The sequence below is a fragment of the Heteronotia binoei genome, chromosome 18 (assembly GCF_032191835.1).
Source record: "Heteronotia binoei isolate CCM8104 ecotype False Entrance Well chromosome 18, APGP_CSIRO_Hbin_v1, whole genome shotgun sequence".
Taxonomy (NCBI): domain Eukaryota; kingdom Metazoa; phylum Chordata; class Lepidosauria; order Squamata; family Gekkonidae; genus Heteronotia; species Heteronotia binoei.
In genome coordinates this window covers 21,221,523-21,343,418 of record NC_083240.1, presented here as the reverse complement: position 1 = coordinate 21,343,418, position 121,896 = coordinate 21,221,523, and the positions used below count along the sequence as shown (strand labels likewise).

Here is a 121,896-nt window from a genome sequence, read left to right as displayed (position 1 = left end):
TTTCCGGTTTTCATTCGATGTCACCAATTCTTTACACAAAAAAGCTCTATAAGTCCCCTAAGCATCACAGGACACTGTCACTTTGATCAGGATCTCTGTCACTTTGATTGCGAGATGCGGCTGGGAGGAAGAAAAATCCTTTTTAAATCCCCCCCTCCTCCAGGCAGGGCTGTAGCCAGAATTTCATGTTTGGTGGGGCCCGCAGCAGCATTTTTTGTTTGGAGGGGCTAGGGGGCCACCCCACTGTAGCTACGGGCCTGCCTCTAGGGTACCTTACACACGACCTAGCCGCTTCCCCGCTTCGGCTTGCCCCTCAAACGTACGCTTGAGAGCCTGAAGTTCTCAACAGCCGCTGTTGCTAAAAAGCTACCGGCTTGGTGGGATCACGTGTGCCCGCGCGCATGGGCTGGTGTTCGCGGTTGGGCGCGGCTGGGGGGATGCGGCCGACCAATAGGGAGCGAGTTCGAGCGCGTCGAGGCGGGAGACTTAGCGAGCCGGCTGAGAACCGCGGCGGAACACCAATCCCAGGAGAGATGGGCGGGCCGTGCTGAGGAGGCTCCGCCCCTCTCCCCTCCGCCCGCCTCCGGTTCTGCCGGCTTTTTGCGCTTCTCTCTCGGTCCTTCTCTCCTTCGCCGCTCCTCATGCAGCTCGCCCGGGATCTCAACAGCGGGGAAATCGCCGCCACCATGGCGCCCCCCGGCCCGGGCGCTATCCAGATCAGCAGGTACAGCCGGCCGAGGCGCCGGATGGGGCGTTGTGCCTTGGAGGGGAGTGTGAAGCGCCATTTTGAGTAGACCGCTTCCCCAAGAGTGTCTCTGAGCGTGGGCAGAGGGCTCGGGGAGGAGCTGAGAGGCGTTCTCGCCCCGTCGCTTCATTCATTTGCGGGCGCGAGGAGCGGCCTCCCTCTTCTTAGGTCCGCCGCTGGCAACGTGGGGACAGGCCTTGATGTCCCGTCCTTTCTGCAAGAGGGGGGGAAGTGTGTGCCGTTTCCCATTCCCTAGTTGGTCCTCACGACAACCTTGTAAGGTGGACTCTGTTGAAGCAGAGGACCTCCTGGGGATGAGCTTTGAGAGGGAGTGGGTGTGGCTGAGCCCAGAGTGTGTGGCCTTCGCAACAGCCCTGTGAGGTAGGCGAGGCTGAAGCAGAGAGCCTTGCGTGTATGACTTTTTGAAGTGGGGAGGGAGGGTTTGAACCGGGAGCTCCAGGTTGGTACGCTCATGGCTGCCCCGTGGTGACGTTTGCAGTGCTGTTGACGGGACCCGTGCAATCAGATGGGCGTGGAGGCCTCTGGACTTTGAGAGTGCTGGAGGAAAGTGTTCTTCTGTATGTGAAATGAAGGCAGGAGAGCTGGATTTGGGATGAGGAGGGTGTGTGCCTGAGGTGTGTCTTTTTGTGCAAACGGTGCATTTAAGTAGATAGAATTCTTTTTCCCCAGTGGATGTATGTCTGATAACATAATGTTGCCATTCATATGTGAATGCCCCTAATACTGCCAGGATGGGTGTCCCCAAACGTAAATTTCTTCCGCCTTCTTGTCACCTGCCACTGAATGCTTTCATTCACCCCTGTGTCCCCTGTGGGGCAATCTTTATATTTCCAAATTTGGTGGTGGAAAGTGTCATCAAACTACAGCCAACTTATGGTGACCCCCTAGGATTTTCAGGACTTTGCCTTGGCCTGTCTATATGTAGCTCTCCTATTTTAACTACGAACCAGGACTGACCCTGCTTGTTTCTGAGATCTGACTTGCTTGGGCCATTTCAAAACTGATTGCAGAAAATCTCATCAGTAACAAAAAGGAGTTTTCTGCCACCTTAAATACGAACAGCTTTATTGAAGCAGAAGCTTTTACGGGCTGCAGCCTCCTCCTTTGGATGCATGAAGTGAGTCTTTGAGCACTGGATGAGGTGGAGCCTCTTACCCGTGAAAGCTTCTTCTTCAATAAATTTGTTTGTCTAAGGCATCGCAAAACTCTGTGTCTTGCTGCAACAGACTGCTGTAGATCATCCATCAAGAACGACATCTGGGTATCTTGTGCTTTGCAGGAAAAGTCAGATAAAAGAAAATGCAACGCACATCAGAAGGGCTTCAGCTTTTAAAAACACACACACACACACACACACACACCAAAAATGGTCCAGCCTGTTTTCATGCACCAGTCAAGGGGTGATTTGAGGTAAGGGTGCCTCTCTGCGTTTGCATGTGATGAGTGCTAGAAACGTTTTGTGTTTGAAAGATGAGGAATGGGCAGACTGGAGTTGAATTTTTGCACAGGTGTTCTGATGGAGTTGCATATTTCTGTAGCTTCTCTCATCTTTGCTTCCCTGCTGGGGTGTGCTTAGAATGGAAAACCACAGAACTGCTGATTTTTCAGTGTTCGAGCGAGCTTCCGTTGCTCTTCCGTTCTGTGGTTACCAAGGTATGGTTTGGGAAAGGTCACATTTCCTCTCTGGTTGCCGCAAATTGTAGTCAATAGTGGGGGGCGGGGAAAAACCTTACCTAGCTCATCAATAAGACTGCTATGGCTTCTCTGATCAATGGAACAGACAGTTGGAAATTGCTAAATGGCCCCTGTTTCTTTCTTCCCTTGTGTGTGGTTAGCCATACGGCAGAGGGAATAATTAGGCTTTCTAAGCAGACTGCTGCGGCCTCTAGGCATTCTAATCTGCTTATTCCCTGTGGTGGGGTTTACACGAAAGGCCCTTAAGAGAGACACCCGCTGCTCAGTCTCTGTGACAGCGGCTCTTCTGTGCTGACTCACTGGCTTTGTGCTGTCACAGGGACTATGCATTTGCAGCTTAAGTGTAAAATAAATGTTTTATTAGTTTAACTTATGCATACCTCCTTGCGCTTCCAGCAGCAACTCTGAGAGCCTTTGGAAGTGGTTCTTTAAAGACTGGTGCTGAAAAGTCACATTATGGTATTCCTGACCACTTTGCTTTGTGTTTGGAAGCAATCCCTTGCTGCTACAGGGCACTGTTTGGCCGTCTCTGGTACCCCGTTCATTTCACTAGCAGTGAAAGAACAGCTGTTGGTAAAATCCACGATGACATTGAATGCTCCAGAGGCAATAGAAACATAGGTGCAAATGGCAATTGGATCTATGAATTATTTCCCTGCTGTCTACAGAATTGGAGTAAGGTTAATGGGGTGGTTTGGGAAGATGTTGAGCAGACAAATGGCTTGAAAGGCAACAGCTCTTCCTCTCATCTGAAACCATTTGCAGCTACTTTCTCTGATAAGAACCTTTGGGGGCAGGGATGTGGGAGAATCAGGGAATTAACTACAACCTGTCTCATCTAGTGCTGTGGTCTGTCTCTGGTCATGGTCTTGTTGTAGTCCCCCAGTTATCCTAATAAAAACTATTACATCTATAGCAGGGAGGGGGGACAATCTGTTCATGTAGGCTATCCTAATAAAAGCTATTCCATGACCAGTGTTTGGAATGTTTTTGAACAGACTGTCCACTCCCCCCCCATTTTTTTATATCAGGACTTTTCTGCACAATCTGATGCATACTAGAAGCAAGTGTCTAGAAGTTAGGGAGACAAGAAGGTATCAGGGGCTGAGTTCTATAGCTTTCTGGTTTTCTCTCTAGGCTTGAGCTCTCTGGTTAATGTGTAATACCTACTCGCCAATGTCTGGCCTTTTACAGCAGCCGTTGGATTCTGGGATGAAGACCATTTGTCAGGTTCCGTGATGTGATTATGGTACTCTAGATTGCTTGACCTTTCTCCCCCGCACCCCCACCCTACACATTCACACACTCTGGCCTTTGGAGTTGTCACCACTATAACTTGTTTGGCTTGCTTCTTGGCACCATGCAGGGCCATGCAAAAGTCTTTCAGTTTGGTGTAGTGGTTAAGTGTGCAGACTCTTAATCTGGGAGAACCGGGTTTGATTCCCCACTCCTCCACTTGCAGCTGCTGGAATGGCCTTGGGTCAGCCATAGCTCTCGCAGGAGTTGTCCTTGAAAGGGCAGCTGCTATGAGAGCCCTCTCAGCCCCACCCACCTCACAGGGTATCTGTTGTGGGGGGAGAAGATATAGGAGATTGTAACGTGCTCTAGACTCTGATTCAGAGAGAAGGGCGGGGTATAAATGTGCAGTCTTCTTCTTTTCCTGGACTCCGGCACACTATATGGGGTTCATGAGTTGAAAGTGCAAGATGGATTGACTCAGTCATGAAAGCCATGGCCGCTCGGTTTGCAAGACCTGAGCAAGACTGGTAATGAGAGGACATTTTGGAGGTCATTAATGCATTCAGAAGTGACTTGGCAGCACTTCTCTCTCTCTCACACACACACACGGGTTGAAAGAGATGGGCATATATTGCTAGGTTTCGTGTGCCATACGCTGCTGTGTTGCTGAGGCAAGAGTGTTTGCAGCCAGTTCAATTTGCAGAGAGTGATATTGCTGAGTGGAATTTCTCCATGACGTAGAGCATGTGCACAAAACCAAATCATGCCTGCTACGACACATGTGGGCTGTTAATTATACATACCAGGAAAGGCGGACAGGTAATCCATCTCTGGGCTGAGGGTACAACCCAGTGAACACAGACTAGGGCAATAACAGTGCAGGAAGCAACCCAATACCAAAGTGGCTTTTGATAACACTAAGCGATCGGGTGTCCTTTGCTAGCTGGACATTAACCATTATTGCTGCAAAGAGAAGTTTCTTTCCATTTTCTAGTTACTGCTTGCTTTTATTTTTACTCTTTCCCTATATCCTAATAACCTATCCCAGGAGTGGCCAAATTTGCTAATATAATAGCCACATAGAATAAACATCGGCTATTTGAGAGTAGCAAGACGTGTTTGAGAGTCACAAGACAGGAAGGAAGGAAGGCATACAGGCAAATGGAGGAGAGAGAGATGAAAAGAAAGCAACTTTAACTTTAAATGCATTCTCCAAGCTGCCTGCTGGCTTGGTTTGGATAAGTGGTTTAAAGAGACAAATTCCTTCTCCCAGCCAGCCAACAGGTGGGAGCTTCAAGAGCCACACAATACGTGTGAAAGAGCCATGTGTGGCTCCCAAGCCGCAGTTTGGCCACCCCTGCCCTCTCCCTACTTTCTTCTCTCAGTCTTTCCTGCTTCGCTGCCTTGCCTGTCCCCTCCATTTGTGTTCCAGCTCACATTTTGGGCCCCTTTCTTCATTTGCTCACCTGGGAGTATGAGTAGGAGTTGCGTTTTAATTCAGGATGTATCACCGCTTGCTCTGAAACATGTTTTTGGCACTTTCCTCCAGTATTTTTGCCATGGTCTTGTAGTGTCAAAGCTCACTGGAAAGAAATGGTGATGCAGACAATTACTATAGTGATAGCTGATTAGTTCAGTCCTTGCTAAGAAAATTGCTGAGTCATTTATTTGAACCTGACTGCCCAAATTCTCAGGGAGGTACTGTGACAGGTGTCCCTTGTAGGGAGATGTGACAATTCTCAACTCACAGCAACCATGCATTGGTAGCTGCCCAGTTACAAGAACTGGCCAGTCTTCTGCCGGGCTGAAAAGGGGGAGAATCCTTGGAACAAATGATTCTCCTAAAATAAAAAAGGGTGGGAGCAGTGCATCCTTTTAAAACGTTTTGTTAAAAATGAAACAGAATTTAGATGGCAGCGTCACCTTGGGGTTGTGTTCTTCATCTTCCTGTCACCCCGTGGTGGGAGGCTTCGGCAGACTGGGTCGAGGTCGACCGTCCATGCCACCTTCTGGCAAGAACTCAGACAGAGCTGGTTGCAGTTCACGGGCTCTTTTGTTCAGGCACTTTCCAGCCAAAGTCGGCAGGGTTGTTGTGCCGCTTCCTTTCCCTGGATGTCTGTGCAGCCCTGCCTTGCATGTGCCAGTCGTCACACCTTCACGCCTTGTTCTCCCATGCGCTCCTCATGCCCTGTGCTGCCCAACTCCTCTCTGCATCTGACCTTGTCCTCTCCTGCTTAGGGCCGGGTCCACCCAGACTCCTCACCTTCCTCGTACCTGTTGGCTCCTCCAACTTCGAGACATCAAGTGGCATCAGCTTGTAGCAACCAGCCTTTCCCCAGCCGATGCCATCCCAGCCAGACCCTGACCGTTGGGTGAGCTGTTCCCCAGCGCATCCCACTGATTCTTAAAGGGCCCCTCCTCCAATTAGTCCATCTGTGCCACAAGCAGGAGAAAGAACGAGCAAGGGGAAGTCAGAGCAGTCTCTTTTGGCATTGCTTCAGGCTGACTGTTTCCATCTAGCAAACAGTCCATTTTTCTAAGCAAGAAGGTAGCGAGGGATTTTTTTTTTTTGCTTCTGAACTGGTAAAACGATGTCCAGCAGCAAGTTCAGTTCTCACAAAGGGTCATCCTGACCCTACACGTGACATAGATATGTGTTCTGTAGAAATGCAGGCATAGTTCACCTGGATGAGTCAAGCTGAAATGGGTTTAGCAGAGGTCCAGGGCTTTTTTTGAGCAGGAACGCACAGGAACACAGTTCCACCTAGCTTGGTGTCAGGGGGTGTGGCCTAATGTGCAAATGAGTTCCTGCTGGGCCTTTTCTATAAAAAAGGCCCTGTGTGAAACAATGGTGACATCAGGGGTGTGGCCTAATATGCAAATAAGTTCCTGCTGGGCTTTTTCTACAACAAAAGCCCTGCAGAGGTCAATCTGGCATTTTTTTTGACGCCTAGAAAGGCTAACTATAACTGTATGATGCTTCTTATCCTTTCTTAATGCTTTGCTGGATAGCATACTTTCCCATGAAGTATTAGTGGGATGCTGAAACAATTCTTTGAACCATGGAGGTAAGACACAACAGTGGTCCAAGCCTTCCTTATTTCATTGGCAGGAGTAAAATCTCTTTGGCATTTAGTTTGTTGTCTGGATTCAGAGGAATTCTTTTCTCTGCATATCTTCTACTGTCAGTGGAGCAAGAAATATTAATCTCTAAATACATAGTTTGTATTAATGTTTGTACAAGACATTTCTAAATTTCTTGACAGCTGTGGTACTTGAGCAGGGGGGGGAACAGCTCTGAATAAAGGAAGCATATCTCATTTGCTTGTCTGTATCTGAGCGGTCTCGGATCTTAATAAAACAATGCTAAAAGTGTGGTGGTGCACAGGAGGCTTTTGGAGGAGAGCAGAGCTCTTGCGGATCAATGCAAAACTTGGCAGGTAAGCGGTCAGGTGCGAGAATTGTTCCTATTAGAGCTGGGATCGAGTGGGCATGAACCAGTGTGCTCTGGCAGACAGCATATTTACTTGGGACCTGTGAGTTCAAAATTCCAGCTCAGCCAAAGCTTGTCACATAGCCTCTGTCCCTCGGCTTCTGCAAAATAAGAACAAATAGGCTTGGAGCCGGGTAAGTCAATGTCATTGTGTGCCTTGTGCCTGAGGGACCTTGGACTACAGAGCATCAAAGCTACATGTGTAAAATGGAAGGTCCCATAAGATGTGTGGATAATCGTGCATGTTTTGAAGGGGAGGTGTCCATATAAACAAAATAAATGAAATGAAATGAAACAGGCAGGCCAGGCAGCATTACTAAGTTAGAGCCTCCCCCAAGTTGCCAAAAATAGAGACATAACGCCTTCACCCCCTTCTTTCCTCAAAATCTGAGCTCTCTGGGACGGAGGCTGCTGGTTTGGCTATCATTTCCCTTGCCTATTGCAACCGAGAATTTCTGTCTTGTCCCTTGCCCTTCTCACAGCACTAGGAGAAGAGACAAGGCCAGAAACAGATGGAGGTGCAAAGTAAGCCAAGAGCATTCTTTCCACCTGTTCAACCCTGGCCTCTTTTGCCGTGGCATATTTCTTCCTGCTGAGTTTCTGTGAAACACTCCTTTTGCCCTAGCCAAAAAGCCCTTAAACCTTAAGGCGAATGGAAACAAATAATTTTGGTGACGCACCTTTGAGAAGGCTGTTCTGCCCTCTCCATTTTAAATACCTGTTATTCTGAATCTCAGGAAGAGCAATAATGAATGGGAGCCTTCTGGGCTTTTTTTGAGCAGGAACACACAGGAACGCAGTTCTGGCCGGCTTGGTGACAGGGGTGTAGCCTAATATGCAAATTATTTCTTGTTGGGCCCTGTGTGAAACAGTGGTGATGTCAGGGCGTGTGGCCTAATATGCAAATGAGTTCCTGCTGGGCTTCTTCTACCAAAAAAAGCCATGGGAGCCTTAAAGATTAACATTTTATTCCAGCATAAACTTCAGATGCAATGAGTGCGCCCTCACTGTGCAGTCATTTTTATGTAGAAGATGTTGATATTGGATTTATATTCTGCTCTCCACTCTGAATCTCAGTCTCAGAGTGGCTTTCTATCTCCTTTGCTTTCCTCCCCTACAACAGACACCCTGTGAGGTAGGTGGGGCTGAGAGAGCTCTCCCAGAAGTTGCCCTTTCAAGGACAGCTCTGCGAGAAGCTACAGTTGACCCAAGGCCATTCCAGCAGTTGCTAGTGGAGGAGTGGGGAATCAAACCCAGTTCTTCCAGATAAGAGTCCGTGCACTTAACCACTACACCAAACTGGTGTGTGTGGGGGGGGAAGGGTCAAGGGGCCATGAAATGGAGAGAGCATAGGATGAAATATAATGACATAAAATTCAGATCTGCTCAAGAGAACTGTTTGCTTCTTAGAAATGACAACCCCCAGGCTCTCTTTTGCTCAGTTCCATGGGAAGACCAGCCAGAAATGCTTTTCCCTCCCTCCTGTGTTTTAAGTTTCTGACCATAGCAAGAGCACACGCAAGCCTTATGGGATTCTGAGAAGACAAGCCTTTCTTTATTCTACTTCTCTCTGAGAAGAAATGACAAGAATGTGGACAGTTTTTGCTGGCAGATGGTAAGTGAGGCTCCGCTAGGTAGGCAGGGATCCGAAAAGGTCCCTACCTTGCTTATATTCTCCTAATTCCCACTTCTCTGGTGCCATATCATGGTGGCTTTGGGATGTGAACAGTGTTTGTTTTTTTGTTGCTTCTGTAACCACAGGCCATAACAACTCAGCATGTGCGCTGACATGTATTGTACACCCACTGCAATTAAAAGGGGTTATTACGTAGTAGAGTAAAACTTAAGGGCTTTGAAACTAAAATAGTAAAAAATAAATACAACAGAATAAAGTATCGATAAAATGGCATAAAATTACGATTTAGCTAAAATTCTTGCAGAATTAGCAGATACTAATTTCTTCCTTATGTTTTATTGATAAAAGGATAAAAGCTGCTGCTTTGAGGGCAGCAAAAGGGCTAGCATTAGCCAGTTAAAAGAATTAATACATTCCTCGTCTGAGCCAGATAAATTTACAACAAACTGATTCGACAGTTGGTTTTGAATGGACCGATAAAAGGAGCAATATAAAACGTAATGTACAATATCTTCCGCCTGATTAAGACTACAAGGGCAGAGAAGTTGTTTTACAGGTGTTTTTTTAAAATCTGCCCTGTGAGTACACAGATGGCATAATTTGAAAACATGCACTAGTAAATAATTTTCTTTAATGTAATATTAAAAAGATCAGCTAAGTACCAGGAGAATTTTATTCTTAATCTGAAGATGCAAAAGTCTTTGGATTGCGGGATCATATTGTGAAGTGATGGTATCGCTTTACTCTCCTCTGGTAAGACCTCACCTGGAATATTGTGTTCAGTTTTGGGCACCACATTTTGAGAAGGATATAAAGAAGCTGGAACGGGTCCAGAGAAGGGCGAGGGGTCTGGAGACCAAGTCCTATGAAGAAAGGTTGAAGGAGCTGGGCATGTTTAGCCTGGAAAGGAGGCGGTTAAGAGTTGATATGATACCATCTTCAAGTACTTGAAGGGCTGTCATATAGAGGAGGGTGTAGAATTGTTTTCTGTGGCCCCAGAAGGTAGGACCAGAACCAATGGGTTGAAATTAAGTCAAAAGAGTTTCTGGCTCAACATTAGGAAGAACTTCCTGACCGTTAGAGCGGTTCCTCTGTGGAATAGGCTTCCTCAGAAGGTGGTGGGCTCTTTTTCCTTGGAGGTTTTAAAACAGAGGCTAGATGGCCATCTGACAGCAATGAAGATCCTGTGAATTTACGGGGAGGTATTTGTGAGTTTCCTGCCTTGTGCAGGGGGTTGGACTAGATGACCCTAGAGGTCCCTTCCAACTCTATGATTCTATGTCTCAAAGAGCATCTTTTTCAAAGAAGCCAATTACCAATTTTGTTTGGAATCCCAAGACTTTACAGTTTCTAGGCAAGGAGTATAACCACAAGACGGGAAACAGCAAGTTGGACCACTGATTCCTTTCTCTGTAGTAAGAAAACCAATATTTTATCAAATGGTGTTTGGAAATACTGTTAAATGTCTTGCAGCATTTTAATAGCTTCAAGTGGATTCTTTTAATAGACCGACTTGTAATCTTAAGTGTTCAGTGGGAGTTCCCTGAGGGACACCCAAGATACTCCTCAAGAAGTTATTCTGAATAAGTTTGAGCTGGCCAAGTGTCATGAGCCCTGACAAGGAGGAGCTGGAAGGGTTAACAGACCTGGAAGAGTTGCCAGCCAGTTCCTCAGCTGAACAAACAGCAGCTGGTCCATCAATCACTCTCCAGGCACCAGTGTCAGCTGTTGACGATCAATCTCCTCCAAGCTCTTCTTCTCCCATCTCATGAGTTCGAAGCAGGCTCCGGAAAGAACTTTCAGAGTGAAGACATGAAGCACACCGATGCTTCAGATCTCTCAGCCCTGAGTTGTAGCAGAGTCACTGCCACCCAGGGAGCAGGGTGATTGAGACTTCCATATAGCTCCCACCTAGGACCTAGTAACCTTGTGGAAGCAACAAGTCTATTCTCTGGCTTGCATCCACTCTCCTTCCTGATCCTGACCTTCTTGATTTCCTTGGCACCCTGACCTTTTGGCTTTTGGACATTGACTTCTGATTCCGGCTTGTGATTCTGCATTGGTGACTTGGCACCCGCTTGACTTCCTGGGCTTTGACCTTGGACTGGCTTCGAACTCCTGCCTGCCTGCACCCTGAGAACGTGACACCAAGACATTTCTTGTTCCAACCCCAGATTTCAGCCCCATATAAAAGTTGCACGATATCTTTGCCCTGAAATATTTTAAAGGCTGCAGTTACTAGCTAGCCACCCTTTGAAAAGAAAAATAATTAAGATAATACCCACTGTACGGTGGACAGTTGGTAAAGTGGCATTAAAATGTGCTTGCCATGAAATTCTAAGTTTAGATATCTAAAGAAGGGGCATGGTTCTATTTTGTGAACATTAATGGTGCATCTGTGCTTGATTCTGTTCTTACTGATTCTTTTCTTATTGTTTGATCATAATTCTTAATTCCCCTCTGTCACAGTAATCAGTCAATCTAACCAACTTCCTTCTGAGCCCATTTTCGGCAAAAGACATGATTGCCATATCATCTACATTCTTCGTTCCTCTGAAATTTTCCAACCTGCCAATGAAGGGGGTGGGGGGAGTTCTGAGATTCCATGTTCTAGACAAAATCATTGATATAGAAATTAAATAGAAACAGAGCCTACAAGCAGCCTTGGTTGACACCCTTCCATAAGAGCCCTGTGAATGAACCCAGTCGTACGCTGACTGTGAGAATGTAGTTGTATCAGTAACCTAAAAAGTCTTCTATCAATGTTTGTTCTGTCAGCTTTGCCCCGTAGTCTTGACTGATCAATGGAATCAAAGGCTGATGCGAGGTCAACAAGAGCAACACAGGGGCATCTTCTGTCATTTTTGGTGTATTTCTGAATCAGGGCCTTCAATGTCAGACAGTGATCAACTGTCCTGTGGCCCTTACAGAAATCTGCTTGTTCGGGATTTATAAGTTTTGATGATTCCACCCAGTCTTCCAATTTGAATAAAAGATGGCGAGTATGAAGTTGCTGAGAGTTGAGCTTTAATTTTATTGGCTAGGGAGCCACATGTGGCTCATTCACACAAATTGTGTGGCTCTTAGAGCCCCCATCACCCCATCGGCTGGCTTGGAGAAGGCATCTATTTAAATCACTTCTCCAAGCCAAGCCAGCTAGTGGCTTGGAGAACACAATTAAAGTTAAAGTTGCTTTATTTCAACCTCTCTCTCCACAAAACTTCCTTCCTTCCTTCCTTCCTTCCTTCCTTCCTTCCTTCCTTCCTTCCTTCCTTCCTTCCTTCCTTCCTTCCTTCCTTCCTTCCCTCCCACCCACCCACCTCTGACATTAATGTTTTCCAGTTCTCAAAAATCTGATGTTTATTCTGTGTGGCTCTTGGGTTAAGCAAGTTTGGCCACCCCTGGTCTAGGCTGACACTCCATTTAAGATGTCATTGGATAAGTTAGGGCCTGCACATATGGCTGCATAATATCATGAACTGCATGATCTCTAGTACAGGATATCTTTGCAACTTCAAACAGAGTGAAGGAATTTACAGGACGGGGGTGGGGGGGTTGTTGTTACATAAACATACCATATAGTATAAATATACTAATAAGTTATTTATTTTCATCATTCCTACTCAATTTTTCTCCCCCATAGGGACCCAAAGTGACTTACAACATTATCCCCTCTTTCACTTTGACCTGGATAGCCCAGGCAAGCCTGATCTCGTCAGATCTCGGAAGTTAAGCGGGGTTGATTCTGGCAAGTGCTTGGATGGGAGGTCTCATTGGAATACCTGAGCTGGGAGTCAGGGGCAGGCTTGATTCAGCGGCCTCCCTCAATAACCTCCAGGCCCCCAGTAGAGGGTCAGTCACCAGAGGTCGCCATGACTTTCATGTGCACGCACACACACATACATGTAGAAATATATAGATTAGAAACATAAAGATTTTGTTCCCAAAATCCCCAACATTGTCCCAGCTCTCTAGTTTATCCTCACAACAGCCCTATGAGGAAGGTTAGACTGAGGATGTGTAACTGGCCCAGAGTTGCCCTGCAAGCTTATGGCACAAGGTGCGAATGGTGCATTTCATCTTTGTAAAAAGATAAAGCAGGTTAAGTTTTGAATTTTCTCCTAAATCTTCCTTCCCACACCTTCCTCATGAAAAACAAACAAACCAGAAAATGACCTTTCTGATGCGCTTATTATTATTTAATCCACTTATACACCACCTTCCTCCCCAAAGGGAATCCAAAGCAGCTTCCATCATTCTCTTCTCCTCCATTTTATTCTCACAACAACCTTGTCAGAGAGGCCAGACTGAGAAAGTGTGACTGGCCAAAGGTCACCCAAGCAAGCTGTCATGACTGAGTGGGGTTCCGAACCTGGGTCTCGTCGATACTAGTTTGACACTCTGAACCACTGTACCACACTGACACCCAGATTTCTCAAGCTTAAAGTTTTGGGGAAAGGTATCTGTGGTTAGATCTTCTTTCCCCCAAACAATGTACGTATATTTGTTCAGCTGGCATAATTTAACACTTTGCTTAGCACTGGAGTGGTGTATGAACAGGACAGAGGGCCGGTGGAAACTCATGCAATAGTGTTTCTGGGGCTGCCTTTTCTCTTAGGCTGGTTCTGTTTTTAACTTCCACATGAGGACCTGAATATCTCGCTCCAACTGTATTTTCCTGTCTGCTGCTGTTCTTGGACCACTTGCTTCCTTTTTGCCTTTAGATTACAGGGTTTCTATGGTGATTCACTCTTAAGCTAGCTTTCCTGATTGGCTGCTATGCCACCATCTTATTTCGTTGAGTGAAGATGAAAAATCCTTGGTGAGGGGGGTGGCATAGAAGTGGTTTCAGGGTGATGCTGGTGCGATGCAAATAATTAAGTAGACATACACAGATGCTCAAGTCACAAGGAAGAACAAGAATTTCTCTGTTGCTAGGATGCCATTTCTGCTTATTCAGTATGGCTACCTTCAGTCTCTTTTCCGGGGTGATATGTAGCTTGCTGGGAGGATTGTGGGTCTTGTGTTGTGATTTTCTGGGTTTTGTTCAAGTGCTGAGTGCACGACTAGAAGGTATGCAGTGGTGGACTGTTTGCATAGTGTATCTAGAGGAAGTTGTTAATTGTCTGTTTATAACTGCATAGCAGCAGCTGGATCATTCAAATGGAAAAATGTGAACTGTAAGGTGACTCACAATGGAGGCTTCAGTTTTATCCTTGGGTACAGTGGGGCTTGGCATATGTGTGGGGTGGTGCCTCCAAAACAATGAGTCCATGCAGTTGTTATATATGTAGAAGAGTTTGATTCCTGGATCCTAGGGTCTTTTGTTGGCCTTTTATTAAGAACACAAGCTTCTATCCCTCATGGCTGGTGGTGGGAAGGAGGAGATGCAACTGATTCTCTCTGCGCTTTCTTGCTTGCATATCAGAACCACAGCTTGTTAATCCATATGAAATCATGGTTTGGCCTTTGATTCCCATGTGTGCTCTAGATGGGACCTGGAGTTGAGGAAAGATCATTGCTAGTCATTGCTAGTTCAGCAGGTTACATTGGATGCACTTCTCAAACAGGTTGTCCACCCATACAAGGGTTTTATGGTAGTATGTTGGGTGACAATAACCAGTGGTTGCTTGAAATTCTTGTTGCTTGAGGATGAAACTGGTAGATCTGATAGCTGGAAAGCTGCTAGGCATTCCAGTAAAAGGTAACCTCGTCTGTTTCTGCCTCTTCACTCGAACAGGGGTCTGATAGCTTCTTTCTCTCACTCTTCTTCCACAGGATCATGCGCCCTGATGATGCCAACATTGCTGGAAATGTCCACGGGGGAACCATCTTAAAAATGATTGAGGAAGCGGGGGCCATTATCAGCACTCGCCACTGCAACTCTCAGTCCGGGGTATGTACTTGTCAGATGTTGAAACAGGGAAGCTTCACACCAAGTGAAGAGAGCCAGTTTGGTGTTGTGGTTAAGTGCGCGGACTCTTATGTGGGAGAACCGGGTTTGATTCCCCACTCCTCCACTTGCAGCTGCTGGAATGGCCTTGGGTCAGCCATAGCTCTTGCAGAGGTTATCCTTGAAAGGGCAGCTGCTGTGAGAGCCCTCTCAGCCCCACCCACAACACAGGGTGTCTCTTGTGGGGGAGGAAGGTAAAGGAGATTGTGAGCCAGTCTGAGACTCTGAAATTCAAAGTGGAGGGCGGGATATCCGATGTCATCGTCTTCTTCAACTGGCTCTCCCAGCGAGGAAATCCACGTGCAGGGTGGGCCACATGTGCTCCCTCTCACCCAGCACTGCCACAACAAAATACTTAGCTTGCAGATGGCTTTCCATGGGTTGTTGTCCTAGCACTAGCTGTTCGTTTTGGCACACATGCACAAGTGCAGTCCCTTGCTCGGTGGGGCCGTTTAGCATGATCTTGAATGGCAAAAAGAACCAGCGTCCTGGGGTTGAGTTTCTCTATGAATAGCTTGTGGCTTGACTGATGGGGTTCCTGCAGCGAGCTGCAGTTTGTCTCTGTGTCCACACCACAGAGAGTATGTTTTAACATACAAACCCTTCCTGCTATCTGCTGTGTCTCTAGCAGTTACTGCTTAGCAATGCTGGTAGCACACAGGCACTGTATGTAATATTGTCTCTGCCTGTGATTTTAAGGACACAGCGCATATTGAGAATAGAAGGAGAAACAGAAATGCAGGAAAGAAAGTGCTTGCTCGCTCTCTCTTTTTAAAGCCATTTGCTACCTGCGGAAGAATTTTATACTTTCACCTGGCCTTTGGGGGGAAAGGACTTCCAGAGGTGGGAAGCGGCTTCAGAATATTACTGCCTCCTGTGTTCTAGAAATATTCTCCGTCATGTGTTACTTTGCAGCAGGAGGGTTTTTTGTAGAAAAAGCCCACCAGGAACTCATCTGCATATTAGGCCACACCCCTGATGTTACCGTTGTTTCACACAGGTCTTTTTCTACAAAAAGGAACTCATTTGCGGGGCTCATTTTCTAGCAGGAGCTCCTCTGCATATTAGGCCACGCCCCCTGATGTAGCCAATCCTCCAAGAGCTCACATAGTACAGGACCTTCTGTAAACTCCAGGATGATTGGCTACATCAGGGGGCGTGGCCTAATATGCAGAGGAGCTCCTGCTAGAAAAAGAGTCCTGCTCATTTGTATATTAGGCCACACACCCCTAATGCCAAGCCAGCCAGAACTGCGTTTCTGTGTGTTCCTGCTCAAAAACAACAACAAAGCCTTGCTTTGCAGTATATATAGTCTCACATGCCTAGTATAGAAGCTGCACAATCAGGTTTGGAAATCTGCACTGGTTTCCAAGTCTCCTGCGGAAAAGGGTCAGTGTGTTTCCAGGTTCTCTCCGCCCCCCCCCCTCGCCTTTCAGAACCTTTGCTGTGAGTGGCATTTGCAGGTCCCATGGTTCCTGTACGGTGCAGTGTTTGCTTCAGGTCATGTTTCAAAGATGCAGTTTCAGTGGTTTGGCTCACGCCTGTTGCTCTTAGGCAGTGCAGTAATAAAGAGCGATTAGAGCAGCTCCAGAGAACGTGCCTCTGGCTTAACTTCACAGGGCTCAGGAGTGACCCAGATTGGGGGAAGCAGCAGCTGCTTGGTCTAGTCCTACCTTGGGCTAATCTTTTTTCCTCCTAAATCCGCCCTCAAGCTAATCCACAGTTAGGCATGATAGGATTATAGAGTGTCATTCTCGAGGGTGATCAGTCCCAAATCTGCTAGTAATGGGAGGAGAAGTTGGTCCTTGGGGTGGCAACGATGGTGTTTGCACTAGCTGTAGGATCGCTACAGCCTGTCTCCCATTGTGTAGGAGATGCCTGAACAGTGTGAGCCCCGCAGACTAAGCCCAGTTTACGAACTGTGGCTCGGCAGGTTCTTGGAATGCCACTACTCTTGTGTTCCAAGTCAGGGAGCAAAACCTGTCAGTTTACGCAATCGACCTTGGGGGCTTGCCATACATGATTGGTAGGCTGCATTTCCCTTGGTGGCTCGGGTTGCAGTTCCTGGCCTGGCATTTTGCTACAGATTTGGATGTCTGTTTGAAAGCTTTGCGGTGAGTTAGGAGAGGGGAGAAACAGATGACGTACGGCGTACTAGAGATGAAGGTTGTCTATGTGCAGCTCAGCAGCTATGAAGGGGGCTCAGTCTTTTGTCAACTTCAGCCAGAAGCTCATGTTTGGTTTTCCCCTGATGAGATGCCATGCAAGCGGTGCGTGAGCATTTAGAGATGCTAAGATGAGACTGAGGAAGTAGACCTCCCTACAGGTTGAAGTGGATCATACTGTACTGAAAGATCCGGAGCTTCACAACCAAGTAAGGCGGGTACCCAGTGAGGGATGCTAGCCTCCTTGTGAGAGCTGGGGATCCCACGGAATTACAAGTCATCTCCAGTTGAGATCAGTTCCCCTGCAGAAAAAGGCTGCTTTGGAGAAGGTCTCTGTATCCCACTGAGGTCCCTGTCATCTTCATACTTCACCCCCAAATCTCCAGGAAGGGCGACCTAGCAACTCTATTGCCAGCTCTTTTTGCTGTTTCAGCTGATGTCTCATCTTTATCTTTTTCATTTACTGTGCTGCCTTTCTGCCCTGCTTGAGCACCCAAGGCGGCTCTCGAACATTTGGAATATGAAACCCCATAAAATGTTAATTGTAGGATACAGTAAAAGGGACATGCGTAGTCAGCTCAAAGGCCTGCTCGAATAAAGATGTGTTCTGCTTTATTTGCCAGACCTTCAAGGCAATACTCAGCTCCTGGGAAAGTAGTTTTACAACCTGACGATGGCAGCTGAAAAGGCCCACCCTAAAGACTTCTAGTCTTTCCTTGGACAAGGCAAGGTCCTGTAGGAAAGCCTCATTCATAGATCTTAAGGCTAGACCAGGTTGATAACAGAAGCTGATCAATCCTGGTATTCTGGAGTCAAACATTTTAGGATTTTAAAGACCCAAAGCAGACCCTTTATGCCCTGACCTGGATAGCCCAGGCAAGCCCAATTTTGCCAGAGCTCGGAAGCAAAACAGGGTCGACTCTGGCAAGAACTTGGATGGAAGACCTCCTTGGAATACCAGCAACTGGGAGGCAGGGGCAGGCCTTATTCAGTCACCTCCCTGAATATCCTCCTCCCCCCCCCAAAAAAAAATACCCCAGCCCCTTTACTTCAGCAAAGAGGCAAATCTGTACTCAGTGACATTGATGTAATGCAGGTTTTACATATTAATTTCAAAGGGTACCAGTCAGGTTATTATTTTTGTATCTGCAGAAGTTTCCGAGCCAGTGTCATATATGAAAGTGTGTCTAACTAAGACTGGGGAGATCCTAGTTCAAATGTTCACTCTACCATGATCCTCACGGGGTGGCCTTGGGGAAATTGCTATCTCTCAGGGTTGTCAGGATAACATGGTCAGGGGAGGAGGAGAAGAGAGGGACAGCATGTGAGCCTTTCTGAGCTCCTTAGAGGAAGCCTGGGATAAAAATCTGCATGAGTCACCTTCAGGGGCAGCCCTACCCAGAGCACATTGTAGTAGTCTAATCTGGGAGTTACCAGTGTCTTGATTCTGGCATTCTCCATTCTCAACATATAGCAAGCAGGGCTTTTTTTGAATGCAGTTCTGGCTGGCTTGGCATGAGGGGGTGTGGTCTAATATGCAAATGAGTTCCTGCTGGGCTTTTTCTACAAAAGAGCCCGGTGTGACGCAATGGTGACATCAAGAGGTGTGGCCTAATATGCAAACGGCTTCCTGCTACAAAAAAAAGCCCTGGCAGCAAGTGTCAGAGAACTTTACACTCCAGAGTTCCTGTTAAGTCACCTTGAATGTTTAGGGGTAGAAGAGTTGGGATTCTTACACGGACACCTATCCCATTTCAATTATTTTGTCTGTAGCATTTGCATCATTGCCTTCCTTTGAAGTTAAAGTACTTCAGGGCATCTTACAAGAAAACTTTTTTAAAAAGTTAAAATACCGGTAAAATGAAAGTATTTCAAAACCCAGCGATTACAAACAGCAAAGAGAAGGGTGGAAAGACTTCAGCCCATTATTAAATAATTAAAAGCAGCAACAGAACAGGTGCATGACGCCCAGACCAAAGAACGGCAGACAAGAAGGCAAACTGAAAACAGCAGCAAAGAACGAAAATATTAATTGGATTTGTCCCCCTTAACGGATCATCTAGAAAAGAACTCTGGGGGAAGAAACAGAGAGAGGGGAAGGATGGAGGTTACTGAGGCAGAGGGTTGCAAGGCCTGGAGGCTGTGGCTGAAAAGGTACTCTCCTTGATCTCTACTACCATTATCTCACTCATGGCAGGTGTGTGGAGAAGAGCAGTGCCAGATGATCTTAAACTACAGGCAGGTTCATATGGGTGAAGGGTGGGGTACCCTGTCGTGCTTGGCAGTTACTAGAAAGGGGAGTAACAGCATGGCTGCTTCCCTCCTAACTTCTCCCAAGTCTTGTTTATGAGCTGCATACCAAATGGCGGGCATTCTTTCCAATCTGGGTAAGGTCTTCATTCTCTGAAGATTAGAGTCCAGAGATGAAGGTAAAAGTGGGTACATCTTTTTGCTCTGCCCCCAAAAGCACACTGGGGACTTTCCTCTTTCAGAATCAGTGTCTCGATGCTTCTGGCTATCAATGGTGGGAAACGCAGGAGATTATCTGTTTGGCGGTGGTGATGTATGGCTGACATAAGGTGACCTTGTAGGTTTTTCAAAGCAAGAAAGGTTCAGAGGTGGTTTGCCGTTGCCTACCTCTACGTCAGGGGTAGCCAAACTTGCTTAACATAAGAGCCGCATAGAATAAATGTCAGATGTTTGAGAGCCGCAAGACATGACCACCAGATGTTTGAGAGCCGGAAGGAAGGAAAATAGAGGGGGAGGAAGGTGGAAAGAAAGCAACTTTAAATGCATTCTCCAAGCTGGCTGATGATGCGGTGGGGGCTTCGGGAGCCGCACAATACATGTGAAAGAGCCACATGTGGCTCCCGAGCTGCAGTTTGGCCACTTCTGCTCTATGTTATGACCCTGGTTACGATTCCTTGGAGGTCTCCCATCCAAATACTAGCTGAGGCCGACTCTGCTTAGTTTCCAAGCTCTGAATATTTTGAGCTATCCAGGTCAGCGGATCCATGGTGGGGGGAACCTGCTAGGTTATATAGCCAATAGGTGGCACTAGAGCATAACGTGAGGAACATCAGTGATCAGATACCAGCACACCGATGCCATTTCCTTGTGGAAGGATTTGAAATGAGTTCTCAAGGAAGAGGGGAGAGCATCTTTTGGTTATTTGTTGCTTCCTTCATGATCAGCAGGGCTTGGGTGGCTTTGGGTGGGGCTGGAGACCTCATCCAAAATCATTATAGTCATTTGGTGGTAGCTGCAGATAAGGATTTGTAGGCCTCCAGTTCTCCACAGCATGGTTGCAGTTCTGTATATTGCTCTTAATGGTGGGAGAACAGGCTAAATGAGAAGTTTTTAAAATTAGAAAATCTCTGTGAAACGATCTTTTACCGCTGTGGGTCTTTTTTTTTTTTGCAAAAGCGAATCAAGCTAGTTTAGGAGTGCTGTACGGACTGTACACACTGTGTGTCTTATTTCCTTAACCTTCGGTGTGTCATGCCTCAGCTGATTGTGGCTTTTGCGTCCCTAGGAACGCTGCGTAGCTGCCCTAGCCCGCGTGGAGCGCACCGACTTCCTTTCCCCTATGTGCATTGGGGAAGTGGCGCACGTCAGTGCTGAGATCACCTACACTTCCAAACACTCTGTAGAAGTCCAAGTGAACGTGATGTCAGAAAACATCCTCACAGGTAAACTCCGCAGCCACCTTTAAGCAGTTCCATTTGCCCAAATGATTTCTTTCCCAGCTTTTCACGGCAGATAAGGACAGCTGCCACATCAAGCATCTGTACTTCTGAAACTCATCCCACCTCTCATTCTGCTTTGTTATCAGGTTTCTGTGTTTTGCGACTCTTATCAAATCTAAATCAACGCAAAGTCTGTGTCTTAAGATCTTGCATGAATATTCCTAGTTGCAGAGCAGCTCGCTATATCATAGTCAGCATAGCATAGCATTCCTCTTGAGGTCTGCCCAACAGGAAGTGCTCATTTAACTTAGATGATGCTGCCTGGCTACTAATCTTCCTGTCTCAGTACCCTTCCTGCAGATACTCCCAGGCAGAGAAGACTTCCTGACCTGCATTACTGCAACTGCGTGGCTTATTCCTATCTTTGCAATCTCTTCTCTTGATATAATCTGACCCTGCAGCCAGCATGCCCAAGAGTAGGCGAGGCACTGTTGAGTTCTTAAACTATAACCCCAGTGTGGTGTGTCTCTTGAAAGAAGTGCTGTGGTGCATAGGATATAATAGACGGAGAAAAAAATATCTTGTAGAATCAGAGACTGAACTGGAAGGTTTATCTGGTTGCTCTCAGTATTTCCAGACGGGATATCTTGTATAGACAACAGATCACCCCTGTCTTCAAAGATCTGCACTTTCTTGTTGACTTCCACCTATAGTTCTCCAAGTTCTCCAAGACCTTTATAGGCCAAAATGTGTAAGGCAGGAACACCTGAAGGACTGCCTCCAACTGTATCACCTTGTTTGCTGGTGAAGAGCAACCAAGCTATGCTAAGAGAATCTCTGTGTGGGAGGGATTATAGTATTGGGCTAGGATCTGGGGATGCAAGTATGAATCCCATGCTGCCATGAATGCTCATACTGGGAGACTTTAGGGAGACACAGACTCTCTATCAGCCTAATTTACCTTGCAGGGTGATTGTGAGGATAAAGCGGAAGAGGAGAAATGATATAAGTTGCTTGGGTCTCAATTGAGGAGATTTATTTATCAAAATAAATAAGATCTTCCTCTCAAGCCCTGCTCATGGAAGTGAGGTGCCAGCTAGAGTGGCTCACCTATGGGAGCTCATCTGGCACCTACTTGACTATCTTCAGGTGCCGGGTTAACACTTTGTTATTTGCCTGGGCTCTTCCAGAGCTCCTCCCCAGTCATATTACACCTCTTAGTTCGCTTCAGAGTATTTATTTATAATGTTATCTGGTGGCCCTGTTATGGGTTTTGTCATTTTTATTGTTTTCATTGTGTTCCGTAAGTTAAATTGTGTTAGTTATCTTGAGCAATTTGCCTGAAGAGGCAGCCAAGAAACAGTATAATGGACTACAGAGGATTCCGCAAGTGCTGAAGTGACTTGAACAATAAAACACACCAATTGGATAGAGACAGATTCTGTAATTCTTGAGTCTTTTACTGACAATCAGGAGTATAGGATTTGAACAGTGCAGACCCTTTTGCGAAGTTTCTTATAACTCTGTATAATTATTACAACTGTCCCTTGAATTTTTTCTGAAGCTGTGGTCCCCTTAACTACACTTTTTACCAACATTGTTACGTTTTCATATACTGCAGCTTGTGGCTTAGATGCCTCAATACTGTTTCAGCTTGGAGGTAGGTTTTTTTTTTTTTACATCTAGGTAGTTAAAAACAGTTTGTTAGCTGCCTGGATGTGCTTCCACGCTTGAGATAACAGGAGCAAACAGGTCAAAACCTGATGTTTGAAGTGGCCCTTTGGAATGCAGTCCCTTCCCCAGATGCCAAATGGACCATGCTGTTTGGCACATGTGGCATCCAAGAAGATGAACTGCCTCCTCATCTTTTTGCGTTCCTCATTCTCCAGCTCTCCTCCTCCCCCGCCCCCCAACTTCTTGGCGAAATGTCTTGTGTCTCTGGGAACCTGCTCTTGCTGCAACCAACACGAGTCTGTGCTTGAGACCAGTTGCGCTGACAAAAAGTCACAACATCCAAACACTGGATTTTGTAAAACAAAAAACAAAAAATGCAGCAGGTGCAAGAGAAACCAGATGTCTCGCTCTGTGCTCTCTGCCCATGTGTGGGAAGATGAAAATGGGTTGCCATGGTTACTCTGCCTTGAAAGAGAATATGCAGATCAAACTGGAGCCAAAAGTTCATCCCACTCGGTGACAGACATCACTGATTAACTGTAGGCCGTTTGCAAGAGCCAAGTGAATCCTTGCCTATGGCATTTTTTAAAAAGTCATATATTTGAGGCTGCTTTTAAAGATGAGTCAGCATGTCAGTAAGGTAAGCTCCTCTTCCTCCAAATATTCACAGTCCAGCACAAGCAGAATCAGGCCGCAGAGATGTCTTTAGGGCGAAATGCCTATTATAAAACAGAACTTTTACAACGAGATGCTTGTTTCTTCTTCAGATTCCGATGGGACATTAAAACTGGCTTTTGTCATTCCTTCAGTCGTATGGATTTTGCTGTGGACTCTTTGTATCGGGCAGCTGTCAAGAGCAGCAGGGCAACAATCAGAGGCCAGCAAAGTCCTCCTTAGTCATATCCTAGGGCTAAACCACGTAGGCATATATGAACATATGAATCTGCCTTCTACTGAATCAGACCCTCGGTCCATCAAAGTCAGTATTGTCTACTCAGACTGGCAGTGGCTCTCCAGGGTCTCGAGCTGAGGTTTTTCACGCCTACTTGCCTCGACCCTTTTTTAGTTGGAGATGCCGGGGATTGAACCTGGAACCTTCTGCTTACCAAGCAGATGCTCTACCACTGAGCCACCGTCCCTCCCCAACTAGAAGTCCTGAAGGCTATTTTCTCCAGGTTGTTCCTGCCTATAGCAGAGATTGGTTCCCGGTTTGACTGAGTCTTACGCGTGTCTCTGTGCCTTGTGCAGTAAAACATAATTTTTGAGAGGCCTCAGTCTAGTTATTTTGTAATATGATTCATTGGGTTGGGTCCTACCTGCTTTCTTACAGGCTAAAGCTGGAAGAGGGGCTCCTGTTGACCTTCAAAAAGGCTGTGTTGCAGATCATGGGCCATGCATGCAACAAAGCTTTGCTGGCTTGGGGCTGCAGTGAAGAGGGGTGCCAGGCAAGACGGTGTAGGAAAGCTGTTAAGATCCAACCCACTGTACTTTTCCATCTCCTCTTCCCTCTCTTCAACAAATAATGTAGAATTGTAGCCTGGGCACGCTTACCAAATGGCATTGTATTCTTTCACTACCTGTAAAAGATGTCTCACTCTGGTTTGTTGACATCTGCCCTACCTCCCCTTGAAGAAAGGCAGGAGGTCAAAGTTATTTTATTCTATATATTGCACTCCCTATTTCACTTTTCTCCCTGGTGGGGACCCAAAGCAGCTTACAACGTTCTCCTCTTTTCCGTTTTATCTTTGCAATAATCCTGTGAGATAGGTGAGACTAAATGTGTGGCAGAGCAACGATTTTCCATGGCAGAGCAGAGATTCAAGCCTTGACCTCCCAGATCCTGGTCCCACGCTAACCATCACACCAAGTTGGCATCCAAACTTGAATTGTAGAATACTGTATCTCCTTTGCATAGTAGATTTTCATTCTGATAGCTGTCTTTTGCAAGTGGGACCAACAGCCTTCCTTTGCTCAGCTGGTTCTGTTCTGCATTACCCCTGGTTGGTCAGTTTTTCTGCCTATTTCTCCTATTTGGTGCTTTTGCCTATGACTTGAGTGACCCGCACATAAGACTGCAGGCACTTGACTCGGCTCCCCTCGGTGAAGAAGAAGATATTAGATTTATATCCCGCCCTCCACTCCGAAGAGTCTCAGAGCGGCTCACAGTCTCCTTTACCTTCCTCCCCCACAACAGACACCCTGTGAGGTGGGTGGGGCTGGAGAGGGCTCTCACAGCAGCTGCCCTTTCAAGGACAACCTCTGCCAGAGCTATGGCTGACCCAAGGCCATGCTAGCAGATGCAAGTGATGGAGTGGGGAATCAAACCTGGTTCTTCCAGATAAGAGTCCGCACACTTAACCACTACACCAAACTGGCTCTCCACTACACCAACCTGTTCAGGGGCTTCAGAGGACAACTTGCGTTGTCCACAGTTTGTCCTGAATCCCCATTAGCGTGTTGGCCACCAGCATGTTAATGTCGTAAAGATCCCAGGTCTGAAAGGCTGGCGGTAAAGGCAGGCTGAATCCCTCCTCCTTTGAGGCTTCTCTGCTGGAGTTCTAGGCCATCTGTTGACAAGGGCCATTCATAAGATGGCATCATCGCTTCCCTACAACCTTTTGATTGATTGATTGATTTCATTGGATTTCTAGCCCTCCCTCTCCTGGTATAAATCTGCAATTCTTACAGCAACAGATACAGACATCTAGTTTAAAATAATTAAAACATAGTTACACAGCATTAAAGCCCATACAGACATCAGGTGATACAACTCAAGATGGCGGCCAGGTACAAAATAGCTGGGCTTATTTGGTAGTAGGAACTCCTTTGCATATGAGGCCACACACCCCTGATGTAGCCAATCCTCCAAGAGCTTCCAGGGCTCCTAGTACAGGGCCTACTGTAAGCTCCAGGTGGATTGGCGACATCAGGAGGTGTGGCCTCATATGCAAAGGAGCTCCTGCTACAAAAAAAGCCCTGCAAAATAGTATGTGCTTCTAAGAACTTATCTGTATGGTTGCCCAAACCAGATCCTGGGCAGTTGGGGAAAAACTACAGTAGTAGCACAAAGTAAATGGTGCAAAGCAGGGGAAGGGAGGCCAATGTAGATCTCCACCTCCTCGGCCACAGGCCTGGCACAACATCTCCGTTTTACAGGCCCCTGCAGAATTGCAACAAATCCTGCAGGGCCCTGATCTCACTTGGGAGAGTGTTCCACCGGGCTGGAACCAGAGCCGAGAAGGCTCTGGCTCTAATTGAGGCTAAGCAGATGCCCTTTGGGCCGGGGACCGCCAGCAGATGTTGACCTGTAGAGTGTAAGGCTCGTCAAGGGACACGCCTCTTTCACCACATCTCTTATGTGTGAGAGCCAGTTTGGTATAGTGGTTAAGTGCATGGACTCTTATCTGGGAGAACCGGGTTTGATTCCCCACTCCTCCACTTGCACCTGCTGGAATGGCCTTGAGTTAGCCATAGCTGTGGCAGAGGTTGTCCTTGAAAGGGCAGCTGCTGTGAGAGCCCTCTCAGCCCCATCCACCTCACAGGGTGTCTGTTGTGGGGGAGAGAAGATATAGGAGATTGTAAGCTGCTCTGAGTCTGATTCAGAGAGAAGGGCGGGGTATAAATCTGCAATTCTTCTTCTTCTTCTTATGCAAGCGTGTGTTTGGATGCACAGTGCATAGCTGAGCTAAACCCATTTGAGTGCTTTTATTTATCTTATGAGCGAAGCAATCCATCCATTCCCATGGCATGCACTCTGGGGCATTCAAGGCTTCTGGGGAGAGGACAGGGCCATCTAGTGAGGGCTCGGCATCTTACCCAGCCGCCCTCTTTCCACCATCCCTGCTTTGCCTGCTTAAAAGTTTCCAGACGATTGCAGCCTGCAGCGGCGACTGTGCTACGAACTCCCCTTTGTGCTCGTCAGCTCCCGGCAGACACTGTCCAGCCAGCTCGGCCAAGCTCAGCAGCCGACTCTGTTCGTTTGACTCCCGCCAAATGTCTCAATATTAGTCTTGAGTTTGGATGCAGTTAAGGGGGGAAATAGCGCCAGTAGGCTGAAGTGCTGTTGCAGAGGCTCCTGAAAGCATCAGCCCACGGAATCTGCACCGTTCTGATCAGGTGTCTGTTCAGAGAAGGAAAAAAATTGCAATTAGGTTGGGGTGTGCTGGGGTATTTTTGCATTGTTTGGGTCCTGAGCACGAGAGTCGTCTTTAACATGGCTGTTGCTATAGCAACCAGCTCATCGGGATGAGCCGTCTTCTTTTTTAATCTTCACTGGGCGGAAGCAAGTAAATCTAATTCCCAAAAGCAAAGTTGTCACATCCACTCTGAATCAGTGCAACGCTAACTTTTTTTTTTCTTGTATCGAAGGGACGAGGCAGTCATTTGGGCAATTGGCCAGTCCTTGGCTAGGGTTGCACGCACGCTGAAGTAACCCGTTCTCTGCCCTCATCAAACTCTGTCATCTCAATATTGTGAGTTGGCCTAGGCTAGTGTCCTGCCGGAGCCAGTGTGTTGTAGTGGTTAAGAGCGGTGGACTCTAATCTGGAAGAACCAGGTTTTTATTCCCCACTCCTCCTCACGAAGCCTGTTGGGTGACCTTGGGTCAGTCACAGTTCTTTCTGGACTCACTTAGCCCCACCTGGCTCACAGGGTGTCTGTTGTGGGGAGAGGAAGGAAAGGCAGTTGGATGATACTTTGAGACTCTCTAGGGTAGAGAAAAACAGGACACAAAACCCAACTCTTCTGTTTTGAATATTTTTTTCTGCTTCTGTCTGTAATTGGGGAGGGGGGAGGTGTTCCAGCAAGGAGCTACACCTTGCCCATTTGATCTTCTTAGGCTGAGAACAAGCAAAAGCAGCAAGACCAGTTTGGAAAGCATCCTCGCCATGCTGAGTAAAAATAGACCTGTTCCTGCTTCAGGCCAGAGCTTTGAAAAGCTGCTTGTCCACATTTGTCCTTCTTCGGGTCGAAGCTGTCGACCAAGTGGCTGTGAAGGATAGTTATGAAAGGTGCCTGCTGAAGGATACGCAGGATGTCACCACCACACTTCTTCCCTGTCCACCACGGAGATTTCCACACCAGTTTTACAACCGTTTTCAGTTTTGTTTGTTTTTTAAGTAAGGGGAAGGACGAACATGTATAGCAGACAGTGTTCCCTCTAAGCTGAGTTAGCGTGAGCTAGCTCACAGATTTTTAGCCTTCAGCTCACACATTTTTCTCTTAGCTCAGGAAGGATGACCCCAGAGCACACTAATGTATATGCAGTAGCTCACCACTTTAATGCCAGTAGCTCACAAAGCAGAATTTTTGTTCACAAGATTCTGCAGCTTAGAGGGAACATTGATAGCAGGGGCCACCAACCTTTTTAAAAAAATTCCAAATGTACCCACCAACCAGTGGGTACATTTGGAATTCTGCCACAAAAAAAGGCTGCTACAGGAGAAGAAGACGAGATTGGATTTATACCCTGCCCTTCACTTGAAGTATCAGAGCAGCTTACAATCGCCTTTCCCTTCCCCTCCCCTCCCCACAGCGGACACCCTGTGAGGTAGGTGGGGCTGAGAGAGCTCTGCGAAATCTGCTCTTGAGAGGAATAGCTCCGAGAGAACTTGTGACTGATCCAAGGTCACCCAGCTGGCTGCATATGAAGGAGTGGGGAATCAACCCCAGTTCTTCCAGATTGGAGTCTGTGCACTTCACCACTACACCGAACTGGGTCTCAAGAGGAAAGCCTCCCCGCTCCCTCACCTGGGCAAAAGGAGAGTGGGAGAGAATGAAATCAGCACGGCAGTGGCAGCTGCTGCCAAAATAGTGTTATTTTAATCTGTGGATTCAATCAGAAGCCCTAATTGGGAGGAGCCCCACCCAGCCCCACCCGCTTTCTGGAAACACTTAAGTGCAAAGAAACGTATCAGCAAGCACATAGCCACATTAGGGACCTGTGATGTATAGATACTAATGTCTGTGTGCTGCCCTAAATTTCCCCCTCTAAAGGGCAAATAGACCACTTAAAATATGAGGAGCAAGCTTACAGTGCAGGCAGCATTTAATTGCCTGGTACTATATCGTGCCCACTCTTCCAAAACCGGGATTGCAGGTGGGCGAGGAACCCACGGTGAGCACTGCTGAAATCTGGCTGCTGAGTTTGGTATTGGAGTTTTCCCTCCTTTTTGGAGTCTTTTCTCTGCAGTCCCAAGGCTAGACCTATGCCTCTCTAATAGAAAAAACAAAGGTCCTCTCTCCGATGTGGACTTTTTAAAAAATATAGCCCACTTTTCAAACGGCAGGTGTCTTGGATGTCAGTCCAGGGCCTTGGGCGCCTGCCCTCTGGCTTACAAACAATCAAAAAGCAAACTCTGGAAGGGGAGCAGAGCAGCAAGGAAAAGCGACCTTGCAGAGCTAGCATTTATACTGGTGGGGTCCAGCTGACTGGTGGGGGGGTGTTCTTCAATACATCCCACTAAGCGTTAACATAACGTTTTTGATGAGCCTGAAAGAGTGCACATGTCCTAAAAGAACTTCCCCATTTTCACCTCCCACCCAGCAATGCACTTATGTATCATTTTCCCCCCTCCAAAGGTGTGAAGAAGGTGACGAATAAAGCTACCCTGTGGTACGTGCCTCTTGCTCTTCAGAACGTGCACAAAGTGTTGGAAGTCCCCCCCATTCAGGTAAGGCACGCTGGAACGTGGGGTTGTTGACATACTCGTAAGGACAAGCGGAGCCGTTCGTGTTCTCCTTGGTCCAGTTCGATACCTCTGTGTACGTCATACGCTTATTTGCGTGTGGTTTTGTTTCGCATCCACGATTCAGATTGACAACAGCTGAAGTCTGTCGTTGTTGAGAAATGGGGCTGGGGAGCGAAGAGGATATGTTTGTTTGCCACCTGTGGTGATAATGACTCATCTTGTCCTAAAGACTCAGTGGTTTCTTCCAGCTGGTGCCAGAGAGCGGTAGGGTCTGGAAGTTGCCAGAGTCCTCCAGCCGAGAGCACTGCTATCCTCTTGGCTCTTGATTCTGGGTCATGTGCTGTCTTCCATGACCAGAATAGGGTGAGGAGTCTATTTCCCAAACTTCCTCTGTTCCGGGTCAATAATATCCAACCCAACATCTTCAAATGTGTCTGTCGGTAAATGCTTATGAAACTTGATAAGATGGTAGCGTTCCAAGAGTTCTGTAATTAAACGTCGGCCCTGGGGTGTTCCTTTTTGTCTGCGATGGAAGTTCGTAAGGCCAGGGCGAACGGTTAACAGCAAAGTGGGGGAGGCATTCCTTGGCTCTGGCTTCTGGCTTTGATAGACCACCTGGAATAAGCAGATGGTCCTTCTGCTTCCTGTCAGTATGCAGGGAAGGAGCAGGAAGAGGAAGGAAGGAGACGCTACGAGGAGCAGAAGCTGGAACGTTTCGAAACCAAGGAGAGGAATGGGGATGTCATCCAGCCAGTTATCAATCCAGGTAAGAAAACCCAAAAGAAAGACAGCCCAAGTGACTTCATTCATTTCCTTTCAGAAGGAACTTATTTCTTAAAATGATAATGTGCTGTTTATCCCAGCATCCTCAGCTGGCCAGGAAAGAATACAAAACCCCAACTTGCTAGAGTTTAGTTTTTAGTTTAGTTTATTTGTAATTTGTATCCCGCCCTTCCCACCAGGTGGCTCAGGGCGGCTTACAGCATATAAAATCTAACATAAGAATATAAAAAATGTAAACATTTCACACAGTTTACATAGTTAAAATTTAAACATTTCACATAGTTTACATAATTAAAGCATTAAAACATACAGCAATCTTATAAAAACTACACTCAGTTTGGTGCTGAAGGATTAGTTTCCTTGGCCCTCCAGCCTAAGCTGGATACTGACATGAAAAGTATGTTCATTCTTATGATGATACTCAGTCCTGGGGTGCAGTGAATTGAAATGTCCTCTGGGCATAGATCAGGGGTCACTGGGGGAGTGGGGGGGAAGCAGCTGTGAATTTCCTCCATTGTGCAGGGGGTTGGACTAGATGACCCTTGGGGTCCCTTCCATTTCTGTGTTCCTTTGTTTCTATGTAATCATCAGTATCACGTGGGGTTAGAGGACACCGAAAAAATCTTCCCGCCAAGTAAAGGCTGTCTTCACAAGGTTGTTATCTGAATAGTCTTGTATGGGGGTGGTGTTGTTTACAATCTAGGAAGACCTGTTACTGAAGAATCCTATGAATAAACTACACTTTGATAGCAGCCGCATTGGGATGTTCAAAAAGCACTGTTAAGAGGTGCAGTGGAGTTACTTTCCTATCCTATTTCAGTTTTGTTGTTGGCGTGAGGAGTGTAAGGAGGGGAATGGGAGCTATTAGAAGTTTTTACAAGGCTAGTCAGAATCTGTTCTCTTGGGACCAGCTTCTTCATGGCTCCCTTGGCCTCCCAACAACCAACCTTTGCTATCCCAGTGTGGTGGATTTGTGATGATGTGTAGTTTTATTTCTAACCTGCCTTTCGTTCTTCGAGTGTATTAAAATCGTCCTTTTTCTTGCTGCGGCCCTTACAGAGTTGAACTCTGCTACAGTCCTGGGGCATTTCACAAAGCTCATTCCAGACATGGCAGCAGGGTAGCAGACTTCTGGCTGTAAACCGGGACGTCTGCTTTGAGCTGCAGCAAAAGGCTTCTCCCGATGTGAGCTTTGTTGGGCTCATCTAGTCCAGAGGTGGCCAAACTTGCTAAATGTAAGAATCACATAGAATTAATGTTAGATGTTTGAGAGCCGCAAGACATGAACATCTGGGGAGGGAGGGAGGAAGGAAAATAGATGAAGAGAGGGAGAGGTGGAAAGAAAGCAACTTTAACTTTAAAGGCATTCTCCAAGCTGCCGGCTAGCTTGACTTGGAGAAGTGATTTAAAGAGAGAAATGCCTTCTCCAAGCTGGCCAATGGGGCAATGGGGGCTTCAGGAGCCACACAATATGTGTGAAAGAGCCACATGTGGTTCCTAACCCACAGTTTGGCCACCCCTGACTTAGTCAAAGCGCTGAGTGATCTTGGTAAGGAAAACCGTCATTTTCTCCCTTTTTTTAATACCACGGAGTAATAAAATCTCTTTTTTGTTCATTCAAGCCCACTGTGCACAAATCAATGCATATGGAGGAGCAAGTGGGCTGCCCCTGTTCTCTTGGTGCCTTACAAGCATGAGGTCTACTCCTGGAGGAAGTAAGAACATAAGAGAAGCCATGTTGGATCAGGCCAATGGCCCATCCAGTCCAACACTCTGTGTCACACAGTGGCCAATATGTGTGTGTGTGTGTGTATACACACACATACATATACACACACACACACACACATACACTGTGGCCAATATATATATACTGGGGCTAAGTAGGCCTGGAGTAGCGGCATCCTGTGATTGGGAATGCTTCTTTTTCTGCAACGTGGGTGTGTTGCAATTAATCCATGAGACTTCTAAGCAGCTCTGAGAATGAGCTTTTTGTCAGAATCTGACACCATTTTGCATTCTCCACTCAACGAAACCTGCTCACTCCGTCTTAGCTCTTTCGATATTGCTTCTCCAGCCTCTTCACACAGTTGCTGGGGGCCCAAAACAGCTAACCAAGCCAAAAGCCTAAATCACCCAAGTCCAAACATCAGGTGTCCTCTTCTTAGGAGCCAAAGAAGAAAAAGAAAGAGAAACGTCAAGCACCATAAACATTTCCTTCTACACAGCCAGTGGTATGCTGGACCCCAGTTTTACAGGTTCAGCTGAGCACCCAGTCATGGTAGCACTCTCAATCCAGGGAGCCACCACCAAGCGCAGATGTGTTTTCAGTGCCCGTATTAGACCAATTGCAGGGAGTGTTTTCAATCCCCAGGACACCCATTAGTGGACAGTTGCGCATCCCAAGTTGTAAAAATGGTGAGTGAGCTTGGAAGGCTCTTCTAAAGGATGCGTCAAAAGAAGCACATCTGCTTTTCCTGTGTGGAATCCATAACTCGCTTTGAAGCCTCTGGCTCCTGAGGCGGTTCTTCCAGAGCCTCTTCCCTCCTGCCAATGGGAATACTCCTGAAGGCCCAAAACCAGCCATTTTAGTGCATAGATTGCCCGCGCATTGGTGTTTACAGGCATCTTGCAGTAGTGCACATGCAACCCAGAAACATGGGCCCCACCAACAGATTAAGAAAGACCATTCTGCGGGACTCTTTGCAAAACAGCAAACACCGGCAAATCTGTGCTCTTCTTTTAAGTCGAGAATGCTATCAGAACACATGACCAAATGAACTTGCCGCCTCGCCAAGGTAGGAGTTATGAAAGAGGTGACCTGTGAGGCTATTTTTATCATTCCGAATGGGGCCCCTTTCCTCTCTCTCCCCCCTCCCCAGCTTAATTTTAGCTACCTTTTAGAACACGGAACAGCACACAGAATTGGTGCTGCGGTTGCCTAGCAACCCATCACAAAGGGCAAGCGAGCTCTCCTCGGTTTCTTTGTAGAGTCCAGGGGGCTTTTAAAAATACGGTTTCTGGAGAATGGCAGCGGGCTTCCTTTGTTAGCAGATTAAGAATTGGGACACGGCTGTCAGTTTTTCATGAGCGGCACTTCTTGCCTGTGTCTGGAGATGACATGATGTCAAATAGACTGCACATTCCATATAAAAACTGGGGGGTTTTGTCTGCTCTCCGCATTACAACAGCACATTCCAGATGAAGGTATGTTGTGACCTAAAGCCGGATGAACTGCCTGGGGTTCTGCGGGCCTAAGGCTCAGAGATCTATGCAGGTGTATTAGGAGTGTTTGTTTTGTCAGTGATCAGAAAGCCCTACAGAGCCTCTGGATTGACCAGGCCTGTTTTTATATGTGATTTACCCACATCTTGTGTTTTGCTTGGTCAGTAGAGCAAAGATCTTCTGCTTGCTGCAGCAAGCCCTCAGTTCTAGCTGGAGATATCACCCTTTAGGTGGGACTTGATGCCTCAGAATAATGGCTCATCTTCAGACTACAGGGATCAGTTTCCCTGGAGAAAATGGATGCTTTGGAGGGTGGGCACTGTGGTGTTGTACACCACTGTGACCCTTGTCCTCCCCAGGCTCCATCCCCAAATCTCCAGGAATTTCCCAATTTGGATCTAGCAACCCTTCCCCTCCTATCCCCTGCCAGTGGCCAAGGTAGACCTGGCAATCCTAGTCCCCAGCTGTGGGTAGTTAGAAACCACTCCATCTGCACATCTGGATTTGGATACAGCCACTGACAGCCATGGATTGGCTCCAGGATTCTTTCTGTTGCATGCAACATGTTCTGATACTTTGAAATGTATGTCAGCTCCCGTTTGAGCGAATGCTCCCTCTAAGCTGTGGAGTCTTGTGAGCAAAAATTCTACTTCGTGAGCTACTGGCATTAAAGTTGTGAGCTACTGCATCAATTAGTTTGCTCTGTGGCCTTCCTTCTTGAGCTAAGACCAAAATGTGTGTGCTGGAGGCTAAAAAAACTGTGAGCTAGCTCACATTAACTCAGCTTAGAGGGAACACTGGATAACACCGTGAGATTTTGGTGGTGGGGTTGAGATTTATCCCCTTCCTGATGTAGAGCTGTCAGTTATTTCACACACTGAATCACAAAATACATTGACACGTTAACCTTAGGGAAACGTGGCATAAAATGCCCATCCTCATTCTGGTGATGGAAAGGACAAGTCACAATTGACTTACGGTGACCCCAGTAGGATTTTCAAGGCAAGAGACATTCACAGAGGTGGCTTGCCATTGCCTGTCTCCAAGACACGGTATTCCTTGGAAGTCTCTCCTCCAAATACTTTCCTGGGCCATCCCTACTCAGCTTCCTAGATCTGATGAGACCGGCCCAGCCTGGGCTATCCAGGTCAGGCCCACTCTGACCAATGTTAAAACAGAATATCCCAAGATGCAGCAGATCCAACGGTTGGATTTCCTATCCAAATTCCATGCTTGGTCTTGCATAAGCCAGGAACTGAGAAGTTACCAAAGGTGGTTGAGGAGAACAGCTGGAGCAAGGATGACATGTGTAGAAAGCAAGACGCAAGAGGAACAGCTGGTGGGACCCAGCACATATAACCTAGAGCAGGAGTGGCCAAACTTGCTTAACATAAGAGCCACATAAAATCAATGTCAGATATTTGAAAGCTGCAAGATATGAACATCAGATGTTTGAGAGCTGAAAGGCATGAATGTCAGATGCCTGAGAGCCGGAAAGAAGAAAAGGTGGAAAGAAAGCTGGAAAGAAAACAAATAGTTGGGGGGGGGGGGGAGGAGGAAGAGGTGGAGAGAAAGCAACTTCACCGCTGGCAGGCTTGGCTTGCAGAAATTATTTAAAGAGACAAATGCCTTCTCCCGACATGGCACCGGGGACTTCGAGAGCCACACAATATGGGTGAAAGAACCACCTGTGGCTCCCAAGCCACAATTTGGCCACCCCTGACCTAGAGAGAAATCGAAGGGGAAGATGTGTTGGCAGTTTTCATTTTCACATTTCCCAGGATGCCGAAAAGAAGAGGGGAGGGTAGTTGCTCATCTGATTTGCCGAAGAGCCTGGGGAATATCATTTCCAACTGCAAACTGTTCATTGCCAAGCAAGTGATGGATGAGCAACCACAAATGGCTCTCTGATCAATAGAGCCTGCCGTATCCCTGGGGCCCACGGCAGCCTTTTCTGCTTTCTCAGGTTACCTTTTAAGCGGAAGAATATAGATTGTCATCAGAGAGCTTGTGGTAAAGGCACTTTGGTTAATTTCCTACATCATTGTATTTTTATCCAATTATCTTCCTGGCTGTTTTGAGCAGGGAATGACATCCTCTGCCCTTATGCCCTTTTTCTTCTACTGGAGAGTCACTTGGACATCTAGGATTACAATTAAGGAGAAAATCTAACATCCACCCAGCAAACAAGAAAATATAGTCTTGGAGATGAGCTGCACTTTCACACAAGTCGCTGAAGAATGCACTTTCAATCCACACTCATTGCACTTTGCAACTAGATTTTACTGTGTGGAATGGCAAAATCCCCTTGCAAGTGATCCATAAAGTGCGTTGGAAGTGAATTGAAAATGCATTATTTGGCACATGTGAAAGTACGTATCCTTTTACTTGCTAGCTTTCAAGCTGCCGTTGGTGGAGCATGTGCACTGGTGAATTGTGGACATTGGTCCTTGCAGGCTGGTGGAGAGTACCTCTTTCAGCCAGTATCCAAGCCAGTTGAAGTTGTTTGGAATGGGCACTTTAGAAGGGAAAAGACTAGGAGACCGGAATTGGCACCTCACTGCGGGACACGTTCGTGGGGAGCTCTCCTGCGAACGGTCCTGAATCAGGTGATTGGACAGCCCCCCACCCGTGGGACTGAAGGGGAAGCCTTGGCAAAGGCCCCCCCCCAGCAGGTGGCTTGACAGGAGACATTGATCTGAGCGGCGGTTTGGTCCACAGGTCTCCAGTCGCCACGAAGCTCCTTCACCGAGATCGCCTGATCACCATCTTGGACAAGAGGTGACTTCCGGACTGTTTTCAGACTTATACTTCTTAGTTTGTCTGCATCTTTGCAGCCTAATTTCTTGCCTCTACAAGAACTGAACTTTTTAACTTCTGTTTTGCTTTGCTTATGGATTTATAACTCAAGGAGGATAAGTTTTGTTAAGGGGGAGAAACTGAGATGGTTGCAGAAAAGGGGGAAGAGGGAGGGGCTATACCCCCTTACCTCGCTGCTCTCGGCTTTTAAACGTCTCCGGTGAGATTTCACGTAAATTGAAGAAGTCCCCCATGTTGGATGTGTGTGCTTTTGTTAGGAAGTTATTGATTTATTAGAGAAGGGGTGAGAGAAGAGTTTTTAGGGCATGCCCGGCTCTTCTCCTGCCGAAGATTGATATTTCTGCATTTTTTGTCTGGTGGTGTCAATTTTCAACAGCTACACTGTTACAATCTGAGAAGAGCTGCCTTCCTTGCTGTGGATTACAGTTTCATTCAGTTTTCTTTCCAAGGATTCTGGATTATAAAAATTTGGATATAAAACAAAAGTTACTTGGCCTCTGGGTTCCAGGAGCAGCTTCTACAAATGTGGACGCCTTTTGGTTAATGCAATTTGGATTTTTTGCAGTTTGACACTTTGATACAAATACTATTGCTCTTTGGATTCTTGTAAACACTCTCCTTACAAGTGGAGCTGAACTTGTTGGGAAGGCGGATTCTGTGGGTGAGACTGTTTTTTGTTCTGTCTTTCTGTGCAGCTGATATAAAGGACTTTATTTTGTCTAGCACTTTTTCTCTGGCTACATAACAAGAACTGTATGTTTCCATAAGATTTGTGCATCTTAACACCAGCTATATATGTGGTTGGGTTGTTTGGGGTGGTGGCTTACTGGTGTGTATCTCATCACTGGAAAAATATTGTTGAATTTAGTACCTGATCTGCTTATAAAGGATATTGTGGGCTGTCACAGTACACTGTGTTCCATAACAAATTTTGATTAAAGGTAAACATTCCTTCTGTATTGAGGGAATCCCTCTCAGTTAAAGTGGGGGGAATCATCACAAACATAAGATATTGTGTAGCTTTTAAAGCCCAGACTACCTTACTAAGCCTTCTCTTGTGTATATTGATTTATCAATCTTTGCCACAATGATCAAAACTAATATACCATCTCCAGGCTCCCAGACTGGCCCTGCCAAATTGGTCACTCACAATTTACTGGAAGAAATTAAAGATCTACAATTGACATTGACAAAGATCTACAATTGACATTGACATTGGCAGACTTATCTGCCAAAGTAGTAACTTTAGGTGAACAAATGCAACAAGTTCAAGGAGATGTAAAGGAATGCAAAAACCAAACAACTGAAACCAATAAGTTGATGAAGGCTCTAGATACAAAGGTGGTGAAGACAGATTTCAAAGTTGAACAACTAGAGAAAAAACAAAATATGGTAGAATCTAGAACCTTTCAACTGGAAATGGAGAGGGCAGCATATATATTGAAATTTCAGAACATTCCAGAAGATAAATCAGAAGATATTGTAGAACAATGTCTGAGGCCTTATCTGAAATGTTGCAAGATGAACACTTGGATATGAGATATGAAATAGATTGTGCTACTCGGGTTTCCTCTGCATTTGTTCGAAAAAGGGCACTTCCTAGGGAAATGCATGTCAGGTTTGCTAGGTGTAAAGTTAGGGACCTGGTTCTTAAACCGAGCAAAGAAATTCCAATATTGATAAAAGGTGTGGATATAAGAGTGCTGAAAGAAGTTCCTTAACCAATGAGACAAAAGAGAAGAGAATATCAAGAACTAAGTTCCTTTCTAAGAGAAAATGAAATACCTTACACCTGGCTTAACCCAGAAGGCCTGATCTTTACATATGAAGGGAAAAGACACAGAATCACTTCAATTCATAAAGCAGAACGTTTTTTAGAGAAATACGCTGGCAAAGAGAAGAAAAATAAAGAGAAAGGAGAAGAACATGATGAGAAGGAAGTCAGCAGTCAATCAGAACCAGAGGAAGAGAAAGAGCTGGATCAGGAGCGAACCGGCTGTAAAACAAGAGCCCAAAAGCTTAGGGAAATCAAAGCTAGTAATAAGAAGTCATCATAATGGCCAAACAACAAATCAAGATACTTTCTCTCAATGTAAATGGTCTCAACTCCCCGACTAAAAGAAGGAAAATCTTCACGTATCTATCTAAATTCAAATCAGATGTAATTTGTCTACAAGAGACACACATAATCCAGAAAGACCAAAAATTATTGCAAAATAAAAAATTGGGAATGGCTTTTTTTGCCTCAGATCCTAAACAACAACAACAAAAAAAGAGATGTGGCCTGTTATATCAAAGACAAGTTTAATCCGCAAGTTTTACTTGCTTCAGAGGATGGCCGAATGTTATTTTTGGAGATAAATTTAGAAGGGGAAAAGGTCTTATTGGCCAATATATATGCCTCTAATGATCGTCAAGAAAATTTCTATCAGAATCTCTATCAAAAGATATTGAATTTGGACTATGATGAGTACTGTGTAGTAGGTGACTTTAATGCTATTTTTAATAAAGATCTTGACAGGAAGGCCTCTCCCCAAACAAAATCCAAAGGAATGACGCTACCTATCTACTTCCTGAAATTAGCAGATAAGTTAAATCTTGTGGATGCTTGGAGAACAAGATTTCCTTCATCAAGAGATTATACTTATTTTTCCCACAGACATCAGTCCTGGTCTAGAATCGATATGTGTTGGCTGTCAACAGGTTTGATGAAAGACTTTGACCAGGCGGATATTCACCCACGAGTAATATCAGATCATAGCGTCTTAACTATCAACTTAAATGATGTAAGAAGGAGAGGAAGATGGAATTTAAATGCAAAGCTGCTGAAGGACAAAGACTTTGTACAGGAAACAAAAAAAGAATTCGACTTCTTCTTTAAACAAAATATAGATCATGAAGTAACCATTCAAACAGTCTGGGATACAAGTAAAGCTTTTTTAGAGGACTAGCTATTAGGTTTGCAGCTAAACGTAAGAAAGAAAGAATAAACCGAATTTAAGATTTAAATCTGAAATTGAGCAAAGCAGAAAAAGAACTTAAACAAGAATCATTTGCAACAAAACTGCTAACTAATATTAAATTCCTGCAACATCAACTTAATCTCTTACTGATGGACAAAGTAGAAAAGAAATTGAAATTTGCTAAACAGAATTATTTTGAAAATGCTAACAAACCAGGTAGATGGTTGGCGTACAGGCTGAAAAAAGAACAGACGAAAAGAACTATCATATCCCTCAGAGGAAGCGATAACATAGAAAGATTCACAAACAAGGAAATGGCAAAGATAATAGGGAATTTTTACAAACATCTCTACAAAGGCGTAAAAGTAGACAAGGAAGCTGTGAAAGAATACCTGGTTCAAAACTGTCTTCAACCCTTCTCTAAAGAACAAAAAAAAATTTGAATGATCCTATAACAATGAATGAATTGGTGGAGGCTATAAGATTATAAAAAGATGATAAAGCACCAGGTCCTGATTGTCTACCAGCAGAATATTACAAAACTTTTGAAGATTGTTTAACTCTCCCCTACAAGCTGCTGTTAGACAAAATAGGAGATGAACATTAGATGCCACCTTCCTGGCAAGAAGCCTGCATTTCGCTGATTCCTAAAGGGGCAAAAGACTTAAAAGAGATTAAAAATTACAGACCAATCTCTTCGTTAAACGTGGACTATAAGATTTTTGCATTTATAGTAGCTCAACGCATTAAGGAGGGTACTTGTGGAAATTATCCATCCAGACCAAGCAGATTTCCTTCCCAAAAGACATCTGAGCGATAATGTGAGAGTTATATGCAACATCTTGGAGTACTATGAAGCCCACCCTGATAAACAAATGGCATTAATTTTCTTAGATGCGGAAAAGGCCTTTGATAACTTTAATTGGCAGTTTATGCTGTAACAATTAGAGTTTATGAACTGTGGAACTGATTTCCTTAAGAATATTCAAGCTATCGATTCTTAGCAAAAAGCAAAAGTTGTAATAAATGGAGATTTAACTGATTCTATTGATATTCAGAAAGGTACAAGACAAGGCTGTTCTTTGTCCCCCTTACTATTTATTCTTACGCTGGAAACACTGAACAATCATATCAGAGAAGACTCTAATATTAAGGGACTTTCGTTTAGAGGTGAACATTAAGAGCTTTCAACAAGAATCAAGATTTGCATATGAGAAGAAAGTCAAATATTTGGGTATTCAACTTACTAATAAAGTAAGTACCTTATATAAAAAGAACTATGAAAAACTAATTAAGGGAATAAAAAAAGATTTGGAAACATAGAAAGACTTGAGTATTTCGTTAATGGAAAGAATAGCAACAATTAAAATGAACATACTGCCAAGGATGCTTTTTCTTTTCCAAACTATTCCTATAGTGTTACCGAAGGTGTTCTTTCAAGAGTTAAATAAACTAACTACTTGTTTTATTTGGCAGAACAAAAACCCAAGAATCAAGTTGAAAGCGCTTCAAGACTCCAAAGAAAAGGCAGAATTTGCCCTTCCTGACTGGCAATTATACTATAAAGCCTGTGTATTAACATGGATGAGAGACTGGATACTATTAAAAAATAGGAGATTGTTAACATTAGAGGGTCATGATCTTGTTAAGGGATGGCATTCGTACCTGTGGTACCGGAAAACAGATACTCAAAAATGTTTCAACACTCATTTAATTAGAAGGTCTCTTAGTCAGGTGTGGTCCAGGTTAAAACCAAAAATTTACAACAAGGTCCCTAAGTGGGTCTCACCAACTGAAGCTTTTATTCAACCAACACTGCTGTCATCAGATATGATACATATGAAGAACTGTTGAAGACTAGTGATGAACTGAAAACACAAGAGTTATTGACTTACAATGTTACTCTCGACTGGTGGACCAGGCTTCAGCTAGAGTCAAGATATGATAGAGACAAAGTAACAGGATTTATTGCTGATCAACAACGTTTTGATAAAATTATTTTGGGTCCACACCAACATCTAATAAAGAGAATTTATTCAGTGCTTCTTCAAATGAAGCTACAAGATGAAGAAGTGAAAGATACTATGATAAAGTGGGTGCAAAATTTGGGCCATAATATTGAAATAGGGGTGTGATAAACATTGTGGAAAGCACTTATAAAACTTACCAGAGCTATTACCTTTAAAGAAAATATTTATAAAATGTTTTATAGATGGTATATCTCTCTCTCTCTCGGCTTGGCTTCGCGAACGAAGATTTAAGAAGGGTGCAATAGTCCACGTTTGCTGCAGGCTCGCTGGTGGCTGACAAGACCAATGTGGGACAGGCAGGTCCGGCCACAGCGGCTGCAGGGAAAAGTCTGATTTAGGGTTGGTCCTGTAGCAGTGCGATTCTTCCTCAATCTCCTTTTGTCCTCAAGACCAGCTATGCGTGTGTTCTCAAAGGAAGAGACAGCCTGGTGGAAATTGTCTAAAATGTATTCTACTGTATCTAACAAGTGTTGGAAATGTATTTCCCATGTTGGCATGTTTTATCATGTGTGATGGACATATGGGGTGATGAAAAAGTACTGGATTACGATACATGATATGTTACAAAAGATATTGAAATTTCATATACACTTTAAACAGGAACTTTTCTTATTGTGTATTCTACCGATGGACCTTTCGAGACAGGACAAACATTTGATGATACATATTATTACTTGGGCAAGACTTTTGATAGCACAAACCTGGAAACATCATGAAACTCTGAAGAAGCAGGACTTGATTCATAAAATATTAGAGACAGCTGAAACAGATGCCCTTGCACTTCGTCTTAAGAGTAGACTAATACGAGATGAAGAGTACCTTTGGAAACCCCTTTATGAATGGTTGAAGACACAAATTTGACTCTTATATGACACATACTTGTAATTCCTCAATTTGAACACTTTAGTGTTGATATTAGCAAACTATTAGGTATAATACAAAGATTGTAACTTTTATAGACTATGAGAAACATTTGTAAATGAACGATGCAGAGTTTATATCGAAATAATGTTACTTCCCTTTCCCCTTCCCCTTTCTGTATTTCTTTGTCCTATTTCTTAAAACTCTAATAAAATATATATAAACCAGAAGGGAAAAGACTGTGGCAAGCACAAGGTGGAGATTAGGTATAGAGCAGCGGTGGGTTGGAATAACGTTTTGTCTCACCATCTCCCTGTTGTTTTTAACCAGACTATTTTTTTAAGTATGCTCTGGAATATTTTAGGCCTAGTTAGCTGAAGGCCACCTCAAGAAGAAGGGCAGCATCTCAGCTTCAACCCTGTAGTAATTCTTCACCCCAAAAGTGATTAACATGTGGAATTCACTGCCACAGGAAAAGGTGGGATCTACAAGTATGGATAGCTTCAAGAGGGGATTAGATAAATATATGGAGTAGAGGTCTATCAGTGGCTATTAGCCACAAGGTACAGATGAAACACTATGTCTGGGGTAGTAATGCTCTGTGTTCTTGGTGTTTGGGGGCAACAGTGGGAGAGCTTCTGGAGTTCTGGCCCTGCTGGTGGAACTCTTGATGTCACCTGGACTTTGACCACTGTGTGGCACAGAGTGTTGGACTAGGGGGGGCCATTGGCCTGATCCAACATGCTAGCAAATTGTTACCCAGCCACCACTTTCTGCCTCTATGTGCACGGGGCAAGCAGTTTCACTCAGAGGAGCCATATTAGCCCTCCAGGGATCTATTGTTGCTCACTGGCTCATACTCTGTGAAGTTTCCTTGTAACTGTCCCTGACCTGAGGTGTGTGCTGCATTTGGTCCTTTCCACTGCTTATTGGCATGTTCTTTAATCTTGGATGCATATGGGGGGTGGAGAGTAGGGGAGTTGCCTGAACGTAAGAAAGTCCTGTTCTCCAGCCTTATGATGTAAATAATGCACACCACTTATCTATCTGTTTCTGTTACTCTCCTTGCTTCACAGACAGGCAAAGAAAAGGTAAGGCTACTCCAGTCGATTAAACAGTAATGGGGGTGGGTGGGTTTTGAATGTTTTCTGTTTTTCCCAGTTCTTTGTTTACCTGACAGGGTAATGCTGGGCTAGGCTAAGTTCCATGGGGACGGATCTGTATTCTATAGCCCAGGGGTCCCGAATGTGCACTTGTGGGCGTCACAGGGCTCTCCAGCACCTTCTTTGGTGCCCATCAAGTGGGTGGGGCAGACAGGGCTTTTGCCCAGCACTGTGTCTTTCAGTTGTGTAGGGTTATGCCATCAGGTTGTTTTTTGTGCTGCAAGTCCCAGCTGATTTATGGCGTCCCCCATGGGATTTTCAAGGCAAGAGGCATTCAGAGGTGGTTTGCCATTGCCTGCCTCTGCATAGCAGCCCTGGTGTTCCTTTAATGGTCTCCCATCCAAGTACTAACTAGGCTCGACCCTGCTTAGCTTCTGGGATCTGATGTGATCAGGTGGGCCAGGGCTGGCATCAGTTAACCCATCAGCTAACTCTGGAGGGATTGTGGCTGAACGAATGGCAGAGCAGGTACTTGGTATGCTGAACGGTCCGGCACTTGTAGCTCAAGGACATCAGAGAGCAGGTGGTGGGGAAATGAGGTACTAAAAATAAGCTGTTTTAAAATAATAAAAAGTATTCACAAACAGACCTCTCAAATCTCAAGCTGTTAAAACGATGCAATCCACACGGGATATGGGAAAGTTTAAATGTAGGGGGCGGGAACTGGGCTGGTACTGCAGGCACTGAATTTCCAAGAGAGCTGGCATTGAAGACTTTGGCCAGGGTTAGGTCACTTCAAGCTCTGCTGCTTTTAGAAGACATTGGATCAGGACTCGGTTCACTTCTTCTGTCGGCTGTGATGCTACTTGGACATATAAGGCCTGTTTAACTCTTCTGACATGCCCAGGGCTGAGCTCTGATGTCACCCCAAAAACCTTCAAATGGTGGTCATTGAGCTTCACAAACAGGATCTGGTTTTGTTGACTTGGCTGCCAAGTCTGCTGTGAGTTCCGGGTGGGCAAAGCTCGTAGGGTCAGAGTGCGCGTGTCGAAGTCCTTTTTAAGCAGTGGTTTTCAAACCTGAACCCTTCCCACGCAATGAACCCTTTTCACACAGATTTGCTTGCTGGCCACTCTTCTGCGCCCATTTGAGAAGTCTCGTGCATTGTGAAGCAGTCTGGGACATGTGCAGGACACAGACTTGGTTCATGCGGAACATTGGTTTGGCCTTTTAGATTATTGCAGAGGTGCCCAGTACTGCTCTGGAATGAAATTGCAATGGCAAAATCAGACAGCAGTATCTTTTAGAGATGCTTGCTTGCCACTGTGTGTTTTAACAAAGACCTCCAGCCTCCCTAGGAAGATGGTTCAAAAGCCACTGCTTTACGGAGAGACTTCTCATCTTATTCCATCTTGCAGGTTTAATGTGAAGTATCCCTCTGCAAGCTGCTTGTAGGTGTGAGTTGGGGAATGCCTTCAGTCAGGTCTTGAAATACCACCTCATAGTCTGTAATTTTTTCCCACTCTCCTTGCTATAGAGCTGTATACTGTTGGTCACAGTCAATCCAGTTTGATCCACCTTGTGGGACCATCTGACTGCACTATGCATGGATTTGTCCACGGAGGTAAGTTGTTGTGGCGTGTCCTGCTTGGCTTTAATATGCCACTTAGGTGAGAACTGTGAATTTGAAAGATGCCTTGCCGTTCCGTCGAACCATTCCTGTACTAGACTCTTGCTAATTGATTACATGCAGCCTTGTTCTTATTTGCTTGCTTCTCTCTTTTGCACAGCACTCTCACTTGACAGGGTTTTTTTGTGCTATAGAGATCTCAGATAGTAGCAGCAAAACCAGAAGGGACTCTGGGGCTTGAATTGGGAACTTTCAGGAATTAGACCTACCTTGATTCAGGTTCAGAAAGTAGAAGAGTTGGTGGCGGCTACAAGCTTCAAGAGGGGATTGGATAAACATATGGAGCAGAAGTCCATCAGTGGCTATTAGCCACAGCATTTTGATGGAACTCTGTGTCTGGGGCAGTGATGCTCTGTATTCTTGGTGCTTGGGTGGGGGGGGGGCAACAGTGGGAGGGCTTCTAGTGTCCTGGCTCCACTGATGGACCTCCTGATGGTGCCTGATTTTTTTTGGCCACAGAGTGTTGGGACTGGATGGGCCATTGGCCTGATCCAACATGGCTTCTCTTCTTAAGGGGATGGTGCTGCATCGGACCTCATGACTGGTAGATGGGCAGTAGATCGGTGGGCTCCATCCTGCCCAGTTCTCTGCTGGGAAAGAAAGAAAGGAGGTAGTCTCCCTTAAACACCATGAAAACCATGTAAGGGATCACGTGATCTGTCTATACAAAAGCTCAGTGAGACAGTAGTAAGAAGGAGTGCTGGCCAAGATGAGGTGAAAATGCTAACCTGATGCATCACAGTATCTTCCTCCTGCTCACTCCAGCTTCCTAATCTTCCAGCTCAGTCCACCGAACAATGAGAATCCTGATTTGAGGAGCTGCTGCTTCTTGGTCTGGATTTAGGTTTCACAGCCCAGGGCCTCTGGCAAGCCAAAAGAAGCCCCTTGAAAAACCTAATGAAGCTTAATGTGGAATTTTGGTGGCTTTTTGTCTTGGCAATCCAGTTGCATTGGCCGGATGGTTCCGTTACGTTGCGCTGAAGGCTCAGCCAAAACAATTCAGCAGGGCAAATATGCTGGGCAGCCGAATCATTCCAAATGTCCCAGCAACATCTGTCGTCCTTTGCAAAAGTCTCATTTGGCACTGGGATTTCCCCCCCTCCCCCAACCACAGTTCAGCGTCTCATTGCCAGCCATGTTAACGATGCGCAATTTCCATTGGTGCACCCACACGAGCTGTGGTGTATGCGCTTGTAGTTTCTAGTTGGACAGAGTCCTCCATGATTAGCCATGACAGGTAAATGGCTTGCAGAGGGTTGCGAGAGGAGAAACGAACTGAACAGCCATCCAGAGGTAGCAAAGTACTGCAATTTTCTCATTTACCTGCAAAGAGGAGTGACAACATGTGTTGGGGGATGAAATGGGGCGCTCTCAATTGGAGTCGTGGTTTGGTAATTGCCAGATGCTTTTTTGGACGCTTCCAGCAGCTGAGCCTCACTGCGGCGACCGCACCTGTGACCGTTCGGCTGCCTTGATTCCTTTTCTTTTGTGCAGAAATGTTAGCTGGAAGGCCCATGGGGAGGGGAGATCGTGCCCAGTCGCCTTTGTTAAGGCTGCAGGAACGGGAGCTGTTTTGGCCCCCTTTTGAGATCATTGCGTTTTTGTAAGATCAGATCTCTGTAGAAGAGATGGGGGGGGGGGAAGGAGCAAATGGCAATGAGCTCAGATGCCAAAAGAGAGCACCTGAGAGCCGGTGTGGTGTATCAATTAGGGTGTCAGACCACGATTTGGAAGATCCAGGTTCGAATTGTGACTGCCACGAAAGCTTGCTTGGGTAACTTTGGGCCAGTCTCAGCCTAACCTACCCGACGAAGTGCTTGTGAGGATAAAACAGAGGCAGGGAGAACGTTGTAAGCCGCTTTGGATCACCACTAGGAAGAAAAGCAGGGTATAAATGAAGTAAATAAATAAAGTACGAGTAAACATACTAGGTTCAAAGTTGCCAACACAGGCTGTTTCCACAGGGATGCTTTGTTTTGCCTCAGTTTCCATCCAGCTGTGCTGCTCTGGAGGAGTGGCCCCATGATGCTGCCCTCTATTTGTCCTCTTCTGGGGCTTCCACCTGCTTCGTCACAATCTTTTCACAAGCCTGGTTGGATAAGCTTCTTGGCCATTGCAAATGCCTTCTGCGTTTGTGGCATCAGCAAGAGCCACGCAGAGTATCGTCCCTGTGTGGAAGGTGCCATAATGTGACTTTCAGTTGAGGAAGAGTCTGTTCCTGTTGCCTTCATCAGAGTTGCTTGCAAGGTCACAGCAACACAAGAATCCACGGGCATTAAACCAACTGCCTGGGAAGGACTGAGCAGTCTCCCATTCCAGCACTAACCAACACTGGCCCTGCTTAGCTTCTGAGATCGAATGAGACTGGGCATGCCTGGGTCAGGAACAGGCTATGGGACCCACTCAGAATCCATAGGGGCTCTGGGGAGAGCAGTTCTTGCATCCTTTTTGAAAAGCCGAAAGAACAGTGCAGCTGCAAACATAACCATGTAGGACGTTCCACAGGTTTGGATCAATGGTGTCAAGGGCCTCGCTCCAGATGCCTTCAGTTTGCATGTGTGTGTGTGCAGGTGGGGGTGTCAAGAAGAAGAAGGCGATGATGATGATGATGATATTGGATTTCTATCCCACCTTATATTCTGAATCCGAGTCTCAGAGTGGCTCACAATCTCCTTTACCTCCCCCCTCCACAGCAGACACCCTGTGAGGTAGGTGGGGCTGAGAGAGCTCTTTACTGCAGGACAACTCCTACGAGAGCTATGGCTAACCCAAGACCATTCCAGCAGCTGTAAGTGAAGGAGTGGGGAATGAAACCCGGTTCTCCCAGATGAGAGTCCTCACACTTAACCACTGCACCAAACTGACTCTCTCAGCCCCACCACCCACCTCACAGGCAAACAGTAGCTGGCCCTGCATGGGAAGAGATGGTCCCTGAGGTCCCAGGCCATAAAGAGCTTTAAAGGTAGTGCTTGCGTGGCCTTGATGACCTTATGTTGTTTACTGGCTTTATGGAAGTGGTAGTTGGCTGGTGGAACTCATTGCTACAAGATGTAGTGACAGCCACAGACTTAGATGGAATTTAAAGGAGGTTGGACAGGTTTATGGAAGACAGGCCTATTGGTAGCTACGATAGTCCAGTGGGACTGCCAGGTTCAGTGGCAGAATGCCTAATTGTCTGATGCTGCGGAACAGTCAGTGGTGGGAGAACCATGGTGTATGGGTCTTGCTTGGGAGTTTCCCTGTGGTATGTGACTGGTGGAAATGAAGTTCTGGATGAGATGGCCCATTGTTCTGATCCAGCAAGGTTACTCCAATGGTTGATTATGGTTCTTATCTGGTCTTTCCGTCTAAAGTCAATAGCTTCCCTGCGATTGAAATGGCAAAGTGACCCAAGCTTTGAGACAGGTTCCTGTATCTGGAGATTTGTTGCTTTGCTGTCCCAGATGATCATTTGCTAACTGGCGGGGAAATGAGAACTGCATTAAGCACACAGATCTGCTGTGATCCATTAGGCCTAATTGTGCGGAGTGACACTGATTGAGACGGCAAAGAAGATTAAAGCGCGGACCAGAAGGACTAGTATGAGAAGCGGCTCCCTCTTGCTTCCGCTCCCATTCCGCTGACTGAATGCCACCGCGTTCCCTGCCGTGCAGATGGCAATGGTGTGCAGTCTGTGGCTTTGCCAGACTCCAAAACGGAGCGGTCAGAGAAAGGAAGGAAAGGATGTTGCCGGCAGGGCATCGCCAACCTCCTGCGTGGGATTTGTGTTGTTCTTTGCAGAGCCTGTCATTGTAACAGAGTAATGTTGGGCCTTCCGCCCGCAGGCCCCTATCCCTCTCCAAAACAAACATCTAATTGGAAACTCAACAGCAATCCAGGTGTAATTAACAACTGGGAGGGTTGGAGGCAAACAGCAGCATCAAGAATAGCCCTGCCACTGTGTTCTATTTTTAAAAGGCAGCGCGAATCACAAGCTCTCGGAGAGATCCCACCAAAATCCCAAGGTATATGAAAAGCTGTTAGTGGCGCTGGATGAGAAGCTCATTCTAAATTCTGCCACAGCCTTGAGCTGCAGAGGGAGCGGTCGCCCTGGCAGCCCCTAGCGGCAGAGAGAGCTAGAGGAGCTGCTCCTGGAAGAGTCCTGTTTTGAGAAGGATTTCAGTAGGGGAGGCAGGCGAGTGAGAGTGGAGTCTAAGCAGCAGCAGCAAGAAGCAGGGCAGAAAGCGGGGGGAAGCTGGGGAAAGGGTACCAAAGTGTTGCACGGTAGGTGCAGAGAGGACCAGGGAGTTCTAGTGATTAAAATGTGGAACTCGCTGCCAGAAGATGCGGTGGCGGCCACAGGCGTGTTGTTGTTCAGTCGCACAGTCGAGTCCGACTCTTTGCGACCCCATGGACAAAAGTCACGCCAGGCCCTCCGAAGTCTGCTCAAATTCGTGTTTGTTACATCAGTAACGCTGTCCGGTCATCTCATCTTTTGCCGTCCCCTTCTTCTTTTGCCTTCTGTCTTTCCCAGCATCGGGATCTTCTCCAGGGAGTGCTCCCTTCTCATTTGGTGGCCAAAGTATTTGAGCTTCAGCTTCAGCATCTGACCTTCCAGGGAACAGTCAGGGTTGATTTCCCTTAGGACTGAATGATTTGATCTTCTTGCAGTCCAAGGGACTCTCAAGAGTCTTTTCCAGCACCACAGCTCAAAAGCATCTATTCTTCTACACTCGGCCTTCCTTATGGTCCAGCTCTCACAGCCATACATTACTACTGGGAATGCCACAGGCGTAGACAGCTTTAAAAGGACATTAGATAGATTAATGGAGGAGAAGACTATCAGTGGCTGTGGGGAACCTCCAATTTCAGAGACACTAAACGTCTGAACCCCAGAGCCAGGAGGCAACACCGGGGGAAGGTCTTGACCTCTTTGCCGTGTCATTGGCCATCCAGAGTAACTGGATGGCCACTCTGTGTGGCAGGATTCTGGTCTAGATGGACTGCTGTCTGGTCCAATAGGGCTCTTCCAATGCCAGTTGGTGTAGTGGTTAAGTGTGCAGACTCTTATCTGGGAGATCCGGGTTTGATTCCCCACTTTTCCGCTTTCATCTCCTGGAATGGCCTTGGGTCAGCCATAGCTCTGGCAGAGGTTGCCCTTGAAAGGGCAGCTGCTGTGAGAGCCCTCTCAGCCTCACCTATCTCAAGAGGGTGTCTGTTGTGGGGGGAGGAAATAAAGGAGATTGTAAGCCACTCAGTCTCTGATTCAGAGAGAAGAGCGGGGTATAAATCTTCTTCGTCTTCTTCTTCTTCTACATTCTTAAGCTGTTCCCAGTTGTACAGGGGTGGGTGGAGCAAAGTAAGGGAGCAGCCGCAGCTCGTGAGACCAGCTCCAAGGCTCCCTGCCAGCTGAGACTTCCTGTACACAATGACAGATGAAACAGTCGAGCTGTCAAGCAACCTGGATAAACAAGAAGATCCTTTTTTTAAAAAAAAAAATTTTTAGAAAGTGAAATGCTCTACTTGCAGGCAGATGAACCGGGGACTCCAGTGGTGCTGGTGGAAAGGAGTGGTTGCTATAGGAACTCCTCATTATCAAGTAGCTCCTCGGTTATCTAGGCCCATGTAATTAAAAGCTCTTTGGAGAAACAGGGGCCCTTCGCTGGTATCAAGCCATGCATTCAAATGGAAGCCTTTTGGTGGCAGCGTTATGGCCACGGTCGGAATCGTCCTGCTAACACTCTTCCTCCCTCTCGAAGCACTTGTCTGAACAATCGAAGGCTGAAAAGTGGGGACTCTCAGCTGCTAACCGTGGAACTGGCTTGTTGAAAAGAGGTTGCTTTGGCGTGGGGTGTGGCAGTTTTAGTGGCTTGCGTTTGGCGTCTGTGCTGTTAACTACTTTGTGCATTAAATAATGGGGAAGTGATGCATGCATGTTACAAGTCCGTAAGATAAAGGCTTGTGTGTTTGCCTGCCCTATCCCCACCACTAGAGCGATAAGAGTTCCGTATCAAGCTTACTTAATCGGCTGCAATACAGGCTTGTAAACAGCCACTTGCCTGGTCTGCTGCACAGGGTCGTGCCTTGGAGCAAGGAAGCTTTATCAGATATCCTATACAAAATGATTCATTTTGTCGATTCATGTGTAATCTAGTGCCTGGTGCACAGCATTTCCCCTTATGTGCCTGCCTGTGCTCTGTGAAACCCATTTGGGCTGCAAATCTTTTTCTTTTGGTGGTGGTGGAGGAGAAGGAGAAGACAAAGAAGACTGCAGGTTTATACCCCGCCCTTCTCTCTGAATCAGAGCGGCTCACAATCTCCTATATCTTCTCCCCCCACAACAGACACCCTGTGAGGTGGATGGGGCTGAGAGGGCTCTCACAGAAGCTGCCCTTTCAAGGACAACTCCTGCAAGAGCTGTGGCTGACCCAAGGCCATGCCAGCAGGTACAAGTGGAGCAGTGGGGAATCAAACCCAGTTCTCCAAGATAAGAGTCCGCACACTTAACCACTACACCAAACTGGCTCTCTTGGTGTAAGAGAGGGTCCCTTTGGACTGCCTGAAAAGGCTATGCTGAGGATCAGGAATCTACTCATATAACAGCCAAATGGGATGAGGAGAACTTGGTCAAGTTCAATGGGGAAAGGTGGCTTGATCTAACCTGTGCTTCTGTCTTGCCATAGCAATTCTCAGAGGGGGGCACTCCCTTGAAGCCCCACTCACACATGCACCCATGAAGCTGCCTGGGGCTGAATCAGAGCATCGGTCCATCAAGGTCAGTCTAGTCTACTCAAGACTGGCATTGGCTCTCCACAGTCCGAGGCAGAAGCCTCTCACATCACCTCCTACCTGGTCCTTTTAACTGGTGATGCCAGGGATTGAACCTGGAACCTTCTGCATGCAAGCGGAGGCTTTTCTGCTGCGCTATAGCCCCTCACCCCACTTACCTCTAACACAGGCGCAATGCAAATGTGCTTTATCGTCACAGCATCCCGGGTGTGAGATCTGATCCCAATTTCCCCCAAAAAGGGACCGGGAAGGGTGGTGGGGGGTATCTTTGTTAAATTAACTACAGTCCAGCATTCACACTGTGGCAGGCTTCACGTCCCCGGCTCCCCCCCCCCCAGGCTGCCATTTCCTAACCAGCTCCTCATTGCTCTTGTGATACATGCAGGGCCAGCCGTTCCCCTGGGTGGTGTGATTAATTGGCCATTGCACGTTAGCAGGGGGGTGGAAATGGATGCCACATTTTAAGTCCCGCCTGTGTAAATCGGGGTTAATGTGATTTCATTTGTTACTGACAGGCTAGCAATAACGGAGCAGCAGGCGAGAAGAGAGGAGCACTCAGAGATTTCTCCTCCCGAGTCGGTTAGGAGGAAATTGTTTGCTTGCACTCTGGGCTTGTGTGTGCGTGTGCGTGTGTAGCTCCTTGTAGAGTGCAAATCCAGGGTTGATTGACTGGCAAAACATCTCTTCTAACACAGATCGGAGACCTGGACCAACGGAAGCTGCCGCACTTGCTTGCAGTCCGTTGCTATCAGTGCTGAAAGCCACTTTGGACTTTTTTCTTCTTTTTTTTGCAAAGCAAAGCGGCTTTTAAGTAAAGAAATAATAATTAAAGCCTCGCGCAGGGCTCCCAGTGATGATGGCAGAGGTGTCAAGTAGGAAGTGTTCATAACTGGGAAATCGTTACCTGTGCCTGTGTGAGGCCGGGATAGGTGAGGTCCCTGTCCTCTCTTGGAATCTAATCTCTGGAGTGCAGTCAGTCGTTTGCAGAAGATGTGTGCAAGAAAGCAAGACCTGGCCCATACTTTGTTGTGCATTGGTGCAAATCCTAAAAAGGAGAGATGGGAGGAAGAACTTCAGGGTGAGAAGCACAAGCGCACACCTTTGGGATAAGTGCCAGAAGATTGTTCAAAATGCATTGAATTAATCCTGTAATAAAAATTGCCTGTTGTTGGCCCCACTGATGGACCTCCTGATGGCACCTCAGTTTTTTGGCCACTGTGTGACACAGAATGTTGGACTGGATGGGCCATTGGCCTGATCCAACATGGCTTCTCTTATGTTCTTAGGCTGGTCCATGAGGTACCCTTTTTTCCCTTTTTTTTTTTTTTTGCAGAGGGGGTTTTGCACATGGGCAAACTTTTGCAGCTCCCCCCGCCCCCCCCGTTCATTATTTTGTTTCCAAACACACAAAACAACTTGCAGCTTACTGTCCTCTGTGCTTTCACACGAACAGACAGACAAAAACCCTCTGCCTTTTTCCTTTGTTCCGTCAAATTAACAGAAAGGAAGGGCGGGGGGGAACCTATCCTGAAGTCACTTTCCTGGCAAATGGATATCCTACAATTTGGTTGTCATCTGCAAAATGACAAATCTCATTTTCTGATACTGAGCACAGAATTACCGAGAAACGTCTTGGTAATTATCCTTCATCTTTGGGTGGCAGCCAGAATTGTCTATCAGACGAGGTGTCTGCAAACCCTCGGGGGGGGGGGTGCGGAAATAGATGGAAATTGGGAGGACAGGGGAAGGCTGCAGGTGCTGCACTTAAAGCTGGGTGTCCTTGTGGAGGGCCTCTGGCTGCTGACTGGCCTTCTGTGAAATGGGTGACTGGTGGATGAGTCATGGGGTGGGAAACCTGTGTATATGTTTGCACCCATGGATAAGAAGAAGACTGCAGATTTATACCCCGCCCTTCTCTCTGAATCAGAGACTCAGAGCGGCTTACAATCTCCTATATCCTCCCCCCACAACAGACACCCTGTGAAGTAGGTGGGGCTGAGAGGGCTCTTCCAGAAGCTGCTCTTTCAAGGACAACCTCTGCCAGAAGCTATAGCTGACCCAAGGCCATTCCAGCAGCTGCAAGGGGAGGAGTGGGGAATCAAACCCGGCTCTCCCAGATAAGAGTCTGTGCACTTAACCATTGTACCAGAGGACAAAGAGGTCCTTTGTGCTTCAAGGAAGGTCCATGCAGGCTTCCTGGAGAAGACCAGGGCCGTTTTCGCACTCACGTTTTACTGGCGCCATGACCCTCCTGACGCCGGCGAATCTGCATGGATTTCGCACCAGAAGCGCCGGCGCACCCAGAAGCGCCGGCTACTTCCGTCGCTAAGCCAGCGCAAACGCAAATCGCAAAGATGCAGGAAAACGTTTGCGCTGGCTTAGCGACGGAAGTAGCCGGCGCTTCTGGGTGCGCCGGCGCTTCTGGTGCGAAATCCATGCAGATTCGCCGGCGTCAGGAGGGTCGTGGCGCCAGTAAAACGTGAGTGCGAAAACACCCCAGGAGAAGAACCATTATGGGCTGCATGATCCACATGGCTCTAAAAAGTTTGCAGGGCCTCTGCCCTGATGGGTTCTCTGCTGCAGTGACACAAGAGGTGCCATCCTCTTAAACCATTTTGTTCTTTTTCCAGCCCACATGGCAGGTGCAAATCTGGATGCCTGGAATTCAGGCCTGCCCTGTTGGTTTTCAAGGTCTTTTGTGGTGCAGTGCAGATCATCAGTTCATCGAGGTCTGTTCTTTTCTACTCAAACTGGCAAACTGCCTTGCACATCTCCTACTACCTGCTCCTTTTAACTGGAGATACTGAGGACTGAACCTGGGGCCTTCTGCATGCCAAACAGAGAGACTCTTTCTCTGAATTACAGACAGTAACTCTGTATGACCCTTAGAGTCATTGTGGTGTAGTGATTGAGCGTTGGACTAGCATGTGGGGCACCCAGGTTCAGAGCCAGTTTGGTGTATTGGTTAAGAGTCCAGGTTCTTATCTAGGAGAACCGGGTTTGATTACCCCGTCCCCCCACTCGTCCAGTCAGTCACAAGTTCTCACAGAGCTGTTGCTGTCCAGAGCAGTTTCTGTCAGAGGTCTCTCAGCTCCACCTACCTCACACGGTGTCTTTGTGGGGAAGGGAAGGGAGAGGAAATTGTGAGCTGCTATGAGACTCCCAAGTGAAAGATGGGGTATAAATCCAATCTGTTCTCTTTTTTTTCAAACCCCCCCCCCCCATCTGCCATGGAGGCTTGATGGTGACTTTGGGCCAGTCACGTGCTCTCAGCCTAGCCTACCTCACAGGGTGGTTGTGAGGATGAAAGGGTGGCAAGCAGAATGGACGTTAAGCCGATTGGGGTCTCTGTTAGGGAGAACTTCAGGGTTTAAAGGAAGACAATAACATTTTCCCATAATGCAGAAAATTGTTTGCCCCATGTTGGGAGGAAGCATGCACTGTGGTCATGTGACCTTCATGCTTTATCCGATGGGTGGTGATGTCATGACACAAGGTCTTGCATGTTGGGAAGGGGGAGAAATGTAGCTCCCCCCACCCGACCCTGTTGCTTTAAAAGCAGCAAAAGGAGCTAGAAAGGAAGTCACGGTTTTTGTGAGCGTGAGCTTGCCAGGGTATTTTTAGTAACTGTTAGCTATTCTGTCAGTAGAAGCTTGCGACGCTGCCCTGCTTCAGGCCAAGCGGGGCTGGATCTCGACGGAATACGCCGAAAGCGATGTGGTATAATAAACCGAATTCGACAGACATCTTACCGCTAAACCTAGAGACGGTTTATTCGGTGGCACATATGGTGTGTAAGGATAAGCCCCTGATGCCCACCGCATGGGTCTTGGGAGAGGGGAGATGGGGAGGTGACCCTGTGGTCATGTCACCCCGCTCTGTTCATCTTGGCTCTGATGCTCTACATCACGCTGAACCCCGGCTTCTGCTGTGGCCCTCTGCACCTTGGCTGCCTCCTTAGCATCCTCTTCTTCGGACCCTTTTCTCACCGTGGAAGCCTAACAGCTGAAGGCCCCTCTTTGCGCCTTCTGATTTTGCTGTTCCCAGTTCCTAGAATGTCAGTTTCCCTCTCCGAGAAGTAGCTCAGCCTGTCTCTGCAGTGACCAGGGCCTTGATTATATGCAGATGTGTGGGGGCAAGGCGGTTTAATGCTGCGGGTAAACTGGACTTGTATCTCTTTGGACTGACTGCAAGGGGGGAGGGCCACAATTCTGGAGCGTTCTCTGTATTAAAAACTCCCTGCAAGTCGAAAACGAGCGTTGCAAACAAAGAGGGGAGCAGAAGCTTTCTTCCTGTGGGGCTAGATTTCTGCTTGCCTGGAGGCTGTCCGGTGCATTCAGAGGGCAGGCCAGAAGGGGATTTGGTACACATTACTTGGCACATCTCAAGTATACAGAGTCCTGACAGACACTGTAGTCCACGCTGTTCCCTTGCCTGTTTCTCTGGCAAGAGAAGGCCTCTCGTGGATGAACTTTATAAACATATGGAGCAGAACTCTATCAGTGGCTATTAGGCGCAAGGTATAGAGGGAGCACTATGTCTGGGGCAGTCAGTGATGTTCTGCATTATTGGTGCTTGGGGGGGTGGGCAACAGCGGGAGGGCTTCTGGAGTCCTAATCCTGCTGGTGGACCTCCTAATGGCACTTGGGTTTGGACCACTGCGAGACACAGAGCATTGGACTGGATGGGCCATTGGTCTGATCCAGGGGTGGCCAAACTTGCTTAAGCTTAGGAGAGCCAATTTGGTGTAGTGGTTAAGTGTGCGGACTCCTATCTGGGAGAACCGGGTTTGATTCCCCACTCCTCCACTTGCACTTGCTAGCATGGCCTTGGGTCAGCCATAGCTCTGGCAGAGCTCGTCCTTGAAAGGGCAGCTGCTGTGAGAGCTCTCTCAGCCCCACTCACCTCACAGGGTGTCTGTTGTGGGGGAGGAAGATAAAGGAGATTGTGAGCCGCTCTGAGACTCTTCGGAGTGGAGGGTGGGATATAAATCCAATATCTTCATCTTCTTCATCTTAAGGTTAGAGCCACATAGAATATACACCAGATGTTTGAGAGCCACAAGACATGAACGTCAGATGCTTGAGAGCCGCGTGGAAGGCAGGAAAATAAATGAAGGAAGAAGAGACTGGTAGAAAGAAAGCAACTTTTAACTTTGAATGAATTCTCCAAGCCACCAGCTGGCTTGGAGAAGTGATTTAAAGAAAGAAATGCCTTTTCCAAGCTGGCTGATGGGGTGGTGGGGGCTTCGAGAGCCACACGATGTGTGTGAAAGAGCCACATGTGGCTCCCGAGCCTCAGTTTGGCCACCCCTGGTCTGATCCAGTGTGGCTTCTCTTATGCTCTTACATGGACGCTGTGTGAGCTGCCAACACCAGAGTTTCATTCCTGAGGGCTGTCAGGGAGAGGGGAGGGAAAGAGCGTATCTTCTTAGGAGAAGGCATAATGCTCCTGCCGAACGTCAAAGCAAAAGGCTAAGAACCAGCAAGACATGTGCATCTAAGCTCCCTTTTCCCCTCTGATTGAGGGTGGGTGGGTGGGAATCACACTGTCCCATTTGGTAGTGACTTCGGGTCATCATTGCCCATCCAGATAATTCTGTCTTCCCTCCCCACTCTTGAAATCTGAGCTGTAGCACCGAAATGACAAGCATTGCATCTTTCCCTGGTAATCATTTTGTTTCTGTCAACAGACTACCATGACACGGGCTTCGAACTGCCAGGAAATCTGTCACAAAGGGAGGAGGAACGCTGATGGAATGCCAGCTCTGCCTCTCGGGCAAAGTTCCTCCTCCTCCTTTTGCCGGCGCTTCGCTCCCCTCTCCTTCTCCCCCCCCCCCCCCATTCCAAGCTGTCCTACCTGCAGTGATGAATGTTCTGCTTGCCCTGCAATACTTGCCTTGCCTGAATTGAGTAGCAGGGTTCGCAGCTGAATTGGGGAGGGAAGGGAGGGGAGAGTTCCTTTCATGTTCCGCAACCTTGCAGAAAGCAGCGATTGAAGCCTGGAGAATGAATGCAAGTTGCCTTTGATCAGACACTGTACTAAAAAAAAAATCCCATTTCCCACAGCCTTAATATTTGATTGCCGTTAATGCTCTTGTTAAAACCACCGATGCTTTCTTTGAAAGCTTAATGACTGCCTTAAGTTGTCAAATCCAGCAGTTTTGTAGTTAAGATACAGTCTTTTCTCGAAGTCGGTCACGGGCCGCTCGGGACAGGTTTTGGCGCTCCAAGGGCTGATGCACCAGGGCTTAAACCCGCAGGGATGGTGCAGTCCCTAACCTGAAGCCCAACTTGTTCAATCTCCTGAGCTTAGATGTGTGGGGCAACTCAGTGGGGATGGAAAGATTCACCCCCCAGGGCTGGATGAGCAATTAGGCCAAGTAGGCACTGGCCTATGGGCCCCCATGCCTTTAGGGACCCTGGGCTGGCTCCCCTCCCCCAGTTTCCCCCCTGCTTGCAGCCCTCCCAGCCTCCATGTGCAGCCAGCAACTGAGCCACTCTTTGCCCAGCTTTCCTGGTGCAGCTGCTGCTGGCGTCACCAAATTTGCCTCTTTCTGCCCTACAGTTTTGTCAAAGGGGCTTTTGGGAAAGTGCCTGCAGGCTGCAGCAGGGGCACAGGCAGTGGGGCAGGTGCTCCAACTCTGAGATAATTTGCAAGGGGGCCGCCAGGATTTTGACTGCCTAGGGGCCTCCACAGGGTTTAATCCGGCACTGTCTCCCCCTCCATGTATGCAAAGGGGAATGGTCTGTTGTATAAGTTTCAAGGTGGATGGCAGGGCAAGCCCTGGTTGAATTTAATCGCCAGGGAAAAGTTATTTCAGGGAGAGGCTATGTGGTTTGATGCTTTTGTCACTCACGCAGTTGACTTGCCAACATGGTGGAGTAAATGTAGCATGTAGAACAATGTCGGTGAAAGAGTGTTGCAGCCCAGAGGTGTTATTGACAGTTTGCAAATTTTGCAGAGGAAGGGATCAAGTACCAGTGTCCATAAAAGCACCTGCCCGATCAACAGTACCTGGGCCTTTGAATCCAGCAAGGGTGAAGGCTTGGGAATGCTCAGAACACAATGAGACTTCTTGCTGCTTAGGAACTACAGGGCTTAATTTAACATTAGAGGCTGAAATGATTCTGCCCCCTTCCCCAACTTGTCTTCGATGTCACACTCTAGCACAGGGGTGTCAAACATGCTGCCTAGGGGCTGAATCAGGCCCCCGAGCGACTGGCTGTCATCTGCTTCCTTCTCCTCCTTCTCTCTTGCTTCCTTCTGCATCACAGCTTGCTTTGCCAGGCTTGCTCAGTCACACAGGAGCTAAAGAGCAAAGCCTCTGCTTTCTCCAATGGCTGACTCCTCGGGGAGGAAGGGGGAGGGATAGCTTGCTTTGCCATGCTCTCTCAACTGCACAGCAGATCTACTGAGCCAAGCCTCTCTTCCTTCTATTGACTGAGGCTCCTCCCCCTCCTGGACCTCTGGGGAATGAAAGAAAGAGACAGAGCTTTACCCGGTTCCCTGGATTGCACAGGAGAGATACAAAGAAAGCACTTTTAGGACCAACGAGTGCTAATGTTTTAAGCATGTTTTATGTTTTTAAAAAACCCCTTTAACTGTGTTTGCCTGTATGCTTTAAACTCTGCTACCTGGCATTATATTTTATGACCCACCTGGTCCAGCCCATCAAAGTCGCTTTTATGTCAGATCTGGCCCTCATAACAAATGAGTTTGACACCCCTACACTAGCAGTTTGCAAGTTCAGCTGGTTGCCAATTGGAGCCAAAATGTGAACCGCTGGTGAAGGGCATTGAAGTCCTCCTTTCTGATATTTCACCAAGCATTTTCAAGCCTTTTTTTATAGTCTTAACAGCTAGGAACTGGCGAGGTTTTATTTGTCTGTTTTTGACTAGTAATTGTGTGTGTGTGTGTGTGTGTGTGTGAATGAATGAATGGATGTGTGCGTGCGTGCGTGCCTGGCAACCATGGCCAACTTCTGGCCAACATTTCAGAGAGGCGGCTTTATATTGCCTGCCTCTGCGTTCAGTCTCTGGTATTCCTTGGAGGTCTCCCATCCAAGTACTTGCCAGGGTTGGCCCTGCTTAGCTTCCAAGATCTGGCGAGATCGGGATTGTCTGGGCTATCTAGGTCAGGGCTGAACTTGCTAGGTTTTAAAGTTAATCTGCAATTTCCAGGCAGTTGAATTCTGCAGGCAGTATCAATTTCTGCTCTTGCACAGGTCAATTACAGAATTCATTCAGCAGCCCTGAATTGGGTTACCAGCCAAGATTCAAGTAGGCCCCAGAGAGAGCAAGTTTCTAGTTTTCAGTACAGAGGAGAGCCTTAAAAACGGCTAACGTGCTAAAGATCTAAAATCTAGATGGTGGTATGGATAGCCCATAGCTTGCAGAGATGAGACTTAGCATTCCTTCATCGCACCTGTAGGTTTGCTGCGGCTAGCAACAGTTGACTTGGCCAACTAACACCTGTCTGTCTGGTCTCTTTTTTTTTTTTTTGCAGGCGTCACGATGAAGCTGATGGACGAGGTAGCTGGAATTGTTGCCGCTCGCCACTGCAAGACCAACATAGTCACAGCATCGGTGGATGCCATTAACTTCCACGAGAAGATTAAAAAAGGTACATAGCCAAGTCACACAGCTTGGGTAGCAGGGGGCGCGTTTCGTCCTTGCCTTGCAGATGCCGCATCTTAGCTCGGCTGCGCTTTAATCTGCTGACTGTGGGAATGGGGGAACATCTGAACCGTGACTTCAAGTACAAGAAACTGCTGGGCCGATCTCTACGCTCACGTCCCGTACACAGCACCTTGGGCACGGCTGACTGTACTCTAACTTGGAGCGGGCAGAAATGCAATCTAGCTTTTGTTCTTCATCTCTGCTCTTTGGATTTCTGCCTTGTCGTACAAGAGCATGAGACAAAACTATACCTGGTGTCAGAGCTTTTTTTGTAGCAGGAACTCCTTTGCATATTAGGCCACACACCCTGATGTAGCCAATCCTCCTGGAGCTTAACGGGCTCTTAGTGCAGGGCCTGCTGTAAGCTCCAGAAGGATTGGCTACATCAGGGGTGTGTGGCCTCATATGCAAAGGAGTTCTTGCTACAAAGAAAGCCCTGCCTGGAGTTAGAATGCTGTGGTCTGTCTCTTCCCGGGATTCGCAGGCATATAAAGCTAAACTTGGGGATGGGGAGAGCCCCCGGCTTCCAACAGAGCTGTGTGCATTTCATGCTGCACGCAACAAAAATTCCATGCCCTCCCAAGCCCAGTCCTGCACTGAGAAAAACTCCCCTGCTGCCGCCTGTATAAATTGTGATGTAGATTAATCATGTTTTCCATCGCTTCTCTTTATTTTGCATAATTTATTACGGCTTTGCAGCTTCCAGGGAGGAGCTAGGAGCGATGGAGGGCATTGAATCCCCAGCTGCTGGAAATCGTGTTCAGCTGCTGCTCTGTGCTGTTAACGCTTCGCTCGGCATCACCCACATGCTTTCCAGCATATCATTAGGGTTGGAAACATCCCCCCCCCCCCAACAAACAAACTGGAAAGCTGAGATTCTCGGGGTGTTGAATTCCACACCCCGTATTGTATTCTGGTTCTCCCCACCACCGCCTACCCTGTGCTTCCATAGAATAACACGACACACAAAGTTCCAGCTTCTGGGCCCAGATCAAGGTGCTGCCTTTGATCTTAAGAACATAAGAACACAAGAGAAGCCATGCTGGATCAGGCCAACGGCCCATCCAGTTCAACACTCTGTGTCACACAGTGGCTCAAACCCAGATGTCATCAGGAGATCTACCAGCAGGGTCAGAACTCCAGAAGCCATCCCACTGTTCCACCCACCCCCCGCCCCCAAGCACCAAGATTACAGAGCATCATTGCCGCAGACAGAATGTTCCATCTATACCTTTTGGCTAGTAGCCACTGATGGACCTCTGCTCCACAGGTTTATCTAATCGCCTCTTGAAGCAGTCTGTGACTGTAGCTGCTCCCACTTCCTGTGGCTGTGAATTCTACCTTTAAAACCGTTTCTTGTTAAGGACCTTCCAGTTATACATGAATGCTTGGCCCTCCCCTTAAGACACACATACATTGCCAGAAATCTGTGGGGAGGCCATGCTCAGAGGCCAGCGTGGTGTAGGGGTTACAGTGCCAGGCTAGGAAACGAAGGCACAAATCTGCACTCATGCCATAGCAGCTTGCTGGGTGACCTTGGACTGGTCACACACGCTTAGTTGACATCCCTCACGGAGTTGTTGTGAGGATAAAGTGTAGGAGAGGGGCATGAGCTGCTTTGGGTTCCCTCTGGGGAGAAAAGCAGGATATAAATAAACAAGTAAATGAATAAGTCAAAGAAGAGGGCTCCCAGAGAGGTTAAAAGGAACATAAACAAGGCTTTCTTCTGCTATTGCTTCAAGGCTCTAGGGCAGGGGTGGCCAGACTGAGGCTTGGGAGCCATGTGTGGCTCTTTCACACATATTGTGTGACTCTCAAAGCCCCCACCACCCTGTCAGCTGGCTTGCAGAAGGCAGTTGTCTCTTTAAATCGCTTACCCAAGTAAAGTCAGCCAGCAGCTTGGAGAATGCATTTAAAGTTAAAGTTGCTTTCTTTCTACCTTCCTCTCTCCCATCTAGTTTCCTTCCTTCCTTCCTTCCTTCCTTCCTTCCTTCCTTCCTTCCTTCCTTCCTTCCTTCCTTCCTTCCTTCCTTCCTTCCTTCCTTCCGCCTCTCAAACATCTGGCATTCATGTCTTCTGGCTTTCAAACATCTGATGTTTATTCTGCATGACTCTTACGTTACGCAAGTTTGGCCACCCCTGCTCTAGGGAGAGTTCGTGGCTGATCTATACAGAAGGGTGCATCTCTGGCAGTTTTAGGCAACATATATGTGTAATAGGCATGTTTCCAAATCAATACTTTGTTATTCAGCAGTTTTGTGACATCTTCATATTCATTTATGTAAGCATTTCTCGGCTGCTTTTCTCCCCGGAGGGATCCAGAGAAGCTTACATATGTGCCGCTGTTTTTATTCTCGGTCGGGCTTTGTTCATGTATGCATGAGCTCTTTCTTCGTTAAATCTCTTGAGCATTGCCAGAAAAGGCAACAGAGAAGTTAATAACTAACTGTCCAAGTTCTGCTGTCTGATCCTGTGAGAAGTGCGGAAGGAAAGCAAGGCCATTCTTGTTGCCCGTGTTAAGGACGTGGGACTGTCAGCTTCACCTCAGGGTTCCAAGTCCCACCGCCTGTGGCATAGCGTATGGTCTACATCTGCAGTTATCTCTTCCATCATTGCTGGTATCCTGTTCCTTATCTTTTTGGCCCACTGGAACAGAGTCAATTTCCAGCAATAGAGAGCCAGTTTGGTGTAGTGCTTAAACGTATGGACTCTTATTTTGGAGAACTGGGTTTGATTCCCCACTTCTCCACTTGAAGCTGCCGGAATGGTCTTGGGTCAGCCACAGCTTTTGTAGGAGTTGTCCTTGAAAGGGCAGCTTATGGGAGAGCTCTCTCAGCCCCACCTATCTCACAGGGTGTCTGTTGTGTGGGAGGAAGATAAGGGAGATTGTAAGCCACTCTGAGAGTCTGAGATTCAGAGTGAATTGCAGGCTCTAAATCCAATATCTTCTTTTCTTCTCCCGGAATATAAAGGCAATGGTTCCCTTTATCCCCAGCATTTGATATTCAGTGGTACACTGCCTTTGAGCATAGAGGTTTTATTTGCAAATCTTGGCAAATTGCTTAGAGACCCTTTGTATTCACGAACTGTTGATTTAATGTTGAGCTTTTGGGTAACTGGACCTGGAAGCTCTTTGAGGGTAATTCTGCTGCCTTTCTCCATCAGCAGCAGTGACCCAATCAAATTTGGTTCAGAGACAGGGCGGAATCATCCCCTACATATACACCCCATCCCCCACATATACACTCCAGGGCAACTGGAGAAAGCAAGTCCTGGGCCACAGGTGGCCAAACTTGTGGCTCTTCCACACATACTGTATGACTTCTGAAGTCCTCAACACTGGTGGCTTAGAGAATGCATTTCAAGTTGCTTTCTTTCCACCCCTCCCTCCCCATTTATTTTCCTTCCTTCCTTCCTTCCTTCCTTCCTTCCTTCCTTCCTTCCTTCCTTCCTTCCTTCCTTCCTTCCTTCCTTCCTTCCTTCCTTCCTACCTACCTACCTACCTACCTACCTACCTACTTACCTACCTACCTACCTACCTACCTACCTACCACTGACTTTCATGTCTTGCGGCTCTCAAACATCTGACGTTTATTCTACATGGCTCTTAGTTAAGCAAGTTTGGCCACCCCATTCTAGACATTGACTCAAGAGGCTGCCTGTTGCAGTTCTGCATTTGTGCTTCCACAGGGAAGCTCAGTGCTTCCACAGGGGACTACCTTTACTTTTTGGTCAAAGGAGCCTTCAGTTACTTATTTATTTTTGCCATGCACAGTTTGAGAGAGACTTAAGCAATCTTGAAGCTGTGACCCTTCAGGAGCAAAGCAATAAAGATATTCCTGGGATGGAATCCTTCACAGTTGCTCTGAATCTGACTCAGTACCGTTTAGCCCTGTGCGGCAATCCAAGCGCTGCTGTTCTGGCAGCTAGGCACAGCGACTTCTAAGGACTGCATCGGATTAAAGAAGGTTTTTAAAGCTTGATGAGAGAGACGGAGAATGTGGGTCAGAGCAGCTTACCCCCAAGTGGAGAAAAACTGTCTCCCAAGAAACCGACTTTTCCAGTTCAACGCTCTGTTCTTGACGGCAGTGGAAAAATCCCACAAAAACCGGCGGCGGTGGCAGCAGCAGCAGTTCACGGTGTCCCTCTTTTTCATTCTCTTCCCTTCCTTTCTATTGAAGCTACTGCTTTCATGGCACCGTTTGGGGCAATTGGAGATCTGCAGCTATCTAGTAACGTGATACAAAACCTCCCTCTTGTTTGAATAGAGAATGGATGAGAGCGAGACAGCTGTCTTGAGGACCAGCCGCAGTTTTTCATGACTACAAGATCCACTTTGGCAAACATTTGGTGGGTGAAATGGTTCAGGGTATGGTTTTCCACAAGGAGGGGCCGTGGCTCGGTGGAACTCTATGAGTTTAGGATTCTATGATTCTAATGCAGAAAATCAGTTTGGGGACAGGGCTAAGCCAGGATTAAAGGTCTAGTGTGGAACTGGCCTATGTTGAGAATTCTGGGTTCAAAGTTTTGTAGCTATTTACAGGGTGCTTTTTTTGTAGCAGGAACTCCTTTGCATATTAGGCCACACACCCCTGATGTAGCCAGTCCTCTTGGAGCTTACAGTAGGCCCTGTAGGAAGAGCCCTATAAGCTCTTAGAGGATTGGCTACATGAGGGGTGCGTGGCCTAATATGCAAAGGAGTTCCTGCTCCAAAAAAAGCCCTGGCTATTTAAAAACTTAATTTTTTAAGCCGGTGTTTGTGTGATTCAGCTGAAGCCTCCCCCATGCTCTTTGTTCCAAGCTAAAATCGCTCAGGGAAGCTGTGATGGGGAAATTTATGTTTCCCTCCTTGATGCCCACAGCCTTTGTCTGAAAGGCATGTCCAAGAATGAATATGTTAAAAATTACTAGGTGCTCCCAACACAAAGCACAGTACAAGTCTGGTGTGATGTTGAGACAATCGCAACCCTGCTAACTCTGGGCTTCCTTGAACTGTCCTGAGTCATGCGCATCTTCCCTGGGCCTGTCCTGACAGCGATCCTTTCTCATCAGTCCCGAATTCAAGGAACTCCTCCTATGTGCTCTAGCTCCCCTCTGTTTTTCTGATTATTCTTCACAGAGCGATCTTGCAGAATCTTGCAAAATCCCCGCCCCCCTAAAGACATTCAGTAGGACTGGGAAAGAGTCGAAAGCAAGCACTCAAGAGTGGAAGCCTGAAGATCATGTCAGAACAGAGAGCAGGATGCAACATGGCTGTCGGAAAGGCAGAGGCAAACAGTTCCTAACAAGCAAACCGCAGAGGAGGTGCTGAGCCGGTTGAAGGAAAGGCTTTAGATAACTTTATGGAAGTATAAATCCAATACGAGTCTTCACCCAAGGCGTTCCTCATTTGGAGGAGAAATGTTTAAAAGCCAACAAGGAGATGAGGAATTATTGTGCCACTAGCAGGTCAACAAATATGGACTACAGGCTGTTGCAGCAGATATAAATTGGGCATGCCGGGCTCCATCTGCTGGTGGTGGTGGTGGGGGGGGGGGGGGACATACTGCCTCCGGCCAAGGTATTTCCAGCCAAAATATTTAGTCTTTCCCCACACTTCGCTCCGTGTAGCTGGATACAGAGGTTTTCACTTCCCTATCCGAATCGTTAGAGTGTTCATTAACCTCGAGGGCCGCTTCCCTGAGCCTCATGGTTAGTGTCCAGAGGGCAGCCCTTTCAATTGGTAGAAATGCAGCTTGCGCCCCGCTGAGCCACGCAAAAGGTTCTGAACATTCTTTCTCAGGGTTGGGTTTTGGGGAAGCAGCGGCAGCTTCCTTTTGCAGCCTCCCCCACACAGGGCGCACAGCGAGGAATAATTGCTGCTTGTCTGTCCCTTTCCCGAGGCGAATTGGTACCAGAAGTGACAGCTCACCAGCTGCAAGTGACTGGGGTGGACAGCTTTCGCAGCTGAGTTTAAAATTACATGAACCCTGCGACTTGCCTCTTTTTCTCTCTGTCAAGCCTTTTACCACAATGGTAAATGGGCATTTGGGCAGAGAGGCACGCGACGTCGGGCACAGCCAGCTAGGCGGAGGTCCCGTGGGGCCTTTTCTGCTCTGAAGTTAATAAAATGTGAGCATTTTCTCTCCTCGCAAGCTCGGCTTGCGCCAGACTTCGGTGATGGGGAGAGTGGTGTTCGTGGGCCGTGTTCCTGGTGATACGGGTGGTGGTGGGGTGTTTGATGTGAAGGAGTTCCTTTCCCGGCGTTTTCATCCAGTCCCTTTCTGTTAGCGAGTCACTAACAGTGTTCCCTCTAAGCTGAGTTAGTGTGAGCTAGCTCACAGATTTTTAGCCTCCAGCTCACACATTTTTGTCTTAGCTCAGGAAGGATGACCCCAGAGCACACTAATTTATGCAGTAGCTCACACTTCCGGCTTTTTTTTTTTAACATCTTTTAAGATCGCTATAGCGCTATAGCGACGTATCACAACAGCACCACCATAGGGATGGCTGGGCTCCACTGAGATGCCAGAGATCGCCGCCGCTGAAACTTGGTAACAGGTGCCCCATTGGATACACAGTTCAAGCGGGAGATCAGGGCACCAGGCATTGGTCTGTCACCTGTTGCTATCACTTCCATGCCCACACGGGAGTCAGGGGAATGTGATTGGTTTGTAGGTTTCTCTGAGGCACATTTTTTTTGGGGGGGGGGCTTGTCGGATTGTCTGGTTTAATAGGTTGGTGAGTGGTGTGTCAGGAATTGTGAGGATGTGTGGATCAAGAGGTGTAGCTTGGAGCGAGCAGGAGATTCTGGATCTCCAAGCAGTATGGGGAGATGATGAAATCCAAAAGTCTCAATACTGTTGTGATGGAAACCATGACTATTAGAACAATAGAACTAATAGAACAATAGCCTTCCACACAAACCATTCACCAACTACAACCCTCAGAAATCTGTGGCTTCCCCCCCTGACATTTATACCTGCTGCAGCTTGGCACAAGTCACTTTCCAGCCAATAGCCTGTGGGCATGGATGGGTGCACATCAGGCTGGGTTAGCAACATCTGTCTCACCAATCACTGTCGGTCTGTTCTCCCGCTGAAACCTGCTGACCTATGGGCAACCCATCTCCAGGTGGCAACAGCCCCCCCCCCCCCCCCGCCAAAAAATGTACCTCAGAGAAACCTACAAACCAGTCACATTCCCCTGATTCCTGTGTGGGCATGGAAGTGATAGCAACAGGTGACAGACCAACGCCTGGTGCCCTGATCTCCCGCTTGAACTGTGTATCCAATGGGGCACCTGTTACCAAGTTTCAGCAGCGGCAATCTCTGGCATCTCAATGGAGCCCAGCCATCCCTATGGTGTTGCTGTTGTGATACGTCGCTATTGCGCTATAGCGATCTTAAAAGACGTTAAAAAAAAAAAGCCGGAGATCGTGTGACAGCGGGTGAAAAAGGGCGTGAAAATGGCGGGCGCTGGTGGAAGCGAGATAAAAGCGGAACAGTGTGAAATGGCTCGCTTCAATCGCGGAACCCTACCGGGAAAAAAAACATGTGTCTGAAAACTCCCATCCCTGTCTCGGATTACTGCAAGGCGGCACAATACCGACTCCATTCCGGTTTCCACTGGTAAGTTTGAAAAGGGCCATAAATAACAAACTTCAATCACTCTTCCGCACACACATAGAGAACTCCTGACTGGTGTCAGTATTCTCCCTCACAGACCCTTTCACACTAGCTATCTTCCAGGACTCACACCCCTCTAAACAGCTGCGTCTCAGCCCCACAGCTAATCCTCTGGTCTGAGTTTTGGGTACCTCTGCTGACCCCCAGAATCCAGTTCTCCCCTCAGAATGTAATTGTGTGATCTAGTTTGTACTTGGAGATTGCCTGATGCGCTGGCAAAATTTCCCTCAGAGAGTTTCAAACCATCTGAAAACTCCCTTTTCCAGACAGAGTCCACTCAACTCTGTCTGCCACAAGGAGCTCAGCCATTCTGGCAGCTCTCAGCCCCTCGTCCAGTTGATTTTACAACTGCCCGGCCTAAGCCCACTATCTTCACTTCAGACTGGTATTCTGAAGACTTCTCTCGAAGACCCCCTGGCTAAGACTGAAAATCCTGAGGTGATTTTCTGCTGAGGAAACCTCCAAAGTATACTTTTCTGTTGCTTGGGCAACATTCCAGCCAATCGCTGCAAGCCTGTTTCTTAGCTACGTCTGTTACACCCTCTTCCCCGGTAATGGACTTGACCGTGTTGTTTATTTATCAGATTGACTTTACCTTCACTTTTTAAAAGGATGCATGCCATATTTAAGGGGAAAGGCAGGAGAGCAATATTTTAAAGTAAATTCAAAGAAAGCGAATCTCAAAAGCATTACGGGCGACCAATAGTTTCTTGTCTTCACAACTGCATCAACAAGACACCTACCGGTAGTGTTTTGATATTATATTGGAACTGTTTAGGATTCCCATTTCCTTCTGCTAAGCAGTGCAATCTTGAAATCACTTCTTGGAACACTGTCTTGGAATGCTGTGCTGCGTTGAATCCACATTATGCACAGTATTTTGCATGTTTTTCTTCATGTTTGTGGGGGCCTCACTGATCCCAGGGCCCTTCCAGCGAATGCCATGTTTTAAACAAAGGATAGCGGAAGAAGGGTTTTTTCCACCTCTGACTACAGTGCATACAGCCCCCTTACATAGAATCATAGAGCATCATCTAGTTCAAGCCCCTGTACAATGCAGGAAATTCCTAAATACCTCCTCCACACACACCTCCAGTGACCCCTGCTCCAGGCCCTGAAGATGCTCCCCCCCCCCAAAAAAAACCCCTTCCAGGATCCCTGGTCAAACTGGCTTGGAGAAAAATTGCTTCTTGACAGGGTACAGATTAGGGAGAAACTCTTAAACCTTTATGGTGTTCGTTTAGTAAAAGGTTGGTTATGGCTACAAATATGTACACTACAACAGCATGGACCAAAGGTGGCCAAACTGTGGCTCAGGAGCCACATGTGGCTCTTTCACACACTTTCTGTGGTTCTTGAAGCCCTCACTGCCCCATTGGTCAGCAGCTTGGAGAATGCATTTAAAGTTAAAGTTGCTTTCTTTCCACCTCTCTCCCCCCATCTATTTGCTTTCTTTCAACTCACCCACCCACCCACTTTCCTTCCTGTCTTGTGACTCTCAAACATCTGATGTTCATGTCTTGCGACTCTCAGACATTTATTCTATGTGGCTCTTACATTAAGCAAGTTTGGCCACTCCTGGCATAGATTTGGGGGGGGTGCTCACAGTGAAAGATGGCTTTGTGGACCAGGGCTCCCTTGCCTGCCTGTGAGAGGAGGCTTTGATCTGTGCCCTCTCCTGCTCTCTCTCTCTGCTGCCCCCTTCAGTCCTGTTATCTCAGAGCCTGCTCTGTGTCCTCTCTTTGCCCCTAAGGGCAGGAGGATTCATCAATAGCATTGGGCTTGCAGATGATGGGGAGAGGAAGGGCCCACTCCCAACAGGAGTCAGCAGGGACTGCACAACCAAATGCTCTTCCTAGCTTGCTGTATTTTCCCCTAAGAGCTAATGCAGGATTTTATTCACTGGTGGGCAAGTTGAGGGGGAAACCCAAGCAGCCAGTGTCCAGGGCCCCCTATCTGCCTGCTGCCATGCTCCCTTCCCTGCCCTCCTTTCCACCCCCCAAACCTGCATGCCACCCTCCACCTACCTGTGCATTCCTTCCCTGTCTGCAGACCCTCCCACGATCCACACCTAGTTACCTGCACAACCTGCCATGGTTCCCAAGAGTGTCACCAGCAGGGCTTTTTTTGTAGCAGGAACTCCTTTGCATATTAGGCCACACACCGCTGATGTAGCCACTCCTCCAAAAGCTTACAGTAGGCCCTGTAAGAAGAGCCCTGTAAGCTCTCGGACGATTGGCTACATCGGGGGGGGGGTGTAGCCTAATATGCAAAGGAGTTCTTGCTACAAAAAAGTCCTGGCCGCCACTGTGCACCGGCGGCACCACCTACATCCCTTTCCTCAGTGCCTCTGGACAGTTGGGAGCATGGGTGCAGACAAGTGACAGAGGAGGTGCTTAGGTGGGAGGCAGTGGGCCCTGGTGGCTGCCCCACCACAGAGTATGCTGCCACTGGCCCTGGAGTGGGTCATTCCCAGCAAGAACCTGCACGTGACTTCAGGTGCTATGGTGTTGTTTTAATGGCTCCAGTTCGTGCTTGCTGGTTGCCAAATTGTGTACTAATATGCACTGTGGAGGGGGGCAGCCACTATCCTGATCATAACAGACAGGCTCTTGTGACAAACCCCACCCCACCCCACCCATATAATGCTCTGCTTAGGGCCCTGCTGAGCCAGCTGTGTCTTCACTGCAACGGCCCAGTGAGCAGCTGGAATTCCACGCTGGCCGCAGCCTGCGTTTTCCCTTTTATCCAGATGCCAGAGAAAGGAAAATTCCTCGTTCCGGGGCTTAGTCTTGTTTGCTTTCCCTGCTAAGGAATCCACTTCCCTTCTTCCTCATCACAAAAGAGGCTTGAAATTACAGATAATAGCACTGCTTAGCCGAAGGAACCTGCTGTTTCTCTTCTAAATGTCAAAGCTGATTAGGTGCTCTTCTTCCATTTGCAGAGCGCCGGGGAAACCAGCTGACGTGGCTGTTCTTCTGTTTCCCCCCCCCCTCCCGTTTTAAGGGATATTTATGCACTGCTGTTCCATGTCCTACCCTTCCCCCTCCCCCCAGTTTTATTTGCCCAACTGTATTAATTTTAAAACCAGTGACTCTGGTTATACCCAAAGCGTTAACATCTCAAATGTGGGAAGTGAGCCTTGAAGAGCCCTCTTTTCTTTGGATGTTTTAGTCTAAAGCAGGGGTGGCCAATGGTAGCTCTCTAGATGTTTTTTGCCTGCAAAGTAGAGTAAGAGAGGGATTCTGGCCAGATTTTGATAGGAACATAAAAGTGAACAAAATCTGATGTAGCAACGTGATCAGCTTCTACTTTTTATATAAAAATAAATTAAAACTGGGAAGATCAGACGACTTCAATAGCTGTTTCAGTTAGGTGCCTTAAGCATTTTAGCCACATAACCCAATTGTGTTTCTTCAGAATCAAGCCCCACTGTTCTGAGAATACCTCTTCGCGCTGTCATGCCATAAAGATTTTTTTTTTTTTAAACCCTTCAAAGACTACCCTCACCTTTCTGAAAACGCATTGCTGGGGACTCCTGAGCTATAGAAATGGGTGGAAAAGAGAGAGAAGCATTTCTTGAAGTGATGTTTGCAATATTTCTTTTGCCCATTTTTGCTTCCCATTCTGGTTTGCCCCTGCTTCCCGTGTTCAAAACCAAATCACTTGTTGCAAGGAAGTCTTTACTTAGGGAGGGTTACTATACAACCTTACATTGGCCCAGGGGTGGAATTCTAGCAGGAGCTCCTTTGCATCTTAGACCACACGCCCCTGATGTAGCCAATCCTCCCAAGAGTTTGCAAGGCTCTTTATTTGCAAGCTCTTGGAGGATTGGCTACACCAGTAGTGTGTGGCTTAATATGCAAAGGCGCTCTTGCTAGAATTCCACCCCTGCACTGCCCAAAGGGGTCACAAAAATTGTACATCTCACATACAAAAATTGCTTGGCTTTCTAGAAAATCCGGGACTCCGATCATTGTCTGCTGAGTCGGAGCGCTTGGCTAACCAACTCAACTCTGTCCTGCAGGCAGCGTGATCACGATTTCAGGGCGCATGACCTTCACGAGCAATAAGTCCATGGAGATCGAGGTTTTTGTGGATGCCGACCCTTTTGTGGATGAGTCTCAGGAACGATACCGTGCTGTCAGTGCATTCTTCACCTACGTGTCCCTGAGTAAGGAAGGGAAACCACTCCCCGTCCCACAGCTGGTGGTAAGCGATGCAGTTCTGTCCTTGTCCTCCATTGGCAAAATTCTTGTGGCTCTTTTTCTCCCTTTGGCACAAATCGCTTGATGACTCCAGAGGCATAAGCGTCCTAGGAGAACATGTGGTTGGCGAGAAATACATTCATGCAGACGAAACCCCTTCCCCCAGGAAGTATTTCCAGCTGCATTGCAATGTATTCTTTAAACAAAGCATTGCAAACACCCTCCGGTGCTGTGTTGTCCTTCTCAGCTTCCAGAGTTGAAAGGTTATATGAATCCATTTTCTTGTTTATATAGATACAGTGCCCTGCCCGGTTTCGTTTCTTTTGCTGTGTCACGAAGGACTTTTTTTTTTAACTGGGTTTTGTCCAGCAGAACCTTTCTTAATAAAGGTATGTGGGTGGGGGGTGTTAAATCAAGCTGAAGACCGTCATCTACACATACACTCACAGGGGCAACTGAAGGACCACTTGCAAGTGTGCAATGCATGTTCTTCCTGCTCTTATCTCTTTCAATGAGGTTTGCAGATTTTTGTAGTCCAAAACCCACCAGATGTATTTGACAAGAGACAATAATAAGGGACACACAACACACACGTGACGGGGTGAGAGTCCTGCTGCACCTCGCTTCTCACTCTCAAAAGTTGTCTTGTCTCTGGTTTCAGGGTGAGGCTCTGTTATCTTGGCACACGCAGGGTCCCAAGCCTTCTTTTGCCAGTGTAACAAAACGCCGGGGCAAAGAGCCAGTGTGGTTTAGTGGTTACAGACCTGGACTAAGAGCTGGAAGACCCAGGTGAAGATTCCACATTCTGCAATGTATGCTCACTGGGTGACCTTGGGCCAGTCACAGGCTCAGTCTAACCTGGTTCCCCAGGGTGGATGTGAAGGTAAAATGGAGATGTGGAGAATGATGCAAGTCACCGGGTCTTCGTTGGGGAGAAAGGCAGGATACAAATAAAGTAAATAAAAATTGAAAGAGGGCAGGACTTTTTTTGTAGCAGGAACTCCTTTGCATATTAGGCCACACCCTGCTGATGTAGTAATCCTCCAAGAGCTTTCAGGGCTCTTAATACTAGGCCTACTGTGTAAACTCCAGGAGGATTGACAACATCGGGGAGGAGTGGCCTAATATGGAAAGGAGTTCCTGCTACAAAAAAGCCTTGAAAGAGGGCATTTATTGGAGATTCCCAGGTGTCGTTTTGTAGAAAAATAGGTGGTGGAGCTCATCCAGGGATTGTTATGCAGCTGCACCTGCTATTCAATGGACAAGGTGGGGAGGAGCAGGGGGAACCGTCAGAAAGGTTCAGGAGCTGTGCTCCTCTGTGCCTATTTTACCTTGGAAATAACCTCTGTGTTTGCTGTATGGTGACAAGAGCCTGTCTCTCTCCTAGAATGTGTAATTCTGTCTTTAGTGTCACCAGAGTTTCTTTCAAGTTATTATAATTTTTTTTTTACTGGAAGTTTTTAAAGCCGCCTTCTCCAACTGCCCTTTTGCTATTTCAACTTTTTTAGCATTAAGATAGAGATGACGAAGGTTCTGGAAGCCAGCAGGTCTCTAGTCCGTTTCTGTGCCCCCCCCCCCCCGCCTTTCCTCCCCAGCTGGCTTTTCGTACCTGCTATTGTCAATTCTACTTCCCCTTTCTGGTCTATTTTTAGCTCTCTTCATCCTGGCAGCTCTTTTTGCCCAGGAGAGCGACGGAGTGAGCGAGAGAGAGTCCTTCTTCGATTAATATGTTATGCCTTGTCAATTCCCCGCTGCACAGATCTTTTCAGCATTTCAGAGCCCAGTTTGATTTCTGCCATCAGAATAGCATTTTTTTGTAATGTTGGTCCTGCCGTCCTTTTCCCTTTCCTCGTCGCTTGTTCTGTGATCCAAGTTGAATGCCATTGTTTTGCCGCGAATGTTTTCTTTTTCCAAACACGCTGCCTGAAGAGAGGGAGAGCTTTGGCTTTTCTAAAATTCTGGAGCTCATTAATGCTTCCTGGGAGTTTCAAGATCAGCTGCTCAGTTGTGTTTTGTGTGTGTGTGCGCATAGCTCCCTGCATTTGCCGGAGGGAGGTGGGCATGCCTTGTGGAGAATCTCATTTATCTGTTTTCCATACTTGTTCCGAAGCTGCTTTCCAAAACATGCAATAAAAGCCAGATTAAGGAAAGAGAAGCATAACAAGGCAGGAAGGAATATAAATCAGCCAGCCAGAGCAACAGACCTCCCAGAAGCCCCTCCAGAGCGGGGGGCAAAAAGGAACCGTTGCAAAAAGGAACAGTTTCTAGACTGTACGAAGCAATAGGGGTTTTTTGTTACTTATTCAAATGCACAGAGAAATGTTACAAATGTAGGGCTTTTTTAAAAGACTATATGGAGAGGCAGTTTGGTGTAGTAGTTAAATGTGCGGACTCTTATCTGGGAGGACTGGGTTTGATTCCCCACTCCTCCACTTGCAGCTGCTGGAATGACCTTGGGTTAGCCATAGCTATCACAGGAGTTGTCCTTGAAAGGGCAGCTGCTGTGAGAGCCCTCTCAGCCCCACCCATCTCACAGGGTGTCTGTTGTGAGGGGAGAAGATATAGGAGATTGTAAGCCGCTCTGAGTCTCAGATCCAGAGAGAAAGGCGGAGTATAAATCTCTAGTCTTCTTCTTCTGTTTTCATCCCAAATGACTTGCTGGACAATAGGTATTTAAGGGGGTTGAACTTGGACAAGGAGATGTAGGTTCAGAGGCCAAGAAGATCCATCCTGCATAACTTCAAGGAGGATCCATCTCGTCCAGAATCCTGTTTCCTACGGCCCTAGCCCTGATGCTCCTGGGGAGCACACAAGCCAACAAAGAAGGCCGCAACCCTTGCTGTGTGCCCCCTTCCCAAAATGGTAGTCAAAAGCACACTGCCTGTGAATGTGGAGTTTCACATCAGACTCTTGAGGCTGGTTAGCCACCGACCTCTTCTCCATGAATGCCTCTATCCCTTTTGAAAGCCATATAAGCTCCAGGTCATTTTAGGGTTGCCAACCTCCAGGTGGATACGGTAAACACAAGTGAGACTCGCGGATGGCTGAGATTGTAACCTGATTGGGAAATGTAAGAGAGTGGAAAGAATGTTGATCGGTTGGAAGTGCTAGGAAATGCATTAAAGCTCGGAGAAAGCCCAGCGGGTGAAAACGAGGCCCAGAACTCCCGGGAAGCCCGTTCAGCTTGAGCTTGCATAAGAGGACTTTCATTTAATTATTTCACACCAGAGAATCTTCCGGATGGATTAATGCTGCCTTCATGGTTTGCAGCCACCTCACTTGAGCACACTGGGAACGTGGACGTCAGACCTGAAAGTGGGGGTGGGGAGGACTTACCTGTTGAGATGCTTGTGGACTGAAATATTTAGGAGGCTGTGTCCTCTTCCAGTTTACTGCTTTGTTTCGTTGGTTTTATATGTTCAATAGTTGCACTAATAAGGAAACTAGATATTCTTCTAATTTGATGTTTTATGTCTTTATTCCTTTAAGAAATCTGTTCAGACAGTTTACAGACAGGTTTGATCTGTTTCCAACCTCCAGGTGGGGCCTGGAGCTCTCCTGGAATTACAACTGATGTCTGGGCTTGCAGAGATCAGTTCCCCTGGAGGAAGTGGCAGCTTGAGAGAGCAAGCAGAATGGGGTCCCTTAGAGCAGCAGTGCCCCAGCTTTTTAGTAAAGGGACCCACAAGTCCAAATCGACTTGGTGCAGTAACCCATCCATGGCTGGCCCAGGGTTTTTTGGTGCCTTCAGCCCACTATGCTCTTAGCACCCATCTAGTCCAGCAGTCCATTTGCTGTAGCTTTTTTTGAGAAACCAGCAGCGTTGCATAAAAGGGTCCAGCAGCGCCCACTATGTACCTCAAGTGGGCGGCCTTCTGACACACACAGCCTTTGCATTCAGAGTAGGGTTGGCAATCCCCAGTTGGGGGCAGGGGATCCCCCGGTTTGGAGGCCCTCCCCCCACATCAGGGTCATCCGAAAGCGGGGGGAGGGAAATGTCTGCTGGGCACTGTATTATTCCCTATGGAGGCCGATTCCCATAGAGTATAATGGAGAATTGATCCGTGGGTATCTGAGGCTCTGGGAGGGGCCTGTTTTTTTGAGATAGAGGCACCAAATGTTCAACACAGCATCCACTGCCTCTCCCCAAAATACCCTCCAAGTATGAAAAAGATTGGGCCAGAGGGTCCGATTCTATGAGCCCCAAAAAAGGTGCCCCTGTCCTTCATTATTTCCTAGGGAGGGCATTTTAAAGGTGTGTGGTCCCTTTAAATGTGACGGCCAGGACTCCGTTTGGAGTTCAGTTATGCTTGTCACACTCTTGCTCCTGGCTCCACCCACAATGTCTCCTGGCTCCACCCCCAAAGTCCCCAGATATTTATTGAATTGGACTTAGCAACCCTAATCCAGAGGTTACATTTTAGCCCTTGACCATTACTCATTTTAACCACCACCCCTTAAGATTCTAAGAAACTCACTCTAGTAACTGCCAGGACACGTTTTTCTTGATCTCCATGTTTACGCAGCAACGAAGCTTATACCAACTGATGTGTGACATGGAAAATACTGTTTCCAAGGTCAGATCTTTGTTTCCAAAATACAAAAAAAGTACAGTGGAAAGGACAGGGGTGACCATGAGGGAGGGCTGGCCAACAGAGGCTTTAAGAGGCTTTGCAGCCTTCTTTGGGGTCCCAACCCACAGGCTGGGAAATACTGCCATAGAGTCTAGGAGAACCAGAAGCCTTAGAGTGACTGCAGAGGGCAGATGCTCTAGGACAGGGGTGTCAAACTCATTTGTTATGAAAGCCAGATCTGACATAAATAAGACCTTGTCAGGCTGGGCCATGTGTATGTCTATTTAAGATTAGGTAGCAGAGATATAAACTTTTTAAAGGGCACAGACAAACATGACTAAAGATTTTAAAAAACCCTTAACACATGCTTAAAACATTAGCACTTGTTGGTCTTAAAGGTGCTTTCTTTGTGTTTCTCCCATGGGATCCAGGGAACTGGACTAAGGAAGCCCTGGCTCTTTCCCTTCCTCCCCAGGGGACCAGGAGGCAGAGGAGCCTCGACCAATGGAGAAAATGGAGGTTTTGCTCTTAGCTCCTGTGCAATTGAGCAAGCCTGGCAAAGCAAGCTGAGATACAGAAGGGAGCAAGAAAGAGGGAGAAGGAAGCAGACAAGAGCCAGTTGCTCGGGGGGGGGCTGATAGGAGCCCTCCGGGGGCCTGATTTGGCCCCTGGGCCGCATGTTGACACCCCTGCTCTAGGACTGCCCGTTCTTCCATGGCATACCTTAGAGAGTAGGAGAAAGTGATTGTCTCCTAAAAGCCAGAGGCTGCTTGGGCATTGAGAGAGGGATGGGGCTGCTGTTGGCCGGTGTCCCCCTGCGGATCTTCATAGTGGATATCCCTCCCCCCAGATGCCATCTCCAGTGAATCCTGCAAGATCATTGGGCGTTGTCTGAAAAAGAACATTCCTTTGTCTGTTCAGAATCTCCTGCAACTCATTGTTATGGGGTGATAGCAGATTCTAGGAATCACGCCATTTTCCTGTGCCAGCCACGTCAAAGCAAAAGGAACTTGAGCAGGCCATGCGTTTGAGCAAATCTAATTGATTTCTATCTTGCCAGGTCATGTTTTTTGCTTTACTGGATGGCCCTTGTGTCCACAGTCAGCCTTGGCTCCAGTTGTGCCTTTATGGATAAACACAGTTCAGAAATGTACCTGTCCCCAAGCCTCCTGGATACTGAGGGCTGCTAATCAGACATGAAAATAGCACTAGGGACGGGGCCTCCTGGTTATCGTTTCCTGAGGCTTGCTTTTTTAAGGCACCATATTTTAAGAAGGATATAGACAAGTTGGAACAAGTCCAGAGGAGGACGACGAAGATGGCGAGGGGTCTGGAGACCATATCCTGTGAAGAAAGGCTGAAGGAGCTGGGGATGTTTAGCCTGGAGAGGAGGTGGCTGAGAGGTGATATGATCACCATCTTCAAGTACTTGAAGGGCTGTCACATAGAGGATGGTGTGGAATTGTTTTCTGTGGCCCCAGAATGTAAGACCAGAACCAATGGGTTGAAATTAAATCAAGAGTTCCCGGCTCTATGCAAGCTTGTTAGTCATCATTTTATTTTATATTATATTGTATTGATAGTTGTAATTCTAATTGAAACTTAATAAAATATGTTGCGGGGGAAAAGAGTTTCCGGCTCAACATTAGGAAGAACTTCCTGATGGTTAGAGTGGTTCCTCAGTGGAACAGGCTTCCTCAGGAGGTGGTGGGCTCTCCTCCCTTGGAGGTTTTAAAACAGAGGCTAGATGGCCATCTGACAGCAATGAGGATCCTGTGAATTTAGGGGGTGATATTTGTGAGTTTCCTGCATTATGCAGGGAGTTGGACTAGATAACCCTGGAGGTCCCATCCAACTCTATGGTTCTATGATTCCAAGGCAGGGAGGAGAAGTCAGGTATACTCTTGAACATGTCATTTGCTCAAGGCTTGGTGGATTTCTTTGCTCTCCTTTTTGGTTTGGTGGCCCACGCAGGAATCTCTTTCTCTTTAGAAGCTGCTGCTTGCATGCCCTTTGCCGTTGTGACCAGCTTGCCACTAACTCTCCAAAGCATCTACTGCCATTGTTGCTATTTCTATAGCAACACCTGAGACCTGTGCTTGGCTGAAGAGAGGCTAAGCTGATCCTCTCAGCGTACAAAAGACCTATTGACTCGCATCAAGCATCTATAGAGTATTAGCAGGTTGCGCGTTTGCGTGTGTGTAAACATCGCAGGCTGGCAGTCAGAACTTTGAAGGGTCGCTGTTGCTTTGCCCAGAGACCTTTCCACAGGGGGCCTGTTTTCCAGGCTGGCATCTGTGCAATACTCAGAAATATATGTGTGGGCTTCGATGCTCTTTTGGAGGACAAAATCCCAGGAGCTCCGGGGGCCAAATTACGTGCTTTGTTTTTATGTGATTGGGCTGGGATTAGGAGGGAGGGGGTTCTTTTAAGGCTCCCAGTGACATTTAGCAGTGCTGCTTCACCAGTAAGCGTTTCCCACACCAGCGCTTGGTTTGAGAAAATGTCTCGGCTCTGAACTTGAATGTCGAGCCTCAATGAATGGGGCAACGTCATTCCCTCAATGCAAGCGTCCTTTCAGAAAGCTCTGTTTCTTAATTTCTGAAGAACAATGCTGGACAGTGGTGGAATGTGACGCTCTGATTTGCCTGAGCTATTAACGGGCTTGTCTTTGGGGCTGGCATGTTGTACAATTAAGCAGGAGAAGGCCTTTACCCCCCTGATTCCTAGAATAGAATCCAGATGACATGGTGAGGGCCAAGTAGTCACCGGTTGCTCAGTCGAACTTAGCTCATCAGGCCTTCCCTAGTTCAGGGGTCCCCAACATGGTGACTGAGGGCATGACGGTGCCCACTGAATCTTTTCCTGGTGCTTTTAAAGAGTGACCCTGACCTGGAAAGGCCAGGCAAGCCCAGTCCCATCAGATCTCAGATGCTAAGCAGGGTCGACTTTGGCAAGTATTTAGATGGGAGACCTCCTTGAAATACCAGCAGTTGAGAGGTGGAGGCAGGCTTTATTCAGCCACCTCTCTGAATATCCTCCAGGCCCCCAGTAGGAGTCAGTCACCAGAGGTCACCATGACTTCTGGTGCAGGCACACACACACACGCAAACATACAGGCAGTCTAGTGCATAATCAGGAATGCTCCCTTGCTGCCTCTGTTGAAGCCACTAAAGGATAGCCAGCCAGCAACTGGGAGGTGATGGATGACTTTGTTTGGTATATCAAACACGTTCCTGTGTTTGGCTTTGGGATAATCGTCTTTTGCATCCCAGACAAGGGCAAGGCACTGGATATTCTGCATACCTGTCAGCTGAGATATTGACAGATATGCAGAATACCTAGTGCCTTGCCCTTTTCTAGGGTGCAAAGTCCCTGGGGGAGAGATTGCACCTTTTATTCACCCAGTCTCTGCATGTGTAAAGAAGTATTTCCTTTTCCTCTCGAAGGGAAGGCAGAGAGGCCGGGCAGAGAGAGGATCCTGCAGGACGTGGGTCCCCAACCTTTCTGAGTCCCTGGGCGCCTTTGGAATTCTGACACAGGACCATGGGCACCACTACAAAATGGCTGCTGGGGGAGGCGACGCTCACCACAGAAATACAGAGGGAGCCCAACTGCGGGGGAGAAGAAGGGTTTTTTGTTTGTTTTTTAAAAGCACTGAGGAAGAGGCATGATAGAATGAAGTTGACACTGGTGGCAGTTGTCTCCAAAGCACCATTATATTAATCTGTACAGCCAGTCACCAAGACATGGACCCCTCCCTCTTTCTAAAGACACTGAGTGGGCAGCAGCAAAAGTCTTGGTGGGCACCACGTCGGGGACCCCTGGTGCAGGATGAATCTGTGAGCAGGATTTGCTCATACAATAATTGGCTGGTGGTGGTCGCCCTACTGGAGAGACCCCCTACCAGTGCTGCCTCTAAGCTGAGTTAGTGTGAGTTAGCTCACCGTTTTTTAGCCTCCAGCTCACACATTTTTGTCTTAGCTCTGGGAAGGTTACCTCAGAGAACACTTAATTTGTGCAGTAGCTCACAACATTAATGCCAGTAGCTCACAACTTTAATGCCAGTAGCTCACAAAGTAGAATTTTTGCTCACAAGACTTTGCAGCTTAGAGGGAACGTTGCCCCCTACCCTCAAAAAAATCCCTCAGGGTGGTAGAACGTGCCTTCCTTAAGATACGTCGGCTTGACTCTTGCTTTCGGCCCCCTCTGGATTTGTTTGCTCCACTGGTGCCTTTCTGTCTTTGCACCTGCTTGCTGCCGGTTCTGTACTGTGCTCTGGATTTTGTGTCTGTGTGTGTTCTCCAGCCACTTGGGCCTAGGAAGCTGGGCTGCTTAGGAGGCTTTTGCGTCCTTCCAGCTCAGCTCGGTTAACACCAGGGCTTGGGAGCCCGCTTTCGGACTGCTGCACCCAGCAGCCACGGCTTTCATCCAAACTTGTGTTTCGTGAATGAAGCGCAGGCGAAACACCCTCGGTGTCGCCAGCGTTGCTAACCTGTTCAGTCGCAACACAGAACACCATCCCCTCTGCTCCCTCACCCCGGCATCAGCTGGCGTTATGCAGAAGGGAAACAGAACTTGCTCGTTTCCCATGACTGATGGGGTTCGTCTTAGGAAACGAGATGCGTTTTTAATCTCTCCGCAGCTGCCTGATTTTATCTCCTTTTTATGCCCGACCTTCTCTGTTTTTATTACGTTGAGGGAGCAGCCCCGGTCATTTTTAACGGAGACTGCCGCATGCAGATGTTTCCCAGTCACTGAATGGCATGCAGATGTTTCCCAGTCACTGAATGGGTGTGGCCGAGCCAACCAGAAGTACAGCTGTGTGGGGTGAGGGTGGGAGGGGACCTTAGAGGAAGAGATCGCTTTGTCTTAGGTATCCAAAAGCTTCGAACCAGTTTTATCCAGCCCTCTGAAAGTACTCATCCAGTTCTCTATGCTAACTTCAACAAATCGCAAAAGGGAAAGTCAGGTTATGTTGCAGTGGCTTGGCCTTTGGAGGGGGACAGACTGAGAGTGGGCATATTTATAAATGGCTAAATTATCGCCAAATAGATGTGTTGATTTCCAGCCCTTGCAGCATACACGGAGGTTATCCAGTCCTTGACTCATTCCCTGCTTTGGGGAAAGCAAACATTACAGTGCAATTCCTCCTGCTCCTTCCCCCTTGCTTCCCTATGAGGAAATGCTGAAGAGTCTGGGACTTTTCAGTTTAGAAAAGAGACAACTAAAGGGGGACATGATAGAGATTTATAAAATTAGGTATGGGTTGACAAAGAGAAATCGTCCTCCCTCTTCCAGAATACTAGCACTTGAGGGCAACCAACGAAACTGTTGGACAGTAGATTCAGGGCGGGCAGAAGGAACATTTGAACATATGAAGCTGCCTTATACTGAATTAGACCCTCAGTCCATCAAAGTCGGTATTGTCTACTCAGACTGGCAGTGGCTCTCCAGAGTCTCAAGCTGAGGTTTTTCACGCCTATTTGCCTGGACCCCTTTTAGTTGGAGATGCCGGGGACTGAACCTGGGACCTTCTGCTTACCAAGCAGATGCTCTTCCACTGAGCCACCATCCCTCTTCTTTACACAAAGAGTGAATAAAATGTGAAGTTTGCTGCCGGAGGATGTAGTGATAGCCACAAGAAATATCAGCTTTAAAATTGATTAAATAGATTCATGAAGAAGTCTTATCAGTGGTCACCAGTGTTCCCTCTAAGCTGACTGAGTGTGAGCTAGCTCACAATTTTTTAGCCTTAAGCTCACATATTTTTGTCTCAGCTCCGAAAAAATGGCCCTAGAGCAAACTAATTTATGCAAGTAGCTCACAACTTTAATGCCAGTAGCTCACAAAGTGGAATTTTTGCTCACAAGATTCTGCAGCTTAGAGGGAACACAGGTGGTCACGAGGGGCAACCTCCATGTTCAGAGGCACTCATCCTCTGAATCCCAGGACCAGAGGGCAACGTCAGGGGAAGGTCTCAGCCCCTGTGCCCTATTTTTGGACCGCCAGAGGGACTGGTTGGCCACTGTGTGAGACAGGATGCCAGACTAGATGGATCATTGGCCTCATCCAGCAGGGCCCTTCTTATGTTCCATGGCTGGTGCATAGAGGTGAATCAGCTCCTTCTCTTTTAGAGGTGACCTGGCCACTTGGTTGGTGGCTTTGGGGGTGCCATTAAAGCTGGTGAATCTGAGAGATGACTCTGACCCAGGAGGCGCAATCTTCTGGGACGCTCTCCTGTGCCAGCTCTGTTGAAACGCGCAGGAGTCGTGAAGAATTCAGGAATGCATGATTCGTTTCAGTGAGGCTTGCATTTTCGAGAGAGGAACATGCACTGTATTAGCCAGCAGCTGTTGGGGTGCCATCGGATTTGAAGAGGTCGTGTGAGCTCACCTCCTCTTCCCTGCTCCCCCACATAAAGCTGTTCTGATTTTACATCTTAAATGGTTTTCATGGAGGTTTTGGAAGGATTTGGCGGTGTGTTGGATGGCATACCGCATTTAGGCACATAGGGAAGGACACTGGTCCCCACATGTTCTTAGCAATCCTAACAGAGAAAGGGAATCAGCCCCTCTTCAGCAAAGCTTGTTCACATAAAGTAGACTACACTACTGGAAGATGTGAGAGAGTCATCATCTTTGGAAACCTGCCCAGCAAAAGGAAAGGGGCACAGCAGGTCTCTTGCCATGAGATCATAGAATCATAGAGTTGGAAGGAACCTCCAGGGTCATCTAGTCCAACCCCCTACATGATGCAGGAAATTCACAATTCCACCCCCTAAATTCACAGGATCCTCATTGCTGTCAGATGGCCATCTAGCCTCTGTTTAAAAACCTCCAAGGAAGGAGAGCCCACCACCTCCTGAGGAAGCCTGTTCCACTGAGGAACCACTCTAACCGTCAGGAAGTTCTTCTAATGGAAACTCTTTTGATTTAATTTCAACCCACTGGCTCTGGTTCTACCTTCTGGGGCCACAGAAAACAATTCCACACTATATGGCAGCCCTTCAAGTTGAAAATGGTGATTAAATCACCTCTCATTCACCTCATTTCTTACATCTGCTGTTTGCAGTGATAATGCACTTGACAGGATAATACAGTGTTCTCCGCCCTGACCACTGCATGTAATATGGATGGGCTTGCCCTTGAAGGCTGTCTGGAAGATTCAGCCAACCCAGAACACGGCAGCACGACTTTTGACTGGAGCTGACTATGTGGAGCAAATTGCAGCCTGCAGTAAGAGTTCCAGTGGTTACCAGGCAGCTGTAGAACTACATTCAAGGGGCTGATCTTCAGCTTCAAACCGCCATAGAGCCTGGTTCTGTAAGCAGCACCCACGTGTGTCATAACAGGAGTGCGAGAGATGAGGCCCTGCTTCAGGTGCCTTTGCCTGCTGAAGTGAGATTGGCCACCACTGGGAATTGGGGTGGTAATTACCAGTATAGAAAACAGCCTCCCAGAAGAGATACTCCAGAGCAGGAGTCCCCAACCCTTTTGAGCCTGTGGGCACCTTTGTGGCTGTGCCTGCCAGGCTGTGCCAGAATTTCAAAATGACTGCCACAGGATGCAGAGACAGCCACAAAATGGTGTCTGCAGTTTACCTCCAGTAGCGCAGTCCAAGATCCTTGAGCTCTGGTGGAAGCTGCTGCCAAAGCAGTGGTTTTAAACATCCGCACAACCAGGATTTTTTTCGTAGCAGGAACTCCTTTGCATATTAGGCTACACCCCACTGAGGAAGCCGATCCTTCAAGAGCTTACAAGGCTTTTAGAACAGGGCCTACTGTAAGCTCCAGGTGGATTGGCTAAATCAGGGGTGTGCGGCCTAATATGCAAAAGAGTTCCTGTTACAAAAAAAGCCCTGCGCACAGCCAACCAGAAGCCTTAGTAGGCAAAAACTCCACCCGCCCTGCCCTCTTTCTTAAAACACTCAGTGGATACAAGGAAAGGGTGGGCACCAAGGTGTCCACTTGCTCTAGAGCCGTCCCTTTTCAGAGGGCCTTGTTACATTTTATTTCACTGGGCATTTGAACGTTAGGACAGGGGGAGAAAGAGTCCTGTGAATAGCCTTCAGATGCTTTGTAATAACGTGCCAGTGTTTTTTTGTTCGATCAACAGGTGGAAACAGAAGAGGAGCGGAGGCGTTTTGAAGAAGGGAAGGGCCGCTACCTCCAAACCAAAGCCAAGCGCCAGGCAACGATGCAGCCACTGACTCAGCAATGACATTCCGACAGCCTTCGCTTCCAGGAGAGAGAGCCCGCTGTCCGCATTCACATTAGGGAATCTTCGTTTCAGCCAGATCCACTGCAGATCTGGCTGGGGGAGGGGGCACACGGGGCTTTTGAAGCCAACCTCCCTCCCACCCCCTACCCTCCCAACTCGCTGGAAAAAGGATAACTTGTCATATGAACAATGATAGTTTGTCCAGTCGCTGCTCCAGGAAAAGCCCTTATCAAACCTAAGATGTAAATGGGAAAGGTCTCCCAGGCTGTGGGAGGGGAAAGAGGGGAGATGGGACTGTTGGGGGGAGGGGGGGAGGATCTCAGCCTGCAGTTTCCAAAGCTTGGTGTGTGTGTTTATAAAGACTGGCGCACATCACCAGTTTTGAAAAGAAATGGCCTTGAAGTCTCTGCACATAGAGACGAATCTAAGTCTTTGGGTGTCTAAAAGCCGGAGTAGGTTGGTGCTTGTGATTATAATGCTGGGTCTCTCTCGGATTTGCCTCCTGCCCATCCCCAAGTCCTAGAGCTTTCTGCAAAGAACAGAGATGCCATTAAGGGTCCCCAACAACTTTGTAACGTCATAATTCATTTCCATTCCTGTGAACACGAGAAGCTGCTTCTTCCTAGTTGCAAGCTGAAAACGCTGCTCAGTATATCGGGCAGTCTTCATTCCATTTCACTTCTCTTGAATATATATATATAAATATATATATATATGTATGTATTTAATTTATTTAAAGAATATTGTGAATAAAGGCTGTTTGCCTTGTACTCAGTGAAGCCCAAGCAGGTGTCGAGTTCTTTTTAAAATTTCTGAAGATTCTTTGGGTAGGTGAAGCGTCCTGTGGAGTACAGAAGCATGCAAAATTTGTAGACCATCTAGCCCAGGGGTGTCAAACTCATTTTTATGAGGGCCGGATCTGACAATGAGACCTTGTTGGGTTGGGCCATGTTGGGCTGGGCCATGCGTGTACCTATTTAAGATTTGGTAGCAGAGATACAAACTTTATAAAGGACACAGACAAACACGATTAAGATTTTTTTAAAAAAGACTTAAAACATTAGCGCCCATTGGTCTTAAAAGTGCTTTCTTTGTATTTCTCCCATGTGATCCAGAGAATTGGGCCAAGAAAGCTCTGGCTCTTTCCTTCCTTCCCCAGGGGACCAGGAGGGGGAGGAGCCTCAGCCAATAGATGGAAGAGAGACTTGGGTCAGTAACTCTGTTGTGGGATTGAGAGCCTGGCAAAGCAAGCTATTCCTCCCCCTTCCTCCCCAAAGGAGGAGCCTCAGTCAATGGAGAAAATAGAGATTTTGCTCTGTAGCTCCTGTGTGATCAAGCAAGCCTTGCAAAGCAAGCTGTTATGCAGAAAGAAGCAAGAGAGAGGGAGAAGGAAGCAGATGACAGCCAGTTGCTTGGGGGCCTGATTTGGCCCCCAGGCTGCATGTTTGACACTCCAATCCAGCCGGTTTGAGCCTCTGAAAAGGCCTGATTATCTCTTCCAGGTCTTGCTGTCTCACAAATTTCAGTGTCATCCACATAATCAGCTGAGGGCACCAGTGTTCTTCCCTCGGCTATTGCCTCCCTTAAGCTAGGATTTGCACCTGAGCTGCTTATCAAGGCAAATCCAGATATCCCAAGAACCTGTGTAAACCATTGTCTGCTGCTTTTTCGGCAGGGATGAGCAAGATCAGTGCCAGCACAAAATAGCAAGCCTTGGCCGAGCTCTGGTTTAACACCTCCCAGATTAGCTATGGCACAACTAACTTGGCTAGGTTAGCAGAGTTTGCAAAATCCAGGTTCATCCTTGCCAAAATGGTTCAAGAACGATCCTTTGTGAAGGTGAACCTCAAAACACAAATGGTGGTTTACCAAAAGCGGCCCAGGTGAACCAGTGCCTGGAGTCGGGTTTGAACGTAGCCCCCTAAATACAAGCTAGCTTCATGTCCTGATCCACGCCATTTCCAACAGATTGCCTCTCTGGATTTTTTATTTCTACATCTGACTTCACATCTCCAGCACTCAAGTGCTGTAGTTATACATTAAAGTCCACCTAAACTGTGAAATTAGTTGAAGCTCAAAGCATTAAAATCTGGCATTTCCCCCTTTACCTTTAGCGTCTGCATTTTGCCGTGTATCATCTTCAGCCAGGTGCGATAAAATGGCTTTTTGTATGGTGCTAGCAATTGGCTGTTTTATATAGCTTGCTAGGAGCTGTCTGGAACACGGGAATGATGGGGAAGATTTATAAGCCAAGTAAACCCAGGAATGTGAAAGGAGAGAAATGTTGGATCTTTTTTGAGCTGATTAGAGCCAGTTTGGTGTAGTGAAATGTGTGGACTCTTATCTGGGAGAACCGGGTTTGATCCCCACTCCTCCACTTGCACCTGCTGGAATGGCCTTGGGTCAGCCATAGCTCTCATAGAGGTTGTCCTTGAAAGGACAGCTTCTGGGAGAGCTCTCTCAGCCCCCCCCACCTCACAAGGGTGTCTGTTGTGAGGGGAGAAGATAAAGGAGATTGTAAGCCGCTTTGAGACTCTGATTCAGAGAGAAGGGCAGGGTATAAATCTATGGTTTTCTTCTTCCTACACTGAAAACAACCCAGATTTGCAAATTGATGGATGGATTCCCAGAAAAGTCCCAATTGCTGCAGGTGGGAAGAGCAGTGGGGGGGAGAGAGAGAAAACCCAAAAGTTAGACAGTTTTGCAGCAGTTTGACATCTCATAAATGCAGTACAGCAAGTGGGCACCGTTCAGAGACATTCCTGATTAAACTGGGAACAGAAAGTACGCTGGGATGGGGAAAGTGGTATGTATGCTGTTTTTATAATTAAATTGTCTGCTGGTGGCGCAGAGCTGCAGGAAACAGCAACGGGGCAAAATAGTTGTAAAGTTTGACAGACATAAATCTGGATAAGGTGTGGGAAGCAGAGGATGGGGCAACCAGCCAGAGTTCCTTTGAAGCTGTTATGCCTAAACTCCTTCAAAATAAATGTCCTTTTTAAGCCCAAAAAATCTTGGTCTAACCGGTCTGTGTTGGGAACTGACAATTCTGCTGTCTCACTGAGCTGAGAGCTTTCAGCGGCACACCGTCAAAAACCGGGAGAGGAGTTTCTCTCCCTAGGGCGCCGCGGCCCACGCAAAGGACCTCTGTCTTCATCGGGTTCAGCTTCAGCCCACTCAGCCTAAGCCAAGTTGCCACGGCCTGCAATGCCAGGTCCAGATTCTCTGGAACGCAGTCAGGCCGGCCGTCCATTAGCAGATAGAGCTGGGTGTCATCTGCATATTGATGGCACCCAAGCCCATACCTCCGGGCAATCTGGGCAAGGGGGCGCATATAGATGTTAAATAGCATCGGGGAGAGAACTGCTCCCTGCGGCACCCCACAATCTAGTGTGTGCCTCTGGGACAGCTCACCCCCGATTGCCACGATTGCCAGCTCACCCCCGATAAACATGAAAACACACTTGGGGGCTAAGCCTGTGCTAAAATCTGAAATGTGCGTTCCTACCTGTTAAAAATAAGTGTAATATTTTGACAGCAGTCTAGGGTGTTTTTCCTGAGTAGTGTAGGAGAAGACGCCCCTGCCCTAGTCCACAGCGTTGGAGTCTCATTAGGGAGTTTGCAATTAGCCTGTCTATAAATAACCGTCCCCGAGTGGGCAGCCATGCGGCTGTGTTCAAGAAGAGGAGTGACATTTCTCTGTGAAAGGCTGTTTTAGCTTTCTCTTCCTTCCCTCTCTCTCCAACCCCCAACCCCTTCCCCCCAGTGGCTCATGAGTCAGAACAAATCCAGGCAGATGGAAGTGCGAGGAGAAGGCACATGGGCATGGCGCGCACCAAATAAATGAATTGCTGTGTGACCAAACACAGCACTCAGCTGTTTTTCTGTCACTGAACACAAAGAGGGCTGCAGGATGCTTTGGTCCCTAATGAACGCAGCCTAATGCTGTTGCCATCCACCCAAACAGAGCTCATCTCTTCGTTTCTCTTTTAGGTTCTCTTATGTTCTTACCCCAGTACAGGTGGCTACAGCCATATTGCAGATGTAAGCAAAACAATATATATTTTTTAAAATCAATTTTCCTTCTCCTTTGCATTTCCTACAGTTGCCAACCTCAACGTAATGGCTGGAGATCACCTGCTATTATTACTGATCTCCAGGTGATAGAGATGGGTTCACCTGGAGAAAAATGGCCACTTTAGGAGGTAGAATTTATGGTCTTATGCCCCACTGAAGTGTCTCTCCTCCCCAAACCCTGCCCTGCTCAGCCTTTACCACCACCACCACCTCCAAAAAACTCCAGATATTTCCAAACCCTAATGCTTTCTGTGTGCAATTGAGGGTTGAGTTTTCTTTCCCCTCAATTGCAGTCCCCTTTCTTCTCTTCCCTTTGAAAAGTTCCCTTCCCCCCAGCTTTGTAAAATTCTGGCACAAACATCTTGTTCTCAAAGGCAGCTTATTTACTTCACTTACACCCCACTTTTCTCCCCCACGGTGAGACCCATGGTGGCTCACAACATTCTCTCTGTCCCCTTTTAACCTCACGACACCCCTGTGAGGCAAGTTAGGCTGAGCATGTGACTTGGCCAAGGTCACTTAGCAAGCTTCCATGGCAGGATGTGGGATTCAAACCTGGGTCTGGCTGATATTAGTCCACCACTAACCACTGCACTATACTTTCTGCCTGAGGCTTTCCCTCTCACTGCAGAGTAACCACACACATCTATCTACGTGGTTTTTTTATGTAGGGCTGCCAGCTCGGGATTGAGGAATTTCTTCAGATCTGGGGGGGTGGGGGTTGGGGAGGAAACTCAGCAGGGTATAGTGTCATAGGTGGGGGTTGGGGAGGAGGGGGTTGGGGAGGAATCTCAGCAGGTATAGTGTCATAGAGCACCACCCCGGTAGCCATTTTCTCCCAAGGGAACTGATTTTTGTAGTCTAGAGATCAAATGTAGAAGCGGGAGATCTCCAGGCCCCACCTGGAGGCTGGCAACCCTAATTTTAAGGCAAATTTCTAGGTTGAAGGAGCGACTTGCAGAAATGGGTAATTCAGGATGCTCCCATGTTAGCGATGAAAGCATTTCATTACCATCTTGTGCCCTGAGAGAAGAATAGACAGAAGCTAATTAAATCAACAAAGGATTTGTAGTATGATCACTTTTCCCTGAATGGAATTTAAAAAAAATTGTTGGCATTTGTGCAGGAGTGTAGAGCAATGAAATCTGAGAGTACAAAGCAGGTATGTGGGTTATGTGGAATATATATTCCCTAGTACCCCACTGATTTTGGGGCCATGTCATCTTTCTCCATTCTCCCCACCCTTAACCGAAACCTGAGGTCTTCTCAGGCAGCTCTTTTGGAAAAGGAATTCAGAATCATGCATTTCTGCTTGCACGTTATTATCATTCCTTCAACTGTTGGGAGGCCTCTGATGTCATCATTATGGGTACCAGAAGAGTTGTTGTGTAATATTTGTAGGATGAACATTTTTCACTCAGATTTGGCTATATTGATCAGTGCTGCGGATGGTCACCCTAAAATATTGACTACATGGCCGGTCTAACGGCACTGGATTTGGGGTATGTTTAAGTGCTGACAAGTCACAGCTGTCTTATGGCGATGCTGTTGGGTTTTCAAGGCAAGAGATGTTCAGAGACGGTTTGCCATTGCCTGCCTCTGCAGAGCAACCCTCGATTTCCTTGGTGGTCTCCCATCCCAATACTACAAAGGTCAGACCTACTTAGCTTCCCAGATTTGATGAGATCGGGCCAGTCTGGACTGCCAAGTGCCCTTTAATCATGTCATGGTTACTTTTTGCTGTTTCGAGTTGATTTACGATGACACCCATCTCTCCCTGATGATTGCAAGACCTCAGCACACCATGGCTTTTTTAAAAAAAATTGTGCTGTATATTTGACGTATTCAAAGCTGTATGATTGTCGACCACCCATATTCACAGATCCCTTGTGGCATAATCCCTAGCGGTGGATGGAAGTGCTGCCATTAATATTATTGTTCCACATGATATTCCCAGGTCTTTCCTGATGAGTTTCAGGCTTTGGGATGATGAAGTAACAGTGGCAACCCTACCCCAAGATACATACATGTTTCTGGTTATGGGCCTGTTCTCTCCAAAAGTCAAAGAGCTTTATGAAGCTCTTGCTCTTGGGAGAACACAGGCAAAATTCTGAACTAGGGACTATTTGGTTAGTAGAAAGAGGAGTTTTGGGGACTCATTTTGATAGGGACCATGCCTACTTTTGCAAAGGAAGTACATGCACATAAACGAATACTGCAAGCTACATGCCAATTACTATTTCTTCAACAACTGTTAAATCAATGAGACCAAGATTTTTGACTTGGAGGAAGAATTAGTGATTGCTTTAGTGTCAAGTGAGCATCAGTGTTCTGGCAAAATACTGTCATTTACCGACTTGCATAATCACATAGCTCCATTTATATTAGGCGCTGAAAAAGCGTCATCTCTCCATGCTGATGGCAATGCTTTAATATGGGCATGCATCCTACTCCTGTTCAGCAGAGCCCAGCATGATGGTGCTTGAAACCTTGGTTTATTTGCCTTCTGGGAATCTACCATTACAATTGTCCTGGCTGTGCCAATTAAGCTGTATGTAATTGACTGAGATGAACCATCTGATGAAGGTAAAGTTGAGTCTGCGAAAGGGAACGTGGTTGGGAAGGGAGCAGAGCAGAAATGCAACTAAGCAGATTCCATTTCCAACCTAGATGATTTCCGATACAATCAGCAGTGAAGGAAGGATCAAGAAAAAACACATTTGCCTTCAGCTGATAGTCTTTGGATTACAACCTCAGGACCTGGAGGCACCATCCAGGGAATGCCTTGTCTTCTGGTTGGCTATTTTGAGGCAGGATGTTGGGCTACATTGGGGTCCCCATTTTTTGAGCCTGTGGGCACATTTGGAATTCTGACATGGCATGCTAGACTCAGCAACAAAATGGCTGCCAGAGGAGGTGGAGCCAGCCACAAAATGGCTGCCACAGCTTAACTCCAGTCACACAGCGAAGATCCTTGTGCTGTGCTGGCAGCTGCCAGCAAAGCAACATTTTTAAAAAATCTGCACAGCCAATCAAACCTCTAACAGTCAACCAGAAGCTTTCCTGGGCAAAAGCCACTTCCTTAAAATGGGTGGGTGCCAAGAAAGGTGTCCGGAGGTGGTGGTGCATGGCAGCCCTGTAGCTAGGGGCCATGGAGGGAAGGAACCATGGGATGAGACCATGGGGCTGAGAGCAGGAAGCTGAAGAGGCTGGAGGCCATGCCACCCCTCTTCCTCCCCCCTGTGTGATTTAGAGCCAGCCAATAAGATGATTGTCTCACCCTTTAAATGGCATGGGATAGCAGTGGCTGCTCTTGGGTGCCCCTCCTGTGCAATTAAATTGGGGCCAAAAAACCCAGTCACGGAGCCAGGCCCCATGGGCCCCTGGTTAGCTATGGCCTTGTCCATGGGGCCTACAGGCACTTACATTGGGGACCCCGAGACTAGATGGACTACTGCTCTGATCTAGCAGAGCTCTTCTTACGACCTGCATTGCCACCGAAATGAAGAAACCTTTCGTGCTTGGGAATTGATTACCAGACGATTCCCAGGTCGACCAACGATGATGGTGAAAACAATATTGTGTCACTTCTGCAGGAGACTCAACATGTTTGTGCGACAGCTTTCCTGTTATGTTCTTCAGAATGCCGCCACAAAGACATTGGCAACCGGCGGTGCTCCAAAATGTCTCCTGGGAACTGAGGAAACAGAGCCAAAGACAACGGAACCATTTTGTGAAGAACAGACTTATTGTCTGTGGGCTCAGGACAATAACATTCACAGATCCACTCCTCGAGTCACATGCGTTGATCTTCTCATCGCTCTTTGGGTGGACGCCAGGTGGAAAGAATGCATGTCGAAGGCAGGCAGGGATGTACTTCAGTGTGTAATCAATTATGAGCTGGAAGCGGGCAGCAAAACAGTTCTGGCAAACGATGGTGAAATGCCTTATGCTTCGAACTCAAGGCTAAAATTTGTCTGATCTCTGTGACCCGCATTAAGCCCCTGCTCAGCCCACACGTGTCAGGGACAGAAGGGGAAAGGGGAATGGTTAACCCCACTCCCTTAAATCAGTGTTTCGCAACCTGTGGGCCAAAATGCAAAAGTGTGTCACTAGCAGTGTAATCCTAAGAACGCTTTCTGGGGAGTAAGCACCACTGAATAGACTTGAGTACAAATCAGAGTAGACCCTCTTAGGATTGATTGTTCTCTAAGCCTCTGAAACGGGTTCATGGGCCATGCCTCCCCGATGGCCACCCCTGCCCTTTCCATTGCTCTCTTCCATGTCACGATGTTATGTATGCGGACCAAAATGAAGACTGTGATGGGTGTCCCCGCTGGGCTCATTGGAGCCAGAAAGACTGAGTTTGGGGACTTGGGAACAATGGGCAGCAGGATCCAAATCCCATCTGCCCTGCTCCAATCACGGGTCCCCTGTTGGTTTGAATGATCCAATAACATGCTTGTGCGGGAACCCAGAGCTGTGTATAGTTCGCCCTGTTGGCCCTGTAACCAGTTTTTGTTAGTGCAGCCCCATACTATGCTGTATGTAATAGCTGATTATCACTACAACCTTGCCTACTCAATGCATCGAACCTGCTCTATTATACAAACAGCTGACATTTCTTTCTTCACTGCATATGAAAGTTCACAGAATAAAATGTGACAAAACATGGACTTTCTTTTTTAAAAAGGGTGGGGGGCCTGTTTGCTGGCCAGGAGACCAGCATACCTTTCTCACTCCCAAATCAGGCAGAAATGAATGCTTGTGAGCCTCAGTCCCCCACACAGATGAGTTTATTTTAAAAAAGGAAAAGGAAAAACAGTGGGGGAGGGACTCAAAATCCAGCAACGAAATTTAAAAAAAATGGACGGAAAGTAAACAAAGTAGAAACAAAAATCTAACAACAATGACATCGGATCTACATATAAGTTTCTATCTAAAAATAAATTCAGACACAATAAAACCCTAGGGTCCCCATCCATTGATTTGTCTGAGGCAGACATTCATCTTTCTGAAGTTGTAATATGAATCTTTTCACTGCAGTCAGGGCACAGGGTGGGAGGGAAGGCAGTGAGCTGTAGCGGCCCAATCTCATCAGATCTCAGAAGCCAAGCAGGCCAACGAAAGAAACTCTGCAGAGGAAGGCCATGGCCAACCACCTCTGCGTCTCACTTGCCTCCCTTTCTGGGGTTGCCGGAAGTCAGCTGCAACTTGGTAGCACTTTACATACCTGCCCACAAAGGCATGGAGAGCCCATCTGTTGAGCTGACACAGAGGGTGTGAAGTGTCCCAGAGAGATTTCTTGATGGAGCAAGCTGTCTGATGATGCATGGCCAAGCCCTAACTGTGATATGCGGGAAACCTGCAGGAGTTGGAAACTGTAGCTCAGGCGCGTCACTCATTTGTTATGAGGGCCAAATCTTACATAAATGAGACCTTGTTGGGCCAGGCCATGTTGGGTCAGGCTGGGCCATGTGTGTACCTATTTAAGATTAGGAAGCAAAGATATAAACTTTATAAAGGACACAGATAAACACAATTAAAGATCCAATAGATGGAAGAGAGGCTTGGCTCAGTAGCTCTACTGTGTGATTGAAAGAGCCTGGCAAAGCAAGCTCTACCTCTCCCCCCTTCCTCTCCAAGGGAGGAGTTGGAGGCTTTGTTCTGTAGCTTCTGTGTGATTGAGCATGCCTGGCAAAATAAGCTGTGATGCAGAAGGAAGCAAGAGAGAGGGAGAAGGAAGCAGAAGACAGCCATTTGCTTGAGGGCCTGATAGGATCCTTCTGGGGGCCTGATTCGGCCCCCAAGTCACATGTCTGACACCCCTGCCCTAGCTGCCGATGGCCCGTTTTGACAAAATCAAAAGTTAAAAATAAAGCATAGATGAAAGCAGGCATGTCCAAATGTCACAAGTCCATCCCAGAGCATGGAATCAAAGAGAAACTCTCCTTCACAGAGCCAGTTTTAGACGCTTTCCTTCCCTTGCAGGCAATAACAGAATATGATAGTTGTCTCATTATGCAAAGGCATAATGGAAAGTGTGTGGCACCGTCAATCTCCATTTCAATCTCCATTTCACAAACTCAAGGATGAAGACATGATGAATGAAATACTGAGGGATGCAGCAAAGTTTTTTTCATGGCGTACTCTACACCAGAAGCAAGCCACTCTCATGAAGTCTGTCCTACTTGAACACATGGCCTCATTCTGACATTTGATACAGTATGATTTAAACCTCCAGGAGCATGCTATCCATCCATAGTTTGGAAAGAAGCTACTGTTCCAAAACTTGCACTACCATTTCTTGTACCAATCCTCAAAGCTAATATGCCTTGCCCCAATTCCAGATTTGTGCAAAGCAATGGTTTGTGATGTGGATGTACCCTGATGTGTAGAGGAGTCTGTGAGAGTACAGACAGTGTGGTTCTGAACAAATTTAACAAAATCTGTTTGTGGTTCACAATTTTTCATTCATTCATTCATGTTATTTATGGTCCATCTTTCTCACTTGGACTGAAGGAGGATTACACAGAATGAGTAAATATAATGGACGGATGGGACCTTTAATGCGATAGGATTAGTGTTGTAGAACCAAAATCTGAAGTGAAGCAAAGCATAAGTATTAACATGACACATTACATGACACAGAATCCCATAGTCCGATCCAACTTCCAACAAGCTATACACAGACCACAGTACCTTAATAATTTTTTCAAAGTAACTTTGTGAATCATTTAGTACAGTGCAAATCTATTGCCTACAGAAATGGTTTCTCTCTTAAAGTGCTGTACTTTTGTACTGTCATTCATTTGCCTTGTGACTAGAAATCATTTGAGTTTCTCCGTGTTGTAATATTACATCACTTGGTCCGCCCTCCCAATTTAAACTGATACTTGAAATTAAATCTGAAATATTTATGAATATCTCCTTGTGCTCTTGTCAGCTAAGAAGTCTATAAAATAGTTTTAACATACATAGGCTGAGGGGCAGCTTCCTTGTGTGTTGATCATGTTAGTGGGGATTGAAAGTACAACAGCAGATGCAAAAAACATGTTGCTATTGCCCTCTGTTTAGCAGGCATGCCCATCAGTCTTTGGAGGGGATAGTAATTTGGGAGTGTTGACCTTTGAACTTGGCAATATGACTTGGCAAGTGAGAGATTCGGTTTCAGCATTCCCAAACCCTTTGGGGAAAGTGGGCTGCTGCCCATCTTCTCTTCAAAACACATTTTCTGAAGATTGTCCTACCAGTTGGCTTCTTCAGTGTGTGCCAAATTTTGGGCATCTTTTAGATAGCACCCAGTCATCCCTGGTGATAACAATTCTTCTTGCCGCCCCCTGACCTGCCATGTGGAGAGTCTTTTTTAAAGAAGTTTATTTCACAACAGGTTTTTTTGTTGGGCAAACCTTTATGTTAAAACAAATTAATGTAGTATCTTTCATTGGTGCCAGACTGTCCCTAATGTCTTAAATATTTAAATGCTTTAAATGTTTTAAAATTTTAAATGTATTAATTATTTTAACTGTTTTATGCTTAAACTGTATTTATGTGGAACTTTGTGCTGTGAGCCGCCCTGAGCCACTTGTTGGGAAGGGCGGGATAGAAATTATAAAACAAAAAAGTGCCATCAAGTCACAGCTGGCTTATGGTGATCCTGTTGGGTGTTCAAAGCAAGAGACATTCAGAGATGGTTTGCCGTTACCTGCCTCTGCATAGCCAGTTTGTTGTAGTGGTTAAGTGTGTGGACTCTTATCTGGGAAAACCGGGTTTGATTCCCCACTCCTCCACTTGCAGCTGTTGGAATGGTCTTCGGTCAGCCATTCTCTCAGCCCCACCCACCTCACAGAGTGTCTGTTGTAGGGGAAGAAGATAAAGGAGATTGTAAGCCGCTCTGAGACTCTGATTCAGAGAGAAGGGCGGGGTATAAATCTACAGTCTTCCTCATTCTTCTTCTGCATATCAACCCTGGACTACTTTGGTAGTCTCCCATACAAGTACTAACCAGCGCCAACCCTACTTAGCTTCCAAGATCAGGCTAGCCTGGGCCATCCAGGTCAGGGCAGTACCTTATATTTAGGGCCAACCAAAATGACACAAAACACCATGCAAGCTTTCGAGCTCACCAGAACTCTTCATCAGGCCAGATGTTACAAAAAACCCCAAACAATTATATGAGGGGGCCAAAAAGAGAGGGACAGATCTTTAGACTTGGTTGTGTCAGCATTTGATGTAAGAGGCTGAGTAGGCTTGTCGTTTGGAGCCAGTTTGGCGAAGTGGTTAAGTGTGTGGACTCTTATCTGAGAGAACTGGGTTTGATTCCCCACTCCTCCACTTGCACCTGCTGGAATGGCCTTGGGTCAGCCATAGCTCTTGTAAGAGTTGTCCTTGAAAGGGCAGCTTCTGTGAGAACCAGCTCTGCCCCACTCACCTTATAGGGTGTCTGTTGTGGGGGGAGTAGACAAATAAGATTGTAAGCTGCTCTCTGAGTCTCTGATTCAGAGAGAAGAGCGGGGTATAAATCTGCAGTCGTCGTTGTCGTCTTCTTTGAATCCTTGCTGATGTTGGATGACTGCGCTTGCATCCTGGAAAGATGCAGCAAACAACGAGTCCTTTAGTTGAAAAGATAAAAGCAGCAAAGCTTCAGGGTCGCTCAAGTGGCCTTTGGAAGCGTAAAACTCCAGCCAGAGCACTATTGAAGCTATGCAACTGCTCTCGCACGCTTTTCCTTCCCTCCCTTTCCATTGCTTTCATTCGTCACCTAGGCTGTGCGCTTTCTGGCTGGAGGCGGGCAATCACTCGAGTGCACAGGTGCTTCCACTTGAGGCTTAGCTATCGATCCTCTTCCTGGCTTCCTGCTGCGTGCTGCTCTTGCAAAAGACATTCCCAACCTTTGAGCTACCAAAAGAGTAAAAAAAAAGGTTTGGCAATTAAAGATGCTTTCAGAGGGCGGCTGCGTCGATCTGCTATGGAACAGTGAATTTCGAGTCCAGCAGCACCTCTGAGACCAACAAGGGTTTTTTGGGGGCTGAGCTTTTGACTGTCAAAGCTCCCTTTGTCAGATACCACAATTCAGTGGAAGTGCCTCATAAACCCCAAATCCCCATTGACAGACAGAATCTCTGCATGATTCTTGCCTCCTTGCAGCTGGCCTCTTCATGGGAGCAGGTAATTCTAATTCTTCCTGACATTGACAGGGACTAGAGCAGAGGTTCTTCACCTTTAATCTACAACCACCCACTGAGAAGGAGGAGGAGGAAGGAGGAGAAGGGGTGAGATACCCCACCCTTCTCTACCCACAGGAGTCTCAGAGCAGCTTACAAGCTCCTTTCCCTTCCCCTGCTCACAGCAGACACCCTGTGAGGTAGGTAGCACTGAGAGAGCTCTGACAGAAACTGTTCTTGAGAAGAACAGCTCTGCAAGAACTTGTGACTGACTCAAGTTCACATCAGCAGGTCCACGTGGAGGAGTGGGGAATCAAATCTGGTTCTCCCAGGTAAGTGTCCACATACTTAACCGCTGCATCAAACTTGCTCTCACACTTGTGTCACCAAATGCTCCCTGAGCCACACTTTTTTTAAAAGGACATTAAAACAGCATCCCAGACATGGCAAGCTTATTTCTATAGGTACATTTCATAGAATCACAGAATTGGGAGGGACCATCCAGGCCATCTAGTCCAACCCCCTGCTCAATGCAGGATCAGCCTAGAGCATCCCTGACAAGTGTTTGTCCAGCCGCTGCTTGAAGAGTGCCAGTGAGGGGAGCTCACCACCTCCCTCAGCAGCTGATTCCACTGCTGAACAACTCTTCCTGTCAACTCTTCGCCAGACAGCACTTAGATCTGGATCCCAAAACTTACTAGTGATCCCTGGGTCGAGGGAGGCAAGATTAAAATCTACTAGAGAGAGGGCCTTCTCGGTAGCAGCCCCCTACTGGTGGAACCAGCTATCAGAGGATGTGAGAGTCTTGCTGGACCTCACCCAGTTCCGCAAGGCTGTAAAACCACACTCTTCCAGTTAGCCTTTAACTGATCTAGAGTTACCATTATTGTGGGAGAAAATGTAAGAACACGGAAGCCATCGGATGCGAAACAACTACATGTGATATCAGCACCAGATTGTTTTAATGATTGCTTAATGATTGGATTTTAAATCGTCGTATTAATGTTATGCAATTTTTAAACTGATTGTTTTTATTTTATTGTTGTGAGCCGCCCTGAGCCTGCTCTGGTGGGGAGGGCAGGATATAAATAAAATAAAACAAAAAAGTTTTTCCTAATATCCAGCCGGTACCTTCCTGCCCTTAATTTAAACCCATTCTTGCAAGTCCTCTCCTCTGCTGCCAACAGAAACAGCTCCCTGCACTCCTCTAAGTGACAGCCCTTCAAAGACTTAAAGAAAGCAATCATGTCCCCCGTCATTTATTTATGACATATGTATGCGATACACAGATCTCAGGCATACGTTCAGTGAGATCTTCTTGTCTGATGGCCCTCAGCCAACTCCTTAACATTAGGCATGATTTCTACTTGCAGTGTGCCACTTTTTAAGGGCCCCAAGGAGAAGAAATCTTGGATTTAATTCTCAGGGTGGGGTGCGCAATACAGAGCAGCTTTTCTCAGCTGGCTGTCAGAAACTGCTGCAATGAGACCAAAGGGGCAGCTTACAATTGTGAATGACCTTCTCCCCCCCACCCCCCCTGGGCCTTAAAGTTCTGAACACTCTCTAGAATGTCTAGATGAGTAGTTCCCACTCTTTCTGGTGCAGCGATCCACAAGTCCAAATTGACTTGGTACGGTGACCCACTTAAAAAGAAATAGAGCATGAACAAATCAATAAAACCACAAGAGCCTTGACCCACATTCATAGGCTTTGTGACCCACTTTTGGGTTGCAGGACCCACAGGTTTGGAAATGTCATTCTAAATTGTCCCATGGGAGGGGGACCATATGGCCTCCGTTAAGGCTAACTGAGCTAAGCAATATTTATTGATTTGCTTCTTTTATACTCTTGCCCTTTCTCACTGACGTTCAGAGTGGATTAAACAATGAAAACCGAGCAGGGCACGCCATGCAATCAGCAATGCAATAAAACTGGATTGCAAAATTAGAGAATGACACGAGAAACAGCAATGAAAACAGTAAAAGAGTATGAAAAGAGTACAATAAATATTGAAGCAAAAACTGGATTAGAACAGATACTTGGTTGGGAGGGAGAGATGGATAGCCCCACAGGTCACACGAAACCAGGGCCAGTGCTAGGGTTTTTGGTGCCCTAGGAGAGCTGCCCACTAGCGCCTCTCCCCCCCCCTTGAAATTTAAAAAACCGAGAATTGTAGGAGGACTGAAGAGACTTCAAACTATTTATATTTAGTTTTTTTTAAGTTTTATTTTTTTCAAAAAAAAATTGTGAGATTAAGCAATAAAAATGGTGGGAATACTACTTGATTCTTACAGCTGGAAGTGCCAGGGACAAGACCTTCACACGACCATTTCTACTCGATCCTTTTCGTTGGAGGTGCCAGGGACAGGACCTTGTGCATGCGAGAAAGATGCTCTACCACTGAGCTATGGCTCCCACCCCATGGCTCTGTCAAAGTAGAGTAGGAAGGATGAGTGGCAGCATACAACTTCAATAGGAGCCAGTTTTTAGAAACTGTAATTGGCTCTTCTTCAGCTTTTGCAATGGGTTAATTTATCCCTGCACCATCCACTTTCACGTTTCCAGGGTCTGTAACAGGGAAGGCAAAACTGGTTGCGCCCCTTAGGCCAGACGGTGACCTAGGCGGTCGCCTTCTTAACCTACTCCCACACACCGGCCATGCATGAAACTGTCCTACACTGACAGTATTATCTACTCTGGCTGGCAGCAGCTCTTTGGAGACCTCTCAGGTCGAGGTCTTTCACATCACCTGTAACATGATGTCAAAGATTTCAGGTTTTCACGGCTGGTAACATCATTAGGGTTTGTAGAATCTTTCGGGCTCAAGTGCCGTGTTCTACTGGAGAAAGTTTTTCTTCCAGACGTTTCATTGGAACGAAACGTCTGGAAGAAAAACTTTCTCCAGTAGAACACGGCACTTGAGCCCGAAAGATTCTACAAACCCTAATGTAACATGATGCTTTAAACTGGAGTTGCCAGAGACCAAACCTGGGGCTTTCTACATGCAAAGCAGATGTTCTACTATGAGCCACGGCCCTGTCACTTTAGACCCGTGGATCCAAGCAGCCGTTCCCGGGGCTGGCTTCTACCACCTCGGAGCAGCTGCCCTGCACCTCCAGTGGCCAAGTGGCACCACTGCAGCCTGACTCTGCCACTCCGGGCTGGCAGCACGGTCAGGCTTAGAGCCAGCTTTCAGTTTTGATTAAACATACAGCTGACCTGGGAAGATGTCTCAGGATGCCCTTCGAAATGGGAGCTTCTGTAATGTCTCAGCGAGAGGTCTGTGATTTATGGGGCACGTCTGAAAACTTAGGGATGCTTTGGGCCAAAGGGAAAAATGCCTGTTCTTCTGACGCTTGAGGCTATGAGGCTGCGGAGTGCCGGACTGGTCTGGAATACATTCAGTGTGTGTCCCCAAGCAAGAGGCTCTGAAAGTTCTGACTTCGTTCCAGGAACTTTTGGGCTGATCTTTTTTTCCCTTCTCAATTCTACCTTCTTCCCAGGGTAACTATTTGTGCATAGCAGCTGCTAGCTTTCTTCAAGGGCCACCAAGAGAATGGAGTGGGGGTTACCCCTTGCCTCACACAGGTCCACAGGGGATTTCCTGGTGGGCAGAAAGCAGATAGGGACTTCTAACTTGCCGACTGCTCGACTAGCTCAAACTCAAGGTGGGACATCCTTGGTGTTTTTCTCTTGTCTTTGCTGTTTGACTTCTGGTGATCCCGTAGGGCAGGGGTGGCCAGACTGCAGCTCAGGAGCTACACGTGGCTCTTTCACACATCTTGTGTGGCTCGCAGAGCCCCCACCACCCATTGGCCAGCTGGGAGAAGGCATGTCTCTCTTTAAATCACTTCTGCACGCCAAGCCGACCGGCAGCTTGGAGAATGCCTTTAAAGTTAAAGTTGCTTTATTTACACTTCTCCCTCCCGTCATCTGTTTGCCTTCCTGTCTTGCAGCTCTCGAACATTTGACGTTCACGTCTTGTGGCTCTCAAACAGCGGACATTTTTTTCTACGTGGCTCTTGCATTAAGCGAATTTGGCTGACCCTGCCACGGGATTTCCAAGGTAAGAGACCTTCACAGGTGAATGAATGAAAAGAAGGAGCTGTGAAACATCACCTCCCTGCTGGGTCTCGGAGTTTCACAACCTGGAGTTGGCAACCCCAAGCGGGATGCTGTTTAGTAACCGGGTGTGTGTGTGTGTGTCTTCCTTTGCCTCCTTCTTCGAGTTGCAGGGGTTTCAGCGTGCTTGGGAGCTGCCCCCTCCTCCCCAGGCCGGCAAGGGCTGGCTGCCGCCAAGACGCACTCTGCGTAAGCTCAGAGAGCCGCGCGCCTCAGCAAGGCTAAGCCCGCCTCCCCGGGTCCCGGCGGCGCTTCTCCCCTCCCAAGATTTATGGAAGCCGCAGAGGGGCTGCCGCGCCTCCGCCCGCCACAACGCGCCACCCTCGCCATCTTCCGCCAGGGCGATCGAGAAGCAGGACTGGGTCGGAAGACCCCCCCCCCCCCATCTCCCCCCTCCCCCCCAAATCTCGAGCCCAGAGGGAAGAAGAGAAGGGCGGGGGGGGGGGAGAAGAGGAATCCCGACGGCTCCCCCAGAACGCGCCCCCTGCCCTGGAGGGACCCGGGGAGGGGACCCCCCGCCGCGCCCTGGCTGAAGAGGGCCCCGATCCTGGGCTCGGGGGAAGGGGCGGGAGGCGAGCCGAGCCAAGAGCCGTCAGCAGGCGATGGCCCGCCCCGTCCCCGCCCAGTCAGCCCGGGCAGCAGCAAGCAGGCGGGCGAGCGAGCGGGAGAGGCAGGCAGGCAGGCAGCAGGGCGCAGCGGCGACTCCAGCCCGGGTCAGGTAAGGGAAGCCCTCTCCGCCGCGGGGAGAGAAAGACGCCCTGCACGAGCCTCTGCGGAGGACGCCCAGCCGGCCCCACATTTCGGAGGGGAGCCCCCCCCCCCGCGGCCAGCGGCCCCTCCCTCACTGGAGTCCGGCGGAGCGGCCGTCTCTTTGGCGCGCAAGGCGTGGCGAGCCGCGGGTGGGGAGGCTGGGGCCGGGGGGGGAGGGGGGGCCGCGCCTGCTTCCTGCCCATCTGCTGCGAATCGGGAGCCTTCTTCTAATGCCCCCCCCCATCGACTTACAAGTTGGGGGGGGTTAATTTTTTTTTGGGGGGGGGACCAGCCCAGCCAGGAGGGGAGCCCCCGATCTCCGCGAGCGAGCCTAGAACCCGCGACTGGCTCAGGCTCTCCGGGGCTCCCGGTCTCTCCCCCCGCCTCGCCCCACGCGGGGCAGAGTTTGCTGTCTGGGCTTGTTTGAAAGGGGGACGGCGAGCTCCGGCTTCACCCGGGGATAACCTGCCGCTTGCGGAGGGGAGGGGAGGGGAGGGGGAGAGGCGGGGGCGACTCAAAATAAATCTTGCTGCTGCCTGAGTCGGAGGACCCGAGCCCGCTCTGCGAGCCGCCGGCAGTGCTCCGGCTCTCGCCCAATCCCTCGGCTGCCAGCGCTTGCCCGAAGTAACGAAAGGGGGCGTGACCTCCGCGTCGATTCAAGAAAGGGCGGGGCGGGGAGGAGGAGAGGAGCCTCGCCAGGGGTCTCCCTGGGCCGCGCTCCTGAGCCGATCTGTGCCAAGCCGAGCCTCTCAATGTTGCAGATATGCCTCAATGGATGCAAAGGGTTTGTGGGGCAGTGCAGCTATTGGGATTGGCCTGAAGCTCTGAGCCAGGGCAGAGAATGTGGGCGGCCCCCTGCGTAGCGCTGCTGAGTTCCACCGGGCTGTGTATGAGCAGTTGGGATGTTTTCCATCGCCTTCGCCCACTCTTGTCTGGGAGTCGTGGATGGGGCTTCCCCTGAGCCAGTCTTCGCGTCTGATCGCAACGCCTTGGATTTTCTGGGGTTCCCCCCCCCCACCTCCCTTAAAGACTTTGGAATACTTTACCCATCAAAATGAGGAGCTTGGAGGGGAAGGCTGTGTCAGGATACTAACCGGGCAGGATCAGAAATAACAATTCGGGCATGGTTAGCATCCTAGAACTCAAATGTTGGGAGGCAGGGGCCAGGATGCCATTTCCGGGGGGGGGGGGTTGTATTCATATGTACAGGGCTGGGATTCTAGCAGGAGCTCCTTTGCATCTTAGGCCGCACCCCCTGATGTAGCCAGTCCTCCAAGCGCTTACAAAAAAGAACCTTGTAAAGTCTTGGAGGATTGGCTACATCAGGGGGTGCGGCCTAAGATGCAAAGGAGCTCCTGCTAGAATCCCACCCCTGCATGTGTGGAAGTCATGGTGGTGACCCCTGGTGGCTGACCCCTACTGGGAGCCTGGAGGATATTCAGAGAGGTGGCTGAATAAAGCCTGCCCCTGCCCCCCCCCCCGGACTGCTGGTATTCTAAGGAAGTCTCTGATCGAGGCACTTGCCAGAGTCAACCATGCTTAGCTTCTGTGATCTGATGAGATTGGGCTTGCCGGGGCTATTCAGGGCAGGGCTTCAGTTTTAACATTTAGATGTTAATACCTGGCTTGTCTCCCCAATGGGGACCCAGAGCGGCTTACGTCATCCTCCTCTGCTCCATTTTATCCTCGCAACAACCCTGTGAGGTGGGTTAGGCTGTGATAGAGGGAATGGCCCAAGATCACTCAGTATGGCTCTGTGGGGATTCAAACTTGGGTCTCACAGATCCTAATCCAACACTCTAACTGCTACAGTAGACACCCAAAGCAGCTTATCTCATTCTCCTCTGCTCAGTTTTATCCTCACAATCCTGTAAGGTAGGTTAGGCGGTGAGCAATTGGACCAAGATCGCCCAATGTGCCTCTGTGGGGATTTGAACTTGGGTCTCCCAGATCCTAGTCCTACACTCTAACCTCTGCAGCATGCTGGCAAGGCCAATGTGTTTTTTCAGCCCAGTCTGGAAAACTGCCTTTTAGAGTGAACCTCAGCAGTAAAAATGGTAATGCTGTCTTATGATTCATGGCTACCTTGTGGGTGGGGAGCTGAAGGTGAGTTCACTTGAGAGGCGGGGGGAGAAGGAGGCTTCCCTTGCCTTATCTCACAGCTCCTCAGGGATTCAGCCCACCAAACGGCAGGACAGGTTGGTCCCATGGGCCAGGTGTGTGTGCCAGAAAGGACAACGGGCCATCCTGATCTGCTCATTTAATTAGTTGTTCAAGAATTGCTTGAGACCTTTAGTGGGATTCTGTTGGTCACACCGGAGAGTGACTAAGAAACAAAAGCCAGAATAAGATGGTGAAGATAGGAGCTGATGGGATACATCATGGATGGGGGTGGGACCTCCAGAGCTTTTTTTATGGGAGGAACTCTTTTGCATAATAGGCCACACACCCTCATGTAGCCAATCCTCCTTGGGTTTACAGTAGGCCCTGTACTAAGAAGCCTGTAAGCTCTTGGAGGATTGGCTACATCAGGGGAGTGTAGCCTAATACGCATTCCTGCTACACAAAAAGCCCTGGGCACCTCTGTTCTTCCTTTCACATCAGTGGATCATTGTTGTTCATCTCCATAGGGAAAAGGGAAGTGGAGCTTGGGGGGAAGGTGTGGTGTAGACAAAACCTTCCCCCCATCCCCAAGTGAGCACATGAAACTGCCTTATACTGAATTAGACCACTGGTCCATCAAAGTTGGTAATTGTCTACTCCGATTGCCGGTGACTCTAGGGTATGTGGTCGGAGACTTCACATCACCTCTCAGCTGATTCTTCTAACTGGAAATGCTGGGGATTGAACCAGGGACCTTCTGCATTTATTTATTGTTCAGGCTTCTAAGCTGCCCTTCTCTGCACGCAGAGCTTGGGGTGGCTCATGACATGGCCAGGCGGATGCTCTGCCCCTGTGCCATGTCCCCCTCTGTGAAGGTGGCTGGCCTGTCACTGGCACAGTCGTACGAGATCTCTTCCAGCGTGTGTTCCATTCTTCATAACAATGGACACTTGGCTCGGAAGACGGCTAAAGAAAACAGCCCCAACACATGCTGCTCTTTAAATATTTAATGTTGAATATACCTAAGAAGAGGCCTTTGAACCTTGCTGTGAGTATCCTTCTCCACCCCCCACCCCTGCAAAACAGAGAATGCTGGAATTCTGCTTCACCCAGCTGTTTCCTGAGGCAGGGAGAAAGTGGCCCTACTTCCGATTGTTTATGCTGTTCCAGCTGCAAAAGACTCCCTGGAGGATTCTGTAATGCTGCATTCTAAATACTGCCTTGAAAGGATCACAGGTTTTCTCACAGCAGAAAACTTTTGAGGGCCAGAGAGTGCTTCAAGCTTTTGCTTCAATCACTACTGGAAATGTGATTTGCCACGGTAAAAACAATCAGGAATCTTGTGGCATCTTAAAAGCTAACAGATTTGTTGTGGGATGGTAAAAACAATCAGGAATCCTGTGGCATCTTAAAGGCTAACAGATTTCTCGTAGCAAAAACAGCTTTCATGGGCCAGAGGCCACTTCAAGCCCACCAAAGCTTTTGCTTCAATAAGTCTGGGAGTCTTTCAGGTGCCACAAGGTCCTTCTTGTGACTTTGGCTGCATCAGGCAGCCACGATCACTCTTCCAGACCTTCCACAGTTAAATACACCTTTGTTGTGTGTCTGTCTGGGAAAAGATGGGATGCTGTCACCACTTAATACCCATAATGATGGCTCTAACCTCACACAATCCCCCCTCCATCAAATCCAGTGACATCTCCCTGCTCGCCAGGAAAACAATTATCAAATAATAATGCTGATTTTTCTGGGATTTGTAAACTTAATTTTCAGCCAACTCATGGGCACATGTGCAAATATAAAATTACAATGTCGGTTTAATCAAAGAGACTCTGAGAGGGGGCTCCCTGTGGGCCTTGAGCAGGGCTTTGGCAACAGCTGTCAGTAGCCCCATAGCACTTCAAGAAGAAGAAATTGGATTGATACCCCGCCTTTCACTCGGAGTCCCAGAGTGGATTACAATCTCCTTCCCTTCCCCTCCCTACAACAAATACCCTGTGAGGTAGGTAGGCCTGAGAGCTCTTTCGAGAACTGTGACTGACGCAAGGTCACACCAGCAGCTGCATGTGGATGACTGAGGAATCAAAACTCAGCTCTCCCAGATTATTAGAGTCTGCACTCTTAACCACTACACCAAACTGGGTCTCAAAAGTATCTTTCAGGTGTGTCAAAGTGTTGCACATCCATTATCATGGCCTACAGCAGCCTTTTGAGGTAGGCCAGTCATGTGATTCCCTCCTGACAGAGGCAGGACTGAGGATGACTGAAAGGCAGGTTTGACCAAAGCCACCCTAGTGACAGCAATGCAAAGTGCACCTCAGATTTTGCTTCTGCAATTTGCTTCATGTCTCGATACTTGACGACTTGCTTAGTTTCAAAGGGAGAATGACAGTGGCTACTTCTGTGGCATTAGGCTTTGTTGGGACTGATGGGGCCGATAGCCTTGTCTCTGGGCGCAAGCTGGCTAAAAGAGCTTGCAAAGGGCATCCTGATTGCCTTACAACTTTAAAAAAAACCTCTGTTACCCATTTGGCATCGCTGGAACAGACTAGCCCAGGGGTGGCCAATGGTAGCTCTCCAGATGTTTTTTGCCTATAACTCCCATCAGCCCCAGCCATTGGCCATCTGGAGAGCTACCATTGGCCATCCCTGGACTAGCCCTCTGGAAATTCTGATCAGAATTATTCCTGCTCTCTAGAAACCATCCCCCCCCCCCCCGGAAATTCTGATCAGAATTATTCTTGTTCTCTAACAACCATTTTTCTTTCCTTTTTGCACATTTAGTGTGATGTTAGAATTGAAAATGAGCTGGCTGTTTTGTGATTTAAAAACAACACCACCTTTCTTTAAGAAAGGTATCCTGATGCTGTTTCCACGTGGATTACACCAAGGGTCAGATTCAACCCTGGGTCTCCCTCTCTTGGCGATCAGGCTATGCCAGTTTTTGGAATAAGAAAAGTGAGTGGGATGAATCTGGCCGAGGGCTTTTTTTGTAGCAGGAACTCCTTTGCATATTAAGCCACACACCCCTGGGGTAGACAATCCTCCAAGAACTTACAGGGCTAAGCTCTTGGAGGATTGGCTACATTGGGGGTGTGGCCTAATATGCAAATGAGTTCCTGCTATTTAACAAAAGCCCTGCCCAGGACCACCCTCGGGATTTAACCTGCAAGGATGCAAATGCTGCCTCCGATTTCTCCCCTCCCTTCTCTGTGTCACCTGTCCAAAGCTTCCCTGCAGACAAGATGGCTAGCAAAACTCAGGCTCAGCAACTGATGTGGGTCACTGGGCCTGTTGGCTAGGAAGCAAAGACAGGGTGGGTCCTGGTTAGGGGAAGGAGACAGCTGGATACACCCCCTGCCTGCTCATGGTTTACAATCAAGCACATCGAGGCAGATTTTTCTCAGCAGCCAAGGCCAACTGTGATGGTGCTGTTGCCGCTGGTGAGGGAGGAGCAATCTGTATGCGCTCAGAGGAACTTTGGTTACTTTCTGCTCATTTTTTTTTTAAAGTGGCATGGCTAAATGGGCAGGCTTCAAGGTGAAGGGGCCCCCTCATACTTGCAAGGGATCCCCCCACCCACTAGGCAGCAGAAATTTGGGGAAGGGGCAACTGGAGGGACCTCCTTTAGGGTTGCCAGGTCTGCGTCAGAAAATACTTGGAGACTTTGGGGATGGATCCAGGAGAGGGCAGGGTTTGGGGAGGGGAGGGGCCTCAGCATAGTACAATGCCATGGAGTCCACCCTTCAGAGCAGCCATTTTCTCCAGGGGAGCTGATCTCTCCCAGCTGGAGATCAGTTGGGAAAGTGGGAGATCTCCAGGCCCCCCCTGGAGGCTGGCAATCTTAACCTTCCATGTTGCAGCACTAGAGCCCTTTTTCACCATTTCGATGTTCATTTGAGAAAAAAAAAAGCAAGCCCTTAGCCATTTAATTCACAGAGCCCAAAGGAAAAACATGCTGGCAGGGTGCTTTGCGATGGCTTAAAACGTAACTGCATCCCTGGGTTGTGGCCATGCTTGGCAAGCACATGGTTCGAGACATTTTAAAAAACAATGCATGAATTTGCATTAAAATTACTTTTATGTGTATAAACATTAAATGACGAAGTGGCTTATGTTAAGTTTTTCACTGTTTCACGTGGGCCAGCAATGCCTTGTCGGGTTGTCTGTCTCAGTCTTGGCAGCTGTGGCTAAGTGTTTTCCAAACTGTCCACTGCATCTGGTGGGGTGGATGCGTCCAGCTTCTCTGCTGGTTAAAGGAAAGAGGGCTCCCCTTTAGCCACCACCAACGCCTGGGAATCCTGGGGCCTGCAAGTGCAAAAAGCTATGTGGGTGGGGGGCTGTTGTAAGAAGGGGGATTGGGCAAGGCTGAGTGGAAAACCTGGCTGTATGCAACCTATGTTTTTTCAGATAATCCATTTTAATCTGTATCTGTAGCAGATCTTTAAATGATCAGGTAGATGGATTATGCCAGGGGTGGCCAACGATAGCTCTCCAGATGTTTTTGCCTACAACCCATCAGCCCCAGCCATTGGCCATGCTGGCTTGGGCTGATGGGAGTTGTAGGCAAAAAACATCTTGAGAGCTACCATTGGCCACCCTTGGATTATGCATTTCTGCTTCGGAGAGAAAGTTCTGTTGTATTTTTTTGTGTTTTATGCAGAAGCTGAGTTGATACTAAAGAGAATAACAGTCTTGAAGCCACATTTTGATAGCTGCCAAATTAGGGGGGGGGGTTTGGGGGGCAGGGCTTTTTCTATAGCAGGAATTCCTTTGCATATTAGGCCACACACCCCTGATGTAGCCAATCCTCCTGGAGCTTACAGTAGGCCCTGTACTAAGAGCCCTGTAAGCTCTTGGAGGATTTGCTACACTGGGGTGTGTAAGTGTGTGACCTAATATGCAAAGGAATTCCTTCTACAAAAAAAGCCCTGTTGGAGGGCATTGCGGGTTAAAAAGAAGATGGTGAAACATCTGCTTGGTAAGCAGAAGGTCCCAGGTTCAATCCCCGGCATCTCCAACTAAAAAGGGTCCAGGCAAATAGGCGTGAAAAACCTCAGCTTGAGACCCTGGAGAGCCGCTGCCAGTCTGAGTAGACGATACTAACTTTGATGGACCAAGGGTCTGATTCAGTATAAGGCAGCTTCACATGTTCATACATGTTCAAATACATTCCATACAAGATAGGCACAGACAGAAAGTAGGAGAAATCTGTTCTAAGTTGCTTGGTGACTTAAAGCATCAGTCTTGCAAGGAAACATGGGCTTCTAAAGCTCCCCCATCAAGTATTCGACCAGCAGCATAGATATGACAGTGAGAGTTTACTTAGGAGTAAAGGCAGAGCGGAAAATAAAAGCTTTGTTTGCACTCTGGCTTAACTTTAATGTTGCTTTTGTTAAAGAGGAAGGGATAACTACAAAACAAAGATATGGTCTGGTCAGAGCACGCAAGAACCCAGCTTGTATGTTGTTTGTACAAATCCTGGCTTTTCTTGTGTACAGGAAGAAACAGTTTGCTTAAGCGTCCGTGTGCGGATGTTGTGTTAAACGTGAGTTAGATGGAAGGGGAGGAGGAGGTGAAGACTGAGCGTGGCGCTGGCAAGGAGCCAGGCTCATCCTTGCCATGCCTGTCTTTATAACTGGCATCCCTGGCACTTTGTGTGACATTCAACTGCATTGCAATTACCAGTGGATAATACAACTAAACACGGCAAAAGAAAAAGTATGTGCATTTTGCCAAGAACGGGGCTTCCACAGGGTAATTTCCCTTGGGAGAAAAATGCTCGTATTGTGGACTGAAATGCAACATTTTATTTATTTATTTATTTATTTGGGATTTGTATCCCGCCCTTCCCACAAGTGGCTCAGGGCGGCTTCCAACAACTAATCAGACATAAATTTAACAATTTTAAATATAAAACAATTAAATAATTAACATTTAAACATTAAAACCAGTAACATTTCACTTCATAAAAACAATACAGCTTAAAACCAATAACATGTCATTTTATATAACAGATGGCTGGCCAGTTACATCAAGTTTTATCCCGGCTAGGTGTAGGCTAGCCGGAAGAGGGTCGTCTTACAGGCCCTGCGGAATTGAGCCAAGTCCCGCAGGGCCCTCACCTCTTCCGGCAGCTGATTCCACCAAGTGGGGGCCATAACTGAGAAAGCCCTTTCTCGGGTGACTTTCAAGTGGGCTTCCTTTGGCCCGGGGATAGAGAGGAGATTTTGTGTTCCTGACCTCAGTGCTCTCTGGGGAACATGTGGGGAGAGACGGTCCTTCAGGTAGGCAGGTCCCAGGCCATATAGGGCTTTAAAGGTAATAACCAGCACCTTGTACCGGACTCGGTACATCACTGGAAGCCAGTGCAGAGTCCGAAGACCCGGCCGAATGTGTCCCCACTTTGGGAGACCCAATAACAGCCGGGCCGCGGCATTCTGCACCAGCTGCAGTTTCCGAGTCCGGGACAAGGGCAGCCCCATGTAGAGGGCATTGCAGTAGTCCAACCTCGAGGTGACCGTAGCATGGATCACTGTTGCTAGGTCGTCACGCTCCAGGAAGGGGGCCAGCTGCCTTGCCCGCCTAAGATGAAAAAATGCGGACTTGGCAGCGGCTGCTATCTGAGCCTCCATCTTTAAGGAAGGCTCCAACAGCACCCCCAAGCTCCTGACTCTGTCCGCCGCCATCAGCGGCGCACCGTCAAAAGCTGGCAGGGGGATCCCCCCTCCCGGGCCGCGGCGACCCAAGCAAAGGACCTCTGTCTTCGTTGGATTTAGCTTCAACCCACTCAGTCTGAGCCACTCAGCCACGGCCCGTAATGCCCGGTCAAGATTTTCCGGGGCGCAGACCGGCCGGCCGTCCATCAGTAGATAGAGCTGGGTGTCATCAGCATACTGGTGACACCCCAGCCCATACCTTCGGGCAATCTGGGCAAGAGGCCGCATGTAGATATTGAATAACATCGGGGAGAGAACCGCCCCCTGGGGCACACCACAATCAAGTGTGCGACTCTGGGATAGCTCCCCCCCTATTGCGACCTTTTGTCCCCGACCTTCCAGGAAAGAGGAAAGCCACTGTAAGGCCAACCCCTGAATCCCCGCGTCGGCGAGGCGGCACGTCAGTAGCCGATGGTCGACCGTGTCGAACGCCGCCGACAGGTCTAGCAACATCAGCACCGCCGAGCCACCCCGATCCAGATGCCGTTGAAGGTCATCTACTAGGGCAACCAACACTGTCTCCATCCCGTGTCCCGGGCGAAAGCCGGACTGAAATGGGTCAAGGATGGAAGCGTCCTCCAGGAAAGTCTGTAATTGCATCGCCACTGCCCTCTCAATAAGTTTACCCAAAAAGGGCAAATTTGAAACCGGCCGATAGTGTGCCAATTGGGCCGGATCTAAGGAAAACATGAATTGTTTTCTAGACCAGCTGAATAAGAGGGAGTATGAGATGAGGGACATTGCTGCATCTTGCTCTATCCAGGTCAGGGGTGTCAAACTCATTTGTTATGAGGGCCAGATCTGACATAAATGAGATGTTGTGGGGCCAAGCCATGTGTGTCATAAAATGTAATGCCAGGTAGCAGAGATATAACTTTTATAAAGGACACAGACAAACACAAAGGTTTTGTATCTCTCCTGTGCGATTGAGGGAATCAGGCAAATAAAATTCTGGCTCTTTTCCTGCCTCCCCAGGGAATGAGGAGAGGGTGGAGCCTCAGCCAATAGAAGGCTTGGCTCAGTAGCTCTGCTGTGCAATTGAGAGAACCTGCAGTGTCCCTGCAGTGGCTTTGAGGGAGAAGAGTTGTCCATTTAAGATTGCCAATTTCCAGGTGGGGGCAAAGGATCCCCTGGTTTGGAGGCCTTCCCCCCTTCAGGGTCATCAGAAAGCGAAGGGGGGGGGAGAGAAATGTCTGCTGGACACTCCATTATTCCCTATGGAAACCTATTCCCATAAGGTATAATGGAAATTCATTTGTGAGTATCTGGGGCCCTGGGGGAGCTGTTTTTTTAGTTTGAAGCACCAAAATGTCAGCATAGCATCTGGTGACGCTCCTCAAGACACTCTCCAAGTTTCAAAAAGATTGGACTGGGGGGTCCAATTCTACAATCGCCAAAAGAAGGTGCCCCTATCCTTCATTATTCCAAATGAAGGGAAGGCATTTAAAAGGAGGATGGTACCTTTAAATGTGATGGCCAGAACTCCCTTCGGAGTTCAATTGTGCTTGCTACACCCTTGCTTCTGGCTCCACCCGCTAAAGTCTCTTGACTCCACCCCCAAATTCCCCAGATATTTCTTGAGTCAGACTTGGCAACCCTATGTCCATTTAAAGCAAAAAGCGCCAGGGGGAGGTCTGTAGACCCTTAAGCATTTTATGTTTGTGTGTGTGGTATTCTTATATTTTTAGGTGCCTGTGTGTGCACCTGGTGACCTCTGGGGACTGATCCCTACTGCGGGGGCCTGGAGGATATTTAGAGAGGTGGCTGAATAAAGCCTCCCTGCCTTCTGACTGCTGGTATTCCAAGGAGGTCTCCCATCCAGGTATTTCCCAGGGTTGACCCTGCTTAGCTTCTGAGATCTGACGAGGTTGGGCTTGCCTGGGCTATCTGGGTCAGGGCGACTCTTAAGCAGTTCTCTCTGGCCCAATTTGGATCTGCACTTTTACTTCTAAGGAGAGGTAAAAATACAGTGTTTATAATTTCATTTAATTCATTTGCACTCTGCCGTTCTCCCCAAAGGGACCCTAGAGCGGCTTACAGGGTTCTCTTCTCCATTTTATCCTCACAACAACCTTGTGAGGTAGGTTTGGCTGAGAGAGTATGGCTAGCCCAAGCTTCCATGGAGCAAGCGGGGATTCACAGTCGACGTTTTTAACCACTACACCACACTTGCTCATTGAGGGGTAAATAGAGATTTCTGTCTCTCTTTTGGAGCATTGAGTATAGATTTTCTGAGCAGAATCGCCCCCATCTAAGCCTGTTTGATTTCACTGGGCTCAGACCGGAGTCAGTCTGCACGGGACTGCACTGTTTTTCATCCTACGGTTCAGAACATCGTTGACAATCTGGAGATGATTCAAAATAGAGTTTCCAGAAGGCAAGTCTGCCAGAGGAAGCCTTGTTACCCAGTCTCTGTTGAGCCTAGAGGAGGGATCGGCAGATGGCAACCCAGCTCGGACCCCCAGGGTCTTCCTGTCTGGTTCCAGGATGCCGCAGCCCTGATCCTCTGTAGCAATGTATCCCCACCCCCATCATTTTGCATTCTTGCAAGCCAAGTTTAGGGGAGTGGTTTTTTATAAAGGGAACAGTATTGTAGCTTATTACCTTGTGTGTTGTGCCTTGTATGTCACCTTGTTTTTACACAGAGTTTTTTTTTAACAGGAATGCAGTTCCGGCTAGCTTGGCATCAGGGGGTGTGCAGCCTAATATACCAATTTGCTTCTGCTGGGCTTTTTCTATAAAAAGCCCCATATGAAACAATGGTGCAATCAGGGAGTGTGGCCTAATATGCAAATGAGTTCCTGCTGGGCTTTTTCTACAAAAAAAGCCCTATTTTTACAACATTGCCTTCTAATTCTTCTGCTCTGGATTTTGCACTGTTCATGGTATGTGTTGCGCTTTTTAAGATGGCCTTTGCCGATTGAATGATCAAAGGACTTGCTCAAAGTGACTTGCCATCATATTCGCTGATAGAATAGCACCAGAAATGTCGATTTTAGTTTATAAATAGAATGTTTTTAAGATTAATGTTGTTTTAATACCCATTGTATAATGTATTGTATGAAATGTTGTTAGCCGCCCTAAGCCTGCTTTGGCGGGGAGGGTGGGATATAAATAAATTATTATTATTATTATTATTTGCATTGCCATGTTTTCTAATTTTGCAATCTGCTCTGAGACTCTGCAAAGGCAGACTAGCAATAAAAAGAATTTGATACCTAGCCAGGAGAGGATCAAAAGCAGGGGTCCCCAATGTAGTGCCCCAACGTGGGCATCGTGATGCCTGCCGACACTTTTCCTGTGGTGCCCACAACTGCTTTTTCCCTAACAAGGCATCTGATTTGCTGTGGAGATTAAAGGGCAGCCTGTTAAACAGGGCTTCTGCGTGAAATGTTGAAGTCAGGGCTTTTTTTTGAGCAGGAATGCACAAGAACACAGTTCTGGCTGGCTTGACATCAAAGGGTGTGGCCTAATAGGCAAATGAGTTCCTGCTGGGCCTTTTCTATGAAGAGGCCCCATGTGAAACACTAGTGATGTCAGGGGTGTGGCCTAATATGCAAATGAATTCCTGCTGGGCTTTTTCTGCCTGAAAAGCCCCGGTTGAAGTGTTGCTATTAAACTTGTATTAAACTTGTTTTGTGGTTGGCTCCACCTCCTGCGGCACCAGTTTTGTGACTGTGCCCACCACCCGTTGTCAGAATTCCAAAGGTGACCGCAGCTTCAAAGAGGGTGGGGACCTAAAGGCTGTGGTGTTAACCTTTTTGCATCATTTCAACCAGGAATCTTGTCTTTTACATCTAAACTGCGCAGTCCCACATGAAAGCAAAAACTCAAGCAAAGAAGAGCCGATAAGGGGCCACTGTTGCTGTTCATGTTGGCCTGGAGGAGCTTAGCTCAAGCCCTTTGCATGGGTCATTGGGGGGGGGAGCAAATCAGCGACTGCAATCAGTGTTGCGAAATATGACCCACGCTCCAGTGTAGTCGCAAACCAAGGATCCAGAGGAAAAATGATGATATTGGATTTATATCCCACCCTATACTCTGAATCTCAGAGTCTCAGAGTGGTCACAATCTCCTTTACCTTCCCCTCCGCCACACACACAATTTATTTATTTATTTATTTATTTATTACTTTACATTTATATCCCGCCCTCTCCGCAAGCGGACTCAGGGCGGCTTACAGCATTATAAAAACAATCAATTCAGTAAAACATATAAAACCATAATTTACTTATCAATTTAAAAACTATTTGCGCTGTCTCAGTCCCTCTGGCGGTATTGGCTTCTGACTATGATCGCCAGCTTCTGTAGGATGTCCGGTGGCAGCCCATTTTCAGTCAACCAGAAAAGCCTGTTTAAATAGTTCGGTCTTCCAGGCCCTGCGGAACGCCGACAAATCCCGCAGGGCCCTTATAGCTTCTGGGAGGGTGTTCCAAAGTTCTGGTGCTGCCACCGAGAAAGCCCTGGATCTTGTTGTGCATAGCTTGGCTTCTTTTGGGCCAGGGGCGGAAAGCAGATTTTTTGTCCCTGATCGCAGTGCTCTCTGGGGGATATATGGGGAAAGGCAGTCCCGTAGATAGGCAGGTCCCTGACCATAACAGACACCCTGTGAGGTAGGTGGGGCAGAGAGAGCTCTTACAGCAGCTGCCCTTTCAAGGACAACTCCTACAAAAGCTATGGCTGACCCAAGGCCATTCCAACAGCTGCAAGTGGAGGAGTGGGCAATCAAACCCGATTCTCCCAGATAAGAGTCCGCACACTTAACCACTACACTGAACTGGCTCTCAGTTTGGTGTAGTGGTTAAGAGGCTTGCCAGTGTGCACTCCAGAACAAATACATGGCATAGTGCCATAGACCGTTCAAAACGTGCCCCGTGCTGGTAATTCCAATAGCAGTGCCATACTTTTTTTTCTTGTGTGGGGGGGAAGGGGGATCAACTCTCCCTTTGGGGACAATGACATGCTTGGTGGGAAAGGGAGAAACACATGGTATAATGGTTAGAGGTATTGGTCAAGGGATGAGGAGTTCTGGATTCAAATCCTTACTCAGCCACAGAGCTCATAGGTGACCCTGGGCCAGTCGCTGAGTATAACGGGAGAATAAAATAGAGAAGGGAAACATGGATGCCATTCTGTGGAGGTCAGATGGAATGCAAATGTTCAAGGGAACACCAACAGAGGAAATTGTGTGTAATATAGACAGGTGATCCTAACATTGTCTGGCAGCCTAAAGTTCTAGCTCTTTTAGTATTATGTACCAGAAGGTGGTGAGCTAGACTTATTTGTTTGGGCTGAGAGAGCTCTGGAAGAGCTGTGACTGGCACAAGGTCACCCAGTTGGCTTCAAGTGGAAGAGTATGGAATCGAACCCACTTATGATTAGAGTAAGTCACGCTCAACCACTACACTATGCTGGCTCTCACCAATAGAGGTGAAACAGCTCTAAGCTAAGCCAGCCCAGAACTGCTGCACACAAAGATGAGTTTCCTACTCATTGAATGGTGCAAATTGAATCTCCCTCTTGGCTGCTGGGAGTTCTTTCTGGTGTTGATGAGTGGGGCTTCCTTCCCCCGGAGAAGTAGTAATCAAAGAGGACAGGAGATTTTCCTCGGCCTAGCCCTTGAAACAGGCCCAGGTGGCCACAGGCGAGAATGAAATTTGGCACCTGCTGCTCAGGGTCAGCTGGTGAAAATGACTCAGGTCCATCTTTTTGTACCTCTCTGCAACAGGGTTTCTGTTCATTCCACTGTTCCTTGCACATACTCCTGTGCTCTTGGTAGTGGAAAAATGCCCAGGAAGTCACAGCCTCGTACTTAAGAACAGAAGAGCCCTGCTGGATCAGCCCAGTGGTCCCTGTAGTCCAGCATCCTGTCTCACAGAGTGGTCAACCTGGAGATCCAACCACAGGGCAGAAAGGCCCAGGTCTTCCCCTGATATTGCCTCCTGGCTCTGGGATTCAGAGGCTGACTGCCTCTGAACTTGGAGATTTTCCCTCAGTCCCCATGCTTAGTAGCCACTGGAAGACCTCTCCTCCATGAATCTCTCTAATCCCCTTTTAAAGCCACTCCTGTGGCCATCACTACATCCTCTGGCAGTGAATTCCACGTTTTCATCACTCCCTTTGATGGTAAGATCCTGCAGGGTTTCCAGGGCAGGAAATGAACAGAGCTGGTCCATTTGCTTGCCTCTGCATAGCAATCCTCGTCTTTGTTGGTGGTCTCCCATCCAAATACTAACTGAGACTGACTCTGCCTTGCTTCTGAGGTCTGATGAGACCAGGATAGCCTGGGCCACCCAGGGCTCCTGAGCTCTGACTGCATGGTTTCTGCTTTTATAATGCCCCTCACCCCTTTTTGCGCTGTTATGATGCATCATGTCTGACTTCTGGGTTTTTGTGGGGGGTTTTTGCTTTGCTTATTATTTTTGTGATCCTGGTCTTATTGCATTGTTCACTGGATGTCTGACAGCATTTGATTGCACTGTCTTATAGTTTGTAGTCCACTTTGCCTCCATCCCAGCAAGAAAGGCAGATGGTGAAGAAAGCAAACAAAAAATATCCTCCTTGCTGCTTGCCATGCATTGGAAAGAGCAACAGGGAACAGCTGCAGAACATGTGTAGGTGACACATGCTCCCTGCCAACATATAATATGTAGTGCCAGTGACACCCAAAAGTAGGCTAGATGGATGCAACAGGAGACATGGGACTCCAGGAACTTTAAAGGGTTTGTGTAGCCCTCCGCTAGGAGCCCTGTGGCGCAGAGTAGTAAGCTACAGTACTATAGTCCAAGCTCTGAGTTCGATCCCAGCAGAAGCCCAGTTCAGGGAGCCAAATCAAGGTTGACTCGGCCTTCCAACCTTCTGAGGCCGGAAAAATGAGTACCTAGCTTGCTGGAGATAAAACTTAGATGACCAGCAAAGGCAATGGCAAAGCACCCCATACCAAAAGTCTGCCAAGAAAACGTCATGATGTGACGTCATCCCGTGGGTCATTAGTGACTTGGTGCGTGCACAGGGGACTACCTTTACCTTTTCTATTGCCTCTGTTTGGTGGCGCCTCTCCTTTCCCCGCTCTCCTAGCTGAGATCCATGAAAACAGGAGAGGACCCCTGCTGGATCAGACCAGTAGAACAAAGCAGTAGACAAGTGTACCTTTAAGACCAACGAAGTTTTCCTTTCAGCATGGATGAGATTCTGCTGTGTACGGTGTTGTTTGTTGATCACATCAAGTTGATCAAACCAGTGTTACATCCAGCCCAGAATCCTAATACAAACAGACCCTCCGCTCTTGGGAATCGCTCCTTCCCCGTCTCTGTATCCGTCTCTAAGGCTTCGTTTCAGAGGGGAGCCATGGTGGTTTGCAGTCAAAGAGCTAGCTTTGAGTCTGGAAGCATCTTAGAGACCAACAAGTGTTTGGGAGTTTAGCCTTCAAGAGTCAAAACTTGACAAAGGGAGCTTTGACTCTTGGAAGCTTACCCTTTCCCTCACCCTTTCCTGGACGGCCCCAAAGCAAATTGAGGCTGCGCAAGCCAGCAATTCTCCTTTTTTACAGGCAGGACGAGACATATGATCTTCATCTCCTTCGTTTAACCCCTGAGTGAGGACTGGAACCTGTGTTTGATGCTCTGCCTTCCACACTAAGTACTTGTTGGCCCTGAGAGGAAGTTTTGGCGGTGGGAATTTGCTGTGCAGCAGCAGGGACTGGGGAGATTTAATCAAAACAATCTGATGGCGGTGCAGTTTTTCTATTTCTGCAGACAGATGAAATCTGTAAAAGCACGTTATCTGTTGCCAATCACCATTTTCTGCTGCAGGGAGTCAAAGCGACTGAAGTTTGCGCTGGCGGGCTTGGCTTCTCCTTGCCTTTAGCAAATGCCAAGGGGCAGCATGGGATTTCTGGGGGGAGGGGAATGACACTCGGATGTGCATTGTGCAAACTGATGGGACTGTAATGTACAGCGAGGAGCAGAGGCCAAAGTCTTTATGATGTGTACTTCATTGGGTCGAGGGATGGCCCACAGCTCAGTGGCAGAACACATACAAGTTCCTCTCCAGCATCTCCAAAGAACAGGTCTGCGATATCAAGGACTGGGAATCACCTTTGTCTGCCTGACGGTTTGGAGGCCACTGCTTGGAGAAGACCTGGAGCCTCCCCCGTGGTCTGACATTTGGTCTCAGCAGGGCTTTTTGGGTAGAAAGAGCCCAGCAGGAACTCATTTGCACATCAGGCCACACCCCCTGATGTCACCCTTGTTTCACATAAGTGTTTTTGTCGGGAAAGCCCAGCAGGAGTTCATTTGCATATTAGGCCGCACTCCCCTGGCACTAAGCCAGCCGGAACTGCATTCCTGTGCATTCCCGCTCCAAAAAAAAAAAGCCCTGGGTCTCATACATATTTGGTGACCCCCTGGGGGTTTCAAGACAAGAGACATTTCAGAGGTGGCTTGCCATTGCCTGCCTCTGCTTCATGACCCTGGTGTTCCTTAGTATCTCCCGTCCAAATACTGACCAGGGGCCATCTTGCTTAGCTTCCAAAACTGGACAAGATCATGCTAGTCTCTGATATGGGCCAGGCTCAGGGCTTTTTTTGAGCAGGAATGCCGTTCCAGCTGGCTTGGGGTCAGGGGATGTGGCTTAATATGCAAATGAGCTTTCTCAAAAAACAAACAAACCTCTGACTGGGCTGAATCGTGCAAATGTGCAACAGCTTTCCTAATTTCTGATACTTGTTCCCCATTTGCTTGATAGCCCAGCTGGTCTAGTTCAGCTGCTGCTGGAAGCTCTTTAAAGGGACCGTTTAGTTCTCCATTGATGCCACATAATGCCCAGCTTAGGGCCTTCTGAAAGGGGCTAGTCCATGCTAGAGGGGAGCTATGCATTGCCTGGCCTAGCAAAAAACTGGCCCTCTTGCCATTAGGGTCGCTACAGGGGCTGGTGGCAGACCAAATGTGGAAGTCTGGGTTGTACATGGTTACCAACACCCAGTTGGCACCTGGAGATCTCCCGCTGTTACAGTTGATCTCCAGATGACCAGGATCATTTCCCCAGAAGCAAATGGCTGCTTTGCGGGGTGGGCTCTATGGCATTATACACTGATGAGCTCCCTTCCCCATAAACCCCACCCTCCCCAGGCTTCTCCTCCAAAATCTCCAGGTACTTTTTCAACCCAGAGTTGGCATCCCTAGGCCCACAGCCCCCTGCTACAGCCCAGGTGAACAAACAACCTCAGAGCAGCATTCAGAGGAAGCTGGGCCAGCAGGCAGGGGCATTTGCTTCCCCTTTAGCCCCCAGAGAGGCATTTGTAAGAGGCCCTTTTGCTCTGATTCCAGCCTCCCCTCCCTTCCCCTGCCCTAGATGATAACCTTTAGCAAATCTCCCGCCTGGTCTTTTCGCTTTAATGATTATTTTTTGTAATTGCCAATTCTCTGGTGACAAAAGGCTGAGCCACGGAGTGCCGCTGTTGATATGAATTATATTTCTGGAGTGTATGAAAGCTCCATTATTCACCAAAGAGGTTTAATGATCCCGTCTAGAGGCTTGTTGCAGTGCCCTGGCCTACGACAGCAGCAGGGCAAAGATCAGGGCTTCACAACACTTTGCCCCCCTGGCTCCACCCGTGCTGTTCTTTCAATTACCACAAATTTGCAGATGTGTGTTAAACACAAAACACAATGGAATCGAAGAGCCCAGGAGACAGGCGGAGCCATTGCTGGCTTTTCTGGCTCGCTGTTGCTCAACAGCTAGGTTTTAAAGTGGGGAAGCTGGGGTGGGAGGTCCGTGGCTCAGTAAAGGGAGCATCTGCTTGGCGTGCAGGAGGTCGCAGGTTCAGTCCTCGGCCTCTCCAGTCAAAAGGGATCAGATAGAAGGTGACATGAAAGACCTCCGCCTGAGACCTTGGAGAGATGCTGCTGCTCAGAGTTCACAGGAATGACCATGATGGACCAGTGGTCTGACTCACTGTATAAGGTGGCTTCGTGGGTTCATAAGCCAGTGTGGTGTAGTGGTTAAGAGGGTGGACTCTAATCTAGGGTTTGATTTCCCACTTCTCCACATGCAGCTACTGGGTGACCTTGGAGAAGCCACAGTTCTGGCAGAGCTGTTCTCAAAAGAGCAGTTCTAGAAAGAGTTCCCTCAGCCCCACTTACCTTACAGGGTGTTGTCGGGAGGGGAAGGGGAAAGGAGATTGTAAGCTGCTCTGAGATGCTGAGTGAAGGGCAGAGTATAAATCCAGTTCTCCTCCTCCTCCTCCTCCTTCTTCTTCCCAGAAGGATGGCTTCCCAGATGACAGAGATCAGTTCTTCTGTAATCCTGCTTGCAGGAAACGGAGCAGGATAGAAATCAAGTGAACTATTTGAATCTCAGACTTGGTC

The 121,896-nt window shown here is 47.6% G+C and overlaps 1 protein-coding gene across 3 annotated transcripts; it reads left to right on the top strand.

Annotated features, from left to right (window-relative positions):
• Positions 1-534: 534 nt before the first annotated feature.
• Positions 535-85,379, top strand: ACOT7 (acyl-CoA thioesterase 7). 3 transcript variants are annotated; one of them, XM_060259041.1, is made up of 10 exons: positions 592-724; positions 14,608-14,725; positions 20,483-20,639; positions 28,890-28,981; positions 29,651-29,765; positions 42,758-42,772; positions 44,322-44,408; positions 59,751-59,867; positions 71,618-71,802; positions 84,490-85,379. In XM_060259041.1, the coding sequence occupies exons 1-10, from the start codon at positions 642-644 to the stop codon at positions 84,592-84,594; spliced, it is 1,074 nt and encodes a 357-aa protein (XP_060115024.1). In that variant the 5' UTR covers positions 592-641; the 3' UTR covers positions 84,595-85,379. The 3 variants fall into 3 exon arrangements, with proteins under 3 accessions (XP_060115025.1, XP_060115024.1, XP_060115026.1); XM_060259043.1 differs by lacking the exon at positions 592-724 and adding an exon at positions 13,685-13,788; XM_060259042.1 differs by lacking the exon at positions 42,758-42,772 and having other exon boundaries at positions 535-724.
• Positions 85,380-121,896: the final 36,517 nt, after the last annotated feature.

What these genes read in the sequence shown, in the direction of transcription:
- ACOT7 (XM_060259041.1), top strand. Translation starts at nt 642, where the DNA reads ATGCAGCTCGCCCGGGATCTCAACAGCGGGGAAATCGCCGCCACCATG. An exon ending in GGCGCTATCCAGATCAGCAG is followed by an intron (nt 725 to 14,607) that starts GTACAGCCGGCC and finishes CTTCTTCCACAG; the next exon opens with GATCATGCGCCCTGATGATG. An exon ending in TGGAAGTCCCCCCCATTCAG is followed by an intron (nt 28,982 to 29,650) that starts GTAAGGCACGCT and finishes GCTTCCTGTCAG; the next exon opens with TATGCAGGGAAGGAGCAGGA.